Here is a 121,896-nt window from a genome sequence, read left to right on the forward strand (position 1 = left end):
CACCGGGGGAGGCTGTTTGATTGGCACACAATAAAAATGCCTGGCAGGGCTTTCAGAGACGTTTTTGGAAAGCGCTCCTCGCTTGTGTATTACCAAGTACCCTGCAAAAGCAGCCGTTTCAGCAGGAGTTGCAGACAGCCCAGCTCAGCCTGGCTCTGAGGAGAGTCACAGGTAACTGAGAGCATCCAGACCAGGAGGAGGAAGAGACCAAGGTCTGGGGTGTTGCTGAGGTTAAATGAAGCTTGCGCCTGAACAAGACCCAGCATTGAAATATGCACAGGTTAATACGAACTTCAGAAGATGTAGCCACTGTTTCTCATGGCAACCACAAAACGGGATCTCCAGATGTCTCCTTCGCATGAACTCAGGTAAGAGGATGTGAAATGGCAGAAGTCTGAGATCACACCTGCAGGGATCAGCAAGACATCTGCAAGGCAAAGACCGTGTCCATACCACCTCTCCAGCCCGCAGAGGAAGAACTCAGGTTCTTTCACGCAGGCTGTGAAGGCAGGGGGCATCGGTGGGCCTCCTGCATGTGCTGCAGCTGAAACGGGGAGGAGTAAGTCCGAATATCAATACCGTCACAATCAGTCAGACCCAGACCCAAGCCACTCTTTCATGTGTGATTTCCGAGAGTGATTTTACTTTCAAATCACCTCAGCTTTTCACTCACAAGCAGCAGCTTGCTCAAGCACAGCGAAGCTGGCAGCAGCCGCTCACGGATACAGGGGCTCGTGACAAAGCCCGGCGAGCCCTAGGCAGGAGCGCAGCCTTCTGCTGGGCCCACGCCGGGGGCGGCTGTGGTGCTCCCGAAGCTGGGGGTGAGAAAATACAGCTCCAGTTGCAATGAGATTTTTTAATATATACTCTCTATCATTCACCAGCGCAGGTTTAAGCAGCACATAAGCCACTTTGACACAGCAATACATCACTCAAAAACAAAACCTGTGCACTCTGCACCAGGCATGGGCGGACGGATAGCTCATCAGAGGAAGAGACTCTTTCATCAGCTGCCTTTCACTGGGTGATGACAATAATCATTTCAACATAGAGTACACAACCTAGAGTGATGAAGGCAGCAGAACACATCTGGCCTGATCTCTTTAATACCAAATATTTTAAAAACCTGAGAACATTTGTCGGTGTGGTTCAACACAATGCCTAAGCCATAGGAGAAAAGGTTACATTTATTAAAAGAAGAGCCAAGAAGAAGGAAGACAGACTGCCTGTGGTAGGAAAAAGTGGCTTGTGCTGCATCCAGCTCAGACCGTGCTAGTAAGTCCACACTGGGGATGTGTGATGGTGAAAAAAAAAAATATATATATATATATCTTTTAGCATCTGATCCAAAACTGACTGTAGTCAATGCAAAGCTTCCACGTATTTCTATAAGCTTTGGCTCAGTACACTGTAGTTACAGCAGCCAACTGCTGTTCTGCACAGCAATATCCAGCCCTGAGACTGTGCTTGTCCTCAGGATGCAGCAAAACCCTGTAGCAATGTGGTCCAGAATCATTACCACAATTACTGAGCAAGAAATGGGTACGGAGCAGAGAACTTGCTTGACCAAGGTCACCCAGAAGACTCATGACAGAGCCACGTCTGGAAACAGGAAAACCCTGAGCCCTTGGGTAGCATCCAAGTGCCTTTGGGTTGGTTCCAGACACAGAGCAAGCTGCCAGGTCCAGAGGGGCTCTGCCAAGCATCATGTTTCTTGCCAGTAGCTCCCAGGTCCCATACGTGTGCAACTCCAAGCCAGAATGGCACATGGATACCACCCAGCCGCATCCTCAGTAGACAGTTTTGGTGTAGGCCTCAGGGACGGTTTCCTGCCTTTTCCCTACATCCAAACTGCACACAGGAGAAGGGCTAAAGACATCATCCGTCTTCTGTGCTAGCTAGCCTGGGATTATGGCAGAAAAGGCTACATGATGGGGCACAGAGGCATGAGCTTTCTGTGCCACCCAGACAATGAAATGCAGGAGAAAACAGCCCGCCATGAGATCAGTCCTTAATCTCTGAAGGGTGCACGTGTACTCATACAGCTGCTGGGATGGATTTCTCCTTCATGGGATGCACAACCTAGTGTCCCACAGAAGCTTATTTGCATTCCAGTTAATTGGCAATGGGTATCATTCAGGGTCTTGATGACCTTCTGGCAAACAGGAGAACCTCAGCACGTCTACAGAAAAAGCACTAAAATAGAGCAAAATGATGTCTTTGAGTTTCTCCAAGGATTTTTTTCACAGCGTCATCTACAGACCTGTTCTCTGCCTAGCAGTGAGAGGTTTTCATTTTCTGTATTCACCGTAAAGCTTTTACTAAAAAATCCTCTGTTAAAAAGTCTCCTAAAAGCACAGTTAAAAATGGATTGAAAATGAATTAGTGTATTTACATGCTGGTCAGAAAAAAAAAATAATAGACCGAGAAGGGCATAATAAACAAGACAATACGAAGAAACAAAGCTAATTGCCAGCCTGGGAGAGGCAGGCGGCACATTCCTAGTAAGCTGTCTGTCTTAAACCCTCTGGATCAAAAAGTGATTAATCCTACAGACAAATGTAGCCTTGATGGTAGAGATACACAAAATCCCCTAAACAGAGTGATGTGGTGTTACCCTTACCACGCTGAAGGCCACAATTAAGGGGTCTTTAGCTCAGCCTTTCCCACCATGATCCCCACGTTCTCGGACAGGTACAGCTTCTCCTCAGCCTGCAAGCAGCACGGGTCTCCCTCCAAGAAACCCCCATGCCAAAGCAGGGAGGGGAAGGGAAGCAGTGCTGGGAGAGTTTCTACAGCCTCATTTCTACCCAGAATCACAGAATTTTAACCCCACGTTTCTCGCTCAAAAGGGCCACATGCCCATGGTGCGACGGGAGCAGGCAGTGCCTGCTGGCACCGGGGCAGTTCCCCTGGGGGGGCTCAGCCTGGCCCCCACCACGGGCTGGAGGGAGGGATCCCCAGCTCGGCTCTAGCAGCAGTGCTTGGGAAGCCTGAATTAACCAGGACTTCATTTTCTGTGTTACGTCTGGCTCTTTATTACGGTCTCGTGTTACCTTGCGCTCAGCTCTAATCATCAAATTATGCTAAGCAAAAATGTTTTCTACAGCACACTTCTGATCTCTGGCTTTAATTCAATTATCTCCAAGGCTCTCTCCATAAACACTCTCTCTCTCGTTTGTGCTTTTGCACGCTCCTGGCTAATACCAGCAGGCTGCTGCCTGCAGCCCCGCAGAGCCCAGAGGGCTGGTTTGGGGACAGCATCTGTCCCCAGCTCTGCAGCTCTGCTGGGCATGGGCTCCCCACCTTCCCTGCTGCCAGCCTGTGCCTGGGAACACCTCCCAGAGGCAAAATGTGGCTTGGCCCACCAACAGCAGGTTTTCTGCAAAAATGTGTATGGAGACGAAAACATTTTTGATGCTTTTTAACTTTTTTGTGTGTTTTTGTAAGATGATAGCTACCTCCTGAAAAGTACACTTTGGGAATCAAAAGATGTTAGGTTAAATGCGGTTGGAAAATAAGAAACTTTCCTAATTATTTACACATTTAAATGAAGATCTGTATTTAGTAGAAAAATAAGGTATTTTCTGGAAAACAGTCTTTTTAAACAAAGAACAGCTATTTCCCTCCTTAAAAAATACTGAGTTTTGTGACTGGCTCTGCTTTTTGTTTTTACTCAATGCATCTCTTTTCTAGTTTATTAAGCATTGTGTTAAGTGAATCCTTTTAGACTCATCAGTACATCACTGGTACAATGCACTAAAAGGCTTTAGAAAACACATCACACTAAAAAATGGGTGCTAGAAAACGCTCTAGGCACTACATGGCAAAACACAGGCCTGAAAGTCCTGATCAGAAACAGCCCTCAGTTCAAGCTGCTGTCACCTTGCCCAGCGCCGGCCTCCTGGCTCTGGCCCCCCACCCGAAGTGGGCACAGCTCACTGATGGAAAACTTAAACCCACTGGTAGGAAAATTCAAGTGGAAATTATGGGGCCATGCTAGGACTGCTCAGAAATATGGGGCTTGTATATCCGAACAGCCACAAAAATGGGTCAGATCAGTCCCGTGTACCCAGTGCCATGGTTGGGGGCTTAACCAGGGTGAAACAAATGCGTCGCTCAGAGGTTACACTCCATTTGCCAACTGAAACCAGGATCCTCCTTGGTCTGTGTGGTGTAAGACCCTGAACTTTCCTGCAGCGCTGTGCTGCTTCACATCCCAAACACTGCTAATCTACTGAAGCAACTGGAAAAGACGGTGGCTCCCAGGGGAGGAGGGCAGGCAGTGAATACCTCCCTGACCCCTACAGTTGCTCATTTTATGCCGTGAAACATGAAATTTGATTACTCTTATCATTAGCTTAGCTCACATAGCTACAAATGTTATTAGTAGCCATAAAATTATCAAGGCCCTTTTAAAATCCATTTTTAAAGAGTGTGTGACACGTATTAGCAGATCTGAAATCCTGATTTCAAATACCCTCACTCAAACATCAGAAACAAAATGTGGAGCTAAGCAACAGTGACAGGGCTCGAGAAGCACTAATGAAGAGTGGTGCCATTGCCTAAGAGAAACATTACACATTATTAACACATTAGCCCACTAAGGCACTGTGCCAGCTGTAATAAGCAACCAATTTGGCATGCTAACTTAGATACACAGGACCATTCAGAAAACCTTCCTCCATTTTTTTCCTCCCTGGTGGACAAACACATGGTGCAACCTGTTTCCTTGCCGCTAATGCCCAGAAAATCACCGCTTAGCTGTGTCCTAATTCCTGCACACGGCTGGTCACTACGTTGTTAGTACTTTGACACCGATCCTTCTGATGCAAGGTCCAGTTCACAAATTGGCTACATATATTACCCGTGCATGGGAGTGTGGGAGGGATAAATCATATTCATTATTCACATTCATGAAATTCCAAACACATGGGAAGTACTGATGGTGTCCTTGGGGAACTAGAAACAGCTTGTCAGAGATATCCAAGTAAAAGGGGTGCAAAATCAATTATGAAAGGAGGTGTTTCCTGCTCTAACAAGCTAATTACTGTACATCAAGTCACAAAGGGAAAACTGATGCTTTTTATTTTTTTAATGGAGGTGCTGTCAGATTAAATCAACTAGGAAGGACCACTGAGTTTAATGTATTCCCTCAGCTGATGCTTGCTTTAACACATTTACATATGCAAACACGTTAATATTCTGTCTGAAGCCATGAAATAAGACTGACAGGGCAGAACCTGACAAAATGCTTGTGTGACCCTGCTCCTGCGGCTTATTTACAGCGTTTACAAGTGCCGGTAACTCCAGCTCAGACTGAGCGTGATTGCTTGGGAGTCACTACAGTGAAAGCAGGAGCATCTCAGCAGGGAAATGACACATCCCTACCGCTGGAAGGATCCATTTTAGGAGGCAAACCAAACGTATAAATTGCTAATGAACTATCCCTTCCTGTCCAGCACAGCCAGCAGAACCGCAGATGGCTGGTTCCCCCGGGAGGTGCAGTAGGTGACGCTGGGTACTTGTTAGATGCCCCCAGGTTGTCAGCCAGGAGCACACTGCTGTGTCGGGCTGCCTCTGGCAAGTGAGAGCTGCTCCCTCGGCCAGCACATGCCCAGAAGGGCTCCCCGGCTCATCTCAGGGCTCCTGCCCCAGTGCTTGCCCAGAACAAACGTGATGCTTTGCTGCTTCCTCCTATATCCATCTGTCCAGACCCCTCTGTGTTTCCTTACACACCCACAAGCCTCTGAAAGCCAGCAGTCAGCAAAAGCTCCCGGTGCCTGCAAGCCTTTGCATCAGGAACGGATGCTCACCTGTGTTAGGGGTCGAGGCACTAATGTTTCCATTCACTGCTCTCCGAAAGATTAATTGTTTTCATGCAACCATCTGAACCGGAGGCCAGGGGTTACACCCTGCCCACAGCGATACTGTGTACGAGCAAATACCCAGAGAGCAGCGTGCAGATGAAGGCTTGTACCTCTCCGGCATCCAGCTGCCTCCCTTATGTGATGCTTCCCACAGCCCTGGGCAGGATGGCAGGGAGGTTTGCATTGCCTGGCATGCCCAAGAGCCCCGCACTGTGCTCAGCACAGAGTGGGTCAAGAAAAGCCCACATCGCCCTACGGGACAGACAGCCAACCCTGATCTTGGGCCTCAATCACTCAGAAAGCAGCTTCAGTGCTTTGGCTGGGCTCTCCAAAGCTGGTGGACAAGCCCCCCGTGAACAAGCAACATGAAAGGGGACGGCCCAGGCTGCGCAATGTGCCCGCTGCCGCTCACTGACCGGCACTCGCAGGCTCCGTGTGATAGCTGCACCCAGCTGTGCCAATCCGCTCCCACCTCAGAGCTGACTGTAGCTGAAAGACAGATGACCTGTTATATACTCTCTTACGTTTAACCATTTCCACATGATCAGAGTGTTTCTGGGGTATAGATAATAGGTCCAGTCTTGAAGTCTTTATCAGGGCCAGGTTGTCACTGGTCCCTGCAACACCAGGTGTATGGGGGAAGATTAGAAGGAGCAGTCAGATTTCCATTTGTTCAGAGCAAAGACAGGAGAAATTTCTGTGCTTGGAGGTGGTAACAAGCTGCTTTCCACTGTACTCTTAAAGAGCTTAAGCATCTCTCGCTGTACCCCATCCACCTGCAGAGCAAGTCAGGAGAGAAGGCTGCATGGCCCAGATGTTGTTGCAGCTTAGGCGCTCTCACATTGCTCCTTCTGAAGAACACAGTCAAGCTCTCTGCTGTTCTGTATTCAAGCAAAACTCCCAGTCTAGCTCCGCGTAAGTGCAAAGGGAGTAAAGATTCAAAACGTGGTCTGAGATGGGTCAAACATCTGTTTGTTTGCCTGTTGTCTTCTCTCCTACTGAGTAAGCATGGGCAACACTAAGGAAACCATGTCATTCATAAAGTGGATTGATGTCCTTGGAGCTGTTCAGCTCCTTCTTGAGGAAAATGCACAACCTGTGTCTTACACTCAGATGGATTCACTCACTTGTGGAATTTATCCCTTGATACCATTGTCTGACACAGGCTTTCCTTCACACACATCTGCAGACAGCAATTTCCTATTACAGATGCTGCCCATCACCTCCATGTTCCCTTCTTCCACTCACAAGGAAGTCAGATGTGGGCACTTCAGAGCAATCTGGGCAGCCAAGGGAGCCCGGTCAGGACTGGCCTGTGGTTCAGCACAGCCCAGAGGACATTTCTTGTGGACAGGGCTGTGTCCAACCAGCAATGCCAGCCAGCGTGCTGTGAGCTGGGCCAAAGGCACACGGCACTGCAGAGCCCTTTTCTCCAGCCTCCATTTCCTTGGTGCTCCTGCAGTGCCCAGCACAGACAGAAATAGGCAGTGATGTTAATGGGGATGGGCAGTCCTCGCAGTGAGCTGGGATGGCTGAAATCCCCAACAGTGCCGCCCAGGACAGCCCGTATGCTTGCAGGCAGGTGAGAGCCAATGTTGTCAGATGCACTGTACAAGGGCAAGTGGGAAAAGGGAAAATAAAGAGAAGCTGAGCTGATGGGCATTTCAATCCCTGCCTTGCTGGGCAATGTCCACTTGCTCCTCCACGGCCAAAGCAGATGAGCTGGTCCTCCGGCAGCTCTCTGAAAAGCCTGTGTTGGCCCTGCACACTAAGATGCACTCTCCTGTGAAGTCCATCCTCTCAATAAAGGAGAAAATGGAGAAAATGGAGACATCTGCTGGGAAGCTGTCAGGTTTATTAGATACATGCGGGCTTGGGGACGGAGCAGCGGTAGGATCTCAAGGAATCTGAGCTCAAAGAAATAAAGGCAACTTCAAAAGGCACAAGCAGACTAGAAGAATCACTTAACAAAAATATTTTTTTGCTGGCAATACAATTGAAAACACCTGAGAATCAAATCAGGATTCAGCCTATCCCCCTGCCTGGAATTGCAGCTGCTATCGATTCTGGGCACTAGATCTTAGGCGAGCTCCTCCGTAAACTCCTGACACCAGCCATTACAAGCGATCCCAGATGTGGAAGGATTTATGGGATCCCCACACTTTAAAATATGCACAGATTAGAGACCTTGCTAATTCCAAAGCTGGAGGGTGCCCACACCCCTCTGCTCCCCCCAGCACCAGGGTGAGGGCAGCAGTGCCACCGGCTGGGCACTGTGGGGCTGCGGCACCTCCTGGACTGCCCCAGAGTGTCCACAGAAGGGGACTGGGAAAAACAAGCCTATAAACGTGATATTGCAATCCATGTGAAATGACTGAGCATCTCCGGCAGGAAAGCTGGTGCCATTTACACAGCACCTGCAGTTGATAGTCCTTACCCAGAAGAGCTCTTTCTCCTGACTTGAAGTACCTCGCCATGGCACAGAGGAAGGATGGGCTGCCCTTCATCACACGCTGGAGGAGCCCAGGTGCTGGAACGGTGCCGTAACCCGCCAGAGCTCCCCCATGCCCTGCATCAGCACTTTTGGCCTTTCAACTTCCTTCTGCAGCTCCTGATACCGTGGCAGAAAGGGGGAGACTGAGAGATAGGAATGGACAATTGTGGAAGAGAAAAACTGTGGAATTTGTGCCTTTGCAAAGTACAAAATAACGTGAGAAACAAAGCTGTCAGTTTTCTCAGGCAATTAGAAGAGCTGGGTAAGAAATACTGCAGCAACCTGGACCTCCCAGCCCAGTGCCCCCAGTACCAGTGAAGCAATTTGCATTGACTCCCGTTGACATGAGATCAGCCCCTTCACGCTGCAAGAATAAATGAGGCCATTTGCAGTGGCAAATCCCAGCTCAGCCGCATCCACAGAAGGCGACTTTTCTTCTGTGGCAGAAGGCAGCGGCGTTTCTCCTCACCGTGCATCTGCGTGAGCACTACTGCAAACAGCAGGGTCACTGCAGGCAGGTCGATGCCATATAATTTCCTTGTTATTTGTCTATAACAAAACAGTAGTCTTTAAAGTAAAGAAAATAAAAGCTACCTGCTTGGAGAGCTGTGCGTGCAGCCAATTGGTGGGGTTTGATTTTGGACAATGAACACAGCAAAGCCCGCTTGTGATCACGAACGTCTCTGAATTGTCTGTGAGGCCTCAAAACTAAGGATCAATATGTTGTCTGTCATGGTAAACATTTTTAAAAGATTCCTGCTTCATAGTCCACAGAAGAATTTGATTTCCATGCCTATTGAATAATGATAGATTTTATGACAGAAAATGTAAGATCTATCATGTGACTGGGATTAACTTTTGCTGATAATCTAATATCTAACCCTATAGCAAAGTAACTACTGCTGCACCACTCCTTTCCAGCCTTTTCCTCTCCCTTTTGCTGGATCCTCCCTTTCCCCGTCACCTTGCCAGCCTGCTGCAACCTCATCCCAGACAAAGCAGAGAGAGCACAAAAATACCACCCCAGTCCCACACATTTAAAAAACAGGGGGCTGGGCGAGCAGCTGAACCCTGCAATTTGCAGCAGCATCCAGGGAATTATTTCCTGTGCTTCTGTGCATTTTAACATAGAGATCAACATCAAGCCCGCAGACGTGCTCAGGTGGTGGCACCCCACAGTTAACTCCACGCTGTCTCCACGCCAGGAGCCCCCTCCCACAGGCAGCACGGTGTGCCAGGACAGCGGCTGCCCCGCACTGCCCACCGAGCCAGGCACCAGGCCACCGGCCTCCTCCTCAGGGCAGGACAGTGCTTTTTGCTAGCAGGTGAGAGGCAGGGGCAGAATAAATAATAGATACCATAAGCTTCTCATTAACCAATTAACAGAGCTCGTAAACAGAAAGGCAGCTTCCCAAGGCCTGCTGCTTGGGGTGAGCGGCACAGCTGCCATATAAACACTTTACAACGCCCAGGCTGATCCCCTACTGAGCTGTTTGAAGCCCCAAACCCCTGCGCCACTGTGAGTAAGGTTTTCTTTTGCTTCTACAGCCTTCTAAGCTGAATAGCTTGTAAAACTGTTACAGCCAAGGGAATCAAACAGCTGCTCAAACCCTTCAGAAACAGTAAAGCTCTGCAATCACCAGCGAACACTTGTGATGTGCCACCAGGCTGAAGGAGAAAACTGCTCCCCTTCAGCGGAGAACAATAAGTAAATCAACCAAGAAAGTGTACCAAACGTACCAAACGCTGATGTGATGAGAGGAGTGTAATCTGTCCTCAAAATGAAGGCCGTGGGCTCCTCTTGCTAGGTGCAGCCCGGGTATAGTGGTAAACACTGTGGGCTCACTCAAGGCAGGCCTGCTGCGGGGCCAGGGCCGGGCTGCTGACATTAGCACAGGGGGAACCAGCTCTCCGGCCTGCCCGCCATCCTCCCGAGGCCTTGCCCTGCGCCTCTGAGGTCAGAAGGGTGGTAGGAACCAGTTCCCCTTGAAAACTCCTTCCTCGTTGCCTTGAGCCCAAGCCAGGAACCTTTCCCTTTCTGAACATAGGTGAGAACTGCTCCAGGCAGCCGAGTGGGCCTGGTGGTGGCTGAGGCGGCCAGGGACCCTCTTGGAAGCAGAGCCTGGTGCACGTCATATCTCTGCCTCTGTCCAGCCTCTTAGCACACCGAAAATGAGGAGGCCTTCAGGGAGGCTCTCAGAAATTAGTCTGACGTGGTAAGCCCCCTCTTTTGGACCCACCAGGCTCCCCTGAGGAAGAATGGGACAGGAAAGGGAAGCTCAGATTGCCCCAGCCACTTCTGGGGTAAACATTTACTTTAGATCAAGTGGCACGTAAAGCAGAGAGGAGCTCTCTCTGGCTGGCTGCTAGGGCTGATAGTTAAATATTTATAATGTCCGAATTAGCATAGTGAAAGCTCAATTCATCAATTTGTTCTGCTCTGTCAGTAGGAAGGGGAGGGGTGGCACGGCTCCCCACAGGAGGGGCAGCAGGGGTGGGCAGGGTGGCTGCTGAGGCAAGGGGACTTGTTGCCCACTCCAGCAGGGCCGGGGCCGAGGCCGGCAGGGGGCAGAGCTGCGGGGACCCCTGTCCTGCCCCGGGGGCAGCCCCAGGCCTCGGGGGAAGCTGCGGGGAGCAGCCTGGCCAGGCCAGGGGTGCCGGGGTGGGTGCGGACTGCCCGGGAAGGGTTAAGGCTTTTCAGGCCAAAATCTCCCAACAGAAGGCAGGGTCAGCCTCGGAGCTGAAATCTAAGTGCTAATGACTGATGCCCTTCACCCCTCGGCTGCCTCCAAAGGCGAGTGCCCTGGATGAGCCGGGGCCGGAGAGCATTTAACATTTGAACTTCTTCCCGTCTGCGAGGCAGCAGGCCGTTGTGCGCGGGGTCGCTGACCCCCAGCCCTGCTCCCCCAGCCCCTCAGCTGCCTCCCGGCCCTAATTGAATGACAGATGGTCAGCGGCAGGAGAGGGCAGGAGCTGGGCCCCACGTCCCCGCCGCCGCTGCCCACGCACCCGCAGGCCCGCCTCACACCAGGGCCGCAGCCGCCCGCTGAGGGGACTGGGTGGGCGCAGGGTGCTTGGGTGCACCCCAGGGCCGGGCAGGACCTGGGGCAGCCCGAGCCCAGCACCCTGCCGGCCCTTCCCATCTCCCTGCCACACAACAAAGCATCGCTGAAATCACAGAACCCCAAGCGACATGGGACCGCAAGGCCTCCCGCTCCTCCTGGCAGGGCTGGGGATGGGGAAGGCAAGGAGCTGGCTGCTCTGTGGGGCCTGGCGAGCTGCTGGGCCCCGTGGGGCAGCCTGGGCAGGGGAGGCAGCACTGTGCCTGGCCCCTTCCTGCTCCCTTCCCCCTGGGGCAGCAGCTCAAGCTGCAGGGGTGACATGGAGGGGCACGGAGGGCAGGAGGATGTTGTGTCCAGGGTCAGGGACACCACAGGTGACAGGAGGGACTGGTGTGGCTGCAAAGGGGGCAGTGGGAATGGCTCTCGGTGAAGGGGGGGCAGATCCTGCCCCGGCCTCCCTGCCTGCCACCCTGCCAGCTTCCCTGCAGACAAAGCCAGGGGCGGCCGGGGAGGGCCCTTGGGGGGCTGGGGCTGTGCGAGCGCAGCCCCCGCTGCAGCCCGCTGTCCCTTTAACAGAGAGCCGTGATTCCCACAATTACTGGGATTACAAGGAAAGGGTTATCGATTTGCAGCCTGCACTGTGTGATCAGCGCCCGGGCGGCCCTCCCGGCCCACCTCTCCTACTGTAAGCACGAAACCATTTATAAATGTTTTATTTCACTGATCGCCTCACCCTTGCTGCATAATAATAACCCTGGCAGCATGGCGATATATTCACTCCCCCTTTCCCCGAGCCTGCAGCCTGCAAAAGGCACCAGCGTGATATGCAGCAGCCCCTGATTTGTGTGTATGTTTTAATTACCGCCGGAGAAGCCTGTACACAAGCATAAAAAAGGGCGAGGGGAAGGGAGAGCAGGCCCACACGGAGGAGGCAATGGCAGCCTAATGCACCACTGGCTGACAGCGACTTCCGCTCAGGCACCTTCTCCAGATCGAACCCTTCGATTGTAACTGAAACAATTTGCATACTGATTCCTCTCATAGCCTCCCGATCCATAACCAGCCAGGCAGCTATTCAAATGCAAGTAGCATCCCTAAATGCAAGGCTAGACTGACCAAAATGCGCTGTCCAACAAGCAGAAGGAGAAGAAAAAAGCCCTTGATTATTATTTCTATTTTTGTTCCTTTTAACCTTTAAAAGATTTAGCTGGAAGCTGTTTGTTTATGACTGGGGATGTAAGGGAGAGAATTGATCCTGGACTGGATCCCTGCGCTGGAGAGATTTTTGGTTGTGTTTTTTGGTGATGTTTTTTTTTTCTATTTTTATTTTTACCTAAGCTGCAAACTGAGGCTCTTTGGGGGGAAAGAGGGTCTGTCCTCTCTCCCACCCCCTTCCTCCACCAAAACCATCCCAGCTCCTGCAGACCCAGGAAATACACAAATTGCTGCCTGTGCCTCTGCCTCTGGTGCATGTTGGGCTGATGAAGAACGTGTAATTCTGGCTGTAAATTCTTGCGTTTAAGTTGGTCCAATAAAAGATCTCTCCTACACCTTGTGAGGGTTTGGTGCTTTATTTTTTAACGGGACTGGCGTGGCAGCCGCGGCGGTTGCGTTTTTTTCTTCTTCTTTTTCCTCTTTTCGTTCTCATTTGAAATTATGCAGATAGATTTTTAATTTTTTTGAATGTATTTCTATTTTTTTTTATATTTTTTTTCTCTCCTCCTAGGGGGCCAAATCTAGGAGGCGAGCGCGCATCGGATGCCCGTCCCAGCGGCGTGCGGAGCCGGCGGGGGTAAGCGTGCCCGGCGGGGCACGGAGCGGGCGGAGGGGCCGCGCGGCCGGGCCGGGCGGGGCGCGCAGCGGCGGGGGCGGCCCCGCGGGGGGAGCGGGGCCCGCGGCCTCCCCGCGCCCGCGGAGCGGGATGCGCCGACACCGGGGCCGGGGGGCGGGGGGCGGCCTCGGCCGGCGCCTCCGCGCGGCCGGAGCCCCGGCGGCTCTCCGCGGAGCCGGCCCGGCCGCCCCTCCGCTCCCCGTCGCCGCCGCTCCGAGCAAGCCCGGAGCGGGGGGGACCCTGCTCCGTGCCGGAGCTCGCCCAGCGTCCATGTTTGGGGCTGTTCCTGGCGAAATTCCCCGCGAACGCCTCCGAAATCGATGCGGAGAATTTTCCGCTAATAAGGGGCACGCTTTTATTTTAGTTCGGATAAGCAGCGGCAAGGCGGATACCGCGGGTCGGGGGCAGTCGCTGGCTGCTCCCCCCGCAGCTCCGAGCGCTGCAGAGAGCGGCGGCACGGCTGCTGGGCGCGGAAATAAATGGAGGGGCCACGCAGATATTTTATTATTTAGCGACAGCTAAGGAAAAGCTTTCAGGATGCTAGGGAACTGGCTGGCTCTCCGTCTCTCTAAAATTCCCATTTGCCTTGGGCTACGACCTGTTATCTGACCTTTAGACACCCCCGAAGACGAGCGAGTTTTGCTTTGCAAACAGCAATAACGCGGCGCGGGGGCAGCGCTCCGGGGGCGCAGCCTGGCCCTTGCCCCTCGGCCCTCACGTGGGTGCCGGAGCTTTCGGGGGGGTGCGGGTGCTGCCGGGGTGCCACGCTTTCATTTTGGTTTCATTCGAAGACATTTGATGGTTGTAGATCTTTCTCTGGTTTGTTGCATCGCCACCACAGGTCACCCCTTAAAACAGTAATTCAAGATGTAAGTAAAAGTGTTTTCATTTTTATTGATCCTGCTAACATCTTTCATTACCCAACATGTAACCACAACAAATGATTGCTCATTTGATACGGAGAATTTTATCGACGCTCGCCCCGGGCGGGGCGCGAAGCCCAAATGCCGGCGGCGCAGGGAGCGCGGAGCAGGGGCAGCGCACGGCCGGCCCCGGCCCCGGCCCGGCTCCCATCGCCGAGGCCCTTTCCCGGCCGAAATTCGAGGAGCGAACCCGGGGAGGAGGGCCGGGGGCAGGCACCCCCCCAGCGCGGGGCCCGGCGCGGCCCGACGGGGCGCACACGGCGGGCCCGGGGCCGCGGGAGCGGAGCCTGCCCCGGGGCCGGGGGAGGCGCGGCCGCCGCGGTGGGACTCCGGCCGCCCCCTCGGGCCGCCCCCTCGGGCTCTCGCTGCCCCCGGCCCGGAGCTTTCGTTCCCTCGCTGCGAAACCCAACAAGTAGCGGGAGGCGAAGCTGCCGGACACCGCCTCGGCCGCCGCAAGCCTGGCGCCCGCTGGCTTCGAGCGCGTTGAGAAACCAGGCTTCCTCCCTCCCTCTCCCCCTTCTCTCCCTGGTTTCCTTTTATCACTAAAAAAGTCCTGGATAATAAGAACAAAAGCATTTTGCTTTAAAAAAAATAAATTAAAAAAAATGAAATAAAAAAGACAAAAAAAATTAACGAACCTCTCGAGTTAACAAGGTCGCTGCAGAACTGGGAGCTCCGTACGGTGCGGAACAGCGGGTCCTGTTTTATTTGTGTGGCACCTTTTGGCTAACGGCGTGAGAGGTTTTTCCGCCATCAAACAAAGCTACTCTTTTAGCTCTCTTTGAGAATGGTATTTTTGTCGTTAATACTAGAAGAGAAGGAAAGTTGATGAGGGAGAGGTTGGAAGAATTGGTTTCGATGCAAGAGACCTACAGTGAAATTAAACTAGGTGGATTCTTTATTAAATGATTTTCGGTCTTCTGTGTTTTTATGAAAATAAAAGGCAGCACTTTGTCATTTTTAACAATGTAAGTAGCCAATAAATCTAATTTCCACATTGATTTCTGTAGGAATTAAGTGATATCTACACTATCTGCTGTGAATTGTTTTTGGAAACAAGCGCGACTTTCTCCTGGAGGAAGGTGTTTTTAAAAATAATAATTACAAACATATTTCCCAAAAATACCGCTTATAGACAGAAGCTTTTTAAATCGCGAAATGATGTTATCTACGAGCCAGGCTCTGCGCATCAGAGGCTGCCTCTAGACAAAGAGTTGTGCCACATGCGCAGGGACAGGCACGGGATGGCAGCGCCCGGCTGGACGCCTGCTGGGCACGGAGCGGGCGCGGGCCGCTCCCACAGCCCCCCGCACCGCAGGGGAGCGCCTGCACCGCGCCCGCCGCCGCGGGAGCCCCGAGCGCCGCGGGCCGGGGCTGCTTCTTCGGGCGCTGGGGGGGAGAGAGCGAGAGCATCGCTTCCGAGCACCCGGCGGGAGGAAGAGCATCTTTCCCTAAATAATAACCCAGATTAATAGCGCTCAGTAAAACGCTATTGATCTCCATTGTTTCGCAGCCCGAGCGGGGCTGTGTATTTGAATATACACAAGCACCCGGCGCCGCGGCAGCCCCTAGCAGGGCGCTGAGCTGCGTTTTGTGCCGGGGTAAAACGCCGGGGAGAGCGGCTGGGGCAGCAGGAGCCGCTCCTCTGCGCCGCCAGCCCGGCCGCGGGGCAGGGCCGGGGCCCCGACGGCGGGCACAACGCCACCCGCACGCCTGGGGAGGGACGACCCGGCACGGCACGGCCCGGCTCGGCCCCGTATGGCCCGGCTCGGGTCTGCCGCGGAGCGGGCTGGCCCCGGGCCCCCTCCCCTCCCGGCCCTGTGCGCTGCGGGGCGGCAGGAGCGGGCGGGGGGGCCGCGCTCCCCCCCAGCCACCACTCGCCGGTACCCGCCGCTACCCTTGGAAGCTCCGGGAAGCGGCCGCAGGGCCCCGTCGGGGCCGGGCTGGCCCGAGCTGGGTGCCCGGGGCACACCGGGTGGTACCCGCAGCGCCCCCGCCCTGGCCCGGGGCAGGAGCCACCCCCGGCCCCCCCCGCGCCCGCCGGGCCGCCCCGGTGCCGGTGGCTGTGGCGGGGGCAGTGCCGGCCGGTCCCAGCCTGCCCGCGAGGAGCCGGGAGCGCAGGGCTCAGGCGCATCAAACTACCAGAAGTCATTTATCCGGTTTCATAAATAACGTCCTTATTATCTCCAGCCCCCTTAATTCATGCTCCTGTCCGCTTGATTGCGGGGTTTCAGCAGATAAAAAGTTTATAAGTTGGTCGGGTTCTTGTTTTCCTTTTTCCATCATTAACATCATTAATATAGGCTATCAATAACCCTGTCGTTTGGAGCATAGCTTCACAGTATTGATCTGCGCGGCTATTCATCTCTGCCATAGAAGACACGGAATAATTTTCGCATTACAGTAGCTTGGATTTGCTTTTAATTCATATTTAAAGCTGCAACTGGCTCTGTGGAGCTCTCTGCGAAAGACTAGAGGCGCCTAATTAATAATAAGTTAGAAACGAAGGAAGGCACCAGCGGATAAATAATTAATACAGACATCTCTGTCTCTTTGAATATTGCTACTTTAAAAATTTAGACTTACCAGGGCCATACTGTAAGTCTGCAAGTTATATTGAGGAGATGATTTAAGAAAGCTATTTTTTTTTTCCTGAAATACAATGCTAAATTATTTACGGTGTTTTGCAAGCTTCCCTAAGTTCCTTCATTACCAAGCGCTGCGGTTCGCGCCGGGGGGGCGGCAGAGCGCGGCTGCAGAGGCGGCTCGGGGCGGCCCGGCCGGGGCAGCGCCCGCAGACTTCGGGGCTCGCCCCTCGCCCCCCTGCGCGTCCCCCGGCCCCGGAGGGAACCCCCGAGCCCTCCAGCCCCCGAAGCCGGGAGCCCAGGCGGTGGGGAGCGGGCTCTGCCCGGCGCCCTCGGGCGGAGAGCGGGGGCTGCCTGGCGGGGCCGGGACGAGCCCAGCCCCGCTGCCCGGGCTGCCCGCGGCTCCCCCGGGACCCAGCGGCCGCCCTGGCCAGGCGAGGGGGCCGGAGGTGGCCGGAACGGGGCACGGAGCCCGGCCCTGCTCGCCCCGTCGGGACCGGGCGCACGGCTCCGTGCGAGAGCCGGGGGCCGGGGCTGCTGGGCCGGGGGGGGGGGGGGGGGGGGGGGGGCGGGACCCCCGCCCGGGCCCTGCGCTCCCCCGGGCGGGCACCCGCAGCGAGCCCCCCGCCTCTCCCCGCCCTCCACAGCTTGCCCTGAATGCCCGGCCCTCCCCCGCTTGCCCCAGCCTTTAAAGCCCTCTTTTCTCTGCCTGGCCCGTGACAGATGTATATGTTTTTGTCACCAAGCTTCTTTCCAAGAAGCTCAACAGGGGAAAGTCTGGAAAAGTTAATCCCCCCCGGCAGCTGTTGGCTTTGGGAGCCTCCGAGCGTCACCTTTGACACGCTCCCCGTGCGAGGGGACCTGGCAGCCGCGGCCGCCGCAAGCTGTCACCGCGCTGGGGGAGCGGGGACAGGGAGGGAGAGGGGCGCGGGGCCGGGCCGGGGCCGACAGCGGCGGCACGCACCCCAAAATGAGGGAGGGAGGGAGGGAAGAAGGAAGGGAGGGGGAGGGAAGGAGGGAGGGAGGGAAATGGGAAGGGAGGGGAGAAAGAAGAAGAAGAAGAGCCCCACGCCCGGTCCGCCCGGGGTGTGTCCGTCCCGCCGGGCGCTCCCCGGTGCCCCGGGCCAGGCCGCCCCATCGGGGCCGCGCCGCGTGTGCCGGTGCCGGCCGGGAGCTCGGGGCCGTCCCCGTGTCCCATCGGCTCGGCTTTAAAAAGCGCACACACACACGCGCGCACCGCAATTCAAACAAGCAAAGTTGCGTTTTAAGTCCGCTCTGCGTTATCTGCTGATCAAATAAAGACTTAAGGGCGGTAACGACCACTCTGTTAAATATATGGTACTTGGCTGCACGAGCCGGAATTGATTAAAGCACCGAAATAAGCCCTCCCGGCGCTCCCCCCTCCGCCGCCGGGGCGGGAGGCTCCGCTCCGAGGGGAGCCCACGGCCGGGCGGCCCCGACAGCCCCGCGGCCCCAGCGGCGGCGAGAGCCGGGGCACTGCGGGGCCTGGCGGGGCTGCCCCGGGCCCTTGGCGGCGTCCCGGGGCTCCCGGCGGTCCAACCGGGTCCGGGCGCCGTCGGGGGGCCGCAGCACCCAAGGACCCCCGCTCCTGTGCGCCGGCACCGGCGGCTTTTTCACGCCGGGGCATTTTGCTGCGAGGCTTGCCCCTAAGAGTAACGGGGAAAAGCCTTTTAGGAAAGGGAAGATGCGGGCAGGGCTGCGGAGCGGTGGCCGGGACTCGCCAGAGATCCGCAATCGCACCCCTGGGCGGGGGGCGGCGTGGCCAGGGACCCCCGAAATTGAGGCCGGGGGGTGGGGGTGAACCTTTCCTGGGGAAAAATGGATGCTGCTCTTCCCTACAAACTCGAGGGAGTGACTCATATTCGCTATCGTGTTCGCTTTGGCAACTAACCGTTAAACGCGTGGAGATGAAATATTTTTAATTACACGGTAACCCGTATGCAGATGTTGGCAATGAAGACGCTGACAACGTTTCGATTAGACCCGTAACATCACCTCGCGTTGGCCTGGAAAGCAGCCGCAGCCGTTTGTCTCGGTGGTGAAATGCTCTGGATAGTTTTGTTTTGTTTTATTTTACCCCAAACGTTTCCTAAGAGCATTAATTGCGTTTCAGGGCTATTTTTGCTTCAGCCACCGCTACACCTTTCCTTATGTATCCCTCGCTATCAGAAATTGCGATGTTGTTAGCGTTAATATTGCCTAAATTCAGGGAGGTGGAGAGGGGTTTAGGGATGAGGGAGTGATCGGAGAGGCAGGAGAAGTGCGGGACCCGGAGGTATTTTTTAGCGTAAAATAAAACGTGGAGGAGCCTCGGGCAGCGCGGGAGAACGAACGGCGGTGAGTAACGGGTGGCTCTCGGGGAGGTGGTTCGGCGGCCCCAGCCCCAGCACAAAACCGGACAGAGGTGTGCGGGTTTAGTGCCGGGAAATAACGCACGGGCTGTGGGAACTCTGAATTTTTAGGGGAAAAGCCCCGATCCTGTCCGCTCCGCGGGCCGCGCACGCAGCGCACCAGGCACGGAAAAGTTTCCTGCGAGCCCGCCGGGGGCCGTCGTTAGCCCAGGTCCACGGAGATACTCCGCGGGTGCCCATCCCGGGGGGGGCACCGGGACACGGGGCCCTCTCGGGGCCGTGCCCGGTCCCGGCCCCGCTCCCGGGCAGGGGGCGAAGGGCGCTCGGCGGCCGGTCCCGGCCCCTGCGCCCGGATCCCCCCCGCACAGCGGGGCGCTGCTGCGGCCGCCCCGGGGGCACCGCCCGGCCGCCTCGGTGCTCCGCCGGCCCGAGGCCCCCCGGCTGCGCTCCGCAGTGGCACGGCTCGGCCCGGCCCGGCCCCGGCCTCCCGCCGCTCGGCGCCGCGCACAGGCTGCGCGCTGCCCGGCTGGGCTCGGCGTTGTCAAGGGGCGGACAATAGGCACAGCTGCCCGTGCTTCCCGGATAAAGGCGCCTCGGCTAGCGGGGGGGGCGGCGGGGAGGCTCTGCGCGCCCCCTCCCCTCCTTCTGCCGGGCTTTCTTTCGGGGGAAAAAACGTAACGAAAAGGACAGACAGAACGGCACGGGACGGCCCTGCGGGGCCGGGCACGGCGCGGGGGGCTCGGGGCGCACGGCGGGGGCGCTGCCCGCGGCCGAAAACCGCCCCCCCGCGGGCCCTCCCGGTGCCGGGATAACGGGAACTTTCCCCGCAGGGGAGCGGGGGGGGGCGTCCTGGCAGCCCCCGGCGGGGCGGGCGCTGGGGGGCGGGGCGCGAGCGCGCCCCGTGCCGGGTGCGGCGGGGCCGCGGCTCTGGGCGCCGCGCGCGGGGCTCGCCTCCTTAATAGGGGCGGTGACGTCACGGGGGGCGGGGCCGGCCCCGGGGCGGGGCCGGGGGCGTGGGGGGGCGCCGCGCGCATGCGCCGGGCCGGTGCGGTCGGGGCGCCGCGGCTGCAGCAGGAGCGGCGGCGGTGCGCGGGCGGGGAGCGCGCCGGGAGCCATGGGCAGGGGCGGCGAGGGACGCGGGCGCACACCCGCCGCGGCTGCGGAGCCCGTCCTGAGAGAGCGGGGGCCCTAGGAGCGACCCGACGCCGTCATCCAAAAAAATAAATTTAAAAAAAAAATCCAATAAATCACCAAAAAAATTAATTGCAGGCGGCCAACCAGCAGCGGCAGCAGCACCGAGCCCCTCCCGCGGCCGCCCCCGCCGCCGCCGTCCCGCGGCCGCCGCCAGGAGCCCCGGGCCGCGCCGCAGATGGCCGTGCCGCCCGGCCGGCCGCACGCCCGGCGATGAACGCGCAGCTGGCGATGGAGAACATCGGCGACCTGCACGGGGTGAGCCACGAGCCGGTGCCCGCCGCCGCCGAGCTGCTGAGCGGCAGCCCCCACCACCGCGGCGCCGTGGCCCACCGCGGCGGGCAGCTGGCGGCCCACCCGCGCCCCATGGGCATGGCGGCCATCCTCGACGGCGGCGACTACCACCACCACCACCGGCCGCCCGAGCACGGGCTGAGCGGGCCCCTGCACCCCACCATGACCATGGCCTGCGAGACCCCCCCCGGCATGAGCATGAGCAGCACCTACACCACGCTGACCCCGCTGCAGCCGCTGCCTCCCATCTCGACGGTGTCGGACAAGTTCCCCCACCACCACCACCACCACCACCACCACCACCACCCCCACCAGCGGATCCCGGGCAACGTGAGCGGCAGCTTCACGCTCATGCGGGACGAGAGGGGTCTGGCGTCCGTGAACAACCTCTACACCCCCTACCACAAGGATGTCGCCGGCATGGGGCAGAGCCTCTCTCCGCTGTCCGGGTCGGGCCTGGGTGGCATCCACAACTCCCAGCAAGGGCTGCCCCACTACGCTCACCCCGGCGCCGCCATGCCCGCCGAGAAAATGCTCACCCCGAACGGCTTCGAAGCCCACCACCCCGCCATGTTAGCCAGGCACGGCGACCAACACCTCACCCCCACCTCCGCCGGCATGGTGCCTATCAACGGGATCCCGCACCACCCCCATGCCCACCTGAACGCCCAGAGCCACGGGCAGATCCTGGGCTCTGCCAGGGAGCAAAACCCTTCTGTAACCGGTTCGCAGGTCAACAGTGGAAGTAATTCAGGGCAAATGGAAGAAATCAATACCAAAGAAGTAGCTCAGAGGATCACCACCGAGCTCAAGCGGTACAGCATCCCCCAGGCTATCTTCGCCCAGCGGGTGCTGTGCCGCTCTCAAGGGACCCTCTCGGACCTGCTGAGGAACCCCAAGCCCTGGAGCAAGCTCAAATCCGGCCGGGAGACCTTCCGCAGGATGTGGAAGTGGCTCCAGGAGCCGGAATTTCAGCGGATGTCTGCTCTGCGGCTGGCAGGTGAGCCCGCTGCGGCCCGGGGGAGCCGGCGCCGAGCAGCGGCCCGGGCCGCCCCGCCGCCCTGCGCACAAAGCCGGCCCCGGCCCCGGGCGCTTGCCCGGGCTCCCGGAGGGGCGGCGGGGGGCTCGGTGTCCGCCGTTCTCAGGGGCCGGGCGCCCGCCCCATCGCGTCCCTCCCCGGCAGGTGCGGCGGGCTCGGCCGCGGGGAAGCGGCCCCGAAAGCCGGTGTGTGCGAGCCCGGGCGGCGCGGCGGGGCGGCCCGCAGCCGGCCTGCCCGGAGGCTCGCCGTTACCTCCTGGTCCCGTTCCCAGCACCGGGTTTGCGCGCACGCCAGCTGAGGCCGTCAGCAGCGGCAGGTCGAGGAGGAAATGTTTGGATTGGCGGCCGGGCCGGGAGCGGGGGCCCGGGCCGGGGCACGGACAAATGCCGGGGGTCGCGGGGAGCCCCGCGCCGCGCCGCCCGGAGGGGAGCGAGCCCCGGAGCCGCGGGCGGTGCGGCGGGGCCGGGGCCGGGGCCGGGGCCGGCTGCGGTCCGCGCCTGGGGTCGGTGCCCGGGGGCGGCGATGTCCCCGCAAACGGAGCGAGCCTGGCGTGGGAGCGGCGGCTAGAGAGACGCGGCCAGAAACGCTGTTGGCCAGGGTCCTTAGATTTTTATTTGTTTGGAACTGGTCGCAATTAGCGCTAGCCCCAGGAGCTCGGCTTTCCTGCGAATGCCCCTGCCCGAGAGAAGCGATCCGGGTGGTGTCCCTGCCTTGCTCCAGGACCTCGAAACACCCCAGCGATTGCGGGGTCGGTGTGCTCCGGGGGCACGGCGGCGGCATTGTCTGCTCGGAGACCCGAAGGAGCAAAATGTGTTTCCGCCCTGTTTTGTACCCGTTCTCCTCCCGCCTCCTCCCCAGGCCCGCCAGCGCGTGCTCCCCGTGCAGAGCCCGAGTTTAATATGCCGTGAGTGAGGGTTTGTTAATTAAGTGATAGGTCTCCATTAATTTGTCCCTGGAGAACGCGAGACAGTCAATCCGACTTGGAGCCGGGGTCACTGATCCGTTTCACAGACAAAAATAAGGGAAGGGCCAAATATCTTTCTTCTTTCAAACGCACAAACGTCCCTGCGCCTCCGGCTGGCACGACGGTGGGAACTGGGGGAACTGGGAACCGCTTCGTGGTCGGCTGGGACCCGGCTGGGCCCCGGCAGTGCCCGCAGCCTGGCTGCGGCTGAGCGGTACCGGGAAGGGGACGCGGCAGGGATCTCTCTCTTCCCCCTTGCCGGTGCTGGCTGGTGGAGGACGTTGCTCTCTTTGGCTTCCACTCCTGCGGAGTCAGTTTCAAAGGTCTGAGCTCGCAGAAAATGCCCGTTCCGCCTTCCTTTCTCAGCACCAGCCCCCGCCAGGGGTAAAACCCGCGTCTCGCTGGTGCTATCCAAGAGAGGAGGACGGGGTTTGTGTTTCCGATATCCCCTTAACGATTGCTAAGGCGAACTTTCTTCGATTTGGCGTGTATTTTTACGACAATTCGGTCGACCTGAATCTCCCCTCATTTGCATAGATCGATACTGGGAACAACCCCCCGCTTCGGAGCCTGCTGGCATCCCCTGCCTGGCGCTGCCGGCCGGGGAGCGCTGCCAGCCCCGCCGGAGCGGTGCTGAGCGCTGGGACGGAGGCGGCCGCTGCGGGGTCCGGAGAGACCCAGTGCGCCCCCAAACCGCCCCCTTCCTCCCGCCACCCTGCCATACACGGATGCGGGCAATACATCTAGGGAGACAAAGTCCTGCTATTCTGCCTCCCCTTTGCGCTGCAACCTGACAGCTGGCGCTTCAGACAAGCGGCCTCCCCAGGGCTAAAGCGAGCCGGCAGCCCGGGGCCGGGGGGGGGGGGGCGGGGAGGGCCGCCCATGCTCTCGGGGGTGCCCCGCAGCGCGGCCTCGCGCGGCCCCCGCAGCACGTGCTCATTTGCATAGCGCCGCGTCGCAGCCAATGGGGGCGGGCCCCGCAGCGCGCCCCCGCCCCGCCCCGCGCAAGGCGCGCCGCTCCGCGCTGCCCGGCCCGCAGCACCCGCAAGGAGCATCCGTTGTGGTCCGGGCGGGTCGGAAACGCGCGGTGATCCCGCTGCGTGGTAAAAATCCGCCCCGATTGGTATCGATGCGTGAACAGCAGTTCGAAATATCATAAATTACTCCAGCCGACGCAAATTAAATTTCACGTCCAAATTATAACTGGCTGCCGGGCGCTCGGAGCGTCAGCAGGCAGATAAATGCCTGGCGCAGCCCCGCAGCCCGCGCCGCTTCCCCTTCCCATCGCCCGCAGGCAGCAGCCGGGAGGCGGCCAGGGGGGCGCAGCCCGGTGGTTTTAGGCCCCGCGCTCTTGCCCAGCGCTTTATCTCGAGTACTGGCCCCTTGCAGCCATCCCTGGGGGCTTCCTACCTCCCAGATTACAGAAGCTCCGACAAACAGAGGAAAAATTGGTAGTTACATGGGAGCGGGATTGAGGTCTTGACACTTCCCGGGCTGTCTCTTGAAATGTAAGCAGAACTGCTAATTGCAAAGCTGACCTCTTCCAGCCTCCATCTTATTCATCCCATCTTCTTTCCCCTCTCTGTTCTCTTTTCCTTTGTCTGTCCCCCCTCGCTCCCCCTTTATCGCTGAATATTTATCTATTTGCCCGTTTCTCTCTTAGTTATTCTTCCTGCCCTCCCCCCGCCTCTGCTGACATTTGGAAGGGCAGCGAAGGGATCCCGAAAAATAAATGCAATTCAAAGAAAACGCACGGCCCTTCCGCAGCCTGCTGGGATTCAGGAGTGGGTTTCTTTCGGGTTATTTTCTAGGGGAGGAGGTGACAAGAGGGGGATAAAGAAGGCCAAATCGGACTCCTCTAGTGCGGGAGAAAACCAGCTGGGCCGAACCGGGAGACGTTGGAAAGGCACTGCCCGAGGGCATCGGGAAGCGCCCGGTGCTGAGCGAGGGGACCGGGGCAGGGGGCTCCAAGAGCCGCCCCGGCCTCGCTGCTCCAGCAGGCGACAAGAAGAGGGAGCGGGAGCCCCAGGAACCGCCTCCGCCGGCCCTTCCCGCTGCGACGGGGGCTTCCCGAGCCCGGCACGGGCCGGCGGGAGTGGGGAGCGGCCGGCGGGGCTCGGGGAGGGGCGGCTCGGCCCGGCCCGGCCCGGCCCGGCTCGGCTCGGCTCCCTTCGGCCCGGCTGCTCGCTGTGCTCCTGCGGCCTGGCTGCCGGCTGCCGTGCTCGGGTCTCTTCCCCCCTCCCCTTTTCCTTCCTCCCTCCCGAATTAAATCTCGGCTAAAGCGAAGGCTGGGAAGTCGGCGAGAAATCCTCACCAAATTAACTGTAAGGAAATCGATACGGCAATCAGAGCGTTGCCCACGTTAAGTATGAAATCTAAGGAGAGCCGCTCGCCCCTCTTGCCCCGCTGCCGCCCGGCCTCAGCAGCAGCAGCGGGCCGGCCGCGAGAGCCTCGTTAGAGCCCGTCCGACGGCCACCGGCGGGGCTGTGCCTTTGCACCGGGGTGGCGGAGGGCAGCGACCGGGGGCTTCGCCGCCCGCACCCCGGGGCGCGGATCCCGGGACAGAGGCCGTGGCGGCGGCAGGCCCGCGGGTGCTGGGCCCGGAGCGAGGTGCCGGGGCCGAGGGGCGGAGAGCGGCCTTGCTGCGGGATTGCTTGCGGGCCGCTCGCCCAGCACAGCGTTTGCCCTTCGTTAATGTTTGCCCAGCGGGGGGTGGAGGAGCGAGACCGGGCGGCGAGGAGCCGCGTCCCTCCGCGCCCGGTCCCGGGACCCCCGGACTCTTTGCTGGAATTCCCCGCCGTGTGGCGAGGGGACCCCGGCGGGCCCCGTGCCCCGCTGCCACCCCCGCTGCCAGTTGGACAAAGCGGCCTCGGAACCGCTCCCGCCCCGTCTGCCCGCGCCGCCCGGTGCCACCGGGCTCCCGCCGCCTCCCGTTCCCGGGGGCTCTGCGCCATCTACTGACCGCCGCCGGAGCGGGCCCCTGCACCGGGCAGCGGCGGCTCCCCCGGGCCGGGAGACGGCCGTGGGACACGCAGGGGACCGGGGCGCCTCGGTGTGGGCTCCCGGGGCAGCGCTGGGCCCCGGCCCCGATCGCGGCTTGCCCGGGCGGCGCGGCCCGCGGCGGCTTCAGCACTGCGGACAGTTACCGTCGGCACGGCACGGCTCGGCTCGGCGCGGCACGGCCGGGGGGTTTCCGTGCCGCCTGCAGCAGGGGAGAGGCCCCGTCGGTGATACTTAACGGCCCCGGGCGCTCGGGCTGTGTGCGGAGCGGCGGCCCCCGGAGGACTCGGTCCCCGGCCCGGTGCGCTCCCCGAGTGCCTGGGAAGCGGAGCCTTCGGTCCCTGGGCAGCGGGCGCCCCGGCCGGGAATGCTCGGCAGAGAAAACCGAAGCCGCTTCCCCGCCGCCCCGGGCCCCGCCAGGCGGGCCAGGACGCTCCGTGAGCAGGGCCGAGGAGCCGCGGGGCACCGCAGCTGGGAGCCGGCATCTGCCAAGCGCCCCTTTACACAGCCGGGAACTGCTGGAGAGGTGCGAAATTGGCTGGAAATGCACGGGCTGGGAAGGCAGCGGTGGTGCGTTCCTGAAGGCAGCTCAGGCTTTGTCTCGGGCAGCGTTCCGAGTAGCAGGAGGATCCCCGCACCCCCCGCGCAAGGGCCAGGTTCGCTGCGAGGCAGACCTAAGGGACTCAGGCGCAGGAGCTGTTACTGAAGTGCTCGTGGCTTTCATCAGATGAGCGCAGGCACCGGCGCAGTTTTTCCTGAGTGTCGAGGGAGGACCTAGCGTGGCATCCCGTCGGCTACTTCCGTGACTACTGCACTCCTGCACGATCAAATCCATAAATGTTGATTTTCGTTTCGACCATCAATCCGTCTGGATGAATCGTATACTGATGGGGAAGAGACCGGTTCTTGCTGAAATTCTTCCAAAACGCGCCTTACCCGAGCCATTCTCGTATGAGGAAGTCAGTTCCGTGATGCCAAGAGCACGATTCATAGAAGCAATATTAGATCAACGGTATTTGGGATTTTCCCGTTTCAGGGCGGCAGGAAGGCTCCCTGGTCACACCTCCGGCGCAGCCCCGGGGGCAGTCGGAGCGGGGCAGGTGCCAGCTGCGTGGCGGGCTGCAGGGGCTGTGCGCCCCCGGAGCGCTGCTGCTTGCAACAGCCCCAGGCGGTACACCGGAGGACACGGGGCCAGTTCCTGAGCGAGGCCGGCGGAGAAGCTGCGGGGAGGCCGGTCCGTTTCTGGATGTTTTCAGAGCTCGGGGGCACTGCCTGCGGGGGTCCCGCACCCGGCTGCCCTGGTGCCCCCGGGTGTAGGAACTCGGTTGTGACTTCCCCGGCGTTTTTCTCCTTAATTTCTGGCTCTCTGAATATCGTCGGAAGTGACCAAGGGCTTCAAAATCAGCGGAGGGGAAGCGGGGCCGGACCTTGGGACACGAGCCCGAGCAGCCGGCCGGGTTGCTGAGCGCACCCCCGTCCCGGGGAAGGGTTTTGCAGGATGCCGCCGCCTCCACCGCTCCGGGACGGGGCTGGACCGGCCGCAGCAGCAGAACCCCCGGGCGGCGGGACAGCGGCGGCACCGCACCCGGCAGGAGCGAGCGGATGCGAAGCTGCCCGTGGGCGGCGGGCCCGGTGCGACTCCCCTGTAAAAAACCCGTTAACGGGGGCGGAGCGGTGCGGAGCTGCCGGTGCGGTGCGGAGCGGTGAGGTGCGGAGCGGTGCGGAGCGGTGCGGAGCGGTGGGAGGTGCGGCGCGGTACGGAGAGGTGCGGAGCGGTGCGGGGAGGTGCGGAGCGGTGCGGGGAGGTGCGGAGCGGTGCGGGGAGGTGCGGAGCGGAGCGGCAGCGGCGAGGAGAGGTCGCCACCCAGGGGCCGGCCGCCGCCACCGCTCGTGGGCGCGTCGGGAAGCGCTAACGTGATTAAAATATTGATGCAGTCACAGAAATCGTTCATTAAGGCAATTTAATCTTTGCTATTAAATGTCCTTTCAATTCATTTGGGGTAATTAAGATGCCGTTAAAGTGATTAAATCCTAACTACTTATGCTAGACAAAGAAATATTTGTCATGGTAATACGGTTAACTAAGGACCCGCGAAAGAAATGTAACGTTTGCTTTAAATGATATCGCAGGACGATCGGGTGCTTTGCCCTGATTGATCCACTTAGCAACAGGTCCTGCAGTGGCGATGTCAGCTCGTGCGAGTGGTTACAGACCCGTCAGCACCGTAAGTTTGTGGAAACGCCAGCTTCCCAACGCATTGAGTCAGCATGACTTAGATTCCCTTTATTATTCCAGCGGCAGCAAATTAAGGTCACCCATTCTAGTACAGCGCACAGCAGTGAGATGTTTGCCAGTCACGGTCTCAGCTGGGGTCTTTATGTTGGCAAACTGCTGTCCTTTGAGCTTCACATATAGAAATGGATTCAACTCCTCTTGCGTTGTGAAACAACAAAAGGGGAACAAAAAGGGAAAAAAAAAACATCTGCCTGGCTGTGACGGCAGAGAAGTAAGATCCACATCAAATGACCTCTGAGAAGACCTCTCAGATGTACACTCTGAATAAGTGTGAATGCAAATTCCCAGAGAGACAAAATGCTGAGTGGTGCCAGGAGGGATACGAGGACACTCAGTGTGTGTTCAGACACTTCGGTATAGTCCATGTTCTCTTCAGATGAAAGGGGAGAATTTCAGGGAGCCAGTGTCACCCGTGTGGGCTTTCATCAAGGACGTGGGGCAGGCCTTGTCCTCCCATGGCTGGAAGCTTTTAGGGGATCCATCTCTGTTGACTGCTGCCACTGGAGCACATGGCCATGAGCTGCGCACACAGCACTGTGCCCGAGGGATCCTGTCTGCCAGGGCCCATCGAAGGCCCAGGACAGGGAGGAGCAGGACGGGACATGCGGGGGGACCATGGAGCGGTGCTATGCCAGGGTGAGTGGCACACGGAGCTGGAGCTGTCTTTCCAGACCAAACAGATTTGCCTGCTTTGTGTTCATGTGGGGAAGTCAAAGAGGTCAGGTAACGTGTCCTACAGGCCCCTAATCTTGTTCTCATGTTCCCTGAAATACAAAGTTTTTGATGATTAAGAAAGATCCATCATTCCTGTGTCTCTCTGCACGCTCCGGAGGTGTTTTTCTCATGATAAGGATGGAGCTTATCACACTTTATTATGTATTATCATCACTATGAATTTACCATAAACTTTTGGCTACTTGCTTCCACTGAGCTCCTGTAGCCGGTTTGATTAGGACTATCTCTGATGTCCAAAGTCCTTACACAGGAGTCCTTTCAGTCTCCTATGGAAATCCTGCTGCCTTCTCCACCCAAAGGTAGAGCCTCCTTCAGAGGAATATCCCTCAGGATACTCTCTAGCTTGTATTGGTGAAGACTTTTCACTCTCTGAAAATGTTATTGGGTGTTTTGTGACATTTCAAAACAAGAAATAGATGCTTTAGAAAGAGATTTCCAGGGTCTCAGTGGGCCCAATTCAGACTGCAGCTCAGGCAGGTCCCAGGCTCCATAGATCTGACACAACAAAAATTAGAAAATGCATTTAAGGAGGAAATTCTGAAAGGGTTTTTTATGTCTCCAAGACCTGTCCTGTAGGCATGAACTTGGGATAGCTAAATGATTTGCCTTTGCAAGAGGAGGGGGGACAAGCTCACAAAAGCTTTGAGAGCTCTCTCAAGTCGATCTAATACGTGCATCCTCGTCTCTCCTATGTCATATGCAGAATGAAAAGCTTTTGCTGGCACCTGTTAGAGCCAGGCTGCATCCATTCTTGGCGTTTTCCCACTTGGGGAAGGGTGACTGCTCTCAGCTCACAGCTGTGAAGCTGTTAGCTTGTGAACTCCCCTGTTACTTCCTGGGAACCTTGCACTGGAGTCTGTGAGAGAAGCATAGTGCTGTTTTGTTTTTGTTTGGTTGGTTGATTGGTTTTTGTTTGTTTTTGTTTTGTTTGTTTTGTTCTTTTTTTTTTTCCCACCTGTCTGAAGCAAATACAACACTCATAAATAGTGAAGTTTTGCTGGGCTTTGTCCAAGTTGCTGCTCTTCCCCATCTCAGTGGTATGTGATCTTTGAAAGTTCATGAGCATTATTTCATCCTGAAAGGGGCATTTTAAAAAGAAATCCACCCCGTAGGGATGAAAGACTAGATCAGGTGTCAGGGTTAACACCTGCACTTACTGTGGTCTGGACTTTTAGAAGGACAGAACAGAGTGGTTCACATCACAGGCAGGCAAAGTACCCTCATCTCTCTCCCAGCCTAAGGATGTAATTAGGGCATTTTCATAGGGGATGTGATTGTCCCCTCCCCTGCAAGCGCAGGATGGGTCCTATCATGTTATAGGCACTCAGGCCAGCCACGTGCTGGAGGAAAGCGCTGATAAACAGTGCCACAGTGGTGGTGAGACCACAGGTCCTGCTCTGTCCACCACCAGCTGGACCATAAGGAGATGTACAAGCCTCGCCAGCAATGGCAAGTTAACTCAGCCAGATCCCTCGGGCAACTCAGAAGGAACAAAGGGAGACAAAAATAGATTGATGGACTGTATCAGGAGAATTGCGAGTGTCAAAAATATCTGTTGCTCCAGGCAGAGGAAGATGGAAGTGACTGGGAGAGGCCAGAGTTCAGCAGTGGATTTATAAGGCTCCTTCTGGCACTGATAATATTACATTGTCATATCTGCACATGTGTTGCCAGACTCAAAGTGACTTTTTCCTGATACTCTGCTTTGATATTTTTTAACTAGCCTTTCTTAAGTCTCTTTGGCAAGGCACAGCACTCAGCTGGGGCAGCACAGGGCAGAGGGCAGGGTGGCTGCGTGGGGCCACCAGGGTGCAGCCGTGCCGTGCTGTGGAGACGTGCGCGCCACCGGGAGCACTTCTTCCTGAATTCAGCTTCTGTGCTGTGTGAGAGGGCAGGTGCCTGTGAAGGACATCAGCGCAATTTACTTTTATTATCTTCCGCTACATAAAATCCTTATCTCGGTGTGTGGTTTCAAAGACAGGCTCTGGTGTTTTTCCAAAACAGGGTGCATTTGGTGTCTGTGAAGCCACTGGCCTCAGCGACCACCCTTGCCTGCCTCAGGGGAGGGCCTGGCCAGAGGCCAGGCACTGCCGGCGCTGCCATTTTCCTGGCTGCAGGCCGGGACACCAAGGGGGATGGCTCCGGTGTCTGCCCATCCTCTGTGCCTGCCTGGACAGACGCTCACGTTGGAGCGTTTCATCCCGCGGTGTACATTTGTTCTCTGGCAGGCTCAAAGCTATGATTTATTATTAAAATTGATTGGCTCCAATGCAGGGAAAACGATCGTCAGGAAACCCTATTACGGTTTTTCATTATCACCATTATTTATTTTTAAGTGCTATTAATATTCCCGGGTCTGGACAAGGCAGAAGATGAAAGGTGGGATCCACCCTTCCTGCTCACGGCAGGAGGCCTGGCAGCACTGTTGCAGGAGCTCTTTGAACAATTAGGCCTATCGGGAAGCCTTGCCCTCAGTCTGCCACTCGGGAACGTTAGCAGGAGCGGAGCTGGAACGGGAACAAGCTTTGCATTGCAGATTTGGCAGGTGTTGCCGGCTGCCCGGGACAAGGAAGGGTCTGCAGGCGGTGCTGAGCAGGGCCCAGGGCCAGGCTGCAGCCAGGTGCTAGGCCCTGCTGCCGCAGCGCGGCCTCGCTCCGCCTGCATGGGGCCACGCCGTACTCGGGAGGCACCGGCCTGCTGCGGCGGTCACTGTGTCACACACAAGGTCCCCAGCTGCCACAGAGCCGGTCCTCACCCCTGAGCCAAGGAGTGGTTAGTCCTTGGTTCACAGCTGACGAACTCCAGCTTAAATGTAAGGACAAACACTTCTTATATTATAGGCTTTGGGCTAAACTGGAGCCATAGGAAACCAACAATCCCATGTGGCAGTTTGTTAAAAAACCAAATGGCCACCATGCTGAAGGAGGAAGGGGTGGAAGGGGTGGCTGCCTGTCGGCATCTCCAGGGAGCCACTGGGGAACGCTAGAGCCCACCCTCTGGTGGGCTCGGCTGAGATTAAGTTGTGTTGCTAGTGTGATCCAGTATGGTGCGTTACGTGTCTGAAGAAGACATTACATGTCTGTGGGCATTGTGCTGGCAGCTAGAGGGGTTCAGCAGATGCTGCCACAGGTGCTGTTGAGCATGGTCCCCCTCTCCTCTTCATCAGCTGGCAGACGATCAGTAGGAAAGTGGAGTCAGGGTTTTAACCACTCAGTGCATGCTCCATCACCTGGACGTGTCTGGTATCACCAGTCACCTGCACAGTGAGGTGCTAGACAGACTGGAGATGAGTAAAAATCTCCAGGAAATTTCAAAATACTAAACTTGGCTTATTTGTATCATAGAATTGATAGATTGTTTTTTCTCCCCAACAATGAGGACTTTTTTTCTTACCCCTGTGCTGTTGCTACCAGTAACTGAGGTCTCTGATACAACTGAAGTTCAGGAACCAAGTATCTGGTAACTCTTGGGAAGTTCTCTAGCTAAATAATTATTCAGGAACATTAAATTTCAGGAGATGAGCACAAGCTCTGGTAGATATCATGATAAGCAAGTTAGTTTCACAGTACATGGCTGTTTTTTTAATTCTCTGCGATTTGAGAGAACGCTTGTACCCGTTTGTGATTGAAGCCCCCGAGGTTTACACAGCTAATTGAACCAGCCTTGTACTTACCGGTGTGCCTGTGATCTGTGAGGTGCAGGTTCCTGCTGGAGCAGCGCACAATGCTGACGTGGATCGTGCTGTTGGTGTAGTTAGGATCGTGTGGAAAATGTTGATCTCCCCTCTGGACAGTCTATCTAGGTGAAAGCCAGAGTTCATGCAGTCTTTGAAAAAGTGAGGTGTAAAGCAGTGTGAAGATATGAGTTGTTAGGCACAGCAAACGTGGCATGGGTTTGGTTTGTCCCTGTTAGCAGGGGCAGAGTCGCTGAAGCTGAGACCTGCAACTGCTCTTACAGGAATTTCTGAGCCTCAAATTTTTAGGAGTATGAAAAGTTGAGACTGTTGATATCTCCTGCACTCCTCGTTTTCTCATTTCTAATATTGGTTGGTAACTAATGGGCTATTCTTGCAATAGTATTTTTAACCTGTGAGTTATCAACATTCACTTTAATAAGGATGCAGAATTATTTCAGCAGGACCTGATCCCTGCAGTGTGTTCACCAGCTTAACTTCACAAGGGGTTGCTCATGTGAAGAAACCTGTTTTTCAGCCCAGAAGTGATACCACATTTCAGAGGTCAGGATGTATCTTCAAAGCACTCTTCAAAGGTTTCCAGATAAAAATAACCATAGAAGATACGAGTCTGGCACCTCAGTCCGTGTGATCTATGTGTCACTGCTCATGAAGGGGCGTGCAGCTGGGATGCTCATCGTTAGGGAGCGCTTCAAAAGCTTCTGCGTGGAGAGGGCAGGAAGGCTGGGCGGCGAGCACTGCCTCGCCCAGCACTGCCTGGCCCCCGGCACTGCCTCATGGCTCCGCGGCCTTGCTGCCGTCCCTGTGCGCTTGCTGCTCCTGGAAGTACAAGCGGTGGGTGACTATTTTTATACTTTCCTCAGGCAATGAAACCCTCATGCCAACACTGTCTCTCAGTAGCAATGAAAGATGTTGGAAGGACCTCTGTAAAGTAATTTGCTGTCTTTGTTCCAACATCCATGGGATAGGTGGAGATGCTGCACATAATACTTGATATGACCAGCACTGATCTCCACAGAAATCAGGACTAGACACACAGAGACAGAACATCCATATTCTCTTCAGAAATACCTCTCTAAATCAGCATTAAAGAACATTGTTGGAGGGAAAAAAAGAGGAAACGGACAACTTCAGACTCTTTTGAAAGTGAGACAGACCAATCTGTCCTCCCAAGGAAATCTTTTATCCTAGCTAAATGCTAACAATATGAGCTGGCAGGCGGTCAAAGGCTGTCGGGGGACTTGGAGCCATGCTTCCAGCCCCACGGATTCTGCTGAGCAGGTGATCTGCAAGGCAGATTTCAGGTTACCGCTGCCCCTCAGTGATGTGGGGTAGAACAGTGCTCAGGGGGGGAGCGGAGGGGAGAGAGAGGAAAGGAAGTGAAATTCCATAGGGAAGATTTACTACACCCTTGTTCTCTGTGGCAAAACATGGTTTGTTTTGTTCAAAATACATAACCATCTGGGCCTGTAAGACTGTAACAGGGTCCCGTTTTCTCAGTTTGTTTTTTCTCAGCCAAAAAGAAACAAATATAGAAATGTATTGACAACAAATAATGAAGACAAAAAATGTGGGAAAGGTTGATTTAAGAGAGCAGTGAATTCCCACTCAGCCTCGTAGGGCTATTACGTAGTTAAACTCCCAGCACTAATGGGTATTTTCAAAATTTAGCCTCTCGGTAACAGCATGTTCTGAGTTTGAACAGACAATGATAAAAGCATTTTCTAACATAAATTCCTTACATTTTTGACAGCTTATAATGTATTAAAATTTAAAATTTTATACTTGCATTTAGTTCACATATTAAAGCAAGGCAGTAAACCTAGGGGCTGCCCTGACATGCAGATGCGGGTGCTGCCCACCAGGGCTAGGCCTGGAGCCGTCCCCATGCAAGGGAGCTGGTGACAAAACCGCAGGGACACGTTTGAGCCTGTTCCATGGCAGCTCCCTGCCCGTCCCACAGCACCCTCTACACCCACCTCACAAGAAATGCGCTCTGCACCCCCTGCACCCTCTCCCAAGTAGCGCATCGGAGGCACCCTACTGACCTCAGCCGAATGCAACAGGCCCCCATGCTGGTTCTTCTAACCCCAAGAAGCCTATGAAATATGTGAAATGGGCATTGCAAGGGGTGAGAGGAGCCATTGCAGAGGCAGGTGGCTGAAAGGCCATGTCAAATTGTTTTTCTCGTTTACAAACCTTACAGCAGCCTGGATTCATGTGAGTACCTGTTGGTGGATCCATGCAATATGCATGTAACTTGTATCTGTGTTATCTCGTGTCACACATCTTTTCCAAATGTGAAAGCTGAAGTTAATGTTCCTTTTTTTTTCGTAGTTGTAACTTACTCCTTTGCCAGACCTCTCCAACCAGTGCTCTCTTTTTTTGCAGCATGCAAGAGGAAAGAACAAGAGCACGGGAAGGACAGAGGGAATACCCCCAAAAAGCCTCGGTTGGTCTTCACGGATGTCCAGCGTCGAACTCTACATGCAATATTCAAGGAAAATAAACGTCCGTCCAAAGAATTACAAATCACCATTTCCCAGCAGCTTGGGTTGGAGCTGAGCACCGTCAGCAACTTTTTCATGAATGCACGGAGGAGGAGTCTGGATAAGTGGCAAGACGAGGGCAGCTCCAATTCAGGCAACTCATCTTCTTCATCAAGCACTTGTACCAAAGCATGAAGGAATAACCACGAACTAAACCTCGGTGGAAAAGCTTTAAAAATAAATAAATAAATAAATAAAGACAGACCAGGACCTCAAGATAGCAGGTTTATACTTAGAACTATTTGAAAAAAAATGTTATTTATAAGTCCAAAGAAACCAAAGACTTATTTCACCTGCATTATGACTTTGTTCTAAGACACACGCTTTAGTAGGATGACGACTTGCAAAAAATAAAACAAAAGAAGACAGCGAAATGGAGTGAACAAAGTGGAACACAAAGAGAAGAGAAAACGACCACTGGTCTCACACCTTCGTCCATGATCATCTTCACCGTCCTTGGCTGTTTAGTGGTTTGGAGCATAGTGATTTCTTGTCATTGAAGGGACATCTTTTCAGATATGGCTCTTCATTTCCACAGCGATTGCCATGAAGGTGTGCAGTGTATCCGTACTGTGTACACGCCGGTGGTTAGGGACTGAGTCAGGGCTGGTCTGCAGAGAGGGTTGTGCCACAGCGCGACCGGCAAGGCGTGGAGTCGTCTGAATTCATTTGAACGGTAGTGTGATTTTTGCTGTTTCAGTGTTTGAGCTTCCCCGGCAAGATGCCCGGAAACAAGTTCAAACTAGGCAAAGAAATTTTGAATGGTACCTAAACCAGTGCATTCTCTTTGTTTGTTAAGGAATGTTCAGATTTAAAAAAGGAAAACTATTCCATCCATAAAAAATCGACTAGCTACCAAAGAACACATTTAATAATTATATTGCAGGTATTTTATTGCAATGATTTTAATATTCCAAAGCTATTTTTACACAAAATACTATGTAGAGTTATAGGTATAAACTAATCTAACTGTATAACACATAAAAACTTGTAATCAAGACTGTTATTTGCCATTAGTAATACCACACTATCGTTTCTTTTCATGATCAGCAAGAAAGAATGCCAGCAGCGGTGGGGCCAGCGTCAGGTGGGGGGCTGGTGGCCAGGGGCCGCATCCATCGCTGGTGCCAGTGGCAGCAGGCGGCCTGTGCTGCCCCACGCGCCGCCCCAGCTCAAAAGAGACAATACACAAAAGAGAAAATCTGAGGAAACCTAAAACCACAGGGCCCCGTGCCTGATCAATGCTCATTGACGTTAGTGAGCTGCTGCTTTTTTTTTTTTTTCTTTTTTTTTAACCTATTGACTTTCCTAGGCGAAGGAATAGAGATAGCTTTGAAGGCTCAGGGTCTTCTCCCGTCGAAAACAGCGGTACGACAGCAGGTAATGTTGGTGGGAACAGCTCCAACAGGAGCTCCGGGAGTGCTTTTGGAAAGCCAAATTATGGTTCCTCTGATGTCAGTAGCAAAGTCCCCATGACACCAAGGCACAGCCTGTTGTTCCATGGCTTCATATCTGTGGGCAGCAGGCTGAGCTTTTGTTCTGTGCATTCTTTCTTGCTCATCTGTTAATCAGGATAATGCATGAAATAGTTTAAAATCTGTAGTTGAAAAGCTTTAATTGCTCTGTTGCTAACAGAACCTTAGAAGATAAACCATCCCTTCCCTACTCCGATAAAACTAAAAAGTAAAGCATGCAACATCTGCATATTAAATTTTAGTGTAAGGGGAAAATAGACTTTAAAAACCATACATGTGCCTGTTAGATTTCTAACCGGTGTTCCAAATTGCTGTAGTAATTCTATTAGTTAGAATTCCAAAGTAACCAAATATGCAGGTTAGGCCCAAAGGATTAGAAATAGGTAATCTTACACCCTTTTTTTTTAAAAAAAAAAAAAAAGAGAGAGAGAAAAAAAAAGTCAAGGTAAACTAGAATCCAGACAATATCAACAATGCAGGTTTTGGTGATGAAGCCCGCTCAAATATTAGCAACACCAAAGTTGAGCACCTTTGTAGCACCATTGATTTCCCAAGATGACAGGGTCTAGTCAAGTTTCAGGGTATACAGTTAATTTCCAGTAAGTATTTAGAATTTAACTATCTCTTTATTAAAATAAAGTCAAATAAAACCAAGGTTTTGGGCAACAGATATTTCTCCCCATTTTTCTATGTTAAACCCAGTTTAAGAATGGCAAAACAAATATCTATTCAAATGTAATCTGTGACGTTTTACTGCCCCTAGCTTACCTTAAATTTTAGCGAGCTTTCTTTTTAGTGTTCCTTTCCCACCGAGGCATAATTGACAAATAAGCTCACCTATAAAGTATCTTATGAATGCAGTTTCATTAGTGTGAGATTGATAAAGGACAGTGGTAACTAATGTTTAAGTTTTTTCCAGCAAAACACTGCTTTGTAACGTACCTATAGTTTAGAAAAGAAAGCCTTATTTATTTAAAACTTGAGAATTTAAAAATGCAGGGAAATTCAAAGTACATTGACGCATTTTTTAGTATTTCCATTGTATTGTCTTTAGAGACTACTTGCTGAAACCAAAGAGAACTTTCATACCAGCATTAAATTTGCACCCAATATGCAATTTCAGGATCTCTGATACACACCCACCCACCCACACAAGCCCCTGAGTAGATCTGTGTATACACACACGCACACACATTTTTCTGTGGGTGCATATGTGTATACATGCACACACATATATCCACACACGCCAAAACTGATGCACAAGTTGTAGATTTTAAGTGCTAGGGTTTTGTTTTGTTTTTACATGTCCGTTTAAGTATCTCTAAACATTTTGTTTATTTCCTAAGCCATCAAGAACAAAACCACTCTTCCCCTAAGCAATATGCGCCTCATACTCTAAATAGACCGAGAACACACTTTTCTTTAATTGAGTTCAAACCATGAAGCAAACAACTACAGGAAGGCTCCTGCCGTGCCCCGGGCGCGCTGCCCGGCCCCATGCCCTGGAGCCCAGGCAGAGTGTGCCGAGCAGCCCGGGCCCGCTGCTGTCGCTTCCTGGCTGCCCGCCTTCTCTGGCGCTGCGCTCGATGCCACGCAGAAAGTCTTGTCTCCATCGCGTTAGCGTTAGTCTGCCTGGTCACTTGGGTGAGATCGGGACTTTATTCCTGACAAACTGGAAAATAGTTTCAGATTCCAAAACCAAAGGACCTCAAACTCTGCCAGGAACAGTTAGGAGAGGAGCAGAACCCGAAACCGCCTGGGAGCATCGGGAGGCCGGGCTTCAGCCGTGGGTGGCCCCGCGGGCATGTTTGGCTCGCAGGGGGCAGCCCACGCTGACCGTAATGGCCCCTGGGGAGGCCAGCTGAGCGGTGAAACCTCCACATCCATCCCCATCCTAAACGGCACCATTAGCTTTCCAGGGAAAACAAAAGGCTCCCAGCAGGCACTGCTGCTCGGTTCGGCCCCTCGTGGCTTCCCGGAGGCCTCGTCCTCCTCTCCTTACTCAGGTAAAGCCAGGCGACCAAGAGCGAGGCAGCCGGCGGTTGCAGGCCTCGCCCTGGGTCCGGAGCAAGCCGGCGGTGGTGGCAGCACTGCCGGGGTGCCGCTGTTGGGCCCAGCAGCACCGCTGGCCTCCCGCAGCCCTGGGATGGCCCTCCTCGCCCGAGCTGCCACGCCACGCACGCGCCCTGAGGAACGGTCCTTCTTTCTACTACTCTTCCTCCTGTCCTCCTCCTCTTCCTCCTCCTTTGTACATAAGGATGAAAACTATGCATTTAGCAAACAAAGAGAAAGCACTTACCCTTTTCTATCCAGCTGCGTTTGGGTGCATTCAAAGGTCCAGAGGCTAATTTTGAGACTTTGCTTAGCCTTCTGGTTTATTATTATGGTGTGGTTAGCTTTACAATACATTTGGTAACTATTTGCTAAAGACAAAGAAGCAAAAGGTAAGGAATAGCTACTTCCACGTGTTTAAAAAAAAAAAAAAAGAAAAAAAAGAAAAAAAAAAGTGTGTAAAGATCTACTATTTATAGTGTGAACCAAAGACGCTACCTCACTCGATTTCCATTGGTGATTTTAATCACATTGATGATACCAAAGAATACCAAAGATTTTTCATGCACGGCCTCGGTCTGTAAAGGGAACTCCTCCTCCTCACCTCCCCGTCCCTCCCACCCTGTCCTCGCCTCCACTCAGTGTGTAGACTTGTCTTCTCCTTAATCGTAATGATGGTAACCTGACGAATTCTTACTTCTCTTACTACAACTGCTACTACTGACGATGATAAGGATAATAATAATAAAGCTCTAGGCAAACATGTTGCAAACTTTGTAAACTCCTAGGACGAGTGCCTTGCTTGAACCAAAGTGTTAAACCGCTGTTGACCTCTTTATCTCTCACCTTATACTCTTTGAATACCTCAGCCTGTTAGAAAGGCCACTAATGAAAAAAGGAATAATTCTTCACCGTGGTGCTTTTTGCCGTGCAACCATGCAATGAAACTTTCTTTGATACCAAAGGAAAATGTTTTTTTCCACTTTCTTGCTGACAAACCAAAGGTTCCTTCCTCCTTCCCCTGCAAGCAGCGTGAGTCCCTCAGCCCAGACAGGCCGTGCATTGCTTTTACCAATTCCTCCAAATACCTCATAGTAATAAATCGTTAGGGTTATGTTGTATAGAGAGTCTATGTGATAAGGCAGAACTTACTAGTTTGATAATTGTTAAGGTTACTTAAAAAAAGCTTTATAATTCTTATTTATTTTGTAGGGGTTGTTTTGTTTGTATGTTCCTTTTTTATTGCTGTGGTTGGGTTTGGGTTTCTTCTTTCCTTCTTTTTTGGCAGAACTTCTCTGTTATACTCAAGGAAGATCCTATTCCTGGAAATGTTTCAAAGTGGGTAAAGATCGCTGTTTGCAATGAATGCAAGAAAGGGAAAAATGGCTTTGATTTCTATTGTTTCGGTTTGGATGCTTTGTGTTTGCTAGTCAATGTTCTTTTCACAGGGTAAAAAAAAATATTCTCTGCTGTGATAAATGGTCCCTATTTTTTCTCTATAATGTGCTGTGATTTTTAATTTAATTACATTTTGTATACGCTTATTTAATCACTGCTTTAATTTATGACTATGTAGTTTAAAAACGAATTGTATATAGTAGATTCAAAAATGGCCAAAGCTTTATGTTACAATCTTTTCATTCTTGATGCTGAGATAAACTGAAGGAGAGTGCTTCTCTTGACTGCAGGGTGTATCTTCAGACTTGTCTTGGCATGCACTTCGACGCGTGTTCCAAACACTGCCAGGTTATCCCCCAGGCCTCCCTTCCCCCAGACTTGTACATGCCAAAATGAGTGTTTCAAGGTCGTGCTTTTGTCATTAGAAAGCAGAAAGGCATTATTAGTGCGTGTATTATTTTTCCTTTAATTTATTTGTCTTTTTCTAGAAAAGGTTCCTTTGTGGGTAAGACCCGCGCATCCAAAGAATTTCCAAGTTGTTTAATGTTTCAAAGCACTGGCATTTGTGAGAGACTTTGCTGAGTTCTGTTTTCCTTTGCCATTCGCACAGGGAGTGCGAGTAGCAGGCGGGCACCCTGGGAGGGCGGCTGGCCGGAGGCTGGTAGCGCCACTCATGGGAAGGCCACGGCCGGCCCCCGGTGGGCTTTACCTCCCCGGGGGACAGCCTGGGGTGGCAGGGGGCAGTGGCAGCCCAGCTGGCAGTGCCCACAGGCTGCCACCCTGCCACCCGCGGGTGCCAGGCCCTGCGAGACAGGGGGACGGGGGGAATGGGTCAGGGTCCATGCAGCGCCACCAGCCTCCCCAGGACGTGCCCAGGCTCAGGGACCGCGGCGGAGCCATGGTGCGCGGTGGCAGGTGGATGGGCAGAAATGTCACCGTCCCGCATGGGGACTGCCACCGCGCCCCCTGGTCAGCTCCAGAGTGGAAAAGCAGTTTTGAGTTGAAAAGAAAAAGAGTACTGACAATGATAATTCTGCAAAACTGACGGTGGCATCATGGCACAGAAAATAGGATGCCGCTCACCTGTGTTTTATTTTGCGTAAATAATAGATTCTGTTTCAACTGAATGTGGTGTACTGACATGGTTTGTGATGGATGTAAATATTTCCTTTCCATGCACAGTAGTTAAGCTCCAGGTGTTTGTTGTTTTTGTTTGGGGGATGTCAGAGGGGTTGAGGGAGGGAAGGACAAGGGCAGGGTTTGAGCTTTCGGTCAGAAGTTACACTTTCTAGTTACATTTTTATACTTCAAGTATTGAAATGGGGCAATAAAGATGCTCTGAAATGCAGGATCATTAAATGGTCTGTCAGTAAGCATTGGCTAAATGTCTGCTTTTACTACATAAACCAGTGCCGTGCAAAGAGTTGCGTTTCCCGCAGAAGGGGGAGGCCGAGCATTACCCACAAATCCCGCGCTGGCTGTTAGCACTGGGCAGAGCCGTGCGTAGGAAAGGGAACGCTCCCTTTTTCCGTCCTCGTGGTTGATTTCTCACGGTACGTTCCGCGTGTGCCGCACGCCTGCTGTGGAACCGTTTCCGTGTCGCGAACGGCCCGAGCGGCAGCACTGAGCAACACCAGGCGCTGCGACCCCTCGTCCTCCGCTCGCTGGGGGGCTCGGCCTCCTCGCCCCCTGTCCCGACCGGCCCCGCCCCTCCCGCAGGCCCCGCCCACAGCGCCACACCCACCCGCAGGCCCCGCCCACTGTGCCGCACCCATCCATTGGCCCCGCCCACTGTGCCGCACCCACCCGTAGGCCCCGCCCCCTCCGCTAGGCCCCGCCCCCTCCCGCGCAGCTCCGTGCCCCCCCCGCGGCCGCTGCCCACCCGCGCCAGCTGCCGCCGCGCAGGGGGCGCCCGAGACAATCAGCGGGGGGCGAGGGGCGGGGGGTCCTGCACAGCCCCGGGAGGGGAAGCGGGGGGGGGGGGGGGGGGGGGGTTGGGGAAACAAGATTTTGATAAAAGACCCCTCCACCGTCATCTGCAGCTCGCCCGTTAGGAAGCAGTCATAGTTCAGGCGTTGCATCTGCATTTCAGACCGCTTGTTGTACCTCGTTGCGGTTGGTTGCTGGTATTTCCTCAATCTCTCTCCTAGTCAAGCTCTTCTTCTTCTGTATTTTTGTGTGTAGCGACAAGTGTGATGCGCTAGGCATTATCCTGCTTTGTTTCTGAGTATCTCCTGTACTGCGTTACGGTTTCATTAAGTTACTTTTTTTAAGCTTTGCTACTGTTCTCACTTTATGCCGTGCAATATCATCTGCTGTGTTTGCTAAGCAAAAAAAAAAAAAAAAAAAAAAAAAAAAGGAAAAAGAAAAAAAAGAAAAAAGCAAGTGATGATGTCATCATGCTTTTCAGTGTTAAAATGTTTCAGCGTTTATGTAGTCACAAAAATGTAGTAAATAAAAGGTTGGATTTTCCAGCACTTTAAATTTAGCTATCTCTTGCCTCCTTTTGTGTCTCCTTGTGCCAGCACCGGGTAGTGCCTGAGCACAGGGGTGCTTGCGGTGTCACAGGTAGGGGCACCCACGGCTGGGACAAGCGGCCCCTTGGGCTGCATACAGTGCCCCGAGCACCCGTCCCCTGCATTTCTCTAATTGAGGGAAAAAAAAACATGAAGAAAATAAGCGAAGCATGTAATCTCGGTTTCCTTTATACTGTCTTAGGGTATGGATGTCACCAGACTAATTCACAGAGGTGTTTCCTTTCGTGTGATGGAGTCCGCCTCGGGCCCGCAAGATCAATATTTAATTGTTCGAAGGGATATTGTATTCCTTTCCTGTCACTGTTGTTAATGCCTCCGCTCCCTGTAATCCCACAGGGTCTTTTCCGAGGGATCTGATGGCAGAGATTGCCCATTGGGAGGCAGCCCCACCGCGAGGGATCCAGCAGTGCACTGAGCCCCCTTCTCCCCAGCCCCTACTGAAGTGCAAAGTGCCACAAAATTTAACAGCTTTTTGTGGAAAACAGGGTTGCAGCGCTGAGAGGAGGATTAAAACTTCATTTTCATCCCATAAATCATGGCATCAGCTGCCTTTATGGGGGGGGATGGTCTGCACGCTGCTGACAGTACTTTCCCTCTGGAACCACCCGCAGGCTGGGCCCTGCCGTGCGCCTTCGCTGTACCACGATGCTGAGAGGGGCATGGGACACCTCTGGTTGGGTCTCACACCACCAGCAGTCCCCATCCAGGGCAAGCACAAACGTGAAGGGGAGATGGGAAGGTCCCGTTCCCAAATCAGAGGTGCCCTCCCCACCAGAAGCCATCCCTTGGGGGGGACTTGCTCTCGGCAGCACCACATCGGCCAGGCCTGGGCCGCCCAGGCTCATGTGCAGCAGCCCCAGCACGCCCTGGGGGTGAGGCCTCGCCCCGCATTCCCTTCTCTCAGCAGTCGCTTCGGTCATTCGCTGCCCTGACCCCATGCACTGAGGGGGGCCTGGGGTGTCTGTGACCCAGCTCCCAGCAGCTGCGGCCCCTTGCCTCAGATTGCCCCGGGCCAATAAAGGCTGCCCCGGCCCACCTAGCTCCCCTCAGCTGGGGCCTGTGCCTGGTGAGTGGGGTTGGGTATGTTCTGGGGAGAGCACGGGCTTGTTTAGGGGCAGCTCTGAGCACTTCAGGGGGTTGTGTTTGGTTGAGCAGGGTGGCGGTGGTGTCTCAGGCACATGGTGTGCAATGAGGCACTGCTGCTGTCAGTGTCATGAACTAAACCATGGGTGCTGAGAGGCTGAAGCGGGGTGGAGGGAGGTGCTGCCTGTGGGTTTAGGCCCACCTCCACAGCAAGGACAGGGATGTGGCCATCAGGCATGAAGGGGCAGTTGTGCACTGGCTGCGCTGGTGTTTGGTCACCCGGACTGCTAGCAGCCTTTCCCTTGTTCTGGACTTGTCACAGACATGGCAGGAAGCATGGCCCAGGCTCGGGGCCCCAGGTGGCACCGTGTTGCTGGTGCCACTGCCCACAGCCATCAGCCCAGGCTGGCTCAGGCGAGTAGTGCCCAGCAGGCCCTAGGCGGCCTGGAAGGGTTAACAGGCCAGCACCCCGCAAGGTTTGGAGTGTCTGGCAGCAGAAGTGGGACGCAAGTGGGTACCTGGGGGTGTCACTGCTCTCATGGCACTGCAGCCCAAGTCCTGACCACTGTGGTGGCACAGGCAGGCTCGGCCTCTGGCACTCTTGTTGCTCTCCTGGAGAACAGGCACTGAAGCTTTTCTCACCCCAGGAAAACACAGGGATTGAACAGAAAGCTCAGTGCATGCCAGAAGCCCCAAATCCTGTGGTTCTGCATAGTGTGACTACTGCCTACCATGCACAGCACAGCAGGCTTGGGTAAAAGGCACTGAAGCATCTTCCTATCAGCTCCTCTTAACAGAGGACACTTCCAAAACTCGCTCTTGGCATTGTTCAGTGAGGGCTGGTGGCAGGAGCTGTGGGGGGAGAAACGGTCACGGAAGCACTGCGTTCACTGCAGACACCCTGGTGATGCAGGGACAAGCCAGCAAATTACTCAAATTACTTGAATCTCCCCAGTGGTGTGCAGAGATTCAATCTTGGTATGGCATTAAATCAAGTCAGTGACACAGATCAAAGGATGCTGCTTTAATCACCCAGTTAGGCCTCAGACATCATTAGTTACTCATTATGATGTGTTGATGCCGGCACTCTCCCTAACAGTTATGTACACTCGCTACCAGACATTTTTCTCATCAAATGGGATGTCAATACCTTAACATCTTAATGAGTTACAGTCAATATCCGTTGCGATAAAGCCTGTGTTTTATCATGGTTTCATCTACCCTTAGGGTTTTGATTAAAATGGCAGCTTTTTCCAGGTAATTGATTGAGGAATTATGGAAATTCCATGTAGGAATGAGCACACGTTGCTGCTCGGGCTCCAAAAATCTTACACAGTCTCCAAGCAGCTAGTGCTTCAGAGATTGTAAGGGAGTTTGCTATTTTAGTATAGATCTGGGTATGGTTGCTTTATTCTTTCCCAATCACTCATCAAACAATTTTACTGCCAAAGAAAGTAATTAAAATATCCAAAGGTGTACTGGCAACTGCTACAAGCAAATCACTGGTTTGCAAAGGTCTAAGGGTCGAGAGTAAGCGTTGCTGTCGGGTGAGTGCTAGTTCAGAGGGACATACACAAAACCAAGGTTTCCTGATTTACTTCATTGGCAAAATGCTAAATTGTTTGCAGAAATGTGAGAGCAGCCAGACCAAGCTGCTGGTACAAGTATTCCTTTAGGTTCAGTATTGCTCATAACACCATGTGAAGTGAAGGACTCAAACCAGCTGAGCAAGGACGAGCCTCGGCTGAAGGCAAACCTCCTACTGTGCCAGCAGCCCGCACTCCCCTGTCTGTCCTCAATCCTCTGCGGTGCCTCCTGGCCACGCTTAGGTTATCGTTGCCTGCACTCTGACCTGGCTCCTTATAAATACGTTAATTAAAACAAGCTGTTTCAGTAATGCCCTCTAAGCAAACTTCAGTGACGTTTGTGATGCTTCTCATAACAACAGACCCAGGGCTGCAGTATGGGGCTTGAAAGCCGCATCCAAATTGCCTTTCATTTCAAAAAGCTCCTTTACACAGGAAAGGATAGCAGAGGTTTCCTGTCTCTAACCTAAATCTTGGGTTAGACATTTCTGTGCTGTTTATGGCAGTGTAAGACTGGCTGTTGGATTCACAGGAATAAGAGAAAAATTGTCATATTCTTAGCAGTCACTGGAAATAGCAAATGAGTTGGGATTCACGTTGGAAAATGCCAGCTGCTTCCTCCGGAGCTCGGCAGACCTGTGGTGGGGACACGGCTGGTCTTGCTGGTCCCTGGTGCTGCTGGGGCGATGCCCTGCACGGGGCCACCGCGCTTCCCCCAAATGATGCAGGCAGTGCCATGCTGAAAAGTGGCAATGCCCTGGGTCCCCCTTGGGGCTGTCTGATGGACGCCACTCCCGATGCCCTGCTGCTGCTCCTGGGGGGGCACTGGGCTGCAGGGGTGGCTCTGCGGGGCCAGGGGACTGTTGGCAGTGTCCCTGCTGGCATCAGCAGAGGGTCTCAAGGAACAGGCTGTAACCACAGCCCCAGGCCTGCTGGGGCTCAGGAAAGGGTCCAAGCTCCTCCAATTCAGACATGGAACCTTTTGCAATGAGTTTACATCTCTCATTGTGAGTATATATTCTATTTATAGGTATTTTTAAAGAATATAAAGTGTAAGCCTGGCTGAAGAGTGATCCTACAACATGCAGGACTGAGCCCACTCCCTGGTCCATTCCCAGAGCTGCCTCGCTCCGTGGATCCTTGTGGGATGCTTGCAGGAACGCCTGCCTTCAGGTTGACGTGAGTGCCTGTCCCCTGCTTCATCAGAAGCCTCACGAAACAAGCCTGGTCCTAAAGCCCTGAGTGCTAGAAGTGCACAACTGAGAGCTGTAACCTTCACTTGGGAAGGGAGGGAGGCAGTATGCTCCTGGCTGTGACAACCATAGCAATGATGTGATGGCAACCCCTAAGCTGCCAGAACCATGAGGCACATCAGACACACCAAATTCACTGGCTGCATTTATTCTTCTATGAAAAGTGAGTGCCTTGAGTTTTGAGGGTCTCGCTGGCCTGGGACTGGCAGTACTTTCCCAAGCCCCCAGGTTCCTGCCTGCCCGCCCGCGGGGCAGGTGGCTGCTGAGCAGGGAACTTTGCGTCAGGCTTCGCATCGGCTGGGTGCCTGCAGCTGCTTCGGCTCCATCTGCTCCTGTGGGAGGCCAGGCAATTAGCTCCCAGCTGCATGTCACTCACGGCAACCAACAGATGATATGTTCCCTATTATCCCTTTAATTAGGGTATGTGCGGTGTTAATAATAATGCATTATATATTAATTTAAAAGGGTTGTTTCAATCTCAGGCTTGCTGCGCAGGGTCATCAGTATGAGGATATGCATTAAAAACAGATTTAAAATCCCCGAAGCGTTATACAGCCCTGTTTTTTTCAAGTCACTTGACCTTACAAGTGCTTTAGATTGTTCCTTTCTTATATTTCACGTAGTTTTTACATTGCACCTCACTTGGCAAACACTGAATTGCAGGAAGTCACGTGCAGCAGGAGACAGAAGCAAGACCACGGCGTCTGGGTGTCAGTACTGTCTCACAAGGAAGCGAATGGCAGTGCCTGAGGTGCTGGAGGGGCCCCACAGCCGTCACCCAGGGATGTGCTCCCTCAGGCCAGGCAAGTGTGCTCACATCTGTGCTCCTCTGCTGCCACCCTTTTGGCAGGAGGTGCCCTTCCCCAAGCTCAGCATTCATTTGGGAGCCACATCTTGCAAGAGAAATGCTGTTGGCTCAAATCAATCCAAATAGGTCAGCAGCTAGCTCCTTCCCACATGGGTGCACCCATCTCCATGTCTGCAGTTCACAGCCTGGCATAACAACAAAAAAACAGTGCCAGTCCTGGTTCCTGTGAATAAATACACAGCTGCAATCTGCAGCACCTCCTCGATCCCACCAGGCTGCCTGCAAATAGCAATTAGACCCCTAGGAAAGAGAGCAGGGGGGTCGCAGCCCGAGGCTTGCTGTCGGTGTCCTAGCAACTCCAGCCCAGAAATGCCATGGGGCTGGGAGTAGGCACACTGCTGCTGCCTGCCCGCTGCTCCCAGCCCTGCCACCAGGCCTGGGGCTGGCTCAGCACGGAGCAGTTTCACCTCCACCTGCTCCACCGAAGCAGCATGCTCAGCACCAAACCACCTGACCTCCAGCTGCACTTCTGGGGTCAGCAGTGGATTAAAACAGAAGTCCTTGTCACTAGAGAGTGAGTGATAGGGAACCTGGGGTGTTTTTCCAGCTGTAGGATATATGACAGCGTGGTGTAGCATCCTTCTCAGGCACTATTCCAGCAAGACGCTTGGGTATGTGCTTAATTAAATTGTGTGAGAAGTTTCAAGGGCTTGAAAGCATGCAGCTAAATGTTTTGCTCAGGACTTAATATTAATGCCTCAGTTTCCCTTCTCCAACATAGGGAAAGAAATATTTACCTCCCATACAGACTGCTGACAAGCTTAATTCAATCTTACTTGTAAAGTGCATTGTGGGCCTTGGGGAGAAGGTGCTATAAAAAATCACTGAATATTTTTCTGCTCTCCCTGGCAAAACAGCACTTAGCTTTATATATTATCCTGCTGGTGATACATCTCCCTCTGGCTGACAGCAGGAGCAATTAATGTGTATAAAACAAAGGGACTGTTTAGAAGGTTTGTGCTCTAAATAATCTGCTAACACCCAATGACAAATTGAAATCTGAAAAGATGGAGAAGTCAGTGTTTTCAAGGGTTTTTAGTGCAAAAATGTACACACACGTGGCTCGGGAGCAGCAACGTGAAAAGGGCTGTTTCTCAGACAATGTATTTTCTGTATTCCTCATTCTACTTTATGGCCTTTGCTATTCATTTTTCAGTTTTACTGATGTTTTATAAGTTAGAAAACCGTGCTTTAACACTGTTCTCCTATTTCTTTTTTTTTTTATTTGATTGAAAAGAATTTGAAATCGACCTCAGAGGCAGCCAGAGGTGAGTGAAGTCGATGGAGCTGCTGCCAAAAAAGAGGCCTGCGACTGAAGCCAGCGTGGGTGAGGTTAGGATAGTGTTTATTTTTGCAAATCCAAATTATAATTAAGAACAAGCCTCTAATTCTGATTCTGCATTTATACATGTTGAAAATACTCTGCAGGAGAGTATTTGATGCAACACACAGTCACTAGCAGCAGTGCAGCTGACACCGATACTCTAAATACTTTTAATGCTCTCTTTTCATGCACTGAAATATAAGTATACTTCACTGCCTACTCCTTAGCCAAAGGCGAGTGAAAAGCTGTTTCTTCAAACTATCCCACTAGATGGGAAATCATGCAAGCATGTCATAGGAAAAAACACAAATGACTGAAAATATGCAGCCTTTCACCAACAGTTACAGCAAGTCCTTACATCCTTTCCTCCCTGCCTGTATTTCTACACACGACGTTCTGACTGAGCTCAATAATTTTTCTTATGTTTTGTCTTTTTTCAATGACAAATGATGCTTAAAATACCACAGAGTAAGCATCAGAGTCATAGCTACTCACTTGGCACTTCTAATGCTTGATGTGTATTTCATTTGCGATTTATGGTGATGAAAATGAGTTTTAAATTTCCTGAATAGCTGACAAGGTAATGATAGCAAGTCATCAATGAGTTTTGTTTTTTTTAAAGTATGGACATCAGCCACCTCCCTTTTCTGTTTGTGTACGTGTTTGCCCTGCCTTTCCAGGGCACAATATTTTGTCTCTGATGCCTGCTGCAAGTGGCACACAATGGAGCCTCATTGCTCCACAGAGACCGTTCCATGAAAAAATAAATACTGAAACCCAAACTCTCCCAGCAGGTAAACACTGCTCGTCTCCCCTACATAAAGCAGCCAGTGTTGCACATTGGCAGCCCTCCCCTCTGGGCTTCAGCTCCTCGAAGGTCTCGGGGAAGGAACCTGCGTAGGGGGCTGGGGTAACCTGTCCTCCTGGGGCTGTCCTGGGGGGCTGGAGCGTGCCCACCGCCCATGTGGCCACGGGTCGGGGCAGCTACCGGCCAAAGTGGCTTCCACTGCCTCATTATGCTTCTGTCGGTGTAGCTTCTTCCTGTGCTAGGTGGGCATTCACTTTCTGTTCCCCCCACCCTTTTGTTCTCTAGTTAATCTAAGCCCGGATTTATGACAGCGGAGACGGCATGCGGCCTGGGACATCCATGCTACTGCTCTGCAAAGGTGAGTGCTGTTATCTCACATGGAAGGGGGGAAGAAATGCAGAGTCACCAGCTGGGACCACGAACCTACGTAGTCCTCGAGGTGGGGGCTGGTGGGGTGCCCTGGCCACCGGGTGAGCGTGGCACCAGGGCAGCAAGCTCCGCCACGGCCGGGCCAGAGGTGAGCACTCTGCTCTCCTGCCCGCATCCAGCTGTCCATCTTCGCCCACAGTGCCGGCTGTTTTCCCCTTGTTTCATTCACCTCCCCTTCGCCTGTGTTTCCCCTTGTAACTACACTACTGAAAACATATATTCCCCACCTCAGAGAAGCGCAAGGGAGCCTCTGGGCTTTCTGTTTAGCACAGGCTGCAGTTTCTCCACACACTGCAGCAGCTCAGATGTTTTGTGAACAAATTTTGGGTTAGGGCTTGGCTGGGCAATGCGTGTATAAGGCATTGATTGACACCTGTGGTACTTCTGCTTCTTGAGTAATAATGCCAAAAAAGCCCGTGTTTCAGTTCAGATGCCACCTGTAAATCTTTCCTTTAATGCTGGGGATGAAAGGCAGGTGTGCCCACAAGGTCGGGCGGCTCCAGTTTGCGTAAGCAGCACCAACTAATCCCCGCTAAAGCCCTGCAAGTGCCGGGGAGCCCATGTTGTCCAAGTGCTCGGAGCTGCTGCCAGGTACTGCTTGGGGGCACCTCTCGCGTAGATGGAGGTGGCTGTTATCGGAGCGGGAAGTGCTGCAGTGCAAACAAGTGCCACGGCTGGAAAGCTGCAGAGGGGAAGAGAGATGCCAGCAGCTGCTGGGTGCGAGGCGAGTGGCCAAGGGGGTGGCCCCATGGGGTGCTGGGTGCCTGGTGCTGGCGCAGGGCTCTGCAACGAGGGCCCTGTGTCCTGACTCATAAACGTGAGAGGGGTAAACCCAGAAGTCTGATAGCAACCTGGGGATTAAGATTCAGCACTAGACCAGAGCCGGGGAGAAAAGGGACTCTGCACCACTTGTGCCTTCGCAAGTCAAGGCTGTGCTGGGGTGTCTGGAAGGCACTGCCCTGAGCTGGGGCATACAGCAGCCTCCTAGGACAGCCCAGTGCCTGTATCCTCTCCCCAGCTCCCCCGCCGTCCCTCTCGCAAGCAATGTACCTCTTTGTTTAAAGGGAAAGAAAAAAGACTGCAAGTCTTGAGGTGATGTGTTTCACTGGCCGAGTGAAAAGCTGAAAGCACTAGGTATGCAGGGCGATCGCCTCGGTGAAGCAGCTGAGGAAGCGCTTTAAATGCAGCACGTGTTTGTTGCCGGGGCTTTATTGCTGACAGCCCATGGTGGCTTGCTATTGGCTCTGAGCAGTGGAAAAAAGTCTCAATGACAGCAAACAAACGGGGGCAAAGCCCTCCCCCTTTCTTAAAGATCCTCAGATCAAGGCCATGGACTCTTAGCATGCTTGTGACTAGGGCCCTGTTTCCTGCAACGTGATCCCTGTGTGCAAATCCCACGTGGAGCAGATGCCAGAACTGCAGCACTTATTTGACATTTCAGTTAAGAAGGAAAACAAATGTGTTCTGTACTTATCGTTTCTCTTTTAAGCAAAAACGATCAACTTTGAAACAAGGGCTTTGATTGCTGTATCTCTGACGTCACCTGTACATCGATGTGATTCTACAGAGTGTGGCGGGGTCACTGCTGACTTGCACTGATGTCAGCAGGAGAACAATCGGGCTCTGTGCTGGTGAGGCAGCAAAGCTGCTTATGTTTCGTGCAAAGAAAGAAACTCAGTTAAGCAACTTAAAGGGAAAATAAGTTAACCAAGAAATTCAGAAGGAGCCAAAAGCAATATAAGCAAAGATAGTGCAACAATGTTTTAACTGTCCTACTAGTTTAAAAAAAAAAAAAAAATAGCGGAATTAAATAAACATTGACTTCACTATAAATGCATACCATGATCTCTTTTATTTTCAAGTTTTAATTGACATCCAAAGGTAAGCAATTTAAGAACTTACTGCAAGTTTTTTTTCAGTATACATGCTGTACTTTATTGCCTTCGAGATCCTTGCATGAATGTCAGTTTTCCTTTCACTTCAAATAATGTTATGCAACGTGAGAATAAATCAACTAAGGATTACAATTACAGTTTAACTAGTGTAAAAGGAGCAAAGAAAGCACTACCCAATGTAGCCCAAGCTGAAATCCTAGCTCCCTGTGTATTAAGGGGAGTTGACCTTTGTATGTGGGCCATGGATTTCACCACTGATGACATTTGCCAGGCACAGATCTATTTTTTACCCCACAAAGTAGAATCAAGCCTTTCAGTGTCCAGCTTTTCATGCCCCCCCCCTTTTTTTCTGTAGTTGCTATTATACTCTCAATTTCCAGAGACTGTTAGACTCCTGAAAAGATTACTGTAAACCAAAATAAGTTAAGTTTACAAACATTACCCTTGGGGTGATGTAGGCTTGCTCTTTATCACAGGAGGTCTGGGACACTGAGAGAATGCAGCTGGGAACTGACACAAGCAACCCTGCCAAGGAGCAAGGTAAACCACTGTGCTCATCACCACGGGCTATACAGCTACAGGAAAGCAGGTAATGAGTGGAATTTTGGGGAATCTAAAAAAGGAAAAAAAAAATCCCCAAATTGGGAAGCAGTGAAACCTAATTGTGGGTAATTTTCATACGTCTATACTGAAAAACAAGTCCTGATGACTCTATGTGCAACCCTTTCTGTTTGATGCCATTTCTATTCAGTCTTTACTATTAACACAGTATATGTCACTGAATGGCCATGAATATATTAGAAGGACTCCAGCTAATAACTACACACCTACAACTTCTAGAACCAGGCCATGGCAGTTTTGCAATAGCTCTGGCATTTACCTAATAAACCCCAACTCACTGTCTACTTTGGTAAATAATATGCAGCTTCTCTTGTAAACCACACGTGTGGTACATTACATATTGCTCTGCGTTTAACAGTGTGCTACTTTCCTGTCCTACTCTCTCGTAAGCCTAATAGGAGCTGTGGTATTAATTTAACCTGGGTGGAACCGTAGGCTGGACTTGTTGTTCCAGCAAGGTAATTGCTTCACTACGTAAAGGACTTATGCTTTTCATTTACAATGCACATAGGAAGTCATCTGTAATTTCAATATCCTCACCAGTGTAGCTGAAGTAATTCTTATGTTGTGAATGTGCTCACTGTGTCAGTTCTCTCACAGGTGGAGCAGCTCTATTGGCATGGTGAGGTGTACCACCTTTAGGTGGTATTTTAAAGGGGTGCTGGCTCTGCTCCACCTGTGCCCGTCAAGCTTTCCTGTGAAATGGGTACCGATTTGATGGAGGATGCGTCCAGCAGCAAGCCATCATCCTGCTGGGGAGGATGAGCACTGCCTGAGCCTGGACGCGTCCACAAGCCTGCCTGGCAGACGGTGAACGAGATGGCAAGTCATCAGAGAGCTGTGCAGAGAAACTTGCCAAAAGGTGGTTCTGGTACAAGCTCCAGATGAGCCGCCTGCAGCAGCGGAGTCATGCGAGGGCAAAGGGTGTGAACGTGAGTCCTGGTGGAGAGGAGAGCTGCCTGAGCCGGAGAAGCAGGCTGGGAAGTGCCAGCTCCTGCGGCAGGGTGGTAAGCCACGAGCGGGGAGCAGCCCTGCCAGCTGCTGCGCTGTGAGAGGGAAAGTAAACAGGGCTGGCGGAGGCATCAGAGGCTGAACTTCGTGAACTCCTACCCGATGGAGCTACACCAACAATTAACTCAGTGCAATTACTTGTGTAGGAGTGCACTGGAAATTATTGCAAGATGGATCAAGCCATTAGCAATAGAAAATACAGCATTGCAAAACTCCAAATGCTTCCTTCCAAGTGTTATTCACCCACTTTCCACTGAAATTAACAGAAATAATATAAATAGGGTGCTTGGATTCCTGCTGGGTCACTGAAACAAGCAGCAGAGGCATAGCCTCTGGATGTACCTGCTCAAGAGTAAACTGTCAGTGCTGAGTGGTGAGAGATGATTTCGGCTGGAAACAGTTCTTGTGCTTCTGCTTTCCCCCAAACTTCTGCTGTTGACAACATTTTGCTGTTTCTCTTGGCAAATATATTTCTCTAGCTTCTGTTTGGGGAATGTTGGGGCTTGCAGCTGCTACAGAAACTTCAGTTTTACTATGGAAACCTATAAATTTTCTGATTCATGTTTCCATCAAGTTTAGTCCTGGGTAAACATTGTGTAACGTTAGCATTCATCAGTGAACTTGCACAATCCCCTTGAAAAAATATTAAAGAAAAATACTGTTTCCAGTCTAGAATGAATATTACAGCCAAAGAAAAGATCTTTTATGTAAAACAGAATTTTCCTCTCTCTCAGAAATTAATGATCTATTCACAAGTATATAGTTTACTTTTCAGTGTATTACTGCATGATTCGTGAAGTGCTGATGCAGTGAAGGTTAACTGCTGCACTCTTTCTGAGGAGCTGTCTGCCTGCATTGACATTTACATAGAACTTAGCCTTTTTGTAAAGCAGGACCTTTACGTGCCTTTATCTTCCTACTTGTGTGTTTCCGTTCCCATCAGTCACCCCTTCAGAGAGACAGCTGCATTCGTTCTGAGCTTGTATCTATGCATCACGGCGCAGTTACTAAAGAAGCATATGAGGTTTATGAAACATCATTTTAGGAGGTGCTCCAAACAGAGAAGAGATTATACAAGTCACTGTTTCCAGAGGGGATTATGGAAAAGCAGGCTTCAGCTGGCAAAAAAGACCAAACTGTTGGACCGTGCTCCCTGCAACAGTGGCAGAAGAAGAGATCCCATCCCCAGCAGTGCTGAGCACCTGCCACTGCTGCCGGAAAAGCAGAGAAGGCACGGGGCATCCCATGGGATCAAGGAACTGGAGGAGCAGCACAGGACAGGGATTGCTTCTAACTAAAGGAATCTGCTGTATGTGAGCAAGGTCTAGCAGCAAAGCGTGGGGTCCAGGAAATGATTTCTGGCAAGGACTATAAGCTTTCCTTTTGAGAGGAGTGCAGTTATTGCTCCATTGTTCTCATAGTTCCCTCCTAACTTAGCCTTGGCTGTGTCTCCAATGAGAAAGTCCTGCCGGGAAAATAAAGGAATTTAAGAGCACGGGGGAAAAAATATCAGAAGTCATGTAAATCATTTCAAGAAGTTAATTTAAGAGATAAGAACATGATAATAGCTGTATATTTTTGCTTTAAAAGGGCCTAACGGTAGTGAAATTAAGCAGTGGAGGTTTTTGGTAGGAACTATGTGAAAATATAAATCTCTGTATGTTAGCAAATGCCAGGGTCTAACAGCAGAGCACCTACTGATTTACATTTTCTTGTTTACTTTCTTCAAAATATTTAGCACCAGGTCAGTGATCTGTGTTTTGAAGAAAGACAACAAAAATTCTCTTGTTCCTACCCTGCCATAGAGCCTGATTTTCCAGTCACGGGGCAGGTTTCCTGTGAAACTAACTCCATGGACTCGATTGAAGCATTTATACCAGGGAGAGCAGAAAATCAAGCCCATAGGCTAACGTTTTCAAAACATATCTAAAATTAGGTGCCTATTTCCATAATTAGGAATTTCAGTAGAGGTGAGCAGGTTTTTAAAAATGCTATGGATTCTGCCAAAGTCAATGGGATCTGAAGATTAATTTTCCTTTTAAAATCAGGTTGTTCTTATTTAAATGCCTAAATATTGCAGGCCAATGCTGAACATCCTGGGCTGAAGGTTTTCATTTCCTATCCCTTTGTGTAACTGTGTCAGTATGTACCCAGTACACAGAGTCTCATCACGTAGTGCTCTGTATTATATGAATATAGTCCATCTTGCCAGACTTTGATACGACAGTCTGTTTGGGGATTCAAAATGAAAAGATTAGAGGAATTTATTTTCCTCTCTTTGATCCTGAGATGAGCCAAAATGTAACTGGGAGAGGCCTAAGGGCTGCTCAAAATTATGCTGGTGAGAACAGTAGTGGAGGAACTTGTGCACAGGCACAGAATAACTTGTGATAAGCACAGAACAAAACCACCTCCGTGGCTCCCACCAGCAAGATCTTCCTGCCTCTCGGGTCAGGGTGAAAGGATCCCGTGGATGAGCTCTGGGTGCGCTGCCTTATTGCCCCTGCAGTATCTCTGTGACATCACAGGCCGTGGTGCCTGGAAACTCTGAGGATGAGAAATGCATTTTAGGCAATTTTAATGCATTTTTGATCTGTTTAGGTTGATGCTACTAAAATACTTAAATCTAGCTGTTAAATAAAGATGAATGAGGCTAAAATGTACACTTAGAAGGAGGCTGAAGTCAATGGCTGTAACACGAAGGATGGCAGACACAGGGAAGACGTTTTGCTCAAGCTTGTTATTGTGGTTATAGGCATCTTGAGAAAGAAATATGAGGAAGAATTCTCTTCCATTCAACTAGACTCACTTATCTGTATATATCGATTAATTAAAAACCAACCCCAAAATGACTATAAACCCCAAAACTAAACATTTAGGACATATGGCACTTTAATTACATGGGTTTATAATTCAGTAGCAGTTGGCTCTTCTGTTCCTACAGATTAATACATTCCTACAAGCACATAACTCATTTCTATTTTAATGCTTCTTCCAAAGTGGTTACTACTGGTAACAATTAAATTACAGTTGATTCTTCCTAATTTTTTTAGCACATTTCAAGTTTGTTTCACTGCAGACTGTATCCCGTAGTCTATTTCAGATTGTCTAACTTCATCCTTTGGCTCTAATATTCTCCCAAGTGTGGTGATTTTTTTTACCACAGAGGCAAGCATGTCAAAAGCAGTTGTGCTATGCCACTTAGCAGGCAGTAATTATCTGCAGGAATTGCAGGAATCTTGATCTGCTGCATCAGACATCACTTCTGTGACAATTAATGCCAAAAAGACACTTGGGCTAAAATCAAAAATACACTTTGTTCCTGGTTGCAGGGACAGTTACCAAAAGTGTAGAGTGCTGAAATTCTGAAAGAAAGCACAGACATACATTTATCTTGAATAAAATTTTTATTTTTAAGTTTAAAAAAAAAACTACAACAACAAAACTTCCTGGAACAAACGAGGCTTATTCTTACGTTTCTGGGAACAAGACATAGGTGACAACATTGTGTCACGCTGCCCTAAGTAGTGTTTTTAAAAAATCTGATGGCCTTGTTAATGTTTCTACAGAGAATGAGGCTCCCACGGAAACTCACACTTTTCAGCACCAGAGACTATAGATATGTGAGAGCCGCTGTGTCTGCGCAGGCACTGCAGCATAAGCTCTCACCTGTGTAGGCACCAAAGCTAATCAGCTGTGAGATGTAAACTGATAAGAAACCAAGTTTTGTTTGTGCATGTACTCACAGAAGTATGTGTTGATTTAGGCTTGGCAGTTAAAGATCTGTTAGTATTTCTAAACTAATCCTGCTTTTGTGTGACATGTAATGCAGCCATACGTTTTTCAGATGCTTTAACTTCATGTTTGGCTTCTCAGGTCAGAAACCAGTTTCAGTGCTGTCATTGTTCTTAAATAACTTTCAAGTATGCGTAAGCGAATTCTCATGGCTGAATCCCCTTATGCCATATTTTCTCTGCATATTCATGCAGTGTTCATAATTTGGTCGCTGACTGGGAGGAAAGTTATGAGTTCAAGGCCATTTTTAGTCACTGTATCCAAACTGAATCCACATCTTTGGTGTGTTCATCCTTAATTTGCTTTTAGTATTATCCATGAAATATTACATAATTAGATCTTTCTGATCAGTCTAAATTTTCTATTTATTTAGTTATCATTACTCTAGATATATGTCTGTGTGATCAAAAGGAAAACAGTCCTTTCTTGTCTGAAGTAAAGCAGGACCAAACATACCCCTTGCACGCTGGGTCCAGAAATGGTCTGAGTCAACAGGAGAAGCTGACCCTGAATTCTCATACACAGCCATGTACACCAGGACCCTGCACATCAAACCTGGCTTACTCTTGTCATATCCCTTAGAATGGTCTCCTTTTCCTATGATAAACAGTTTTCAGGCTGGTACCTGTATTTCCCATTGGCCTGAGTTATGAAGAAACTGGAAACTGCACTTACTATTTGGCAAATCAGTTAAGAAAACACTGGGGGAAAAGTGCTTTGAGAAAATATTTTCTCGGAAGTTGGGCCTATCTGTGCCTGGTCAGTTGTTAAAAAAATGCCAAACAGAGATTAAGACTTTAAAAATGATTAAAAATTAAAAACTATGTGACGCATAACAGTTAAATAGCTACAGTTGCATTTAATCAGTAGAAAGACAGATTCATTTTTGATTGTAAAACCAATATTAGAACAAGCTACAAGCTAATTTGCAATATTTTACAGCAACAATTAGTGGCGTAAAGGATGTGACTTCATTTGGGTGACTATCACCAGTGGGAGGATCTGACAGGAGCCTGAATCATGCTCTGTGTAGTCATGCTCATCTTCACATATGCATACATACACACACACACTAGTTGTTGCTCAGTCAAATTCCTCTTTTTATAATTCTGGATTGCCACATTTGCAATTATATTGCATCCGCCAGAGAGCTCTGAGGTCTGTAATTGCCAAACACGTATGCAGGAGTCACACAGAGGCTGAAGTGACACTCATGTACTTGTGAGTGTAATATCAAAGCACTGCATGTGATACTCTTACTGGCCTACGTATTCGGGGGTATGGCTGAACAGAGAGGTGTTTACTGGACAGTTTATTGCCTGAAGCACCTGCCCAGTATAAAGCTGTACATCTGATAAATGAGAGAGGGAAATAGGCATGGTTTACGTAAGGCAAATAGCGTAGAATGGAGTTGTAATGAATTCGTACATGCTTTGCAGTGTCAGTGGCTGATCATCTGTCTGTGAGAGGAAGGTGGCTGTGCTTATCCTAAGCATATACAGGGATCCTGGCACACCTGAACGGATGGTGTTGTCAAGTGCCTGTCCTAGCATTAGCAATTTGCCCGTGGGTTCTGCCGGAGCCGGCTCGGGGAGCGGAAAGTACTGATGGCCACGGGGAGGTTTGCTCTCAGCAGAGCAGGTTCCTTACGTGCTTTGCCGTGCAGTCCCACAGGCCTCGAAACGAAGGATGGAGCCTGCCCATCCCTTTTGGGGAAACTTGAATTTCTGCTGGATTAACGCGGTTGTGTAACCGCAGCACGGCTGGCTTCATTGTCTTCCTACCCAGCATGGTTATCGGTGTGAAGTGAGCGTGAAGCAGCTACAAAGCGTGGCAGCTACTGGTGCCAGGGCGGAGGACACGACCAAGGCCACCCCTCCTTCACAGCTCCTCTGGCAGGGCTGAGCGAGCTGGGGGCGGGCAGGGCGGCCCGGGGCCCAGCGGGTGGGGCACTTCACACCTCTGTGTATGTACGCCTATGTACGTGTATATATACGCGTGCCTGCAGCGGCGGGCACGCTCCTCTGTGGAAATACATAGTGCCGGGGCGCAGCCACACGTCTCCTGCAGGGGCACCGGGCAATGGCCGGCGACAGCGGCGGAAGGGAGCGTCCGCGGGGCCGGTGAGTGCGGGGCCGCCCCGGCCGCCGGGCCTGCCGCCACTCCGGGCGGGCGGCGCGCCCACGGGCAGGCCGGGCCGGCACCGCGTCGCCATGGCAACCGAGCTCGGCGGCGGCGGGCGGAAGTGAGGGCAGCGGATTGGCTGCCGCGGGGCACGTGAGGCGGGCGGCGGGCTCGGCCCGGCCCGGCCCGGCCCGGGGCTCGGCGGCGCCCCGCGGGAGGGCGGCGCTGCCCCTGCGCTCCCCCTGCGGGCTGCGGGGCCCGGCGGGCGGGGATGTGCGTGCCGGGATGTGCGTGCCCCGCGCCGCGGCGGCGGGGAGGAGGCGGAGGAGGAGGAGGAGGAGGGCGGTAGCCCGGCGGTCCGCCCGCCCGTCAGTCAGGCAGGCGGCGGCGAGGAGGCGGAGGCAGGGCCAGGGCCGCGGCTGAGGCGCAGGCGGGGGCGGGTGGCGGCGGCGGGACCGGGGATGGAGGCGCCGCGCAGCGCCCCGCCGGCAGCCGCCGGCCGCTGAGGGGCCGGGAGCGGGGCCGGGGCCTCGGAGCGGCCGGAGGGGGGCAGCGCCCGGCCGGCAGCGCCCGCGGCGCCGTGACTCAGAGGCGCGGCCGGCCGGGGGTGAGCCGGGGCTTGTTGTCGTGGGGCTCGTCCCCGGCAGGTTATAAATAGAGCCGCCCCGCCGCCGTGTCACGGGAGGACACCCTGGCGAGGCGCGGGGAGGCGGGCTCGGCTCGGCTCGGCTCGGCTCTGCCCGCAGCGATGCGAGCCGGGGGGCCCGGCTGCTAGCCGCGCCGTCTCGGCAGCCCCGGCGGCGCGCCCGGCCGCGTTGGGGTGTTTTTACCCCCAAAATATCGCTGGCTCGAGGCAGTCAGCGGGTCTTCGCCAGGACAGCGAGCAAATCGTTCCAGCTCGTCTCCGAGCTCTGGAGAAGCAGAGAAAATGAAGCCCGAAAGAGGTAAACGAGTTACTGAGATTTAATTTCGTGCGTTTGTCCGTGAAGTAGCTCGCTGTGCTGTTCTTGTGTTATTGCTCAATTTCCTCGTCCCCTCCCGTGTCGTCCGGGGGGATGGGAGAGAACGCAGCCGCTCGGGTTCAACTCGGGAAGTGCTAATGGGAGTGTGATATTGCGAAGGTAGGTTCTGAAGATAATTAACGCTGTCCTGCTCGTCCTTCGTTTTTTACCCTGCCTTGTTTTGATGAAAACGAGACAAAACACCGTAGCAAACCCCTTTCTCTCTGGCAGTGGTGCAGTTTGTATGTCAAATATAGCCAGCCAAGTAGCACAGAACTGCAGTGCTGGAGCAAGAGCCGGTCAAAGGCAAATCGGGCATCTATAGGCAGTGTCAAAACCTGGACAAAAACGTCAGTGTCGCTGCAAAACGCCCTGAAAATAATTTACATCTTATATCTCGTGTGTTTGTTTTTCAATCCGACAATGGTTTTTGTTCTGGTTATGAAGGAGATGCATCAGAACAAGCGTGCTAAAATACTCTTTTTTCATGGTCATTTGGTTGCTGTTATTGTCTTGCTTACTGGCATCTGGTTTTGCAGAAAAATAAAGTCGCTTGTCTACGTATATGTTTATAACACTTCAGCTCTTTTGCAGCGTAGCAACAGCTGCTGATGCCCCTAGGGTTGAAAATATGTCATGACTTCTATTTTGAACCACATGAGCAGTGATTATTGATTCCTGTTAGTTAAAGCAAGATTATTTAAAAAAGGCAAATCTTATTATTTGGGCATATTGTGTAATTGTGAGCATTAATTAAAATAAATCCTTGCTTAGATATTTGGGTTTCTTAAAGTTTTGATGATTCTATTGTTTACCTGGTTGCTTTCAGTTTTAAAAACACATTAATTTTGTGTTATAATCACTCTGGTGTTTTGAGAAACACTTTAATATAGCTTAGATAGCCATCTGTTAAACGCTAACACTTACATGACATACCCATCTTAATTAGGTTTCTTAATGACACGTTTGCTAACAGACACACTACACAATTGACCACTCTTAGGTGGATTTTATGGATGTATGTGCTGTAACGATTATGTGCTGTGACAATAGCACATACATCGTACAGGGTTGATTTGTAAACGTATGCATAAATTTAATGTGATTTAAATACTGGGGGGTTGAAATAGGCTTTCTTTGCTGTTACTGTTTCTTAATTGCTTAAAACTTCACAGTTGACTGCATCAAAGCAGATTGTTTTTATAATCTCTTTAGGTTTTAATATTAGAAACTGAAGTTTGAAAACTACATATTGTCAAGATGGAGGAAAACTTCAACATCAGATAAAACCCAAGTCAATATTTGCAGCTTTAAAATATTCTGCTGTAGCAATCTAAAACCTCTGTATGACCTTTGTCTATTCTATTCGTTGATCTTTAGGCAGAAAATATTAGAACAATGAAAACATCTTTAGCTGCTGTGTAATAATTGATCAGATGCCTTTTTAAACTAATCTCATGTGGAGGGAACCAAAATTATTAAGAAAGCAAGTTGCTAGTTTTTGCTCCCCCTCCCCCAGAAGCTAGTGGTTAATTAATTGAGAGTCCTATCCATTATAAAACCTCTATGGCAAAGAGTGTGAAATGTAACGGAAGTAATGTCTTAATTCTTTTAAGATAACTAGCAAAAATCTGAAAGTAAATCATTGATCTTGGCAAACATTGGCGAGTATCTCCAGCTGTTTTAGTAAATGCCTCCAGCTTAACTGTGTGCTAATGTAATAGAGTAATACCATGCACAAAGGGGGTTGTGAAAGTACTGCCTAAATGCCACATGCGGCCCGCAGAGGCACGAATCATGCAAATGTTTACGTGTGCTGCTTTCTGCATAGCAGCTGCACCCCAGGATACAAGCAGTCAAGTGTGCAGTCACCTGCTTCCAGTCGTGGCGAATTAATAGCGGAGGGCAGAGGGGAGCACTCAGCTCGCCAGTCTTTGCTTTCCTGGAGGCCTTCAAGCCCTGAGAGGACTGCAGATCCACACGGCATGGGAAACAGAAACAGACCTGAAAAGACTTGAAATTGATTTTTTTTTCATTTGCACAATTATATCAGAATTCGCTTGCAGCTGAGGTGCATGGCTCTTGTAATTAGAATTACACTTAAAACTATACTTAAGATTGTAATGCCCAGATGTGTTGGGAGATGCTATTGTTTATCCTTACTATACCAGTAAGATTCTGGTTGTCACCAGCAGAGATGGGTGGTACAATGGAGGAAAGGGGAAACCTAATTTTGCAACCACATCTCTAACGGGGGAGAAATGTTGTAGAATATTTCAGCTAAAGGAGGTGAGAGGCGTGAGGAAAAAATAAAGAAAAAGGGAAATTTTTGTTAAGCAAAGAAATCTGGCCCAAAGGTAAACTTACTACCTCTCTTTATAACAAGGAAAGTTTGAAAATTACAGATAAAAACGTGCTATATTTGAGAGCAGTGTGGAGGAAGTGGGGTGTTGTAAGGCAAACCCGTGGAGCAGTTTTGTGAGTCAGGAAGAGACGTGGTCGTGTTCTTACTTGCGCTTTCAAAGCTGATTTCTTCCTTTGCCACACAGGTGCAGGGCATGTCCTGTGGCCATCCATCAGGTGGGGTGTCGGTGTGCAAGGGCAGTGGCTGCTCTGGGCACGTCCATGTAAATCCCTCTATTCTGGGTCTGGGCGATGCAGTAAGCAAGCTACTGCTGGCTGCTTGGCTCTGCCTTTCCTACGGTGGCATTCCTAAAGGGAAGTGTCGAAGCATCTTAAAATATGGCAGTCGCATTGCTTGAGCTGAGGCTTCACCAGTGCCAGTGAAAAGAAGGAACTTTCTCTTTCTTCCAGTGCTTTTGGAGTAAGGTTCCGTTTTGGTTTTTGTCTTTCTGCAGTAAGAACGTATCAGCTTACCTCGCTTTGATTCGTGATACCATCACAATTTAGTTGTGCCGTACAGCTGCCTGGTCAGCTGCTTCATGTCGCGTGTTTGGAGCTCTGTTTCCTTTCTCAAGTACAAAGCTTTGCTGTTGCTTCTATTGAACTTGACTCTAATGACTTCAGATCGCTTCACCAGCTTACTGAGTTTGGAAGACAGAACTAGAATTCACAGCAGAGTGCTCACAGACTCTTCCCGTTGAGCTTTGTTCATAAACTGTATAAACACACTGTTTCACCATCGGAGTTAATGAAAACATTGCACAATGTCAGGGCGATAGCGTACTGCCAAACTCGGATGGCTTGTTTTGTACCCTTGGAGTACACTTGGTGCACAACTGGAGAAAATCTTGTGGTTTAGATGAATCGACAGCGTAGTGATATTTTTACTGTGGGAATGTTACACAACATCAAAAGTCTTACTATGGTCTAAATGGCTCCGAGATGCTGCTCCTTCCTTCCCCCCACCGCCCCCAGCCCTGCTCCTCAGTTAAAGGAGGAAGACAGGCTTGTGTGTCTTTGAATTCGTTATGGCTAGTTTTTATCACCTTATTCTAGTCTTTTCTTACTTTTTATTACCTTGCTTTATTTCTTCCTCTGATACGTTTTGTCTGGGTAGAGACTATTCCGTTCTCACTTACAAATCAAGCAAAAAGCAGTTGTTTTACATTCTGAAGCATCAGTTCCCTCCTTGAGACTATCCTAATTTAAGGAAATGGCTTTCTGCCTACAAGAGAGGAACAATCAGTCTGAAGATTGCCTCTTCTCCTCTCCTTCCTTCTTTGCAAGTCAAACTCAGATATATGCCTCTGGGTCTGTTTGCAGTAACTGGGTTAAGAGACTTTCTTGCACCTCGTTGGGTGCTGCGGTATGGAAAGAGCTAGCTCTTCAGTTAAGCAGCGTGCTGGTTGCTGCCTCATTTTGGAAACACACCTGAAGGAGTTCTGGGTGTATCTGCAAGGAAAGCTGGAGGGGAAACTGATGAAGCTGAAAAGTTGATTTGAATGCTCTTCTTCAAATTCTTATGAGGAAGAATGGGGCGGGCGTGTGTTCTTGAAGGAAGTGAGCAAGGGGTTGTGGAGTTACTTTAAGTTAGGAGGTCAGGTAAGGTCCTTGTTTTAAAAGAAAAAACCAAAAAACTTAGTTTTATAGCCTGTATTAACTCTTCCATGGAAAAATTTGTGAAAAACTTCTTTGCAAAGATGTGTTGTGGACTATGTGGATCCAGAAGTGAAAATACCTCTTGAAAAGGGATGAGTGGTATTTTAGTGTTCCGTATTGCACTGCGATACAGACACTTTAATTTTATAATATCTTCTCAGGGAAACATCACAAAGCACTTAACTTTTTTTGGTGGTAGAAGGTTGCAGACAGTAAACAAAGTAATAAACTGGAAATGAGGTACTTCCTGCTCAGCCGAGCTGTCACCCCAAAAGTGTTTCAGCAATGCTCCTGGCTTGGCTGCCACAGGTAAGTGCAGGTTGTGTGATAATGAGCTGGAGGTGACGCCGCTTCCTGGCCCAGGAGGAAGCGTTTCTGGCAAAAATACCCTACTGTGCTCCAGCACTTCTCGAACATGAAAAGATGCGCGAAGAGAGGGGGGCTAGCAGCCAAGGGCAGGAAAGGGTGGGTATGTGCCTGCTTTTCCTATGTAGATTACTTTCAAATGAAAACAGCGTATTCTTTAAAAGAGACTAAAACTCTTTAGGATAAAGCAAATAAACCATGCTGGCAGGTGGTCAGGATATTACACTCAGATTCCCTTTGTACGGCATGAAGCCATCTACACCTAAGCTTTGGGGGGAGCAGATTTGTCCTAATAGCACAATGTGCAGGCACAGTGAAAGAGGATGAGTGAACAGGAATGTAAGCCTTTTTTTTTTTTCCCCTTTTAGTTGAGGGTAGAGTCTAGATTATTTTCAGTATTACTCTGTCCTTGCTCCCAGGAAATAGGAATATATGCTCTTCTATTAAATTTCCGCTTAAAAAAAAAAAAGTAGGGGAATTCTTAGCTTTTAGGTGCTCATCTTTTTTCTTTCAAAAATAAATCTAGTGGTAGTCATTTGCAGAATCAGAAAACCTTAAGTTTTGCTTTAAAATACCTGTTCATGTTAAGGTTTTTCTCCCTGTTGTGCAATGTGTGCCTAGATATCAATAGTGAGGCAAGTCTTCGTTGTAGGACCAGCTCTTGTGTCGGAAGAGAGCTGTTATCGGTGTTCAATAGTGGTTGTTCTTTGTCCCTCAGGAAAAACAAACCGTACTAGTAAAAAGCTATTTTGGTGGTGGTGGTTGGCTGGTTTTGTCCCTACTAGCCACTTTTGGAGGGGCTCCTGTTGATGAAACTGACACTGAGAAGCATTTACAGGGGTATTTTGGGTCTTGTGGCTATGCCAAGGCTTGGGCTATATAACTGACCTTTCTGACTGTATTTTTCACTTGCTGAAGTGAGAAACTTCGGCTTGCCAGATGAGATGCTTGGGCTGAAACATATTAGATGGGATTTTAGTTGTTATGGGCAGTGTTGAAACTATTATTGGATCCGAGGTCTGCCAGCTTCTAAATGTTTTTAAAAATAAGCTAACATTTATAAATACAAATTCTCATGAGAGATGTAAGTTTGTTGCCAAATGAAATTCTGCTTATTAAAATTAGAAATCTTCTGTGAAAACGTTAACTGAAGGGAACAAACCGGCTATATAACATCTGTTGAAAGAACTTGCTCTACTTCACTCTTTACAGAATATTTTTTTGTTATTTTGACAAACTTCTAATAGCAACTGGTAAATGGTGGTGGAATAGCCATAGGGTTTGTTCTGTCAGCAACAAGTTTAAGATACCAGTCCAACAATTACCAGCTGTTCTTTTAGTCAATAAGGTCTTGCAGTTTATCTGTAGTGACAGCTTTAATACATTCTCCATCCTGATGTGATACTTACAAACTGGTTTTTAGATTTTTTAAAGGTGTTTCACTTCATTGTCTTTGAAGGTGGTAGTTAATTGTTCAGTCTTTGCAGGTCATTTGTATTTAATGTTTAGGCAGAAGCTTGTTCTTAAGTTTAAAATGCATTAGGAGTGCGTGTACAATTGCACAGTCACCTTTGTACCACTGAGCACAAAACTTCATGTATTAATAGGCAATTCAGCACGTCTATATGCCTAGGTGAATGCAAATACAGTTGGACTGTGGAAGACTTTGCGTTCATTCCATAGTCCTTTTTCTGCTCGTCCTTTTCAGGTTGGGATGGGTATGGCTGTAAGTGCACAGCCTAGGCTGTGTACAGTTGATCTGCAAGTGTAACTCTGTGCCAAGATCAGAAGAGCAACTTTTAATTGTTTTTAAAGGCTGTTCATAAGTATATAATTAAGTTCTACAGTAGCCTTGATAATTCTCAAGCTGTTTTTTTAACGTTGCAGTGTTACTGTGACCAAATCAAAGTGTTTTTACTTAGCTCACTTGTATTCAGATGTCAGGCCCACGTAAGAAAGAACAACTAGTTCTTTTCACTGATGATTGCTACTTTACCTTTTAACGTCAGCTTTTGGACCAAAACTGTTTAAAGTTGGTATCTGGAGTGGGATTACTAGGTTTTGTTGTCTCAAAAGATGTAATGGGATAGTACTTTGTCAGGGATAACTTGCAGGGAGGGGAGGGCTGTGTAAGAATCAGTGGAGGCAAATGAGCACACGAGGAATGAAGCACTCCACGTACATGCACTAAAAATGAAACTTCCGTGTCTCTTTTGAATGCAAGAATCATTATTATAAATAGAAGTGAACAAAGTAGTCGTACTGGGAAGTCTTCTGGACATCTTTCTTTCTTTAAAGAGCAATAAGGGGAGTTCTTCAGCTTCCCACAGTTTATTTTGACTTGACCATTTTTCGTTTTGCTAGGACATCCGCTCTCTCTATCCAAGCAGGTAGTACCCAGTCGCCTATTTGTGATCGATGCGTTTCTCTAAAAGACTTCCCAAACATATTAAGTATGACTTTGTTCCTTGCAGGGTGGGATGGATATAACTGTAAGTGCACAGCCACAGATTTCTTTCTGAGGTATAATAAAAATGTATCCTGAAGTAAAGAGAACTTTCTGAAATAAGGCCTCTCTGGTTGCATGTGTGCCGTGTCCTCAGTTTTATGTTGTGCATCCTGTGAAGTTGATGACTTTTTCCATTGGGATTTCTGGGAATCAGGTGGGTAAGTAGGTCTATTGTAGATTGTGAAATTCCTTAGTGAGACACGGGTGACTGCTTGTACTAGTTTAACCTATTACAGGTGCTGTGCATGCAGGGATTCCTTTTGCCCACTGATGAGTCTTCAAGATTTCTAGGGCATGTTTCACAGTTCCCTATGCTGCAATAAATTAAGCTTCTTTCTCAGGGCGCTGTGCAAGTATCATCTTGTCATTAGGTACAGCAAGGGGAGAAAGAGGACTTCAATGAAGAATTGAAGATGGTGAGTGTTAGCTTATACCCACAGCATGGTCAGTACCACCGGGGGAGGTGGTGGTGTGGTGTGCCAGTGTGGGGACTTCTTCTGAGGGTCAGGAGAAAGAGGAGGAGAGATGCAAGAAGAGCTGTCATGGTCAGCATGCTCTTCTTCAGAGTATGGAAGCCCTTCTCCCCAACCAGGTATTGCTCTTGGTTCCCTGCCATGGCACTAGCCCAAGTGCAACCATGATTAAAATTTGCACTTTCAAGCAGGCCAGCAAGCTTGGTAGAAAGCTTTGTCTGCAGATTTGGAGGGGCAGAGGGTGGTTAAGAAAAACACTTGAGTAAATGTTTGTGGTGACTAGTCACTGAGGACATAACTTCTGTGTTAGCATAGTGACTTTTTGATACGTTGGGTTGATGCCTCCTGTTTGCTTGCCCTTGTTAATCACAGCTTTTAGTTTGGCTTTTAATTCTTACCAAGTAGCTTGACTTGGGGGAAAGAGAGGACTGATGGATCAGGAAGAGGAGAGCTTTAATAAATATTCCAGCGATGTGGAGTAGAGGGGGAATTTCCTACTGGTAGGAACTGACTAGAGCAAAGTTGTCAGGACCAGCATGAACTGGGAGTGCATGGTTAGGTCAAAGGGGGATCAGTATCGACTCTTATACCGCTCAAAAGCAAATCTTTTCTGTAAATTTTTTTAAACAAGACTCTTTATGCGAATTTGCTATGCCAAGCTTCCCACTTCGGATGCCTTTTAATGAAGCATGGCTTTGTTTTGCTTTGCTTTGAGATGGAAACTCAGCTTCGTCCTTTGAATAGTAAGCCATTCAAATGGGCAGAGACACTTTGTTTGCCATGAAGAGGCTGTGAGAAACAAAGTATCTGGAGAACTAGGAGTGGGGAAAAGGGCTGGATACTGACAGTTACGAAAACTACCCTACTAGCAGTACTCCTTGTCAGGTGTTCAGGCCGGTAGCTGCTTACACCACACTAATGCAAGGAAGGTGTGGAAGACCCGTTTTAGTCATGTTCATGCTGTTAAAAAGTGAATGAGCGAAAACAAGTAGCCAGTTTATGAAGCGGAGGCAGGAGGAATAGTTGATAATACTAGAAAAGTTTTCCAGTGGAGATTCATTTTTAAAAGAGCATGCGAAGGGTAAGTCCATGTTCGTGTGAGGGGCTGGAAGGCTGAGGAAGGTGAAGGGAAAAAAGTTGAATGCATTCAGAGTAAAACTACTAGAATACACACCTGCCTCATCTTACACGGAGTGAAGTTCATTAAAATTGGCTATTTTTGTACTGCCTTTGGTCATTTCCTACACATAGTCGCACTGACTTTACAAGAGTTTCTGTGAGAAAATATTTTGAATCAATTAGAAAAGGTTAAGTGGTGATGCTTGAAACGCATCTTACGTTCTTTCATCCCATCCCAGAATATATAATGGCCTTCAGATTTCTGTTTTGGCTGTGTTTTTTATAAACTAGCTCAATTCATCCTCAGTTAAGCTTCCAGTTTGAAGTTTTGAGCAGCTTTATGCTATGCATTGATACTTTTTCCTTTTAAAATCATGGTGAAACTGTTAGCATCTTCTTTCAGCTTCCCTAGATGCTCTGTAAACAATATGTAACCTTTCTCACCTATGAAATTTGACTTTATAAACATCAGAAAAAGTGAGAACATACATAAATTAAAATTGTGGATGGAGCATCTTGTCAGCCCCTTAGCATGTGTGGTAAGCATCCAGAACCGACCTCTGCTTTGTTGTGAGAAATAGAATATCTTGGGGGTGGGAGGAGGAGAAATGGGGCCCTCTGCTTAATGTTACCTCCTCAACAACAGCTTTATGCCAGTGAATTTCGCTGTTTCCCTCAAGGAGAGGAACTGTGGACAGACATTGGATGAAAAAGCTGGGGAGTGATGATGGTGGTGAACTGGAGAGTGGCAGAGGGAGAAGAGGAAGGCAGAAGAGCTGGCTGAGAGGCCTTACCCAAGGGTTGCATGTGGCTGTAAAGAGGGGGCTAACACCCAGCTGCTAATAAAGCAAACTGGAAAAGCTGTGCGTTTCCAGAATTACATGAACGAAGCAGAAACTTGTGGTGGCTTTTACCAGCTGCTGGCAGTGTGGAGCAGCGGAGGGGAGGTTGGCATGGGGTGTGTGAGGTGGTGCCTGCTGTGCCTCATGCTGCACTGGGGAAGGTCCCGGGGTCCTCAGGGCTTCTGCAGACTGCCTCCTCTCTGGCTCTTGCTTTAAAAGATACTTTTTTGTGTTCTGCAGATGAATAATTTAATCCCAAGCGATTGTTTAAAACAAAGGACATGTTGTTAGAAGTGTGCTTTTGTTTTTAGCTTGTGCTGTCTCTGCAACTGGGCTGAGTAAACACAAGGTGCCCTGAAGTCACTTGTGCTCGGCTGCTCGGGGTCATGTGTTCACGTCGCTCTTCCTGAGGACGGCGGGGCTGGAGGCCCAGCTGGGCTGTTTTTCTCAAATGCCTTGTTAATGGACATCCTGTGTTTTGGCACGGCCCTCCGAAGGTTGAGGCTGGGTGTCTTTCCTAACGTAGGGCTAGTGCCAATTATGTCTGCTGGTAAGTGCCTCTTAATTGATACGTAGTTGAGTTGATGCAGAGATGAACCGCACTTGGCTGGGATTTTCTGCTTTGGGAAATGTGTAGGGCTGCTTATTCCTGAAGCCTGTGTTGGAATCAAATTCTTGTCAAGGCCCCATCGTTTTCAGTTTTATAGGTGCTGTCCTGTTTGTGATGGAAGGGGTGTTAACATACAGTCCCTTTATCTTGCTTATTACCAGTCACTTTGCACGGTATTAAAGCTGCAAGGGTATTATTAGAATTCTAAGTGCAGACGCTTTCTGATGGTGTAATGCGCAGCTTAGGATAAAGTCCTGTGCGTATCTGTGTGTATTGCAGTGTTCTCTTAAATTCAGTCACTATCGGTGTTTTATTAGGCTAGATGCAGTCATTTCTGGGGTGTTCTTCCACCAACATGTGCAGAGCTCAGCTCTGCCTGTCAACAGCTGGCTTAGGACAGCAAACCTAAAAGCTGTTGTGCCAATGTGCTGTCCTGCTTTTATTGCACCTGCAGAGCACCAGGTGTGGAAAGGACCCTCGGTGGTGCTGCCTCTGCCTGTCCCACCTGGGAACTGACTCAGGGTTGTGGCTCCTGCCTCCTGCTAGCCAAACTCGTGCTCGTGCTGGGTTTACCGGTGCGATAAACACTCCTCTTAGCCGTCCTATTCCTCCTGTACCTCGTGGGTAACAGCTTCACAGAAAGGGGCCGAGTGCTTTTCGGAAAGGCCAGGGGGGTGCTTGAGTGAGGAAACTCGAGGCTGCTTTTTTAGGCGACTGTGTAAACTACTGTGTTTTTGCAGAAGTAAATGTTCCATGAAATAAAAATACTTGGAAAGCAAACAAATAAAATATACAGGAAGCTTGAATGTCAGCGACTAACGAAGCTGGATGTTTTGCATATAGCTTTCTGTAAGGCGTTATCTGTATCTGCGATCTTTAAATAGCCCAACTGCTCAGAGGCAGCCGTGCACGCAGCCTTCGCGGGACGGAGTGCCTGCCTGAGTCCCGCAGAGGCCGTGTGCTGCGGGGGCAGCGCAGCGGGGGACCTCGGCGCGAGGCGAGCGGCCCTTTCTCCCCGCTCTGGATCGCCGCGGTGAACCTGAGGCGGTTGTGGAGCCCGGCTCCGGGCTCCTCCGCCCGGCTCCCCGGGGCGAGGCGGGAGGCGGCGCCTCAGGGCCGGGGGCGCCCTCCCGTCAGGCTGCCCCCAGCGCCGTCCCCGCGCCCCCCCCGCCGCGTCCCGGCCCCGCCCCGCCCCTCCCGCCGTGCCCGGGGGCGGGGGCAGGCGGCGGCGGGGCCAATGGGCGCGGGCCGCTGTTGCTATGCGCGCCCCTACTCTGCCTGCCGGCCGCGCGCCCCGCTGCGCGCCCCCGCGGCGGCCGCCGGGCACGGGCGCTGCCGGGATGGTGTGCGGCGGGGACAAAGGGCTGCGCGGCGCAGGTGGGTGCGGGGCGGCGGGGGGCCGCGGCGCCGCGAGCCGTCTCTTGCTTTGCAGCCTCGCCGCGCGGCCGGCAGGGGAAGGGGCAGCCTAGCAGCTGGCCCCGCGGGCGCGGCGCCGGCCGGTCGGGCTGCGGGGGGGCCGGGCCGGGGCTCCGGGAGCCGGGCAGCGCAGCGCCGGGGCTGCCCGCAGCCCTTCGTGGCGCCGCCGGGCCGAGCTCGCCTCGTCCCGGCCGCGGGCGGTCCAGCGCCTCTGCCCCGCAGCCCCCCAACCTTACCGGCGTCGTCTGTGGAGGTCGGGCTTCCTTCCTCCTCCTCCCGCGGGAGGAAACTCGGCGAGTTTTGTTTTCTGCTGGGAACACCGCACAGAAGTGTTACCGGTCCGCTGCCACCGCTCGTTCGTCTTGGGGCAAATGAAGCTGATGCAGAAATGTCAGCTTTGGGGGCAGCCAAAACCGCGTATTTTTAGTTAGCTGATTACTGACGGCTCACCTCTGTGCTGTCTGTGAAGCTAATTAAATAACACACTGAATTCAGCGCTGAACTAAGCATTACCTATTCCTTTTTATTGCAAACACATCCTCTACTAATGCAAATGTTGTTCAGACTGGCTACGTGCGTTTCATCCAGCATGTAGGGCTGGCTTCTGTTCCTCCGAGGTACCGGAGCTCTCGTGTAGGTCAGCCGCCCCTCTGACTTGAGGTGGTCCCCTCCTGCTATGGGGCGAGGGGGGACCCCACAGTGTGCCCCCGTGGCTTGCATGGGAATACTTCTTTCCATCTGCTTGAAGGAGTAGTAAAGAACTTTTGAGAGGACAGTGAAACGTCATTATTATTGCATATATTAAGCTTTAAATGTGTTAATTTAACATCTGCTACCTTGCACCTGTGCAGCAAATGACCTCGTATTAGGAGAGGGGGAGACAAACTTATGAGACTCTGTTAAGACTTTAAATTTTGGCTATGAGAAAACTGTTAAGGCCTAACAATGTGGCTTACTTGTTACTAGCCAAATTGTGCCGTGAGAGACAGCTCTATTCTAAAACTATCAAAATCTCTTTTTACACGTTCAAAATTCAGTATTAGGCTCTGATGTCCATTTTAAAATGAGCAGTCTCTTGCACAGCTTGAGAGTTGTAATGTTCTCATGTATCCCTCTAAATAAAGTTTAAAACAATTCTGTGGGCCTGGCCATTCTCCCAGACCTTTTTCAATGAGAAGTATGTATTGTCTCTTTTGTAACTTTTTTACTTTTGCAGGTTACTGTTTAACCACTTAAGGGCAGGCCTTGTAGGTGAAGGTTAATAGCATTGGAAAAATTACCTGAGGAGCTTCATGCTACTTCATCATCAATTTCATCTCTGTTCTTTCTGAGATCCTTGCGTTTCTGATGAAGAAGTATACTCTCTGCCTTTGGTCTGCTAGCCTTACTTCTTTTCCTCCACTCCATGCTCTAAATAATCTGGACTGCAAATACTGAAAGAAACCTCCTGAAGCTGAACATAGCCTCACTAGCTAGGAGGAGGATTTTGGGTGGTCAAACATGTTCTGACAGAGTTCCACAAGATAAATTACCCACCGCTTAGATGGCGATGAACAGGTTGTAACATCAAAGAGTTTTGAGAGATGAAGTAAGAAAGCTTAAAGAGAAGATGAATGCAGAAACAAACTACAGTTCTACAGGTCAGATTTTACATGGGGTTTTTGTTTTGTCTTTATTTTGGATAAAATAATGGGATTCATAATCTACATTTCCTCACCTGAGGATACTTCCTAACAAGACCTATGCTTTTTTCTGTTTTTTTAAAGTAACTGGATAGTTAGTTCTGTTCTAGCAGCAGTGCTGCAAAAATTTCCAGCTTGTAGGTGTGATTTCTATCTGACGTGGTGGTTGTAATAAAGTTCCAAGAGTATCAGCTCCTGCTTAACCCACATACTACGTATCTACTGTTTCATGTGTTGTCCATTAAAATAAAATTCTTGAATTCTTGAGTGTTTCTATCTCTTCTCCTTGTGAATATTCTTTTAAAACTTTGTTATTAACAGTGCATTTGCACTTTTTGGTTTGTTTCTCACTTTCTTGTTTTTCAGGTATTCTGGAAAAAAAAAAGGCAGCCCAACAGCATTAGTAAGTGCCTCACATGCTCACATGTAGACAGAAAATGTGCTTAACAGTTCCTCCTCAGTGTGGCTGTATTTATCTTGGGCTTAGATGTGCCATCAGTGTTTGGATAGCTTCTTGGAGTTGAACCAAATCTCTGGAGTTAGACGCGGTTTGATGGTCAGAAAGCTGCCCTGGGTGTAATTCACAAAGCCTTCACTTGGGAAGTTGAGCATCTCTTAACGTATACTTTTCCTGAACATGGCCAAAGAGAAACCTTTTAAGATAGTCTAGCCTGTTTATTTGTATCTTCTTCTTTGGCACCAGAAGTAATGAAATCTTGTTTTCTTGTGATACACTATCACATGGTGCTCTAAGCCATTGCAATTGTATTAGATCTGTCCTTTGCACCTGTATGTTCATCTACCAAATCTCTCATCTCAGTAGAATCTGCGAAGGCATCTTAGCCCCTGCTGTCTTTGCACCAGTTCTTGCTTCACTGAGATTGCTAGTGCAGGTATCAGGTTGCTGGTGTGCCGCTATCTGAGCGAAAGACTAGACTGGAAAATATTGTCTTGTTATTTGGATGTGTGATTTAGCCTTCTGATACTTTGCAATGCTCTCTCTCTCTGTTCCCACGTAAGTACTTTAAAACTTTTTTTCCTTCACTTTAAGTTTGGGGGTCTGAGCTTTGCTGGCTGTACCTGTACCTTGTACCTGTAAACAGAACGCTTTGGTATATGTGGCACAGTACTTTCTCGTTAAATGACTGAAACAAGGACTTCCTGCTGAAGGCCTGGTATGCGTTCCTAGCAGTACTGATTTCTTTTTTTTTTCTTTCTGTTAAGTAGCTTTAGGAACAGTAAAAGAAAAACAGTTGTATGTTGTTCCCTTTTTGTCAGTGTGTAGCCTCCAATTTTCTTTTGAGAGCACGGTGAGTGAAGAGCAACAAGTCTGGCCAGCTGCCCTAGGACTAGATTCAGAAAGAGTCAGTACTTCATTTTAGGTCACACGGATTTGAATGAAGATAGTGAGGTCAAGGGAAAAGATTTCAACTACAGACTTCAAGCTTGCAAATATGAGAGCTAAGTTTTTGCTTTCTTAGCGTATGCAGCTGGTAGATGAATGTATTCCAGATTTCATTAGAGGATACAAGGCAGTATTTCTTTTGTAGTAACACACAGCTGAGTCTACACTGTTCGTATTCTGATGTAAACTTACAAAGCTAGTTTCTTCTGCAGTGTGGAGGAGATGAGGTATGGAAGATCGAGGGATGCTGTGGAACTGGTGAATGTAATGTAGTGGGGCGTGCTGAAACGGGAGGGATAGAGCCACATCTACCCTCCGATAGAATTCTTTCCAGGCTGACATCTCTACCAATAAAGCTGCTACTTCCAGGAGGGTGTCTGCACAAGCGTATGCCTTTCCCTTACTGAGAAAGGAGAATATTGACCAGCAAGCTAAGGCTAGTAATAGTGATCATCCTACCTGGAAGAAAACAAAACTGAACCCTCAGATGAATTAAACTCACGTTAATTAGGAGTTCACAAAAGGGCTGAAGGTGGGGCAATAGGTTCTGCAAACTTAAATAGCAGGCACCAGAGATAACAAGTGCAGCTGTTGTTAAATAGTTAATAACAGATGGCTGAACTTCTGATGCAAATGATCAAACAGAACAAGAGAAGTTCTCTGCATCCTGACCTAGCGACTCCTCACTGTTCCCATGGTAACTAACACATTTTTCCATTTTTAGCAAAGTTTATGGAACTGAAGATGACTTGTTGGTTTTATGACTTTAAAATAAATTTTAAACGGCAAAGCAGACCAGCTGGAGAAGAAAACATAAACTCAGAGAATGTGGATATGAATTCCTAGAGACCTTGTGTGTTTTGGTTCCTGTAAGATTGTTCTGAAACATGTCTAATGTACAGCATACTTTAAAATGCCTGGCGGTGAAAGTATTAGTTTAAATACAGAAGGTGATAATCTGAGCAGATCCATCTGAATCCTTCTCATTTAACTTAATATGAAAATGACCTATTGCTATAAGAAGGGCATTGCAAGGGGAAAAGGGAGGAGGAGGAGGTAGGGGACTCTGGCTTTGGTGTGGGTGTGGTGCAGAGGAGCAAGGTAGAACCTGTAGCTTATGGGATGGATGTGGCTTTTCATTTGTGGCCAAGGCAGGGACGGGGTGGTGGTGGTGACGGGTTTGAAGCTCTGACCACTGGACAAGGTAGGACCTTCTGTGCCCCTTTGGTGATACAAAAAAGTTCCACAGCGGCTGTGCATTGGTAAAGACAGAGTATTCTGAAGAAATACTGCTGCAGGTTTCCTCTGTCTGTGCTCTTTTTGCAAAGGTGCTGGCCTCTGGCTGTTTTGAGCAGGATGCTAGAAGGACAAGTGTTACCTTTCCTATGTGCTATAGCAAAGTCATTCTACAGTTCCTGTTCCTACTTCCAAGTTAAATTAGAACTAGAATGTGCAAGATCTCTTTTTAGAGCAGGGTTCCCGAAAGGGCATTTGTGTAGACTAAACTTCACAGCACTGAAACTGCTGGAGAAAAGTGCTTCTGAAGCAGGTTTTAGTTTGTTCCCCGGGGAAAGCCACAGACAAAATCTGTGAGTATTCCTGCATGTGAGTCACTTCTTATAAAGCATAAACAACCTGTTGTAAGCCTGTTTTTATCAGTGCTCTCAAAAATAAGTAGTTTCTTCAGCTGTTGCTGTTTTTGTGAGGTACGTTTTTGGCTGCAGATCTTACATTGTGCTAGTGGCTTCTTCTCCATAGAGTGAAGACAGTCCTTTATAGACAAGTGTACCTACCCTGTATGTTCTCAAACTGCATTTGCAGAGAGCATTATCATGTTGCTGTGTTTGATTACCTGAATGGACCAGGGACTTCTTCAGCCTCCTCAGACATAATATTACTTCCAAAGAGAAGGGAAGCAAATTCCTGGAATTCTTACCTGGTGGTTAGTATTTGTTATCTGGGATACAAATTAAGAGGCACGTTCAGGTCCCAGGGCTGTATTTTGCTATGTATTGTACAAACATGGAAAAAAAGACTGTCCTCACCTCAGACCTTATGCAACTATCACACAGAATCAAGGGCTTCCAACAGGGAGGGTTGTAAGGAAACAAGGGATAATACTGATAAACTGGGGTTTTGGCATTGTTTTGCACCATGTGTGTGCTTCCCAATTGTAGGGTAACTTGTGAAGTCCAAGTAATTAATGGTCTTGAAACTCCCAACTCATCTGTGAAGGAAATTAGTGTTGGAAGCTAATTGGAAGCAAACGTTAACTGCAATAGTGAGAGACAACAGGAATGATGGCAAGCCATGGAAGATGGTGCAAAAGTTTAAAAAAAAAAAAAAAAGTCTTTTGTTATGGGGAAAAAAAAAATTCAGCAGAGGAATGCAAAAAGATGTATTGAGAGTCAAAAAATACAACAGGAAAATGTTTTCCTGCTAGGCACCAGCCATACATACCTTCTTCATAAGGCTGGATGCTTCTATGTCTTTTGCACGCTTGTTTTCAGTGATGGATTCCATGAGAAATGTGGGTGCAATGGGTGCTGCCCAGAGCAGGCAAATGAGGTGCTGCTGGGCGGTGGCATTGGCTGTGCCCAGCCCGAGCTCGGCACTGGCAGGGAGTGCTTATAGCTTCGTCCCAGCCTGGTCTAGAAAAAACTCATCTCTGAGGAAAACTTGAGGCATAGCTGTCAAAATGCACACACTGAGGATGTGGGTGCAGTGTGGCTCCCCAGCCAGGAGCCAGAGGGTGCCAGGGGTCCCTTTTTGCACATCGGGGAAGGGGCTGTTTGGGGCAGTGACCTGCGCCTGGCATTGCAGGAGCTCCCAGAAGCATGTGAAGGGGTGCAGAGACCATCCAAAAGATGTGAAAGCACGTGTCTAGTGTGATCCCATCCATGCTTTACTCTCTAAATGCTATTTGCTAGGGTCGCACACAGGATGGTCAGCTCAGCAAGAAGAGTCTAGTGAACTCAATTTCACGTTCTTTCTGGGGGTGAAGAGGGTGAGTTGCTTTATGCCTGGATCCCTATGTCAGGTTCTGGTCCTTTCAAGATTAGCCACTAGTTCAGTTGATGAGAATAAAACGTTCGATGCTGAGAATCTCTCAACTATGTTTTATATCAGTTCTTGAAGATAAATGACTGCAAAAACCTGCTGTTAAAAGCAATAGTCAATGTAGTCATATATTCCTAATAGTCATATATTCTTAAAACTTAAAATGTGTTTATTATAATCTTCTATACATCACTTTTCATCTCCTCTTTAAAGGAAGAGATAATACAACAAAATTATGTGATGTGGATGCTTCAAAATAATGAAACTTATTTTCCTTATGGATTTGTATCAGAAGATCTCTGCACAATCCTTTTTGGTGATGTAGAGATTGGCAAAATGAACATGGCTGCCAGGTACTTCGATTTTGTGATGTTTGGGGGGGGGCTTTTTTGGTCCGATGCTCAGCTCTGGCATTCATAGTAACTTGTGGCTATTGAACTTGACAAGTGGGCAAATCTTTGATGCCTGAACTGCTAGTAGCCAGTGTGTAGCAGATAAAGACTTTCTGATGTTTCTGAGCTGCAGATGGCTTTAGAGCATTTTCTCCTTTTAAAAAAAAAAGTCATTTTGACATCTTCTGATTTAAGTTGTGTTGTATATTTACTTTGTAAATTTTCTGTTCGCTTTCAAACTCAACACATTTTTTCCCCCTGTTGGGTACTTTTGGTTACACGTATTTGTAAGTTATGGAGGAGGAGCTAAGCTTGGTTTTATTTGTTCGTCTCGTTGCTTATGTCTGTTGTTTTTGCACAAAATACAGAAGAGCCCATGGAGGACCTCGAGCCTGGAATGGATAAAAGCTTTGATTCTTGTTCATGCTATTTTTAGCGTAGTGTTTTGTTTTCCTTGTAACTCCCTGCTCTGCATCTTGACTCACAGGTCACTTGATTTTAGTGTGTGCGAGTGCAGAGTTCGGACCCCTGGTCAGTGTCGGAGCCCCGGCCGCTGTCCCAAGCGCTGCATTGTCTGGAGGAGCCGGGGGATCCTGCTTGCTGCTGGGGGGTTGGGAGTGGTGCTGAGTGGAAGGGTGAGCCCTGTCCCTGAGGTTCTCTGGAAAGTATGTTCTAAGAATATGCGGTACAGGCTGTTACAAAACACACGTGCAAGCAATAAACTCGGTGCGGAGGCCAGGGCTGATGGGTGACTCGAGGTCAGAGCCCGCGGGGCCGCTGTCGCCGGGCCCACGCCGCACTGGCAGCCATGGTCAGTCTCAACATGCTGCCCCCCTCCAGGAGGGGGAAGTGTTTTGAACAGCTCTGTTGTGAATACACCGCTGTTGTTCGTGCTCTGGTAGTGTTAATTTTAGCGCTTCAGGCGAGTGTCTCGTGTCTAGGGCTGTCAGGAGCTTGTTTTGCTCCACGAGGTGCCGGGTGGCAGGGATGTTTATGGGAGCCTTCCAAGCTGCACTGCGGGCTGGCTGAATGAAGGGCAGAGGGAAAGCAGATGCTTGCAGTTTTTAAGCAAACAAGTGTTTCTTAAATTGCAGTGCTCAAGTGGGTCCGGTTTTCAAAAAGGTACTTTCCAAGGCGTGTGTGTTTGTGCACAGGAAGCCTAACAACATCTGAGTGCTCCACAGTTTCATTAGGGGGTTTGTGTTCTTAAATCTTGAAGTAAATCTGAACTGTAACAAGATAGCTGTCACACAGCCAGGCTCCTGGTGATTCTTCAGACTGCCTGAGAGAGGGACAAAACCTGTATCCATCAAGCTATTTGGTACTTGCACAGATGGAATAAGGCTAGGCATGTGCAATGACTATTGTGATGGTTTGGACTGGAATAAAAGTACATTACTGCCCGAGCAGTCGACAGTTTTTAATTCCTGGCACAGGATCTTTTAAGCCTTGTGGAAAGCTGCACAGACTGTCATTTCCCCTAGAATTTTAAAAAATAAGGCAAATTAATATCTAGATATTCTGGATGGGTTAACTGGGACAGGGATATCAGCTGAACCAAGCACAAGTGTGGGTGTTTTCAGTGCTTCTTTCATCCATGACACTGCGTTGTAGTTTTTATAGGTTCCTGTCAGACGACAGAATATTTGAAGTCTCCTGTTGGGGCCCCTAAGAGAAGGTGCTGCTGCACAGCTTCCTGAGGCGTTGGTGAGTTGCTGGTAGCACCTCTTTTGCACTCTTATCAAATTCGTGGTGCTACTAATAATACCAGAAGTTTAGGAGAAGTGTTAGATCCAGGTGAGGATAAGAATTCCTGCCCCTGAAGAAGTGACATACTAATCGTGCATATGGGAGGCCCCAGTCAGTTTTTTAATAGCCTTGTAATAGAGTAGACTACTTTTACCAAAAAAGTGGACTAGGTCATAAGTGGTTTTTCCCAGAATAACTGCCCTTCCCTCGTCCCACATCCTTCTCTGGCTTACTGGTTTGTTTTTTAAGGCACACCACAGTAAAACTGAGAAATTACAGTATCTATTAGAAATAGATACTGGTGCATAAATTTAAGGAGATTTTCAACGTGCAAGCAGTTCCTCAGTAGTCTTGGAAACTGCATTCTTGTATCTTTCTGCCCATTGAAAAAAAAGGAATGTTTCAAGAGAGGAAAAGCAAGGAGGATGTAGCAGGGGTGTCTGGTTTACATATTGCTGCTCCCCTGGGAGTTCAAAGTCAGTAGACTTTGGTCTGAGGAAAGTGGCTGTAACCGCTCCCCAGTTGGGCTTGTTGGCACCTTACAGTTTGTGCAGGTGAGGGGCTAGTGATCGGTGAAGTTTTTGGAGTGTGACACCATTTCCAAGGCCAGCACTTCGGAACTTGCAAAATGCCCCCTGCTCTGACAACAGGATTGCTGTGAAGGCTGAGAGCTTGGTTAAGGTTTTCCGTAACGTGCGATCCTGTAAGTCACATGGCTCTTCTTTCAGAGGGATTTCCCTGCTTCTCACAGCTGTGGCATCCCTGTTGAGTCCACCCAAAAATGAGTCAGTGTTGGGTGTTTTGCTTTCATGTTGAACTTCATGAATTTGCTCTGGTTTATTTTTAAGAAGCCTGGCAACAGTCTGAAGCAAATGTCATGTTTTGTAACGGTTCTTTTCTTGCAGTGACCATAGGGAAGAAAAATACCAGCTTGGGTGTCTGTGGCATTTTTCTCTTATGTAATACCAGGTGTTTGAGACAGTGAGACACACTTGCACACTGCATAGATGGCAGTCACCATCAGGAGCTTTATGTGCTCCCGCTTCAGGTTTGTTCAGCCCCTTAATGATTCTTCCGAATCATTCACTCAAAATCTTGAGAGCTGAAGGCGCTTTACATTCCTCTCAGAAAAGAAATGTTATTAGAATTAACAGTAAAATAACCACAAAAGCACTTGAAATTATATTGTCAAAGTTTCTAAGAACTGTAATTACCTAAGGTGATGAACTAAAGCCTGAAATATCTCAAAGATGATTTTTAGTGTTAGTGAGGAATCTTTTTTTTTTAAAAAAAAAAAAAGGCGTTTCTGGCCTGTCTACATGACTATGAATGCTGTTCTCAAAGATACTTTCATATATTGTAAAGATATGGAGCAGTAAACTGCAGAACAACATTTTAGCAGAAATCTGGGCAGCACAAGATACAAACATGTAGTGGTTTAAGTAGAGGGCTGCTCTGGCAGCTATCGTAAGTACTGAAATACCTACCGTAGGTTTTTTTAAACAACAGTCCAGTGTTTTTTTTCCAAGTAACATAAGAGTGATTTATTATCACAAATTGCTGTTTTACATCTTTAGATCAATCTCTGTATAAAATATTGCAGGTCTGCAAATAGTTGAGTCTTAGTCAAGCTTGATTGTTAAACAAATTGAAGAGAAAACTTATGTGTGCAGTCCTGAACTGTATTGTGTTTAAGGCCTCAGATAAAATTTCTGGCATCCATTTTTATTTATGTATTATAAAAATGCAGTCACAGCCAGAATTTAATGCAGAACTGCTGTCAACCTGTTTAATGGGAGGGGAGTCTTGGCTTTCAAATGGAATTAGACCTCCCGGTACTCAACTGCTGCAACTGTCATATGGATGTTATGCCTTCAGAAAGAGGTGAGGCCTGGCCAAGTACGCGTGCTTTTTCATTGTAAATTCATGTTGGGCTTCCATTGAAAAGAAAGCTGCGGATATGGAGCCTCTACAGAATGGTATTTACAGCTAGCAGAAAGCTGAGCAGGTCAGTGAAAGCCTTCAGTCTGTGTGCCCTCGGCTGTATCGCTGCGCTGCTGCTCAGTTGGTTCTTGAATTGGTGAGTTCTGGTAGTGAAGCTCCTCATCAGCCATCATCGTCCTCATCTCCAGAGTCTGTTTGGCTAGGGAGGCCTTGGCGAAGGACGAGGCCTCGTCCCTCCAAGAAGGTTGCCTTCATCAGAAGTGAGTGGTGAAGGAAGTTTGAAAAAAGCTTGAATGTATATTTAGAAATCTGATGTAGGAAAATCTGTGCTTTAACATTAAAAAACTTAATCATTTTCTGGGAAACACCTTAGGAAAAAATGTTCACATTCTGTAAGCTTAAGGAGGCTGTGTTTTCTGTTCTAGGGTGATGTACTGCCTCCCTCCCCGGCTCCTTCCACTCCCAAACCACCTTGGCTGGCTGAGGTTGCATGCTGTGCTGGTGGAGACTGAAGCTCGTCTAGGTCTCCTCTCCACAGGTCCCTTGCTCCCTTCTGTGAAGTAGGGTGTGAGCTTAAAACAGGATCAGTTCAGTAATTTCTTTTCCATATAATCTTGCAAAATTTGTATCTGCATATTTATGAGCATGGTAAATCAGTGTTGATGTTGAGTGAAGGCTGTATAGAAAACCTTCCTTCCTTCCCAATTACAGCTGTACAGTCTACTGAGCATTTATTCTATACTTTTAGTGACATGTACCTGTGCTGAAAGAGATGTTTTCTAATCGTTTACCTTTTGTGAACTAACAAAGATATCTGAAAAACAGTTCAGAGCTGCTGAACTGCAGCAGAATAGAAATCCTATTGCTTTGTCAGTTTTTTTAAGGGTCTGTCTCAGTGGTAGGTTTATCAAGTCACGCAGTTTGTTCTAATACCTAATGTAGGCAGCGATCAGCTAACCAAGGGAAAAAGTAGAGCTAGAAGAGAGCAAATGGAAAACTTAGAAATTATTCAGTCTGCTCCTGGCATGCATGTTTTTTCATTACATTATAAGATTTTGTGCAGTTCATGTTTAGCCAAATGGCAATCTAGGAAGTCTTAGTATAAAGGAAAACAAAAATTGTGTTTAATTAAGAGCATTAACTGAGGCAGAAGTCCTCTTTGCATTCACTACCTGTCTGGTTATAGCATGTTAGTACAAGTAGCATCTTTTGTAACCCATTCTGTAGACTGCTAAGTCTAAGGATCAGCAAAAAGTGTTATGTGTTGTTTCTCCACCCTGCCTGAATTTAAAATCTAAAACATCCTTTAAAAAGTCAGCATTAGAGCTCTTACAGCTTTATGCTGACACTCCAGGGCTCTCCTGCCTTTGTTAGGATACGGTGGAACAGCTGTATTTTATAATATATGATCTCTCCCCCTTCAATGAACTGGGATTTGAAAAGAGTCTGAAACTTGCTGCCTGTCTTCAGGTATTGCTTTTCTTCTATTAAATGCAGGCCACGAAATCATAACGGTTAGTCTGCTTCACCTTTTGTGATTTCCTTCTGGAGGAAGAAACAGTTGAGCTTACATCATTTGTTCTTTTTCTTTGCCCAGTTAAGCGAAAATAAAGTTAGTTTCTCTGATCAAAATACAGATGTAGGACCTAGAGGTTGGTTGATTGCCAAAAAGTCAAAAGAAGCAGGTTAAACTGATGTTGCTAGGTAAAAATAGCAAGTTACAGTTGGAAGAAGAGAACTGACTCAGTAAGCTGTACAGTGATGGCAAAATAGGATGTCAGCCAAAGCGCAGGAAGCAAGATGGGAACACCCAGATCAGTTTACCAGTCTGCATTTTGTGCTCTCAGAGCACTAGTTTCTGAGATTATTGCAGAGAAAATGAGTTTTAAATGAATGTAACTGCTTTTCTTCCCTTGGCTTTTATGTTGTTACTCATTAAACTGTTTGACCCTGAATAGGTTTTGGTAAAGTCGTTTTGTGAATTGTACTTTTTGTCCAGCCCAGTTTTAAGCCCACTGTCTTTCTGATAACTTCATTTGCTGAAAAAATGACTTGAGAGTAGTTTTGAGTGCTGTGAGATGCGTGCAGTAGGGACGCGGTGACACGGAGGTGCAGGGAGCGCTGCAGGCTGAGGGGAGCTGGCGGTACTGACGGTACTGATGGATTTATGTGGCTCCGGAGGAGCTTCATCAGCTGCCACGTAGCCATGTCTTGCTTTTTAGAAATCACCCCTTACTTGCAAGATTTTGTGTGGTTATGTTTTCTGATTATAACCTGTTGTAAGAACACCAAAGCAGATGAATTTTTCCTATTCTTCTATGCAGAACTAAGCAGATCCAGCACTTGTATAGCTTCTAGTCTATTTTCTTTGAACAAGAGCAGGGTCTACATCAATCCTAATTTAAAACTCCTGTGCTACCGTTTCGTGCCTCCACCTGAACTGTTTGATAATTGGGTAGTGGTTCAACTCGATACGCTAGAAAACAAAAGAAGGCAGCAGAAGTAAGATGAGGCGTTGCACTTCTATACTAGAATTTTCTTAATGGCTGTCACGCTTTCTAGGCTCAAAGATCGATGAGGAACTAAGACAGGATTCAATGCAGGAAAAAAAAATGTGTAGAGGAATATCCCTAAAATAAGGTGCGTCATCAGGTCATTGCATTTGCTTAAATTTAAGTGAACCTAGCTAATGGCTTGTTTCTTGAAAGGAGTAGGTCAGCTTATGATTTTGACTCTTGATATCTAAAATTATACTTAAAACCTTAATATTGTAAGGCTTGTAAGCTGTGTGACTTCAGATATAATTATGGGCTTGTAGCGTATGGACACAACATCCAGAAAATCATGGATTTCGGAGGTTCAAGGGCAGCTTTCTTTGAAGTGGAGTACAACATGGAGTTAGTTAACTGAAGCATCCTTAGGTGTTTCTAATTCCAGAAGAGAAGCTGTTAGTCAAATGTTTACATTGTGTTTCATTTCCTTTACAGTAGTTTCTTGAATTCCTGCCTTACTCTTAAAACCCAGAACTACCTTTAACCCACTTTTGGAAAAGTGAGATAATAAAACCTATTCGGAGTTAGCTGTTTTGGGGGAAGGGCCAGAGAGCCTTAGCTGTAGCTTTTTTAAATGCCTCGCATTGCCTTTGCTAGGAGGAGATGGGAAATAAAAAAAAAAATTGACACTGGGGTCGTACCAAACGTACTTGAAAATAAATGAAATGCAGCACAGTCTGGGTTCGGAGGGGTGCGTGGGGGCAGCGTGGGGTGGAGGTGAGTGCCCAGTGGTGGCCGGGCAGCTGGGAGTGGGCGAACATCAGGGCTGGCATCCAGCCGCTCTGAGCAGCCCGTACTGTGCAGTTCCTACTCCGTGCTGTCTGCTTGCTGGGCTTCAACTTCCTACCGAGTGAGATAGGGATCTGAGTGCTTTATGCTGGTGGCCTTCAACGTCTGTTATGGGTGCCTGAAGACTTTCCAGGGACAGTCTTAGAGCATATTTTAAAGGTAATTATTAGCTGTGTTTCATGTACTCCCTTAAAAGTAGCCCTCCAAATCAGTGGGGATCAGGGCTGCAAGTGAACAGGCCAGCCTTGCCTTCAAGAAGGGCTCAAAATGCTCAGCATGTGAAGCCCTGAGAGGGGCCCAGCAAGGTCGGTAGGTGGTTGTGGTGTCCAGTGCAGTCCGAAAGGTGCTCAGACAAGAAGATAAGCATGGGGTGAGAGCTGTTGCAGCACCACCTGGCCGTCGGCAGGCAGCTCCCCAGAGGACAGCACAGGGTGAGGGGATGCAGGCCCTGCCCGGCGCTGATCCCACTGCTACCACCCCTGCAGGAAAGGATCCCAGCTTGCAGCCTGACTTTGGGGTGGCCCTGGGAGCACAATGGGCTGCATGATACCGAATGTCTTTGCTTCCTGTCTGAGCCTAGAAAATAGATTAAATGCTCTTCTACTACACATGAAAACATGTTCTGTAATTGCAACAGAAAATACTGTAATAGGAAAGGGAAGGGAGTTGGTCCCCACAGTCGTGACCTAGCTGTGAAAGGAATCAGCTGGGCGCAACTGGCTGAGCTGAAGTGTGGGGAAGGTGCTTGCTTACAGCTAAGTGAGTCTGTGGCTCGCTTGTACCCCATGTGTAATTTCAAGAGATTTTAGAACACGAGCCAGTTTTGACTTTCTTTGGTTTTGAGTTCTTGTTCTTTCCTGCGGTGCTCCAGTGATTTGTGGCGGGGGGCGGGCAAGGATCTGAAGACCCTTCATGAAATCTCCTGTTAAACAGGCTTTCCTGTTTGTCCAGAAGATGTAGAAAAACACTTCTTGTTTTAGAGGAGACAAAGGAAGACAAAAATGATGTACCTCCAGGTTTAAATTCTCCAGTATTGTATATTTTGTTCTATTTGTAGTAGCTTCAGTCTAAATTTATATTTTTCTTGTTTTCACTCCTACAGTAGTGTGGCATCTGTAGCTCTCTTTTTTGACTATCTGGTCAGTGCACTTAAGTTTCAATTTGTGATTAAAGGGCAGTAGTGCCTATTGCTTTAATTCCCATGTATTTGTGTCAACTAACTGGAGCTTTAGCTATTTTAAGGGAAATAAGAACTGTACGTTGCTGGGATGCATATTTTGTATTATACACTTGCATGTCCTGTTGGTAGAGATGAAGCAGAATAAAAATCATGTCTGTAGACAGATTATAGGATTGAGGTTATTCTGTGCACGGTATATGATGCCCTAAGTAGGGCTGAATCATAGACAAAAGCAAACTGTCACAGCACACATGCACCAAGACTTTTTATAACTAAAGACTGAGTTTGCTGTTTCTATAAATGTCTTTCCACCCTTGTCCTCAATTACATCAACTTGCATCATCTGTGCCTGTTGTGTAGGAACAATTACCAGCTTCTCAGGATTCATTGTTTTTTTCCTTTACTAAAACTACTGGTTGTTAAATAATACGGAAATCTAATGGAGCTGAAAAAAAGTTAATATGCCACATGAAATTTGTAGGAAAATGCATTTCTCCATATCCATTGTTATTTGTGCTTAAAAAAAAGATTGAATACTTCGATTGTTGTACTGTTGACATAATTTTTAAGCGTTGGCCCTGCCCTCATAATGCTGTTATGAAAACAGCTGCATTTCCTAGTTCAGCACTTGGTGTTTGTCATCCTTTAAGGGGATGCAGTTTCCATTTCAGAACATCCTATCTGTGTAATGCAGCCAGTGCAGATGTGTCTGTCTAGCTAGCTGGTCTCCTCTTCCATGCTTCAGGCAAGGAACTGGCAACTTGTGAAATAGCAGCGCTGACCCAGGGGCACAGGCAGTGTTTGTGCATTGAACTTGAACCTCTGCCTTATCTGTTTATATAAAGTAACACCATCCGTGTATTCTGAGCCTTGAGTAATGTCTGTCTGAGGTACTCTACGCTATATATTTACCTTGTTTATTCGCTAGGTGGATCTTGCATTTGGACATGTTCAAGCAGTCTCTGGCTTATGTCAGTATGATATGTCTGTGAAGAAACTGAGCGTTTTAAGTATACAGGATGAACTTCAGTATCAGGTGGTTTTAATGCATAAGGAAGGTGGGCTTTTTGCCTGAATCTAATCAGCTGTGAAGAAGCACTCAGGCCATAGATTTTATCCATTAATTTGTGTCAGGTCCAAAAACTTTTGATCAAATTCAGGTCCTTCCTGAAAGACAGGGCCAACTAATAGGTCTACTGCTCCACGTGATAAGCTGTTAATGTTAATTATAGGGCATATCTATTTTATTATTAGTTGCTATTTAAAGTTTTCTAGAGTAAATTATCAGGTATCACATCTTACTGTGCACACTCCTGTTCCTTAAGAAGCTATTTGTTTGAGGTAGGATCTGCCTGTATAAACATATGCATCTTGATCAAGCTCTTTAACTTTTGTTTTAAAACTGTAGTGTTTTTAGCATATTTTAACTACACAGTTTCTCTCATATTTTCTTAAGGATGAATATTTTCTTCCCCTTTCTGGGTCATCTCTCCTGCTCAGCACTTTCTAGGTTTTTGAAACTTCTACATCAGAGTAGAAGCACTTCAGTAGTGATCTGTCCTGGTGTGACTTTCTTACTGTGATCTTTGGACATGCAGAGATGAACATGATGCTTGTATTAGCAGCCAGATAATAGCTAAATGCTTTTCAGAGTTTTTCCGAATCCCATTTCCTTGTTCTGTAAGTATGACTTAACCTGTTGTTGACCAGGCTTTTGACTGGAAAAAAAAAAAAATGTTGCAGGTGTCTAATTTTGTAGGTGACTCATATCACTACACACGAGTCTTGTCCTCTCTGTTATTTACTGTTCCTTTAATCTTTCATGCTCCCTTTATTAGTAATTTTCTGCCCTCCGTCAGATGAATGACCACTGTAACTCACGCCAGATGATTTCATGTATGGTGCATGTGCCACTCGGGGTCCTCCGGGGGAATTCGTCTGTCCTCTGGCTGCTCTTAGTGGCTGGGGACTGGCGCTGGCAGCACCCAGCTCGTCCAGACCCCATGCGCCCTTCTGGGACGGGGACACAGCTGGGGCTGGGCAGTTGCCTGCCTCCCTCCTTACCCCCATGGCTGGAGCCGCAGGCTGGCTGCGAATGGTGGCAGTGGCTGCACGGAAAAAAGGGGTGGAGGGGGGGAAGTCTGTAGGAATGGGGGCTTGTATAATGACCTTGGCTCCCTGGCAGCGGGCTGGCTTCTCCTACATACCTCGTGCAGATCCCTCAAAATAGTCTGCAAGCCCTGGGGTCTGGGGAATACAAGCCTGGACTAGGCAATTATGTACATGCAAAAGCTAGTTTTACATACTTTGCAATTTGCATATGCAGGTAATTAGGCATTTAATTGGAGTTTTTGTTTAATACGTCCCTTATATGGATTTCTCAAGTCTGTCTTGCCATGCTTGCTAAATGCCCTGGTATTAGGGAATGAAGGCAACAAAAAACTTGAGTCCGGTTTTCTCCAAGAGGAAAGGTATTTATCCATGGTAATCAAAACAGGAATAGAAATGGAGAAAAGAGGGACTTGGCTTGTCCATCTTGGCAGTTTTGTGTTGGTGGATGACACAGGGCACATGCTAAAATTGTGAAAATGTCATGTGCCTTTCTTCCCCATAAGCATAAAAATAAAGAACCGCTGCCAGTCTTGCCTCCACCTGCTTTATTTTGCTACTCTTAAAATAGACTTTGAAGTCAATGTATTTTAGCTTCCTCTGAAGAGATCTTTCTGTAACCTCTTCAGTAACTAAATCATTTTGATCCTTGAGCGTTTCCAAGCAGAGGGGGAATGGCATGCCCTGGTTGTACTCCAGCCTGTTTGAAGGCTGTGTGACACCCTTAAGATGGGGGAGGGGAGAAGGGTGCTCTACAAAACGCCATGAAATAGGGGACAGTTGCATTGTGCTCTGCAGGAATTGTGTGCCAGTGTAACTCGTGAAGAGCAATGCCAGCTGCTGCTTTGTTTACAGAGACTTGTTGAGTTTTAATTCTTTGCATGAGTTTAGACTGAGCATTGTACAAAACAATGAATATTCTGTATGTTCCTCGTGAACCTTTTCTATGTTTGAGAGCTGTTAATGGTAACTATAAATGGCCTTCTCTTAAATAACCTCCAGCTCTCAGCTGGAGGAACTCTCAATAAAAATATTAAAGAACATTGTGTCCCACTTTTCCTAACAGGAGGAACATTTACTATTTTTTTTTGCTATTCATTTTTTTAATGTACTATATGATGTATCATCTTCCCTTTATATCTATTGTATGATATTAATGATGCCAGGTCATACTGCCATCAGGCTTCTTCCATTAGAACTCAGGAAGCCTTTTTCTTTCAGAAAAGCTGTAATTCAGCTGTGGATCACAACACAAACTCTTGTTTCTTGGCACTGGTGAAGTCTGGTGACTTGGCCAGTTACCACATGTAGCTTTCTTTAGAGTATTTGTAATTTTATCTGCTTGCAGTGGCAAGTTATGGGTTGAGGCTGTTGGTTTGTTTTGGCGGTGTGATCATTTAGGCGTTAAGGGGAGGGCAGTCTGTCTGATACAAACGCCCATTTTCCATACCTCTTGTTTTAGGTATAAATTGGAACAAACTGCAGGGGCAGCAAACAGTTGAACGCTTGTTATACAATAGCTGATGTTATTGTTTATCTCTTTGAAATGACAGATACCTTAGATGAATACTTCGAGTATGAAGCTGAGGAGTTCCTGGTCTCCTTGGCCTTGCTGATCACTGAAGGTCGAACACCTGAATATTCGATAAAGGGCAGAACAGAGGGCTTCCACTGTCCTCCAGCACAATCAAGTCAGCCCCCAACAACTAAGCATGAATGCAGCGACAGGGTGGCTCAGGTATGATGGTACCCATTTCATCTCAAGTATTGTGGACTTTGTTCTTGCTACCGTGATCAAAATCAGATGAGAATTCCTGGTAGATTCACAGCTACGCACGAATAACAATTACTTTGTGACAGTTCTGCATTTAAACAAGTCTGTAATTTAGTATTATACTAATAATAGATCAGATCTGTCCTTAAAATGAAAGATCATTAAGCCTTTTATCCTTGAACATGAAATTCTGCAGACTACCTGAATGCAGTACCTATTTCAGTCTTTGTTATGCAAATTGCAAGTGCTGTACTTAGCATGCTTGTTCTTATTTTGAGAAAATGTAGGCTGACTTGCCTAACTTCTTGATCTTCCAGGTGGTATGGAAAAGTTAGTGGTCCAAAAAGCAGGAACACCATCAAATCTAGCCAGTCTCTTTTGGGTTAAGGCTGGAGCATCCCATCTCTCAAATAAAAAGTATTGTGTGATTTTACACTATTATTCGTGCAGAAGTTAGCCTGCTCAAAACCACAATGTTTCTTAAGATACTGCTGAAGGTGACTTGTGGAGAGAGTAGTGCAATGTATGGTAGTTGGAGAAAATTGATGTGAGCTCTTTTTATACAGTTGCTCGAACAGCAACCATAAATGATTTGTTACTTTTTCATTTAATACTCCTGAGATCTTACCTCTGATTTGATGAAACGTAGTCTTCAGGACTTGATCCTTACCTTCTTCCAGTTCTTTGGAATTCATCTTAAAAATAGTTTTAAATGTGGCTACTATTTTCATGGCTTGCATTTATTCCCTCAGTGTCGTCAAGCCAGGCGAACCAGATCTGAGGTTATGCTGCTGTGGAAAAACAATATTCCGATCATGGTAGAAGTGATGTTGCTTCCAGACTGTTGCTATAGTGATGAAGGGCCTAACACCGAGGGGAACGATTTAAACGATCCTGCGATCAAACAAGATGCATTGTTGTTAGAAAGGTGGATTTTGGAACCAGTTCCTCGACAGTAAGTTGGATATTAGGATTAGTTGATAATTGCAAGAATCTTGTCCTGTAAATCTCCTTAAAGTAGCTGGCTACTGTTTTGGAATTGGCCCTTTACTTTTAGGACTTTAGGATCTGAGCAAATCACTATTTAGTAGTGAAATCTGAGCATCTTTTAATCTTACTTTTGCTGTATCCATAATTTCTGCATCGTGCAATGCAGAGTATATAGTGTTCCTAGCTGAAAATGGTCATTTTTATGTGTGGTCTGTTAAGTTGTATAAAAGTTTATACAGGTAAGAACAAATCAGGCTGTATAGTCTTCAAAACGTTTGGAGTTTCATTTTTTTCCTTGACTCAGCCATGTTTTATTTTCAGAATGAAAATCTGTAAATAAATTTGTATTCCAGTATTTAATGCAAAATACTTTAACAATACACATGCATAATATATATAACATAAAAATAAAGCATATTTTTAAGACTGTAATTTCCTACAAGATATTTAAAAACACTTGACCTTCTACCCGACAGCTAAAAGTATAAATGGAGAAAGGAAAGAGGACAGCAAGAGGTATTGTTGTGAAAGCTTAGTTTTAATAGTATTCTATGTTCTAATTCTCTTAGTTCTCTCTGTATATTCTTAACATCTCTGTGCTTGCTTCTCTTAATGCATTTTAGAAGTGGAGATCGATTCATTGAAGAGAAGACACTTTTACTGGCTGTTCGCTCTTTCGTTTTCTTCTCGCAACTGAGTGCATGGCTGAGTGTTTCACATGGTGCTGTTCCCCGTAACATTCTGTACAGGTATGTTTGAGGAGCAAATTGTTTTTATTTGCTGTTTGTCAGTTGTTGCAACTCATCTTAAAACAATTCCCATCTGTTCTCCTCTTTGCTTTCAGAGGGTGCCACATCATTGGCCCAGCCCTCTGGTGGTTGTGTATAGTTCGTGTACTTTGCAAAGTATGGTGGTGTTTCTATAAATGCTCTTCTGTATTGTTTCAGGGTGAGTGCTGCAGATGTGGACTTGCAGTGGACGTTTTCCCAGACACCAACTGAGCACGTCTTTCCTGTTCCTAATGTTTCTCACAATGTGGCCTTGAGAGTCAGTGTCCAGTCCTTGCCCAGACAATCGAACTACCCAGTTCTGACTTGTAGTATTCACACTAACCTTAGCTTTTATGAAAAGCAAATTCAAGAGCGTAAGTTACATCAACGCAGTGAATCCAGTGCAGCAGAGCAGTGCAGTACCTCCAGTTCACAGCGTGTCTATGGGAAACAAGCGTGGACAATGACACCTGAAGGCCTACTTAATGTAAAAAAGACACCCGAATTTACTACGTCTATCAGAAATTTAAAGCTTTATCCAACTACTGGCCTTGGATCTGACTGTGGGGCATCACAATCTAAAGTTCAGTGCTATAATGCTACAGCAGACAATAAGACACAATCTCATGAAACAGCTGTCAGAACTTTTAAAACCTTTTCTTTAATTGATTCCCGTGTTACGAATGGTCATTGCTCTCATCAGTCCACAGGAGAAATCAACCCTTTAATAGGCTCTTTACTTCAAGAGCGACAAGAAGTCATTGCAAGAATTGCTCAGCACTTGATTCACTGTGATCCAGCTACTTCACCAGTTGTTGTTGGACATCCCTTCAACCTACATGAAACTGGCTCAGCTACACCAAAAGCTTTTCGGAGTACTTATGAAGATGAAAACTTGCTTAAGAAAGGCAAGGAAACCTCCCCTGCTTCTGTTGCCAACTTAGATAATGCAATACAAGAAGATGGTGGTGAAGGCAAAACCAGAGCAATACCAGAGATCCCACGGCTCGATCCCTGTGCTCCAGTGAACCACTGTGGCCGTCCCTCTGCAGGAGAGGGAAACCCTCTCATCGATTCTCTGCTTCAGGAGCGGCAGGAGGTTATAGCAAGGATCGCCCAGCACTTGATTCATTGCGATCCAGCGACTTCTCATGTTACGGGACGTCCATTCAAAGTACATGAAACTAGCCCAGTTACTTCAAAAATTTTCCGAAGTACATATGAAGATGAAAATTTGCTGAAGAAAAGCAAGGAACCACCTTCTGTTTCTTTTGCTAAATCCAATTTTTCTTTGCTAGAAGACAGCAGTAAATCAAGGACGAAAACACCTGATACTCCTAGCAGTCCTTCTAGGTTTGATGGTGAATCGAAGGCTTCTCTGAAACTCCAAGCAAGAAGAAAATTGGTTTTAGCAAAACCCAATGAAGCTGTCCGAAATGCATTTCATCAGACTTCAAATAAGACTTCTCATTCATTTACTAACATGCACACATCATCATCATGTGTTAAAGAAAATAAATCTGAATTGCCAGATAAATTGGAAATGATACATTCTGGTTATGTGCAGAAAGACCAGATAACCAATAGAATTAAACAGTGTTCAAATTTTAGCAGCATTGATGAACAGATTTGCACAAGTAAACTTAAAGAAAGAACAGTTGTTAGTGAGAACAACAACACGGACAGTTTTAACAATTTACAGATAGATAAATGCAGAATACTTGAAGGTACAAAAAAAGCATCTGTGATGCAGACATCTGACTCTTTGCACAAGAATGAGCTCAAGTGTTTAGATAAAGACTTGAAAAAAACAAATATTTATGAGCAAAATACTCAGCTTATTAGTATTGAAAATTATTTAAATAAAGACCATGACAGTTTCAAAAATAAAAACAAACAAGATAAAACAAAAACTGCACATGATGAGAATGAAGACCCAGTAGGCCTTGATTTCCAAAGCACTTCTCAGAAGAAATCTGTGGAAGACAGCTCACTCAGGTGTGAGCGGCTGAAGAACCCAGATGTGCAGGTAAACAGAGATACAAAGAGCAATTTCTTTAGCCGCTGGCTGTCATGTGGCTCGTAACTGCATCCCGTATCTGCTAAGGGTGGTAGGAGGAAGGGTTTATGTCTGACTTACGTGAAGCAGCATGGGGCTGTTGTCTGCTTCAAGGTCTGAAGTGATGTTTGGCCTAATGGTGCTTCCCTCACCCATCCTTAATTATAAATTTAACATGAAGAACAGCATTGTCTTGTTCTGCTCATTGTGATAGCATTAGAAATGTAGGTTCTGTAATAGGTTCTGTAGACAGTTAGACATCCTGTATAAATGTACCAGTGTCTGAATGTGGTATGTGGTCATTTGAAAGTCTGTAGTGATTGTAGATTGAGTCAAAGAGAACTTTTAATCTGTTTCATAGTACACCAGTGTGATGCAGATTCACTGGCTGCAGAAGTCTTCTCCGTTAAAGCAAGTGAATGATAACTTGATAGGCCGTTGAAATAGCCCGTTAATATGTTGAGTAAATCTGTTTTGCTGGCAGAAAGCACCATCTCTAAAACACACAAATATATGGCGGAAACACAACTTTCGATCCTTGGATGGAACTTCAACCAAGGCTTTTCATCCCAGAACTGGATTGCCTCTACTTTCAAGTCCTGTAAGTTATTGTTGAAGTTACGACTTAATTATGACTTAACTTGTAAATGAGAAAGGGGGTATTTTATTATTTTAATATCTGCATTACAGAAGCAATATGCCTAGGTGAAATTTCTGTTTACTTTGTGTCAGAGTGATTAGTTTTGCAGGTGGAAACCTGAAAATTAATACTTGAGTGAAGTTGAAGAATAATTCTGGAAAAGAATATATTAAAGAGTTCTTGAGGCATTCTCAAGACTGACAAAAGGTTACATCAAAAATTCTATGGCAAACAGTTCTTTGGTGATATTTTAGAGTACAAAAAGTATTTTGAAGCTTAGTGTTTTAAGTGTAAGCTAACACTTTGTCATTTAAGAATTTTTGTAAGAGTTATTAATACCTGGTGGCCTATTATTCTAAAGCTTTTGTTTCTGTGAACAGTCTGTACGGTGTATTTCTCAGCATCCAGAGGTGTCATTGCAAGTGACACAAGACAGCTGTGATAATGCAGAAAGGCATTGTTACAGTTCTTGGAATGTTGTTTGGGACTTCTAAGAAAAAGGCAGTATGAATTAAAGCTACTGAAGCAGTGATCTTTTGTAATCAACATACAATGTGTTTTATCCTTTGGTTCGTATAAAGGATGTGATATTTTCAGAGAACTCTGATGGAAACCACTGGAAATCATAAATATTTATTTTTGATGCTGTGCACTGCTGCAAAGAGATGTTGAGGCTGTTGAATGAGCTGAGCAGTGATTTGGGGGCTTACCTCACATACTTTCTTGGAAGCTCCTGACTGTTTACGTTGATCTGATTTTTATTTCATTTTTTTAAGTAGTTCTGCTTATCAGAATTTACAGTCTTTAACTTTGGTATTTTCTTCACTAAGTTTAGAATGAAGCTCTTCTGCTTGGTTTTTGATTTTGTAATGTCATGAAAATTCCTGGCAAACTTGTGTTTACTTGCCAAAATTTTTTTTACTGGAGGTACAGTTTTCAAATTAACATATTCTTTCCCTTCTGAGGTTCCTCAAAGAAAAACACAGTCTGGGTGCTTTGATCTGGATTCATCACTGCTGCAGTTGAAATGTTTGTCTGCAAGAAGGTACATTTTATTTACCAGAAACTTTGAGACTTTTTTTCAGAAATGGAACACAAATGTATATGTATGCAACAGCAAAGCACATTAGCAAATACAAGGTGTGGGTGTAACATAAGAATCCTTATTTTGAAATAACTTTCTAAAAGTTTCATTGCAATTACGTAGACAGTAGATTTCAACCCTTAGTGTGTTGCATCAGTTGATGGATTTTTTCGTGATTCCGAATTTTCATATGTTAAACTAAAATGACTGTGTATCAGAAGTAGATAATCTCCAATTTTACTTTTATTCTTGATTGTTATAAAAATGTAAGTTTCTTAAAAAAAAGTCTAGATTTGGCTATTTTGTTTCTCTGCAACATGGAGTCATTGCAGAGCTGTCTCACTGGCTGACTAGAGGGGACTATGTTTGCTTAATGTTGTCTGTGACATGGGAAGTGCTCATGTGGCACCAGGCTGGACTTTGGTAGATGGTCTCCATGGTCTTTTTAAGATGCCTGTTGAAATCTTCTTTTGTCTAAATGCCTGCTTCATGGCTGTGGCTTGCTGTGGCTCTGGCTTCTCTGTGGCAGGGCAGAGTGGAAGCTGGGTCCCCCCGGCCTATGGCTTGTAGCCAGATTTCTCCTTTGGTCCCCAGATCAGCACAGCTAAGGAACAAAACCCCAGTATGATGTAAGATACACTTGAATATTCAAGCAGAAAAGTTTCTGCATTCTGTGAAAAAACATTTTTTCAAAACAGTGTTATTTTTATGTGAATAGAGTTGAGTGGGTTAAACATTTTGCCTTAGTTTGTTCAGAGAACCTTTTGCAAGGGACCAGTCATGACCATTTATATGTTATAACTTAAACAGCTTTAATATGGTAGTTTGGAAACTTCAGGATATGAAACAAATAACTACATGTGGGAGAGAGTTTTCTGTTATTTTGTTCAGTTCCTACTAGTGGAGTTAATGAACAATGTAAATTTGTGTTGTCTGTATCTCTTTTAATATAAAACTTGTGAAAGTATTTTTCAGTTACCTAAAAAATGTTTTGCAAAGGTATTAACAAGCTGTTACTGCTTTAGGACAATATTTTGTAATACAATAAGTGATTCTTTTTAGAGCTGGTTATACCCAGAAGACAAAAGCAAATGTCTTTATCCATGTGTTTATTCTTTTTTTTTTTGATAGCCCACAACAATGTATAAACAGAGACAGTGATCCAGAGAACCATGGGAAACCATTTTTAAGTTCTAGTGCTCCACCAGTAACAAGTCTTAGCCTTCTGGGAAACTTTGAGGTAATGCATATTCTCTAGAAGTCTTGTGGTATTTTTATTACTCTTCTGTACTGCTTTTTAAGAGTGCATTGCTGTGGATAATTCCAGCCTGACTACAATGTAAAAGTTCATAATTAAACTGAATGAAATTTGTTTTAATTTCCATCTATAAAGACATGTATTTTGCTCTGCAGACATCTTCTCTCTCAGATACAAGCAACTCAATCTCTAATTTTCTAAGTTTTAATTCTCACAATGGTTAAGTTAGGAGGTTTTCTGTTGGCTAAAAAGAGATTTAACAACTGGTTATTGTTTGTGTTGTAGTATATATACCTAGAAAAATGGATTCATACTTTCATTCTTAAAATTTACTCAGTATGTCGCTAAAGCTACGTGACATCAGTGTAGTAAACAATGTATTTAAAGTGTAGCCTCCAGCTTTTGACTTCATGTTGCATATCAAATGTCAATGACTAAAGCATTTATGCATTGCACAGTATTTCGTGAAATGCGGAGTGAATATGTTGAGTAAAGTTCCAGATTAGTTTATTGTTTTTTCACATTTAGCGTATGTCAAGGAAAGTCACGCATAGATCCTGCTGCAGTAAAACTCTGTGGGCTTTTGCACAGTTTGCAGGAGGACTAAGATAAGATTTTCCTGATGCTTTCTTTTAGACCACTGTCATCTTGCTGAATGTTCCTCTGTTCATCCTAATTTTTGCCTTTTTGCCACGACTTTTTGGCAGGTCACCTTATGAAAGAACTAAGACCCAAGTTCTTAGAAGGACTTGTCTTCATTTGCTGCGTGCATAGTCTTGCTATATTTTGAATCATTCCCAACCTAAGCTGTGTGTGTTTTGTTTTTCAGGAGTCTGTCTTGAATTTTCGCTTAGACCCGCTAGGCATTGTTGAGGGTTTTACAGCAGAAGTGGGAGCAAGCGGAGTCTTTTGTCCCACTCACATGACTTTGCCAGTGGAAGTATCATTCTACAGCGTTTCAGATGATAACGCACCCTCTCCTTACATGGTAAGTGTATGATCAAATGTATTTTGTCTGTTTAAAACCATTAGGCTGGAACAAAGCTCACACGAGCTTGTCAGGTGAACTTGTCTAACTTATGTTTGATTATTGTATTAAAGTATGTGTTTGAAATGTTTTATAATTAGCTTATTATCATACATAAACTACCCAGAGCAATGCAGTTTCTCAGCTGAGCAGGTACATCTGGGGTAGTAGTGAAACATCTGGGGTAGAAAGTGAGGATTTTTTTCCCCTCATCCTTTGGCACAGCAAAACCCTGCAGTCTTCACAGACAGCTGGCTACATTTTGCAGAGGCATTACATTCTGATAGGTGGAGATAGGTGAGTAAAGAGTTCAGGGAGTGAGGCTTTGGAGGGATCTGGGATATTTCCAGCTGCTTGTGATCAAGTTCTCTTCCTTTCCCTTCTCCCTTTCCCCAGCTAGTGCTTTTTCTCCCATTGCTGTACCCCACTATCCAGTTGCTCTGATCATGGGATATTGAATGTATTTGTCTGTCTCCACAACGGAGTGATCAACCTCCACTACCTCTTTTTATCCAACTTACTTAAAATAGGCAGTGAGGCAATAGCTGGACTACAGGATACATTTTGGTTATAGGGTACATTTTGTTGTCCAAATAAGCTGCTGTCCAGGGCAACTAACTGCTTTGCCAGCAAGTGGCTTAGGTATAGGCCAATGTTCAGTTCCGGATGGAGACTTTAGACTCCTTGTCTAAGTTGTTTAGCCTTTTCTTTTTGAGGAAATGTTGATGCAGCTAGTGTGACATGTCACTCATAAGCTGCTTGGTTTGCTGGTGTTCACACTGGCACAGTAGTTTTGTTTTTGATATCCATGTAGTAATTCTGTTCTGCACTTCGACAGTGACAACGGTTTTTGGTTGCCTAAAAAACGTTACTGTGTAAAAGGCAAAGGTCTATTGGATGCTAGCATTGAATCAGACAGCTAATTTTGTTCTGAACGCCTGTTAAGTAACTTCAGTGTTACCTGGGTGACAGATCTAATACATGGTAGTCTGTTTAAACATGTAAGTAAACTGTTGAACACCTGAAAATCTCAATGTTTACACTTGGCACTTACCACACTTCTGACCTTCTGTTTTAAAGTGGATTCAGAAAATGAAATCAAATGGGTTTGCAAGTTAAGCTTGCAAACTTGGATATATCTTCCTTTGACCATGGAGAAGTATCAGGTTTTTTTGCGTTATCTTTCTAGATTATTTCACATAAATTTCCAGGAGGTGAAAGGATTCTTATGTTCCTCAAATGGTTAAAGTGACATTGCTTATTTCCCTACCAGGGTTTCTTTGTTTTCGGCTTTTCCACATGTTGTAAACATGCTATTATGCCTGAGTCTCACAGGATTAATACAACATTTATATAGTGCCTCCATCATCAGAAACATTGTTTCTGTTTGTACAGCTAGTTTCTTTGCTCTGGGTTTTGCTTTTTTTTGTCTTGTTTTTTTGTACAACTGTTTCAGTACAGTACACCAGTTGTGCACCCCAGTTTAATCGAGCGCATGCTCTGGCGCAATGCCTTAAGGGTGACCTCAACGGTGTCAGAGCAGAGTGAATTCCTCCGTGGATGCTAAGTGGGATGCTCAGATGCTCTGTAGATCCCAGTTGGTACAAAAGCAGATCATATCATTGCTAGAGTTTAGGATTAGGATAGAAGATTAAGTGCATCTGCTGCCTTTTGAAAAGCAGAAATTAGTTCTTTGAGGATGGAAGTATTATTGGTGCAGTTGTAGGCCATATAAAAATGGAAAGGTGAGTCTTTCATTTTAGCTTAAAAGCCATTTTAAAAAGCAAGCTCTATTCTCCATAGCTCCCTGAATGCTAGTCTGAAGATGTGGAAACTTGGAAGTTGTTTCAAGAGGAGAATGTACTCCTTATTGCACAGCTTTTAACGATCTGCCAAAGTCTTTGTAAGATCCCTACTGTTTTTAATTGCATCTTAAGTGTTGTCTTTGTTCTTTAGTTTTTACTCTTAAAAACAATCAGCAGTGTATAAGTAGAATTATACAAATAGAACATTTTGATTTGTTTCTATCACACCCTGTTAACTATAGTTGCCTTTTCTTTCTAGGGTGTAATTACTCTGGAGTCCCTTGGTAAAAGGGGTTATCGGGTACCGCCTTCAGGAACGATACAAGTGGTACGTACACAGCAGATACGGGTGCTTTAAAATCACTGATACCAAGAAATTCATGCAGATGTTATTTGTTAGTGATGAACACAAAGGTAACAGTGGGGAAAAAAAACTGAATTTCTATAGAAACTTGTAGTATTTTAATTATTCAAAGTATACTTCGGTGTAATTTGTGATTCCAAACACTTGAGCCCATCCATGCTGTGAAGAGGTTCCAAATCAGTTACTGAAAGTTCAGGATATTTGCTGACACCCCTTCGCTGAAGAAGTAATGAAGTAATTTGCGAATCCAAATTCTGAAATCCTTTGAAAAGCAACTTACAGGTTGTCTCCATACTGTCCAGGTTGTTCCATACTGTCTTACATAAATTCTGTAACATTTTAAAAGCCACCCACTTTTTGTAATAAAATCAGAAAGTATATCACAGCCACTGCTTAGAGCCAGTGATCTGTCTCTTTTAAGAATCCGTCCAAGGTGACACATTGCTAATTTCAGGCTTAAAAGTGGAGCCTGCACATATGCTTCCTGCAAGCATAGTGTATCTCCAGAATAGTGCAGACAAAAGTCTGACTAGAAAAATAAAACAAAAATGGGGAACGTAGATTAGCAAAGTAACAGTAGTCCTGCTAGTGTTTCAGATCAGGTAATGATTACTATTATATTAAAAAAAAAAAAGGGAATTTCTAGTAGCTTAAGTGTTAAAGTGAACTGAAAAGCTGCACATTTTTCCCACAAACATTCCTGTATGGCACAGGAACAAAATGCATACAGGATGGTATTTTGGCAGGTAATATTTTTTTCCATTTTTCATCTCTAAAGATTTGTATTGAACCATTTTTTTTTTTTAGACCTTATTTAACCCTAACAAAACTGTGGTGAAAATGTTTGTGGTGATCTATGACTTGAGAGAAATGCCAGCTAATCATCAAACATTCCTACGGCAAAGAACTTTCTCTGTTCCTGTGAGACGAGAAATCAAGCGGACTGTCAATAAAGAAAATAGTCAACAGACTGAAGAAAGGCTACTTCGCTACCTCATACATCTGAGGTAAGCTTCTTGGAGTTAAAAATAAAAAATGTAAAAATAAATCCAAATATCTGCCAAAATTTATTTCTCTCTCGATTCCTTTGCTAGCCTGCCTTTCTTCTTACAGGTTTATGTTTAAAAAAAAAAAAATGCTCTTAATTTAGTATTCAAGGTAGATGGTAGAAGAAGAAAAGCTAGTAAATAAATTGGATCCTGCTTGGGAGGAACAAAGTTAAAATAAAGCTCTTTTTAACATTTGTATGGCCTTGTAATTACTTGTTTTCCTATGAACAGGGATTTATTCTGTCTGGATCAGTGTATCTTTTTGAGGTTAAAAGAAATAGTGAGTGTGCCTGTTACACAATAGAAGCCAAAAAAGGATCAGTGTAGAGAAAGTGGCCAGTGTGCACATGTGCCTGTTCAGCAGAGCAGGTTCTAACATGAAAAGCATTTGGAATTACTACTAAAAATGAAGTGCAGTGTTTACTGGTAAAATGTAAATATCTGTTTCGTGATGCGGTACCACTGACGTACCTTTCACTTTATAAAATATTCACACAGTCTTCTTTGAATGATTTACAAAGCACTGCCTGAAACCAGATGCTGTGCTACTGTTCTTCGGATGTTCTGAAGACTGCAATTTGAAGCGAAGGAGAAATGCTGGCTGTACTTTGTCCTTTGGCAGTTTGCAAACTTTTGCCAGCATTATTGTACTAAACGAACCACATTCATGCAGTCCCAGTGACTTCATTGCAGCACTTCAAAACCTGATGACTGCTGACATTTTAGAGCTAGCAAACTAAACAAAGTCAAATCTCTAACTTGTTATGGAATTACTTCTGATGCTTATTTCCCCTATTTAGAGGCATTGACTTCTACCCAGCAGACTTTCAAAACACAGCTTTGTCTTTGACTGATTCCAGACCAACACTTCTCATTAAATGAAAGTTGACAGTCAAAAAATGTGTGCTGGCTTACTGGAGTGGGAACATAGTGTCACGATGAGGATGCTGAACTGTTTTCACCCTGAATTGTAGTCTGGTTTGAAATTTGTCCTTTCAGGTCACACTAACTTAACTTGCTTTGTCTGACTTAACCACCTTATAAAAATTTTTCTTCTACGGTAAATTGTGAAAAAGAGCGTGTAGCCCAGATAAAAGGCTCTACTCGCTTGTAATGTTGTTTTTAAAATCTTTCATTTTTAAAAGCAGCAAAGTTCCCTGAAACCCATTTTACTGAAAACTTGCTATATAAAACAAGTGTTTTTCATTTTTGTTACTCAGGTTGGCTTAAAACAGCCTTTCAGTTTTAGTTGCAGTTGTTGTAAGCTTAAGACGCTTGTTTTCACGTTGAAATTTTTGCTTAAACAACAACAAAAGGAAGTCACAAACTGTAAGCTGCATTGTGGTGGCATCTGCTTGTGAGGCCTTAATTATAGTTGTCAGCACTCGCATTATGAAAGTAGGTTTTTTTTTTTTTCAAGTGGTAATTCAGCAAAAATGCTTGCACAGGTCTGGAACTCAACATTGGCAGCCAGTTTTTCTAAAGCACTCTTTCAAGTGTCAGATATAGCGTGTATATGTGTAGCTTTTACTTAATTTTGTATGTTTGAGGGATTGTTCGGTGTGCCGTTAGTCTGTATTTGTACAGGTGCGGCACTGACATAAAATGTAGCTTGCTTGGCCAGCACAGATTTCTTCACTGCACAGAAATTGAGAGTTGCATCTGCAGTTTAAGAAATCTCTTGAAGATGTTTTGGAAATACATTTTGTGTTGTTATGTGTCAAGCAAAGTTTTTTGCGTTGTAGTTAAATCTGGGTCAACGTAGGAGCCGGGAGACCAGCTCTGCTCACGCGTTACTTCTGCTCTGCACTGTAACGGTGACGACAATCAGTTGGTTCCTGGGTTGTGTTCTGGCACCCCTGCAAAGGCAATTAAGCAGTTAACCTGCACACAGCTCAGCATTTTCAAAGTTTTTACAGCTGGTCAACAGTCCTAGTTACTGACATGTTGCCTCTTTTAATTCTATGGAACATAATTGCTGTTGCTTCATGGCTAACAGTGGTCAGTTCTTCATTAGCCAGATGTTCCTGAAGGTGAGGTGGAGGGGACGCTTCAAACTAGTTGCTCAGTAGTGCTTCATCAGGGTGGTGACGCTTTTTTTTTGCAATATTTTTGTGATGTGGCATATGACGCGTTTACTGGTGGAAGCTGAAGGTATCTGTCACTAATTTGCTAGCTGCTTTTTGATCTTTCTGATCTCTAAGAATTTTTCCGGATCTAGAAATCTGTGGTGTTGTCCTAGTGATTTTTATTTATGGATTTACTTAGATTTTAATGATTTTTGTTGTATTGTCTTTTCTTCTTGCAGAAGGAAAGGTCTTAGCATATATGTTTTTATGGTTACCCTTCTGTAGCCTGTTTCTTCGGTTTACTTTGTTCTTCATGAATTTATTCTTCGTGATGGCCCATAATATACGTAAAGGCTTTTGTGCTCGTATTTGTCATTTCTCCAATAATGTTCATCACAAGTTTCTTTCCTCTGCCAGACTTTCTAGCTCATCTATTACTGTGTTTTTAAGTCTTCCTCTATTTGTCTATTGGTGCTGTTCCTAGGACACCATCTGTCCTAGGAAACACATCTCTTGTGTTTTTCTTGGTTTTCTTACACAAAACTACTGGAACTGCCACAGCTCTGGAGCCAGTCCTGCGCTGGCCGCTCCACCAACACCCGCAAGAGTGTATGTAATTGTCTCCTGATTATTCCTATGTATTTGCACATACGAAAAACAAAGTTACAAATCCCAGTTACTATGATAAATATTCCTTTAAAAAAAAAAAAAAGTAGAAGCAGAATCTAGAAGAATCCCCAAACTCTGTTATTGTCTCCCACTCATTCTCTTCCACTCTTTGTGAAATGGCATGCTCAGATGAGCCAGATTACAGGGAAAGATTATTTACTGGTTAAAGGAAATCTTGCAGGATTCTCACTGCTAGAAAATAAAGAGCTTGAAGTTAAAATAAAAATAATAATAAAAAAAAATCTGATAGATCCATGTGTATAATGGGGATAATTCAGGTCAACTTTACGACGGTGCTTTGATAACTAGATATAGCTATACTGTGACTAATGTAATCAGCCATACTTCAGCTTCAAAAGGTGTTTCAATACCATTTTTATTTAAAAACGTGTTATGAGCTGCATGCTGACTTAACTTTTTTTTAGGTATTCAGTTTGTTATTCACCTCTTCTACTCTTTCTTCACACACCTTCCTTTAGAGTCTTCCCCCTAAGATAGATACTACTTTGGCTGCCAGGTGAAGGGCTTCCCCATTGACAACACCACGCAAATCAGTGATGGATAGGAGCTCTTCGTGGGCCAGCAGGAGCATTCTGCTAGACCCCTCCCCCACACACACTACATTTCATGCCCTTGACAGAGAATTTCCTCTCTCTAGCTGTGGGATGGCTATGGGCTATTCTGCTCCACTGCTCTGAACGAAGATGTGGCACAGAATCCAATTCTACAGCCTCCCTGACCCCAGACAGCTCAAGCCTGCTGGATCTTACGTTGTCTTTCTTGTGCCTCCCAGAATTTCAATCTGATTATGTCTGTGTGTATTACAGAGACTACTTTTGCTTCGGTGCATTCAATGAGTAAATGCTTATTAAAAATCTGTCCAAACTGTAGTACCCATAATAATACAGTGTGCACTTTGATGTGAGCAATGTGCTCTCGGCATTTATAGTGGTATCATTTTGTCCTTACAGTAGCAATAGCTCTTATTTCTAATGCAGTAGCTTTTCTCCCCTACCATGACATACTGATAATGACGTTCATTGGCCATAAGAGATAGTACTTGGGATCTCCTGCCCTTCCTGGGTGAGGAAAGGAAATTAAGTTCTGCCAGACGCAGACTCAGAATACAGTTCTCTGAAATGCAAATCACGTCTCTCTATCGCTGTTAAATCTCAGCGAAAGTGGAACTGGCACATTTCTGGCAGGTTTGAAGGCTGTTTAGCTACAGCATAAGAAATAAATGAGCCCAGAAATTGGCCACTGTTTCCTTTGGTGACTGGGCCAGTGAACTCAACTCTCTTTGAAACGGCTCCGTATTCCTTGCAAAAACCCTCTTTATCTGCTTGCTTGCAGAGATCCCCGTACCTGCTGCTTCTTAGGTTAGAGTTAAACTTGGCATGTTGTATAAAGCATTGGTAAACTTCTTGCTTTACATTTCAGAGAGCAATGAGATCTGTATGATTGAAATATGTATTTGATATGTATATATCTGTTGATATTCGAACCTTCCCTTTTGTGTGTGCTTAGGCCACCCTTTAGGCATTTTTAGGAGTGCTCACTTAAGAGCACTTCTTGGCTTTCTAGATGGCTGAGAACTTTAATCTCTGATGGTATGTAAATGCAGCATGAACTTCAAAGATCCCATGCCACTTTCAAAGCTATATTCTGTATTTCTGGTTAGGAACAGAACCTTCAAATGCCAGAGAAAATGAAGTAGATAGAAAACGTTACTCTTTTTTCTTTAATTTTGTGGTCAATTGTTTTCTGGCCTTAATTTCTGAAAGGAATGCATTTAATTCAATAGTATTTAAGGGTTATTCTTTTTTCTGTTTTATATAATGCAGGTATTCATATCTTTTCAGGTTCCAGAGTTCTAAATCTGGAAAGATCTACCTCCACAGAGATGTAAGGCTCCTATTCTCTCGGAAGTCCATGGAAGTTGATAGCGGCGCTGCATACGAACTCAAATCTTACACTGAATCTCCAACAAATCCTCAGTTTTCACCAAGATGTTAGCAAACAATGGCAAACTGAAGTATTCATTGTACTGTTGATTACTCCTTACAAGGGAAGATTGGTAAAGCTGACAGTATAAAATTAAATCTGTAAAGGAATGAAAATAGCGCTTAAGAGAGAAGGTTCTTATGTGATCCTGGACCAGTTTTGTAAAAGGTCTCTGGAATGAGCTTTGTGTATTCCAAGTAGACTGGAAATGTACTTAAATCTAATCTTTTTGTACTGTTTAAAACCACTTCATTGGATGTGTTGCAATAGCAAATTCCCAAGTTAGTTTAGTGTTTACACTTTTTATTTTATTTTTCAGTTATTTAATATTTAATGTTTCATTTAATACTCAAGTGATGTTTGTCTTTAGTGTCTAATGTAGCATAAATCCTATGTAAAATCATACTATGTATTTTTGGCATTAATATTGAAATCTGAAATATATACAGATGTCTTTAATCTGTGTGATGTTTTTAAGTGATATTCATTTAAGTTATTGAAAATGGGGACAAGAGTTGAATTTCCATAACATTTCATACTATGCAAGCATTCAGCTTTTTTCTTTTCTTTCTTTAATGGTACCCTTTTTTTCTTTTTTCCCCTCACATACGGATTTAACACCACTTGCGACCATAGCACAGAATGTTTGTTTACTTACTCATGCATTCAGATCATTAATTCAATTCATATTTGGCTCCCTCCATTTCTTTCTTTCCTAAAGGGCCACTTTAATATTGCTTTTTGTTAGTTTCACATAATTCCCACCCCCCCATATCTGATTTCCGATTGTGCTAAAGGATGTACTGTGCAAACGAATTAGCATTTATATCTTAAATATATGCAAAAGCTATGGAACATGTACTTTGTTTTATTTTTAGATAAGGAGGATCTTCATGTAATCCTAAATATTTTTAATAGATCAATTCCATTTAGGCCACTAGGTGGCTATATGAAGTTTTACTAGAGATGCTACGTTGGGAATATAAATGCTTTCCAATACATGTATTCCTAAAACAAATCACAGTCAGATAAACAGTTTATGCTACGTGTTAAACTGTGTAACTGAGAGAAATAAAGCTAGAAGCATTTGATTATATTTGAGGTATATATTTAATAATGAAAATGAAGCTTTATGATGCTTGCTGAAGATCTGGGTTTCTCTGCTGTCTTACCTTGGTTCATGTTTTTCTTTACATCACTGTTTTCATAGTGTCAGTACTGTGAAGGGTGACCTTCACATTTGGGAGTATGACACCCTTATCTGATGAAGAATGGAGAAAGAATGAATGTGCCTGTTGTATATTCAACACTGCCCTTAGCTGAGATGAGAAGTCACTGCATCGTGAAATCTCCAGGAAGCCTGCCAGGGAAAATAAGGGAGACCAGACTTTCCAGATGATACTTATCCAACTATCTTGTATATTCAAGTGGCTGTTGCTACAGAAGGGCAAAGCCCAAATATTATTGAATCCATTTCCAACTAAAGTATTTTTCCCTCTGTTACACTGGGTTTTTAAAGGTTAGCTTTTGTATAACAGAGACTTGGGGAAAAACCACACAGGAGATTGATTGTGGTTTCTAGTTGTGTGTCTTGTAAACCTGAAAAGGTTTCTTTTGGTAACAGAATAACAGAAGAGTCAAATACAACTGCAGTTGTACTGCGTACATAACTAGGATCTAGACTAGGATAATGAAAATGCGCCCTAGTTTCTCTGTACTCAGTCACAAGCAAACAGCATGTACCCCTAAAGTACTTGTTTGTGTCACGGTGCACATCTGCCTGCATACTTGATGAAATGACACTTAATGAAAAGTCATAAATCACCCTCAGTAAATTAACCTTACATTTTTACACTGACAGTATGCAATGTTTGTATGTCTGTATCTTTAAGTGACTTCAAGCCATCTTATTCTCTCTTTGGAGTAATATATTTGTCTTGAACAGCAAAAAAAAGTGTGGATTTTGGGTATGTGTCATACAAGTCATGTCCAGGAAATAAATCTGTATTGACTTACATAGTCAAACTATACTTGGTCTCTATATGGATGCCATTAAAAATGAAAATGACCTTAGGTTATCCATGTATAACTTTTAAGTAATTTCCCCTTCACAGTTTGATCTGGGTTACTTGTTCCATAAGGGACACACGTGGATGAATGTTTACAAAATATGAACAGACTTCTACATGACTTTCTATGCATTTGTTAAGAAGTGGGACTAGACTAATTTTTAAGAAGCTATTTGCTTCTTGTCTTTACTCTTCAATAGGCCCAACCTTACAGAATTATTTTGTATAAATGTTTCCGAGTGGTTTGAGGGCCTCTGGTAATGGAGGCTGCAGATAATCCGTTCTAGTGCTAAACTACTTACCATGAGAAAGCTTTTTATAAAACTAAACCAACTAAATCTTGCTGATGTAGTCAGGTTACTACCCGTCCTTTTCACAAAAGAAAACAATTTGGTTCCCATACATCATATCCCTTCTCAGTTTTGTTTCCTGTTTCTAAAACAACCCCAAACTGTTCAGACAGCCTTGCCTTACAGATTTTGATTTCTGTACTTCTCATCCTTCTGGCTCCTTGCTTTCTTCCTTTGGACTGAATCTGTCTCAAGGTGTACACACAATCCCAGGCAGGGCTTCTCTACACCAATTAGTATTGAAGATAAGTCTCGTGGATGAAACTCCTCTTCATACATCCTTTTTTTTCCTGTAGCAGTTGATGTCAACTTGTATTCAGCTTGTTATCTGGCATAATGTTAGGCAGCCTCATTGTATTGCTTGCATTCTGCCTGCCCCTTGCTCCCGTTTAAATTCAGACCACCACCCAAGCTGTCAGCCTCCTGGAGTCCCACCCGCTTTGCACAAGTTCCTATTCGATGACCACTAACTGGGGACCGGCTCAGGCAGTTCTCTAACCCCTCCAGGATATTTTTTTACCCAAGTTGAAAATATTTACCAGATAAGAAAAAATCTGATGCGAGTATCCTGATCTTATTCTGGCTTGAGGTAATCCTCCCGCGCTAGTTTGTTATGCTGTCCTGATCACGCCAGTTAACGCCTAAGACACGTTAAACCCTGCGGCCTCTCCGTGTGTCGGTCAGGGATGGCTCCGTGCCCCTTCACAATCGGCTTTGGACACACAACCTTAAAACGAACGACCCAGTTTCTATGTGCTGCCTTCCTGTATCTGAGGCCGTCGCAGAACGCGCGCTGTTACCGAGGTTCCTGAGGTACTTCGCGTCCTTGCTCTGCACTGAGCAGCTTACGCTCGTTCCCTTAAAATTAACTCAAGGAAGCGCTGCGTTCAAGGAACTGCTAAAAACTGCCGAACCGTGCTTTCTCTCGGATCAATTTCCGAAACTCCCGGGGTTTACGGCACCGTCAGCCGTCACCGCTCGGCGGCTCCGCTTCGAAGCCCACCGCCGCTCGCTCCCTTCCCCCAGGGAGGCCCCGAGGGGGGGAACCTCGGGCCTCGGCGTCAGCGGCGGGGGCGCGGCCAGCGCCGGAAGCCCGCAGCGCTCGGCGTGCGCGGTCGGGCGCGGAGGAAGTGTGTTCCCGGCGGCACGCCGTCCTGCCAGCCGCCGCCATCTTGTGCGGGAGGCGGCGGAGCTGCGCTGCGCTGCGCTGCGCGGAGGAGCGGCGGTCGCGCCCCCCCACCTCGGCCCCCGGAGCCCGCCCGGAGCCCGCCGTCCCGCTGCCGCGGCGCCATGTCTGCCGAGAGCCCCGAGCCCGCCTCGGCCGAGGAGCAGAAGGTAGGTGGGGGGTTAAGGAGGCCCGCAGCCGCCGCGCGGCCCCGCCGAGGAGGGGCAGGAGCGGGGAGGGCCCGCGGGGGTCTCCCGGCCGTGCCCCGCTCTGGGCGGCGTCCGCCGGACCCGCCCCGCCCGCAGCCCCCGCGGAGCCGGGCCGGGCCGCGGGGTGCCGGGCGCTGCCTGGCGGAGGGGGCGCGGAGGGCCGGGGGGGTCCGGCCGCCGCCTCGGCCCCGCGACGCGCCCCCGGGCCCGGCCCCGAGGCGGCCTGCCCGGAAGGGGCCGCGGTGAGGCGGGGGCGCGGTGTGGTTGCGCTAATCCCCCGTACCTCTCCGTGCGGCGTGAGCTGCGGGGCAGCGGGGCCGCCCGGAACAATGGCTGCGCTGCAGCCTGCTCCGGCCAGGGCTTTTGGGAGGGCTCGGTGGCCGGGTTACCGCGTGGGGGCCCTCCGGTGCCCCCCCCGAGGCGATAACGCCTGTGCTGCTGGGGCTGGCGTCGCAGGCGGCTCCGTGCTCCTCGCAGCTCCGCTGGCTGCGGCCTGGCAAGGGCTCGTGTTTTAGTCTCGTCATGGCTGTGGGTCGCTGCGACCCCCACGGCTGTTTCTGACGGGGAGAACTTACGAAACGCAAGCCCTCCGCTTAGAGGGCTCTAAAAGGAAAAGCATAACCCGCCTCGGCTGTCTAAAGTTTTTGTTTAATAATTTACCGTTTGTAATGGGAATTAGTCGTACAAGTAGGAAGGTTTGGGAGTTAGGATAAAATGATAGCATGGCAATAGGTGCGGTAATCGGAACCAGCTCCTGTTGTGTAATTTGCCCTTAAACGTGGACGTTACGCAGTTTGTCTTTACATTCGTGTTAGGCAGACCATCGAGAAAACACTGTTCCTGTTCAAAGCACATAAAAATAAATCCCTGGCCTATGCGGCGCGCCTAGAATAGCTCGGTAATAAGAGCACGGCAAAGCATGTGGCAGCAGCTTTATTGTGATGCCTTCCAGTGTGTTCTCATGAAGTCAGGTGAGCGGGGCTGGTTCGGCCAACTAAGTATTGGTCTGAAGTCTTGAAACGCCGTGCTTGTGCGCTGTGCTGGAAAACCGCTGGCTCTTTGAGATCCGGGGGGCCTGCTGATCTTCTCATTTAATCTTAATGCAGTCAGGCATTCAAGACAAGTGAAAGTAGATAAAACTTTGTTTTCTTTGGTCTTATATCCTGTGATAATAGGGCTACAGATTTGTACTACAGCATTGCAATATTAAACTTCTTTAAAAATATTTGTCTGGATAAACAAAATTAAAGATCGTTTCAGCTAACGGTTAGCTCTGAAGTACTTGTTTGACCAACCCGTTTTGCAGTACTTATTCGTTGGTAAGCTTAAAAAAGATGAAGCCCCAAAGGGAACTTTGAGGCAGCAGCTCCATGACGAGACGTCTGTTATGAACTTCTTAGCACAGCGCGAGAAGCTTGTGCATGTGTTCAATGAGAAGGGTGTTAAACAAGAAAATGATATAAATTGAGAACTTTCCACTAGTCCAGTGTTTCCTGTTCTTTGTGTGAAAACTCAGGGTAGTGGCAGGAGGAAGTCCAGCAACAAAGAAACCTTTGGATGATGTAGAGCATGTGCTTGGTTGATGGATGCTGCTTTTGCTGTAGAAGTCCGTGTTTTTCAGGAAGCTCTTAGTGCTATGTCTTGTTTTGGGACTGGCTTTTGCCACATCAGTTGCCTGTGGAGTTGTGCTGTTGTCATGTTTTTCCTATTTTCTATTTCACATTTTTGTCTGATGTCTTTTGTTAAAACAGAATAAGCTCTTCATAACACAGCTCGAGAAGGCTTCTTTTTAGCCATGCAGTTGAGTTGTCCAACAGATAGAGAACCTCATGCTTTTAGTAGCTCCATAAAAATTAAAAGCAAATGCTATCTTTAAATGTGTTAGGTAACTACTGGCTATGCTGGTAAATCCTTTTAATGAAGTAAGCAGACTTCATTAGCTGTGCAAAAATTCCTGTAGAGAACTAAAATTACAACTTGTGTGGTTGTCACCAGGAAGAAGTGCGTGGTATGTCTTGATTTTTTTTTTTTTTCCTTCATCAGTTGTCAGTCATCTGGTTGCTGCTTCTATAATAACTGAAGGGAAGACAACTGCTAATGTATGAATGGCCTTGCAGGTTTGGGTTAAAGCCTTTGTGTCTCAGTGACACGTCCCTGAGAGTGCTCCCTGCTCTCTGGTGCACAGAAGAATAAAAGGTCAGAATAAGCACTTGATGATCTTCCCCGGAAAACTTTCCCAGGTCTCCTCAATCCATGGTATAAAAGCCTTCTGAGCTGCAAATGAACGCATCCGATGGCTTTCTGAATCCATCTAAATTCTTGGCATCCCCTGTGTTCTTTGGCAAGGAGTTCTGTAGCTTAGCTGTGTTACATGAAGAACTGTTCTCTTAAATATTTTTGAACCTGTTGTCAGCTGGTTTTGTTTGACAGCCCAAGTCTTCATGTTGAAGCTATTCCTTATTTCATGTTACAAAGGTGGTTTTTTTGGTCTTAGCTGTTCTTGGCCGTCAAGAGTAGGTGACTGTTGCCTGAATCCTTTTTCTCTGCACTGAGGCACAACACAGTTTTGTGTTTTGATCGCCTGCTGTGCGATGATTTGTCAACCCTGTGAGTTTGCACAAGTGTTTCCTTTGAAGCACCATGAATACATATTTATGTAAGCTCTTTATTGTTGGCCGTCTGTTCTTAAAAAATACTTCCTTTTGGTTAGTATTGGCAAAACATGCCCCCTCAGATGCCTTGTCTGTTGGCTCAACAGTGAGTCCCCAGTGATTCAGCATTAGATGCTGAAAGAATGGGTTTTGAGAAGATCCAGAGACAGTGTTGGCATGATAATAAAACACACCAGGAAGAACAGCGGCTGAAGACTGTTCTATTCGCATGGAGACTGTGGTCTTGGCTAGTAGGATTATTATATGGTGAGGAATTGTGTAGCGCTGGTTCTGTGTTCTGTGCTGCCAGGGAAGTTTTGCTTGTTGTGTGTTTTATATTTTGTATTTATCTGTATTTTGTGTTGCATTGCGTGGCATTGGGAGCAGCTGTCTTCCAGAGGTCTTGGAGTAGTGGAGCAACTAGAAATGTTGTATTTTAAGTCTGTTGTTATAAACTTTGCTTCCAAGGTTTCTTGCCAGAAGGATGCCAATCATTGTAGAACTTAGAGCTTTTGTAAGAGATGTCAGAGGCCTTGTGAATTGGGGGCAGGCTAGTGCAGGGGCTCAGCTCCTCAGCTCTTCTGCCTGAAGTAGCTCTCAGCTGCTCTTGATCCCTTGTCCTCCCTGCTGATGTGTTACCAGACCTGTTGGTGCAGCTGCTTGGTGATCCAGACAGAGGAAACTGACCCCAATGAAATAAAGCCCAGCAAGAAAAAAATGTTATTTTTGCAATGAATTAATTTCTGTAACCCGTTGACGTGGAATACATGCACTCATGCGAACTGATGCAACACAAAGGTTGGCGGTGCAGATGGAAGAAGAGTGTGAAGGGGCTGCCTAAGCAGCTTGAAGTGAATACGAAACCTTAGTCACAGATGAACGTGAGGCTCTCTTGTTTTCAATGGCAATTCTTCTTTCCTGACTAAAGTCTTCCAGTGACTTGAGATGATAATTACTGTTCAAGAACCACAGCAGTCAGCACAAATCAGTATGAGTTTTCCCTGAACTAGCGATGGTTTGCATGCAAAAAATGATCTTGGCCAAACACTGGAAGGCAGTGAAACAAGAATTTTGAATGGAAGGTATTTTAGAAATGACTGAGTACAAAAAATTGTACCTCATGCATCAAATCGCTGCACGAACCAGGGCAGGTACCTATAAAGTAAAGGTCAGTGCTGAAAGACTGGATGTACAAACTAGTTTTTGCCAAATGAGTATTTTCAGATCATTACTTTGAGCATGCATATTTTTACGGTATTCTCATAAACGTGCATTTTATTCTACGCAAATATGCTGCGTTCAGTTAACTAGCTAACGATAATGTTGGCCTCTAATAGAAGGCCAGTATAGAGAAGTCAAATAACGTTTGTTAATATGGTAGCAGGCATGGTTTTGAGACTGAAATACTTTAACGCTATTTCACAATGAATATCAATGCATTACAGTTGCATCAGAGTCATAAAAACTAGATTTTGTGGGAGCACAAGTGCTAATCCATGCAACTACACGATGAAGCAGGACTAACTGAAAAGTCCCATGCTCAGCTTTCAACACTTGTTCCTGACAGAACCCTTGTTTTCACCAGAAAAGTGTGGGGATTTTTTTTGGTTATTTTGGGGATATTTTTGGTCAAAACTGAGTAATGGTGTGCTTTTAATATAGGCTAATTTTCTGTGAAAGCAAAATGGGTTGATTAAGTTCAAATTCGTGTCCAGGAAAAGTACCTAAGATGTGAGGCTGAACTCCTACAGTTGCTGTCAGTATTTGAGAGAGAATATATGGGAATGTTTATTGAATTAATTGATGTGTTCAGATTGGAGCAGAAATCTGCATGTTGGTGAATTCCTTGCAAAAGTGTTGTACATAAATAGTTTATTGTAATACTTCATTTAAAGTCTTGGTAATGTTGTTTCAGGAAATGGAGGATAAGGTGATCAGCCCAGAAAAAGCTGAAGAAGCAAAATTGAAAGCAAGATATCCTCATCTGGGCCAGAAGCCAGGAGGCTCAGACTTCTTGAGGAAGAGGCTTCAAAAAGGAGTGAGTTCTTTACTGTCTGTAGGGTATGGACAAGAAATTCCCAAATTCCTGTATCTGTGATTCTTTTCCACTCCGCAGACCTTTGCATGAGAAAAAAACACTGCCAGTTTTAACTTTAAATCTGTAAAGGCCCGAGGAAGCGAAATTGATCTCCACAAAACAAATGCCAAACTGGCAGGATAGTTGCTTACAATGCCCCAATGGCTCAGCTGCAATTCTAATAAATTTTAAGAAATTTAAAAACTTAGAAGCTGTCTCACTGCAGCTGTGATAGACTTGGATAAAAAAAAAAAACACAGAACAGTAAGGGTCAGAATCTCATCCGTGTTTTCTGCTTATCTTATCTTACCCGTTCTTATGTTGCCAGGATGTATGGCCACTCCTATTACTCATGTTGTTAGCGTGTGAAGGCTTAGTGTTTGCAGGTACCATATGACATCAGTGGCTTGAGAAGGTTGGTGTAATTCCAAATACATATACCTAGTCAAAAAGCAACTGTAGAAGAATGGAGAGCGAATTAGTATTTAAATACTGTTCCAAATTTGACCAGCGTATCTTACTTTCTTAGTTACTGAACAGTTTTTTGTTAGTTTAGTATTTCATGAAGTGAGGTAATACTTTTCAGGCATGTTAGAATTCTGTTCTTGGAATAATCCTACCTGTCATTACTTTTGATGGTGTTTTCCTTGCTGTCACACTGTTGTTTACTCTTGTCTAGGCCATTTGAGTGCACACAATGATTCCAAGTGTAAATCCTTTGCAAGCCAGCTGTTGGAGTTCGGTGCTGATCTAATTTTGTGCTATCTGGTAACGTCTCATGGGAATTGTTACTTTTGGCAGGTTTTTTGGATAAGCTTTCCCTTGTAAGTTAGTGTGCATGCAGCATAGATAATGGCTGCTGGGAATGGACACGTGGCAGGTTAAGTGATGACTTTTGGGAGTTAAGCTTTTATGTGGTCAAAGGCAACCGGAATGAGACTTAAGCGTGTTCCGTGTCTGTGTAGACATCAAAGAGGCAAGGTAAGTGTGTTTTGTATAGGTAATTCAGGCAGACAGACCAGTGTCCGCTCCATAAGGATTAATGGCCACAAAGGAATTACTGTAAACACACCAATAGTCTCTACAAGATCTCAATCTTGATTATAGCACTGCTTCATGCAAAGCTTGTTATAGCCTATATTTTCCACTACGAGCACAGGCAGGCCAGTGGGCATTTTAATTGCCTCAGCATTTTGGATTCTGCTGGTATGATGAAAGATGGCATAAAATTGGGGGTTCCAATTCTTAATCTGCCCTCCTCAGTTCCTGATACTGTTAATACCTTTTTTCCATGTTTTATTTTTCGTTATTTTTGTTTAGTGTGCTCAGTGTCCTAAACGAGGAAGCATCTTATTTGATGTGGACTTCTGGTATACTTTAGGCTAGCTGGATTGCTGAACTTTAAAATAGGGTGAGAATAGTGAGTGTGCTTTCAGACAGCTTTTGCGATGGAAAGATACGTGGATAGGCATAGAATCAAATTGAAAAGGATGATCCCATACAAGCCACTTATGAAAAGCTACAGTAAATCAGAAGTAAACACAGGAGTAATCTATGGAGAGAAATGGACTGATACTCTAATTCCTGAAAGATGATGCTTTTTCTCCAGAGATGCAGTTGCCATTTGGCAAGTAGGCTGCCCTCTGCTCACTGCTATTTGCTGTTCGGAAATGTTCTGCATTGGATGCACACACCCAATCAATTTTAATTAGCATACTTCCTCCAGAATAGTCGTAAAAATGGATGCTGTGCTCCTGTAGACAGATTCTACTTAGAACTAGTGTGTATATAACTAGTATGTAGACAGAAATGTATATATATAACTAGTATATAGACAGAAATGTATATCTGTTAGCAGCAGTTAACACATCTAAAGATAGAATTACTCAATTATTATCTAGTTCCTGTTTAAAAGTTTCTTTTGGTTTCTTCGGTCTTGAAGGGTAAAATATGAAAGCCTATTTCCAAACTGGGTTGCATTATAGCTAAAACCTCGTCTGCAAATACAGTGCAAGAACACTGTGGTGTAAGTAAGGATTCCACTGTCAAAAGGGATGAATTGTGAGAAGGTTTACCAACACAAGTATGTAGTTCAGGTGTTCTGATTGTTTAGGTTAAAACAGGTGACTTTAAGGCTCTAGTAAACCCTAATAGGGAACATTTAAAGCCATCTTCAGGAGGCCTTGCATTTAAAAACAACAACAACAAAAAAAACTTCCCATCCCCAGGTAAAGACTTTTACTTCAGTTTAACAGCTGCTGCTACGGAACATTTTGCAGCTGGTTAGTGCTGCTACAAACCAAAGTCTATGGTAATAATGCTGCCTGGAAGTACATAAGCATAGCAGGTTGCAATGGCGTTTGTTCAACTGACTTTGAGGAATAAGCCTATATAAAGCTAACTAGGGAGTGTTCTTCCAGATGTGATAATGCATTGTAAGCAACAGTTGTTAGAGCTAATCTTTGTCCTGAATCTAGGCTTTGGCCTCATTTGACAATCTGCAAAATCACGGGTTATAAGTAGATTAATGGTAGACCTCATAGTAAGATGTAAGCAAAATATAACGGTTCCCCCAAAAAGGTGTCATTGAGCAGTTGAAGACTTGATGCAGGCCTTGGATGAAATTCCATACCTCATCTTAGTGTAACACAGATAAATTATAAGTCATCTGGTTTTACCATCCACAGATAACTTAATGTTTTGAGAAATATGACAACAAAGACTGTTAAAGGTAGTGCTAATAAAAATTTGCTGAAATGCTGAGGAACGCTCTTTTACAAATTCAGAATTAACATAATCCTTTGTTCAGGAGAAACTTGGAGCCTGGGATAAGCGAAATCTACTGTGCAATCCTTCTAAAAAGCTTTGTGAAGGGAATTCTTAACTAAATTGGTTTGGGAACTTTAGGGATCATAGTTTCACTGTTTTAATGTATGCAGAAAAAAGATTTTCTTGTTAACATGCAGTTTCATGTTTCTTTGATCTTCTGGTATGATAAGGCAGGCTCTGTTCTCCAGCCTTACTTCATGTATTGTTTGGTTATTCTGTCTAGCAGAACTTGATCACTGCACTGTAATTTACAAACCCCAAGGTTTCATTTGTGGGAGGGCAGGGCCCTTTAGAAAACAGTACTAAAACAGTGTTTGTGTGTGGTGTGAGTTTCATGGTATCTGTAGAGCATTAACTGTATATGTAACTAATGTTCAGAGTTTAAGTGTGTGCTTAACAGTCTTGGTAAGATTTTTTTTTTTAATCTGAATTGACATAAAGCTGCCTTGCAAAATGAGAAATTTTAGGCTTTTAAATCTATGTGTATTTTGTCTTCTAGCAAAAATACTTTGATTCTGGTGACTACAACATGGCTAAGGCAAAGATGAAGAATAAACAACTGCCTACTGCAGCTCCTGACAAGACAGAAGTCACTGGTGACCATATTCCTACTCCACAGGATCTCCCACAGCGGAAACCATCTCTTGTTGCTAGCAAGCTGGCTGGCTGACGAGAACAGCTGAACTGCATGATAATTCTCATTCCTGTTATTTCTCCTTAATAGTTATTTCTCACCCTCACATCCCCTTTTTTCTTTCTTACACTAAGTCATGAGACTGACAGCTTTGCAGGTAGCGATAGCATGTGCTGCTATTGTAAGGGAGTACTGTTAAGAGTAAAACATGTAGTATTTGGACTAGTTGAGAACAATGCACTGATTAAAAAAGGACAAGTTTGGTTAGAGTAATGTAATCTACTTGAAAATGTACATATTGCCCATTTCCTAGTGTAGGACTGGTTCCAGCAAGTGACATCGCAAGTTTTACAACTTTTAATGTTTCTGCTTTTGTTATTTCACCTTAATTACAGCATATTTGTATTTAATATAACCTCCAGTTGTGTTGGTTTTTTTTCTGTGTTTGGGTTTGTTGTCTAAAATAGAGGTTTAGACCACAAGTTGCTAGATGGTAAAGCATGTATAAAAACAAAGACAGGGCTCTGATTGAATTTTGTTTCTGCTCTTGAACTTGAACGGCCTTAAACCTGTTTCAGCTTTAACAATAGAGTTTTTACTTGGGCAATATTTGCCCATTCTGGTGTAACTCTTGTGAATCTAGTGCTTATTGACAACTGCCTGTTGAAGCTGGTATCCTTTTCAGTTCCGTAGCTTAGAACACACTTTTGTTGAAGATGTGAATGAAGTGTGCATGTGCATAGACTGTTGAATTCACTCTTGTGCCATTTTTGTAAATACAATAGTTTTGCACAACCTTTTGCAAATGTCTATTAATTTTACATTTTAAAAAGCAGATAATGTGCCAATCAAAGCACAAGTGATTCTGTATCTTTCAAAGTCTTGGCCTGAAACTAAGAGCCCAGAATCTTGCTACTGAAAGTGAAAATTGTGTACCTGAAATTTTTGAAACCCCTAGACTTACACTTGACTCAGCCTTATGCTTTTGCAGTTGTATATTTTGTTTCGCAACAATGCCCAGCATTCAGTTATAAATCTGAAATTTGTACCTATATTTAAAGGCAGGTGCCCTTTCTGTTCAGCAGCTCTTTAAGCTTTTAAAGGTGAAATGCTCAATGGTATGACATGGAAAATAGCTAAATGTACTGTTCTAGAGAGTTTCCCTTGTGGCAAACTCCAAATCTAGGCTTGCTAAGGTTTGATATGCAATTGTCGTTGTACTATTTTAGACTTCTGGAAGTGAAAGGGTATAATTCTTTTTCTTGAAGTCCTTAAATGGCAGTAAACTAACTCATTTTATTCTGTTATAAAGCAGCCCCTCATTGGTTTTGGGAAATGAAAGGAACTGGAACTGGTATTTGTATAATGATCTACTGAGGGATAGGTAATTCTTCACGTCAGAAAATAGGAAAAAACTTCAGTTCGTCTGTATGGTGCAGGTTGTGAGTACTAGATTGCCAGAATACACAGTTGATACTAGATGGGTAACCTGATGAATTTAAGAGCATGACTTGTTCAGTGAAATCAGATATATTAAAATACAGTATGATCCATAATGTAATTGATTTTAATACAGGCAATCATGGCCTTGATGTTCTTCAGGAGTGTAAGAAACCCTTTAAAAATATCAGCATACTTTTTTCTTAAACGGTTCTATTAAAACACTATGAAAAGCAAAGAACCAATGTAGGCATTGTAAGAGAAACCACTTTTGAAGATGCATGTTTTTAGAAGGAAGCACTTTGTATTGATATATTCAGAAATGTCTTACAGAATAAATATCTACTAGTTGAAAAGAAGACTGGCCCATATTTTCTGCAATGCTCTTTTCTAAAGGAAAACTCAAGAAAATGATCAAGATGAGATGAATAATCTTAACTTGGCCCTGCTTTGGTTAGAATAGGCAGAAACTGTATCAGTGTCTATTATAATGTGTATTCTTCAGTCTAGAGAAGTCATTCCAGAGAACTTTTTAAATTGATAACCTGGTTCTTTGCAAGTCTTTATAGCCCTTTTCAAGTAATTACAGACAAACTTGTGAAAGCCCTTTTATTCCTTATCCTCCACTAATACTATAAACAAGTTGTGATTTTTCACAGAACAGTTTGAAGAAATTATTAGACAGATTTGTGTTTTTTTTAACCAAGAAATTAGGCTGGGAGAATAACAAGGAAGCTGGATATATTAAAGCAAACTGCTTTCTGTAGTTGTTCGGTCTAATGTAAAAATCCCTTTTATTTTTGTATGTGTAAATGAAATTTGAAAAAATGATAGGATTGGGCCACAAATATTGAACAGTTGAAGGTGACTTGCTTTGTATTGTCTGGTTCCACTATTTTGTAGCTCACATACGGTGAGTTTTTTGATGCTTGAGATTTAAAAAAAAAAAAAAAAAAGCCATTTAAATTTAAACATTCCCCTCATTTACCTGCAACTCAGCTTGTCCTGCTGGTTAGATAATGCAAGCTTTTTTGATGTTCACTCAGTGACTTGCAGTTCTTAAGGTTACTACAGATTGAGCTACCAATATATTATCCATGTGTATACTTAAAGTACTGTAATACTAACTAGGTCAATGACTGGTTATGAGCCTTCACATCTGACAGACCTCAGCAGCAGGCACAGCAATTTTGATTCTATACACTGTTTAAAATTTAGAAAGTCCAATAATCACTTAACAGTAAAACAAAGGTGACTGCAAATTGATGCTAACTTTCAGCTTACTCCAGCAAGATAACTCAGCTATCCAAACTTATGTACATAATGTATTATATAAGTTTTACCATTTGATAAGGACCTTTTTCAAAGAAGACCTGCCCACACTATAGACTGGCAGTCCCTTTCATATCTTGCCTTTAAAGATAGACAGTGTTTAGTTATTAGACTAGTATTCATGTAGGCTTATGATAGCAGATAGCACCAACATTTTATTCAAAATAGTTAAAAGTGAATGAATTCCAACTTCACGGATATGTCCCCAAATCTGTAGTACCAAAGGCTTCCCTCTCATTGTTCTTGATGTAGTAGGACAGTGTTTGTGTAAAAGCCACAGGAGTACATTTTGTTGGACATATTTACACCCAGTTGAGATGTTAAGGTGATGAAAATGTCAATTGTTCTTTACAAACTTACACATTGTATAGTATACAGAATAAATTGATCTACTTAGTTTTTATTGCAATGTGGAGATTTGTCTCGTCTTTACTGTGGTTTCCTTAATGATACTGCATACTTCCGTATCCTCTATGGAAAATTTCTAAAACCTAAATCTTGCTACTCTGTATCATTAAAAATATGACTGGGCTTTGGTTTCTAGTATGTTAGACTACAGAATTACTTTAATGTAATCACATTTATATATATTTCAGTGCTTATTTTTCTAATAAGGCAATTAAAGCTTATTGTTTGAAAACTCCTTAACAGATGACTGTTTTGGTCCCTTGCACCGAGTGAAGGGGATGTCTGGGAATTAACTTGTCACATAGAGGTTTGCATTGCTGTTGACTTCATTAACCTGAACTTGGTGAAATTTCCACGAAATCAAGATGCTGGAAAAAATCCAAATAATTTCGTATTCAGACTGTGGCTTAGGTGCCGGTCTCTGCACAGTTTCAAGATCCATGTGGTGTATTTACGCACTTAGCTCAGTAACCAACGTCGTAGTAACACCTGCCATGCTCTGCATCTCCAACAAGCTGAGAAGCGTCCAAGTTAAGTAGCAACATCCAAGTGCCATGCTGAAGCAGAGCAAAGGCAGAATTAACACAAGCATTAGTATCCTAATAATAATGGGGAGTGGTATCAGTCTTTGGCCAAAGACAAACCGTTTAAATACAGGCTTATACCCAAATCTACTAATTAAACTGGGGCAAGTAAGTTGCACAAAACTACGTTAAGAGAAGCTGTGCATGTAGTGGCTGTGCTCACAGAAC

General features: G+C 47.2%; 3 protein-coding genes and 1 long non-coding RNA gene across 6 annotated transcripts; all 4 read left to right on the plus strand.

Moving 5' to 3' along the window:
• Window positions 1-20,203: 20,203 nt before the first annotated feature.
• On the plus strand, window positions 20,204-41,031 carry ONECUT1 (one cut homeobox 1). The gene is made up of 2 exons (XM_048060275.2): window positions 20,204-21,622; window positions 34,742-41,031. The coding sequence occupies exons 1-2, from the start codon at window positions 20,542-20,544 to the stop codon at window positions 35,032-35,034; spliced, it is 1,374 nt and encodes a 457-aa protein (XP_047916232.1). The 5' UTR covers window positions 20,204-20,541; the 3' UTR covers window positions 35,035-41,031.
• A 7,355-nt stretch (window positions 41,032-48,386) lies between these two features.
• Window positions 48,387-53,968, plus strand: LOC106033604 (uncharacterized). Of its 2 annotated transcripts, XR_010834146.1 has the most exons (4): window positions 48,387-48,483; window positions 49,569-49,641; window positions 52,084-52,196; window positions 52,818-53,968. It is a non-coding gene; the product is annotated as an uncharacterized lncRNA (long non-coding RNA). The 2 variants fall into 2 exon arrangements; XR_007161857.2 differs by having other exon boundaries at window positions 52,084-53,968.
• Window positions 53,969-59,424: 5,456 nt separating this feature from the next.
• ATOSA (atos homolog A) lies at window positions 59,425-107,076 on the plus strand. Of its 2 annotated transcripts, none has more exons than XM_013177312.3 (12): window positions 59,425-60,102; window positions 89,972-90,156; window positions 90,945-91,147; window positions 91,806-91,931; window positions 92,130-93,981; window positions 94,496-94,612; window positions 95,617-95,696; window positions 96,867-96,975; window positions 97,823-97,981; window positions 100,085-100,153; window positions 100,997-101,196; window positions 105,839-107,076. In XM_013177312.3, exons 1-12 carry the CDS (start codon window positions 60,087-60,089, stop codon window positions 105,990-105,992), a joined length of 3,270 nt encoding a protein of 1,089 aa, XP_013032766.2. In that variant the 5' UTR covers window positions 59,425-60,086; the 3' UTR covers window positions 105,993-107,076. The 2 variants fall into 2 exon arrangements, with proteins under 2 accessions (XP_013032766.2, XP_066859727.1); XM_067003626.1 differs by lacking the exon at window positions 59,425-60,102 and adding an exon at window positions 71,370-71,517.
• Window positions 107,077-109,508: 2,432 nt separating this feature from the next.
• Window positions 109,509-121,384, plus strand: ARPP19 (cAMP regulated phosphoprotein 19). The gene is made up of 3 exons (XM_048060014.2): window positions 109,509-109,734; window positions 114,340-114,462; window positions 117,830-121,384. The coding sequence occupies exons 1-3, from the start codon at window positions 109,690-109,692 to the stop codon at window positions 117,998-118,000; spliced, it is 339 nt and encodes a 112-aa protein (XP_047915971.1). The 5' UTR covers window positions 109,509-109,689; the 3' UTR covers window positions 118,001-121,384.
• The last annotated feature ends 512 nt before the right edge of the window (window positions 121,385-121,896 follow it).

Source organism: Anser cygnoides, chromosome 11 (genome assembly GCF_040182565.1).
Source record: "Anser cygnoides isolate HZ-2024a breed goose chromosome 11, Taihu_goose_T2T_genome, whole genome shotgun sequence".
Taxonomy (NCBI): domain Eukaryota; kingdom Metazoa; phylum Chordata; class Aves; order Anseriformes; family Anatidae; genus Anser; species Anser cygnoides.

What these genes read in the sequence shown, in the direction of transcription:
- ONECUT1 (XM_048060275.2), top strand. Translation starts at nt 20,542, where the DNA reads ATGAACGCGCAGCTGGCGATGGAGAACATCGGCGACCTGCACGGGGTG. An exon ending in GTCTGCTCTGCGGCTGGCAG is followed by an intron (nt 21,623 to 34,741) that starts GTGAGCCCGCTG and finishes CTTTTTTTGCAG; the next exon opens with CATGCAAGAGGAAAGAACAA.
- ARPP19 (XM_048060014.2), top strand. Translation starts at nt 109,690, where the DNA reads ATGTCTGCCGAGAGCCCCGAGCCCGCCTCGGCCGAGGAGCAGAAG. An exon ending in CCTCGGCCGAGGAGCAGAAG is followed by an intron (nt 109,735 to 114,339) that starts GTAGGTGGGGGG and finishes ATGTTGTTTCAG; the next exon opens with GAAATGGAGGATAAGGTGAT. An exon ending in GGAAGAGGCTTCAAAAAGGA is followed by an intron (nt 114,463 to 117,829) that starts GTGAGTTCTTTA and finishes TTTGTCTTCTAG; the next exon opens with CAAAAATACTTTGATTCTGG.
- ATOSA (XM_067003626.1), top strand. Translation starts at nt 71,400, where the DNA reads ATGCGCGCCCCTACTCTGCCTGCCGGCCGCGCGCCCCGCTGCGCGCCC. An exon ending in GCAGCGACAGGGTGGCTCAG is followed by an intron (nt 90,157 to 90,944) that starts GTATGATGGTAC and finishes TTATTCCCTCAG; the next exon opens with TGTCGTCAAGCCAGGCGAAC. An exon ending in TGAAGAACCCAGATGTGCAG is followed by an intron (nt 93,982 to 94,495) that starts GTAAACAGAGAT and finishes TTTTGCTGGCAG; the next exon opens with AAAGCACCATCTCTAAAACA.